Here is a 144,179-nt window from a genome sequence, read left to right on the forward strand (position 1 = left end):
TTTTTAGCAGATTAGCATGGGTGTAGGCAGCCAGGAAATATGGCATGAGAACCAAGTGTGAGATGAGTTCTAGACAGTAGGCATCAACTTTTCAGTGTGTCTGGTTTCCGTCATGTACCGCATAGCTTTGTGTAAACATTACAGCAGGAAGATGTTGGGTATCAGGAAGACAAAATCTTGTCACGAAATGTTGTTATTGAATTGGAATTAATGCTTTTAAAAGAGCTCGGGACAGATTTCGATAAACACCTCTCTCCCTTTTTGTATCTTATCAAAAATGCCTTTGGAGGAGGTAGGAAGGTGGCCTTGGCTCCGTGGTGAGGATGAAAGTACAAGGATGAAGGTCTGTGTTTTGTGGACTTCTGATGAAACATTCACTTGGAAACTCTTATTTCTAGTAGTTAGATCAGCTGATAGAGTGGACAAAAATAGGTGCCGAATTCACAGATCTATTCCCTTTGAGCACAATGAACAATTAAAACAAGAAGAAAGCAAACCCAATGTAATTTTAATCATTGGTTTCAGTCTGTATTTGGTCTTAGCACTGCATGCTGCTTTGTGGGAGCATAAAGACAGCACTGTAACACCATGGCTTTTAACTCTGCTGTTTATGCATTGTGATTGGCAAAGCTATTGACTTCATGTTCTTTCATGTTCTTTATGTTCCTTTCTGTTTTGATGTTATCATGCAGTCATCTTAGCTACGTATTAAACAAGAGACTACTTCAATATAAAATGATCAAAGGGGTGAGGGAACACAGGGTCATAAAGAATATATGGAGAGCTCTGGGAGAGTGATAAGTTGAATTTAAAGGCTTTTTCAAGCTGCTTAATTCCTGCTAAGATTTCTGATGCCACCAATAGGCAGGAGTCCTTCTCTTTAAATCTTTTACCAAGGGTTGACTGGTAGAATCTTGGTTTTACATGGGCTTTAGAAAGTGAAAGGCCACCCTGAAGGTCAGACCTTAGGAGATTTCCTCTAAGAGCTCATTGATTCTACTGGATTTTGACTTGAAAAAAGACTGCTCCTTCCTCGATCTGTGGCATGGATACAAGTGCCTCAGTATGTGCCAACACAGAAGGCAGGAGCAAAAGTGTAAGCACAGGAATAAAATAAGAGAAAGATGCTGTGGGGCAGACAGACAAAGATTTCAGTCTCTTGCTTGTGCAGATCAGACTAGAGACATTATTAGCTACTGGCCCATGAAAAAAAGGAAGTATTATTTTATCGCTTTCAGAAATGGTCTGTATTAACAGTGAAATTGGGCAGAATAAAGATTTATGGTCACATCCTCAGCTTGAGTAAACAGGCAGAGGAGCTCTGCTTGTAATGGGGATGGAAGGATTCACTGCAGCTGAGAATCCAGGCTATAAATACTGGGGCTCTGTTGTTGTGTTTTTTTTTTTTATAAATGAATGCATGGTTATTGTAAGTAGATGCATATGCAAGTAACTAACATTATTTTGCACAAAAGTTGACTGAGCATATTTTGCCTCTTTAACCTCATTACAGTATTGGCTTTGTAAGTTGCCCAGTGCTGTGACAAAATGGAAAGCCTACCCCATAAGCAAACTCTCTATTTGCACTATTACCTACTCCTGTGATATTTCAATCTGGTTCATTAGAAAAATTAGCATTTTTATGGACTAATTAGGAGAAAATTTTGCTTGTACTTTTTCTGATGTGCAGTGATTTTTTCACACCTTACTAAAACCAAGTGGAAGTAAAGCACGGATTCTCCCAGGAAAGAAAAAAAGAGAAAGATTGCTCAGTTTAACTCAAAAGATTGAAGAGATTGAAATTAAGTAGATTAAAAAATATATGGAATTAAAGTCAGATCAGAGTAGTGTAATATTGGCAATGCATAAAGATTTTAGAATTCAAAACTCCAGATCTTTCAGCTATTTTCATTCTTCAGACATCAATATATTTTAAAAGCTGTCAGTCATTTGCCATATTTTTTGTGACAGTAGCAAAATGAACAGTAATGAGCATGAATAATAATGAGTGCATTATTCAGTATCTATAAATACTGATTTAGTTTTTTTATTCAAACTTCATATATTCCAGTCCAAATACACTTCAATTTTTCTTCTTTTTAAAATCAAATTCAGGTTTTACTAAACCATAGCTGTTCAATCAAACATGCCTTACTTCTTATCATGTTCTGCTAATGAACCACTTGCTTTTGAAGTTTAATTCAAAATATGCATGTGCATCCTTTGCTCCTGCTCACATTCTGCATTTGCCAGGAGGGTAAAAATGGGTATTTGTAACTAAACTTCTAAGATTGTCTTTTTTATGAGGGAAGACGTCTTTTCTTCTTAGAGGAGGAATACCATTATTTTAATCAATGCAGGCATCTCCTGTTTTGATCGTTATGTTTTGATAATGATCTTGATTTGCAGAGGCACAGCAGTGAAATCCCCATTTTGGGCTTCTGTGAAGAAGGCAAAACCTCCATCTCGCACAGAGGGTACAAGTTCAATTAGGCGTTTGGGTGTCATGGGAGGCTGATTGAGCTTTAATTGGCTCTGGTTGACTGGCTCTTAGACCATGATATTCTTTACCAGCAGTAGGATGCTTCTCAAATATATACGGAATTTTCTATTGCATTTGAAAGCATCGCATCAACTCAGGATAATTATTTCCAAGTGCTGCTTTACAAGTTAATGCCCCATAATATATACAAGTGAAAGAGAAACCATTAAAATAGTAGAATAATTAATGTTGGAAAGGACCTTTGGAGGTCATCTGCTCTAACCTTGCGCAGAAGGCATGGACCAGCTTTTAAGTTAGGTCACGTTGCTCAGAGCTTTGTCCAGCTGAAAACAGTCATTAGCCTTCTCTCTTTTTTTTTTTGGTGCTAAACAAATATAGTTCTCACACATCATGCGCTGCAGCTTCCCATCATCTCGGTCCTTTCTGCTGATTTTTTTTTCCCAAATTCAAAGATTTGTGGGGTACCACTTCAAGTGCTCCTGAACAAAACTTCACAGTCCTGGACAAAGATATTGTGAAAGTGGACATGGGCAGCTTGAAAGCAGAACTTCTCGGTAAAAACTGAGGCAGAATCACTGAATTCCTTATCCTTTTCTGCACCCTTTGTCAGTCGTTCTCTTGCTGTATTCAGCAAGAACTCATGTTTTCTTTAGCCTTTATTTTGCTTCAGTTGCATTTATGAGGGAACCTTTCTTTTTGTCCAGCCCATTCCTTGCCAGTTCCAGTTCTACCTGGTCTTTGGCCTTCCTAATTCCACCCCTGCAGGTCTGGGCAAGGTTTCTGTAGTCCTCCTGGGCAGGCTATCCCTGCTTTCACCTTCTGTTCACTTTCTTCTTGTGTTTGAGCTCAGTCAGAGATTCACATTCAGCCAAGTCAGCCTTCTGCCACGTCTGCTCTGCTTCCTGAGCATCAGAGTGGATCATTCTTGGGCTTTGAGGAGATTTTCCATCAAGATCATCAAGGAGCTTCCTGGAGCCCTTTTGCTCCCCAGGGCAGCTGGCCATGGCATTACACCTGCTAATTCCCTGAGCAAGCCAAATTTTGGCTCTGAAGTCCAGCATAAGGATTTCTACTTGGAGATCACCTCCTTTGGAGTCTTTGGTGGATCCTGATCGTTGGAATGGGGTAAGCAATTCCTTCCCTACTGGATTGTGTCCTCTGTGTTCTGTGGGTAATCATAAGCTACCACCTTTCTCTTTTCCCAGTAGAAACATTTGTTCTTCCTGATAGACAAAGACATCTTGAAGGTATACTGGGCTCCAAGCATTTGTCATAGGGTGATATCTTAAATGTATGCTTAATAACCTCTCAGGATATACAGGATCACTGGTGTCCTGTCTTTATGCACGTTTGTGGGCAGAAGGAGTTAATGGTATGCTTTCAGTCTCAAGGGCCAATGTAAAGAGCTAATTGGGCTGACTGATGTAGTTTGCAGTTGTACTTTTCTCTTTGCACTTTCAGCAGTTCAAAAGTAGCAGTCCTGAAGTGGCTCATCTTGACCTCAGTTGTCTTCTGTGTTAATAAAATGCCCTGTGCTGTTACTTATCAGTTAGGCCATTAGCCTAAGACTTGGATGTGTTATTTCTGGCTCTGCAATTATCCTACTGCTGCAATTTCCATGTCTGAACTGGGGATAACAAAGCTGTCCTTCTTTGCGCAGTGCTTGCAGATTGGCTGATGAGAGGTGCTACACAAGGATTCAAGATTGTTGTGTGAACAAATATCACTCTGTTTCCATGGCTCGACCATCTTACAGGCAAGCAGAGAGCTGGTGACCAAACTGAGGTCAGATGGGAACAAATCAGTTGCAGTGAACAACTTCCGTCCATTGATTTTTATTTTCTGCTTGAAAGTCAGTAATTTTAGAAATCTGTCTTAAGAGAAAAAATTAATTTGTAAATCGTTCGCTATCTTGATGTGGGAGTCTTTCCAGCCTGCTTATTTCATAGTTTTATTTAAGTGCTAAATAAAAGTGCTTATTAGTTCGTATGATTGCTTGCAGTTAACCTCATGGGTTAAACGTTTCCGATCCTTTCTCAGTTTGTGTGTCATGGCAGTTGTGCTATAATTGACTTTTGTGTTGTGGAGAGGAGAAAAGCATCCTCAGTTAAATCTGTTTATGGTCTGCTTACATTTTTTAATTAGGGAAATCGTTTGTCAGGTGATGTAGCTTTGCTGAAGCATTTTTATTTACACTGATCTATCCCAGTCTTGCTTCAGCATTTCTGAGAATGACTGACAGGGTGTTTTGGCACGTGTGAACAACTGAAATCTGCTTTTTTAATCTAGAAAACACCGAGCTCAGTTTTCTGGCTGTGTTGTTTCCTGAAGGAAAGTGTTGCAATAGGATGCATAAGTTGTATTAAAAAAAAAGTATATTTTTGTGTTTCCAGTTGAAGAGAAATCCTTTTTTCAGCTCGGGTGCCATTTAGTTGTGTGTATGCCATGTTAAAGAGCCCGGGGAGAGGTTGCAACACAGAGATATGTTGTGCATTAGGTTATTAAAATCAAGTTTAAGTGTGCTCTATGCCTTGGGGATTTTAATTGCAAAATCATTCTAACTAATAGGCAGATACTGCGTGTGCCAAATTTTACCCCGAGGTATGCACAGGCTGCTGTGATAGCATCAGTTGTGCTCCCTGACTTGTATCAACTACCAGGATTCAGTGACTAAGGAGGGAAGTACTGATGAAGCTGATCCCCAGTGACCACAATTTTCCTCGAGGGGTGATAACACCGGTGTCCACTGTAAATCTGAAATCAATACATGCATGTGTGTCATGGTGCTGGGTTGAGCCACTCAGTGCCTCCCTGCCAAGGTCCTGGGGCCATGCTCTACACAAGAGACCAGCACCTTTGCTCAGACCTTGACACTTCCTTTAGCCAGGCCCATCATAGCCATTTTCTCTAACGTCAAGCCAGTGAAAAGCCATGTGTGTATGCATCAATCCTTGTATGTGTGTTAGAGCCAGGCTGATTTTCTTCTGGTACCTGTTTTAACAGCTTCTAACACCATATATTGCTACAGCTAAGATCACAGAGTTACATATCAGTAATGAACTGCAGTGTTTTGTATGCCTGAATAATCGTGGGTCAGAATCTGGCCCAATAATCTTGATTTATGGAAACTTACTCATGCTTGCCTTCTTTTATTGGTACAGTAAATCACATAAATTGTTTGGCTAACACGGTGTGATGGCCTTAGACAGCTGTGGTCGGTATTTCAGGGTCCTCTTTGTACTGTGGCAACCCTTCCAGTGACAAATAAATAGATATTTGAGAAATTAGTCATATTGTATTCGCACTTATAGTGGGCCACCATGCTCTAAAGGAGAGATCGACCCCAAACATACTTTCTATTCACTTTTTTTTTTTCCTCTGAGTGGACAAACTGAAAAGTAAATTATTCCCCTAAGTTTTATTCTTGTAAAATTAATTCTTTGCTACTGCTGCTAAAAGTGCAATTATTTAGGGAGTAGGAAAACTGACTGTTGTACAGTCATTTCTCAGTAGCTTTGCTGGGTTGTGTTCATATTGTGCATAGGTAGAACTGTATCTGAGAATGCTTCTTTAATGATGAAGAGCTCCTTCTATCTTGCTTTTTTTTTTCCTCCTTGGGGGAAAAAGATAATTAAATGTGTGTAGTTGGTGTTAGTTTGATGTTGCTGCTGCAAAACTCCCCTTAGCATGTCTGCTCTTCTTGTGGGGCTAGATGCCACACACTCTAAGGACAGCCGTCTTTTCAAAGGCTGCATTTTGTCACTTAATGCACCCCTGTTTTCCAAGCAGGGAAATGCATCTTTTAATTGCCTGGAAGAAAAAAAAAATCCTCTACCACGCACCTTTTGTTATTAATATGCTGAAGTGTTCTCCTCCTCCTCCCCACTTACCCTGGAGGCAATGAGCTGAGCCAGGCTGCCTTCAGCAGGGCTGTGCTGCAGGAAAGCAGCTAAAGCAGCACTGGGGCAGCATCCTGCCCTGTGCTCCCCCTCATATGGAGAAGTGGGTGGCTGAGCAGGAAGGTGACATTGCAGCAGTCACTCACCCCACGTCATGGCCCTGAGTGCAGGAGCCTAAGGAGCTGTCGATGCCATCTGCAGTGTGAAGCCCTTGCTGCTCCTGGCTCCAATCTGTCAGTTCCCTCTGACCTTCTGGGCACAGAGAGACCAAAGTGGCAGTGCTTGTGGAACAATAGTAGTAAATGCAGTTGGGAAGCAGGAGGCACTGGGAAACCAGATGGACATGCAGGAGTTTTGTGAGTGCGCACAGAGGAAACAGTATCCCAATTTTCTTTTTCATCTTGAAAAATCACAACAGATTTACAGCACCGGGGCACCTAACTACTGTGATTCAGACTGTGAGGTTTTTAGGACAATTGCCATGAATCCCAGTTTATAAGCCTGAGTATTTTTCCCTTGTACACAAGGCATGAACTGCCAAACAGCAGGTTACATTCTCAGTGCAGACTGTGAGAGGTTTGTATTCATTAAGACATGCTTTCAGTGATGCTTTCTTTTCCACTGTAAATGTGATCTTGTTTAAGGCTTTTGGAGCTGCAAATTTTCTGCAGCCATTTGCCTATAAGCATGAGGTGCCCGTGCCTGTTACAGATCTGACCCATGAGAGGAATGATGGAGCTTACTGCTGGGGGTGATGAACACTGACCACCAAGTCCTGAGCCTTCCTTCACGTTACACAAGGGACTTGGGCAAAATGACATTCCCCCTGCACCCAATTATGTGCATTAAGAGGATCTGGGATCACTGGAGTCACAGCCTGGGGGTTTGAGGTGGGGGAAGATGGTGGTGGTGTAGGGTCAGCCTAGTTCCTTTGGTTGGATGCTCTCTGAGGAAAGCTGAAGGTGATACCTGCAGGCAGCCCATGTGCTAAAGCTGCCCCTGAGCACTGAAAGCCCCACTCCTACTCATCCCTTCCATTGCTAATACTATTTTGTGGTTTCATGGGAGTGCTGAATTCTCTGTTGGCTTATGCTACAGCTGAAGCAAGGACATCTAAAAGCTACTGGCTCTTGTAAAACCCAGTGAAAGCACCCAGCAATACAGGCTAGATTCCCAATACTGTATTTTCTCATTTACTTGGCCAAGCTTTCCTATGCTTTCCACTGGAACCATTTTCTGTATAAGTCTTTCCACTCAACTGTGTTTACCCGTCCTCTGTTCACTCAGCCCACTGATAACTTCAGTCCCACAGACCCTTCTCTCCAGGAAATTCTATTAAGATTTTCTCTTAGCACAAGTCAGTAGTCCTTCAGAAATGCTTTATTGGATCTGTTCTTTCCTGTTATGGTTTGCTTCTGCCTTTTTTCTTTTTTTTTTTTCCTGTGGATAGCTGTAATTTAAAGCTTGCTCACAATCGATATGTCCAAGATGCACAGTGTAAGTGGGAGCAGCAGACAAACAGCTGGTGATAACAGGAGATGGCCGATTAAAAAGAACTTGGGTAGAAAGCATTTGAGCTACTCTTCTCTGCTGTGATTTTTTTTTTTTTTGTGGCTTAGATTAAAAAAGAAGGGGAAAGAAGAGTGGAAATTGTAATTCCCCTCTCACTCAATCTCTGATTAAAATAGTGTTGAGTTTCTTCTTTTTCATGGCTCTAAATAAAAGGTTTTTTATTATTATCATTTGGAGAAGGTTTTAATCAATTACAAGTAAATTGGCTTAATGTTGAGGTAGCTATGGAGAATGTGATTGCAGGAAGTCGGCCTGATGTAGTAACAGCATCTCTGGTCTTGAGCTCTCTAACTGTAGTCCTGTGATAAGCCGATGTCCTGGAAATAGCCTCTGTTTGGCACTGCTTGTGATGTTTTCTACTCTGCTTTTCAAACTCCGGTGAGTGGCATGGGCTTGGGCTTGTTCCTCCTCTAGCTAAGACAAGTCTTGCACTGCTTGGACCAGGCTTGGCTGGGCTGTACCCAGCTGGCACAAGCTGTACATCAGGCAATTTGCATTTGGCATTACAAATTGCAGATGCATTACTTTGGAAAGGTAAAGACTCTATAAAAGGCTGTGGACTGCCAGCAGGAGAGTAAACATTTCTGAGCTAAAACCTCAGTAGGTGTCAAGAAGGATTAAGGATCAGCTGGAAGTGAAGTCCAGTTCCTAAATCACTGCAAAGCTTTAGGGAATGTTTTCTGCCCATGTCAGGAAACATAATTTACTGACTAATGGGTTGAACTCTGAAATGTATATGCTAGTGAATTGTGGTTTGGTGAAATTGTACAATTGTTTTGACAGAGAGGTTCATATAAATGCTCTGTGTGTGCTCATAATCACAGAACCTGTGTGGAAGATGAGATGTGTGTGGCATTAAGCAGAGGCATGTACATCCCTGTATACATCCTAATTCTGGCTACACACACAAAAAGCAAAGAGCTGTTAAAATATGAGTTGGAAAGGCTGTGGGAAAGTAGGTGTGTGTGTGTGCTTGGGGAAAGGAGATGGGTCTGTGCATGGGGGAGTCTGTCTGTCTGTAGGTAGTGAAATGAGGTCCAGGTCTCCCTGTTCTCATTACTGCCACCAGCAAGTAGCAGAGCATTAGGATGCTGAGCTGGAGACTACAGCCACTCCTGCTAGGCTGTAGCTGTGTCTACCAGGGAGGGATGCAGAAATGCAACTCTGTCATTTTGTTTGAAATAGGGAGAAATGTTATTTGATGGGGAGGAGAACACAGAAAAACAGTCAGTGAGTCTTGAATACATTCTTGCATGAGACTTGTAGATTTTAAATGAAAATAACTATTGGAAATTACTTTGAAATCTTGTATCTCGTTGGAGGACTAAAGGAGAGCAATAACGTGAGTAATGATTGATAAGATTTGTTTCTGCTTTTCTGTTATCTGGTGGTTCCTGTGAATGCTGACCCTTACCTGGTTGGTACTATATAAACACTTAGTAGGCTTTAGGAAGCTGTAATCTAAGGACACAAGGAAAGGCAAAGAAAGAGGGGAAACAGAACCACAGATAAGTGCCTCATTCCAAGGTCATGATTCAGATCGAGAATTAAATCAGATCTTCAAACTTCAGCCCATTTTTCTGTTCCATGTGGTATGCTGCTTCTGTCGTTTGAAGTGGGAAGTCCCATCTTTTTCCAGCTAAGTGGAGGGCAAAGGGGATGAGATCGAACTCTGTGATTTAGATGGGAAAAATGAAAACAAAGGAGAGGCACAGATAAAGATGCTATTTTTAGATGAATGCAGTGTACGACAACTCATGTGTTTGTCTTTCCCTCTAGATGCAGTAAGGTGGGGAGAATGATTCAGGTATGAACTGCAAGTTGACCAAGTGCTGATGAAGGGAGAATTGTTCTTTCATCTTTATTTCTGGATGGTAACAGTTTAAGTCACTGTAAGTATTACATCCCTGTTGGATACTTTTTCTCTTTAACATGCTTGCTGTAGTAGCATAAAAGTAATTGTGTAATTGTACATTCTGTATAATAATTCCATGTGTTTATATATATACATAATATTATATACAGCCAAGCCCCAAGCTGGGCTTTGTCCTGTAGTAGCTTCTCGTGGATAAGGAATTTGTGGTTTTGTTTGGAAAAGCCTTTCAAATCCATTTGCTTTTTCAACCTGTTGGAAAAAGTGATGTAATTATCCTGAGAAATTCCAATCAGATCTTCCTTCCTGCTTTCCAGTGGTGGTGATCATGACTGTGTGTTGTTGCCTGCACCTTGCCCTTCCCTAAAGTTTCTTTTTGGTGTGTTGAGGAAATAGAGAAGGAGCTGAGCAGTTTGTTTTTTGCTGTTTCCTTTATTCTTCTCCCTCCCCTTTACTGTTGCAGAGGGCAAGGTGGGAAACACCGTATCTGCTGCTGAATTTCATTTTGTGTATCATCAACTTGCTGATATATGGGGTCCTTGAGCATGCTGCTCTAACTTTAATAAGGAAATTTTTGTTCTTGTATCGTTGTTGTATTTATTTTTGTTTGCATCCAGTGGTAGCTTCAGATGGAGAATAATTTACTGAATTCTGATAGACCTCAACAAATCAAGCAGTGGGGATCAGATGCCGTGTGCCTTTTATAAAATCTGATTGTGTTTTGATTCCTTCTTCCTTAGGAGAAGCTCTAACAGGAGCTCACTTTGTCAGTCCATAAGTTAGCTTAGAAAGTTTCTCTTTCAAGACCAACCATCTGGAAAGGTCACCCTGTGAAGGCTGCTTGTTTTGTAGGTCTGCATGAGCGAAGAGAATAAAGGTTTCCTCTGCTTTTTTTTTTTTTTTTTTGGTGGGGTAATTTGCTTGATAATTCTTACATAACCCCCAAAAACACGTGGCTTTTTTTTCCCCCTAAATAAAAAAAAAAAATATTTCCTCCAGTATTTTCCATGAGGCTATCACATGAGCTGGGTTTCTCCATTTCAAAGGGGAAATACTGGAAGTGTAGGCGTAAGATTCTGAGTATAAACTGGAGCAGATTGTTGTCTGTGACCTTCTCTCTGAGCAGGGAAGGTCTCTGAGCGATGCAGCCTTTCTTGCCAGCTGTGTGCTTGACTCCACACGTCAGAGATGTGCATGTTTGGGAAGTGTACTGCTCTCCTCCCTTTGTGGCTCACAGCTTTGCCACTGCTCTGTGGGCTCTGTCCTTTTCCCTAGCTCAGCCAGTGCCTGTCTGGGATCAGCCCCGTGACCAAGGGATGAACCCAGAGCTATTCAGTTAGGGCTGAGAGTAAAGTTAATACATGATACCACATCTGCCCCACAGATACGTGCATTTACGCAGGACCTTTTTATTTAAACATTTTTTTTTCCTCAGCTAGAGGAATTGCCATTAAGGTTTCACTGAATCGTGATACGTTTGCTTATAGGCCTTCCTATATTTAGAATCAGTGAGTCCATTACATTGTAGGGCATGCTTTGCAGTTTGAAAGTCTCATTGTTTGCATGTAAAATCCAGGGCACAGTGTGTGAAGCTGCCTTTGTAAATTGGGCACACCGTCGTGTCATTTTCTACTTGCTAAAAGCCATAGAGCTTCTGAATGAAGCTCCTGTCCTGAGGAGAAGAAAGGGCTCATTAAAAGCTTTAGCTGCAGTAGAACAAATTGAGCTTCAGCGCCCCACATAAAGATTATAATAACTGTAATAATAAATGAATTAATAATACATTACGGGAGAGTTTCTCCAATCAGGTTGTCACACGCTTATCTCTGAAAATTGACTTCAGCGAGGTGTGTCACATGAGCTAATGACCTCAACTGATGGATTCGGGAGTTCTCCACACTCTGAAATCCACTTAAATTCAAATTTCTGTACTCCTGCCAGACTTCTAGACAGATGTGGGATAAGTGTGACAGGCTGGGAGGTTCCTCTTTGCTGCTACGAGGCAATCTCCACCTTTATCCTTTGTCAGTTGGAGTAGGTTCAGCCCTGACCACTTGCGAGGCAAAATTCAAGTTGGCTATCGGCACTATGGGCCAAACAGCACTGGTGGGATACGTGTGGCTGGGGTGGTGGGTCCAGGAATTCATACTGCTTTTGTCATATGGGGAGCTTCCATGATGTTGAATCTTTTGGGTAAGGCTCATGCTTGTATTTATCATGAACACCTTCTCTCTGCCGGAGCTGCAGATGAGGAAGAGGTACTCTGTGGTGTGATGAAGCCATTCCTGTGCTCTGTGGGAAGTTCTGGAGATAATATAGACTGCCCAAAAAGTGGGATTTCCACTACCTGCCCTGCACCAGAGCTGGCTCTGTGATTGTTATTAGGTACCTATGCTGTGCTGGGGGAAACTGCATTAAGGGAATTGATTACCCAGACGTTGTAACCCATGCTGATTGTAAACGGCATCTTTAGGCACTCAATCACCTTTAAAATTAATCCATTAGCCACTTCTGAGAAGCAAAGCAGCCCTCCTAATCCTGGGCACTTCTGCTGAGGTTGGAAGTTTTTAGGATTTTGGAATAATTTTGACTGGGAGATACTTGGTGAGCTTGTGCCTTAGTTCAGAAAGAAATCAGTGGGTTTCAAATACAGATCATAATGAAAACACATCCTTTGACTGCACATGGCACACACAGTGATGCTTCTGGATGTCCCTATTTATACTTGTCAGCAGGTACTTGTAGATGTTCTGGGATAGTCAGTTTGCATATGCAAACATGGACCTTTGCCCATGGAGCTGTGAGTGTGTATATGAAAATATTTAAAACTTGATCAGCAAAACAATTCAGAGGAAAGAATATCATCAGGGATTTTCTTATCAGTGCATTGCATCATGTTAATCCTATAACCATTAGTCAATTATTTAGGTGTTTTACTGGAACAAAGGAAGTCATATTGGGGTTTTATTCCAGAAGAAGTTGAGTTTGCCTGTGAAGCTGCACAGTGCGTGGCTTGCTTTGTTTGCTGGCTGACCAGAGGGTAGCTGAGCAGTTGCTCTAGTTGGCACTGGGATTCTTTTCTTTCCCAGTGCATTGCCTTGCTACGGTACATTGCTGTCTTAGATACAAAACAGGAAAAAAACCAACACAGTAAAGTATCCAAAAAGGTAATCTATTAGTGTGTCCAATTGTTATGGCTCCTTCAAATGACCAGAGCGTTGCTCATGTATCACCTGAAGTGGTTGTGCAGGGAGCTGAAAGCCCAGTTCTGTTTTTCAGCCCTCCAAGCAATAAAAGACACCGTTGGCAGCACTGAGGATTTTGAATTTTGGAACAGAACAAATAGGTACCTGCTAGGAAACTGCTGAAGTAGCAATAGCCTGGGGCTGGCAGCGTGTAACGAGGGGAATAGGCTCCACCAGCCAGACATGTGCTGTGCCTCCATACGATTTCTGTATTGACTGCTGTCAGAGGCAGGAGAAAGGGCTAAATGTTATGGCTATTCTTAAATGTTTAGAGACGAGACTTGGCTCATTAACGCTCTCATCAAATGGCTTTCAGTTGCTATCAGTCTGACTTGTATTTGAATTGATGACCTTGAGATAAAAGGCTTTTTATTCTATTACCAATCTCCTGAGCCATCAAGTCTCTAATATGCTGTGTAAAATCAACTTTCTGATGGCATTTCTTTATATAATGTTACTATTTATTATTAACTACATCTTATTGAGTGTGCTACTAGCTATAATTGTGCAAAATTCTACTTCTGTTATTTCTCCTATTTCAAATATATCTACTAAATTACTATATATATGGAGACATAGAGAAAATAGACTTTGAGACTGTGGTTCAGTTTCATATAAATGAGTTAATAAAATAACAGAAATACAATTCAGCATCAGCGAAGCTCATGCATTAGTTCAGTAAACTGAAATATAAAATTCAGTTTTGATGCTGAAATAAGCTGTCCTGGGATGTACCATCCAGGACTACCAAATACATGGTAAGTTTAAGGAAAATGAATAAGTATATGTGACATAAAGTACTGCAGTGGAGAAACTGTATTGCGTGCCACTCTCTTCCTCCTGAATGGATTATTCTGGAAGACAGACCATGTTAGGAAACCAGCATATATAGGGATGCTAAGCAGAGCTGTGATGAGGTAGGTTTTACTATTTTGGTTATATTTGGATGTGATTCTTGGGAAAGCTAGCAGAACTGGGACGAAAAGTGTCTTTATGGACAGAATCATTGCAAACTCTGAAGTATGACAGCTGATTGTCCGTAGGTGACCTGCCTTACAAGTATTTAATGTGAATTTTAATAAGACATACGCTGAGCAGCTGTGCTCAGTTGTGCCAAATGATTATTTCCCCCTCATTTTGTTCCAGAGGAGATAATGTAAGATATTTCTCGGGTGTTTTTGGCAGCAAAAGTGCTGGAATGCAAATCTGACCCGTGAGCTTAAAGGGTCATTGAGGTGACCTTGCAGCCTTCCAGTGATCGTCCCAACAGCTTCCTTGGAGAGAACTTACTGAAATGATTAACTTTCAGTACAACTCATAGTTTTAGTCTCATCTTTCCTTAATTTTCCTTAATGTGTGTTAAAGCAGTTACTTCTCATGCTCATGAAATACAATCATGATTTTAATTAAAGCATGTTTTATATTGAAAGATGGCCTTCACGTCTGCATTTTGGCCTCACTATTCATGGATTGAGCAAATACCCTTCTTTCTAGGTCATGCTTTCTAAACCTGATATGAATAATTACCTTCCATGTCCTGTGGTTAACATCTGTTAGCGTTTCTCAAACCACCACTTGTCTCTCTGGCACAGACTCACATTGCTGACTCACGTTTAGGTTTAATTCTTCGTAACCTCTGTGTTCTCACTAGTGCTGCCTACCTTACAAAGCACGTCTTCAGCTTGGCATTTATTTCCAAAATAGACTGAACTTTGTGTACTGTTTTTCCTTCATTATCTTCATGAGTTTTGATGCTTTTGCTGCATGCTGAGATTGCTTGGTATGCTGGTGCTATTCTCCCCAGGGCTTGATGCTCCTCCATACTGTATCTTTGTGCTACCAAAGTCATTCACAAATAACTGGGTCAAATTCAGTCCCCTGTGGAGATGCACTGGTGTTTTCCATCTGTTTGGAAGCGGACAGGGGAAAGTTTCTCTATGACTGTGTTTATTCTTATTGCAGTAGAATACTTTCATCACAAGGTATATAGCTCCTCTTATGACAGTGTGATTATCCTTACATAAAAGGGAGGGAGAGAAATGATTGGGTTCACATGCTTAGCTCTTCACAAATAGACTTTGCCTGTTTCTTTTGTCATTGTATTCCTCTGGGTTCTTAATTCCATTGTTTGACCATTTGTTCCTGGGTCTTCCAATACACTAAATCCAGACTGAATCATATTCCTTTTTCCCGTTTCTAACATAGCGACAGCATTTGAACATCCCTTACCCTCTGGTACTCTAAACTTTTCAGATTAAATGCTATTAAAAGTATGTTAATAAATATGTGGAGGTAATCAGACTGAAATATGGAATCATAATTTTATCTGAATTTTGTTTGTGGTAACCAAGATGAAAAATATGAAAAGCAAAGTGATTGCTTAGAGAGCTAGGCTCTGTGACCCAAATTATTACTGTTACTGCAGATATCTTGTCCTGAGGGATCGGTAACCCTTTCAGTCTGTAAAAAAAAAAAAGTGAGAAGTGGCCTTGTTTCCTGACGATCTGAAAGCTGCTTGTGTGACACCCTGCTTCAGCCTTGATGGCATTAACCAAAAGTGACATTTCTCCAGAAAAGAACAAACCCCACGTGGGGATCGCCCCGAGCTGACGTGGGCAGTGTCAGTGTGCCAGCTCGTGTTAGGCTCAGCCCTGCCTCTTTATTCCCAAATCCCATGTGCTTTGTGAAGTGCTTGTCTCCCATGTGCAAGAAGCACTTAGGGTAGTAATGGGCAAATGCCTGTACATTCAAATATTCACTTGGGCAGACTGCTCCTTGCCCCTCAGCCACCTGCATTGTGGGGTAAGGATGCTCAGTGTACACCTGTGTGGCTCTTGGTCTCTGTGCCACCTGTGCACATGGAGTGGACTCATGGAATGATGCCTCAGCTGACCAAATTGACTTCTTAAAGCTTAACCTTGGAAGTCGTTGCAACTCCATTTCCTCAAATCTGATGTGTAACAGAATGATATGTAGTCCTGAATGTGTCTTGACAGAAATGTGACAGATTACTTAGGAATTTTCTTCACATGCTGCTGTGCCATTGAGATAGCTCCTCTAAACCCATCCTGTCATGCTAACTCAAAAACTGCTGCAGTGGAAATTATTCCTATGGATCTATAAGATAGATTGTTGTTCAATTGTGCTGACAGCTGGGGCCTGGTAATCTGTTTACGTGGCTGTGCTGTCTTCCTTGGCTGCATAGCGACGGCATTACCGTGGAGCAGATATCTCCTCAAGATATCTCACTTTGCATATTTATTCACTGCTACCTGTTTGGAGCAAAAAAGTCATTTTCTTCTATTAGCTTCCCTGCCAAGGTTTGTGTTTTTCCAGAAAATCCTTGATTGAGTCAGAATCTGGTTTAAAAAAAGGGAAAAAACAAACATACAAACTTCCTATTGCAGGGTCTGATGTGCCTTTTTTCACGTCTGTAGTTGCTGTTTTGTCCTTGCATTCAGGGCTTGGGCTCAGTAAAGTATTTCATCTACGTGCTGCTCAAAGTAATTTGGATGAAATTTATTATTAGCATGCAGAAAGGGCAAAGCCAATTGCCACACGAGTTCACTACAAGGAGATTATTTCCTTATACATTTGCTAAGAGAGAGCCCTAAGTGATGCTAGCTCACTAAATCCAAGAACTGTCCTTGCTCCTCCAGATTTAATAGGAATGCTTTTTCCAAAGGGTTGCTTTCTGAAATCTGCTGCATGGCACATGCAGACACCTGCCAGATGCTCAGGATCCTCCTGCATCTGACGAGGGTCAGAGCCCTGACAAATGCTGAAGAAAGCCTGGCAGGGCTGCTGCTGTAGGAGCTGCTGTAGGAGCTCAGGAGAGGGTGCTGCAAGATAAACACTTGTTGTGGGCTTGCATCAGCTGCAGGTCATGGCAGGTCCCATGGGGTGAGGGATGGACACGAATAGGGGACCCCGTGTTGTGTTCGCAATGTGCCACACACAGAACAAAGGGACACTGTCTGTGCTCATAATCTGTCATTTGGAAATGAACGAACAAATGGCAGGCTGCAGATGGGATGGCTATGAAACCTCTTAGAGTACCAAAGAGCTGCTTTCCCACCGGCTGCTTTCTGCTTAATGATTGAGTTTTGAATTAGAGTAAGTCTTTGTTGCTGCATGGTAGTTATGGTCAAAATACTTGCTGGGGGATAAACCTTTTGAAGGACGTTTCATACCTACCCTAAATGCTTATTGCCTTCAGAAGACCTAAGAAGAGTAGAAATCCTATAAATTAATGGTGAAAATGATCTTGTCTGTTGACCTGCTCTGTCCCTGCAGCATGGTTCTTTTCAGTAACCGGCTTTGGTTTTTCTCTCCACAAAACAGATTTGAGTTAAAAGAAGTTAATAATACCCATGCAGCCCGAAATTACAGGGAAATAATTCTCTCCAGGTGATGTAAAACTGAGCTTTTCTAACAAAGCAAGGTATTCTGTAACCTCTGAACCTAAACACTTAACTTGGTTTCCTACTGACTTGCATCCCCCATTGCTCTGCGTGGGGCAGTGCTCAGGCAATTTCTGTCCTCTCCAACTGACAGGAGATAATGCTGGGTTACTCCCAGCCTGGATTACATTCAGGCTGGCTGGCTTGCCAGTGAATATATTGGGATTTGCCATTCAGCTACTCTCAAACATTTCCAAAGTACTTTTTTTTTTTTTTTTCTCAGTAGAGGTGTTAGTTTGAGACTTTTCCTTTGAAAATTCCCCAAGTGCCAGTGACTGAGGGATCTGGATAGATGGGAGAGACTGCAGAAGTGTTTAAAAAAAAAAAAGCAAAAAACAACCCCTCATTTCTTCAACAAGCTGTTCTAGGAAATGTCATTTATTTCTCTGGCAAGAGGGAAAAAGTTCTCATCAAACCAATCTATTCCAGCATTTATCCCCTGAATTATTTTTTATTTTTATTTTTTATTTATAATATAAAAATATTATTCTTTGGGGAGGTGGGGGAGAAATTCTGCTCATTACACAGGATTATTGTTTCTCTCCGATGGGTTTACACCAGAGGCTTTATCCATGGGTGGTTCCCTGGAGGGAGTGCAGTGGGGGCACCGATGGCCCTTGGGGCATGTTGGTGGGGGTGCATCCCACTGCTGGGGCAATGCATCCCAGGTCGTGCTGTGCAGCAGTGGTATCCCACTGTGGGCTTTGTGGAGGTCCTGGGACAGGCACAGGAAAGTGCTTGCAGAACTTCTTGTTTGTTGCTTGCTTTGCAACTGAGAATAACCGTGGCCAGCTCCTGAAGCCACTCATTATTAAATGCTTTCCTTAGCAAATGGGCTTGAATGCAAACATCACCTTTTGTCTCCTTGTAAACTGCTAATGCTTTTGACATGTTTTTTGAAGTTCTCCTTTTAAGCTGTAGCCTTTGGGCTCCCTGTGGCTTGTTGGCAATGCCCAAGCCCGAAACTTTATTTTTCCCTCTTGCATGATGTATTAAAAATCAGAAAAGGTTGCTTCAGTGCAGGGATTAACTTGAGCTTCAGCCTCTCTTCGCCCCGTTTTCTGTTCCAAGTCATTCTCACACTTCCAAAATGAGGGACCTGTCATTTCAGAGTGCTGTTTCTAGGAGGAAAATGCAGCACAGAATCCCACAGCTGCGTTGAGCATCACTGGGAAGTGATGGTACCACGGGGCAGGGAATAAGCACAGTGTTACCTGAAATCTAGGGCGTGGGGGAAAGATTGCTTTTCAGTGGAAAATAGTAAGAAGTAGGAAGTAGTATTTTTAGATGAAAGGTTAAAAGAATTGGATTATTTGGATTTTTTTGCTGCATAAAGTTAAGAGTGTTTTAATGTAGGTCAGTAGAACTGCGGAGAATGGTTTTCAGTCCAAAGTTATTAATGTAATTGATTTAGCTTCTTCATGTGAGTTGTCCTCACAGATCATATATATATATATATGTCAGAAATAAATATCATCTACTCAATGTTTCAGCAGAGGACATAACATCGTCTTGTTTTTGATGGGGGATTATAGCTCTGTTCTTCCTATTTCCAGTGGTTGGTGGTAGACAGATTGTCAGATATCTGTGACTCACTTGCTTTTTTCCATTTTCAATTCCAATGCTTTCACCCATCTGCAGCTCAGTTTCCCATTTGAAAAGAGGCCTAAAAATACTGGCAGGTATTATCTCAAGTCGGCTGCTCAGAGCCAGCAATTTGCTGGTGTGCCACAGCCAGGTGCAGCCTGACATTCACTAGAGAACTTAGAATAATCTAACATAATTTACTAAGTGAAAACTTAATTAAAAGGAGAAGTGTGCCATAGTCGTAAATTGGTAGAGTGTGTTCTGGTGAATCCTGAGATCTCTCTGAAAGGAGCTTGGCTGTCTCTGTAATGCAGATTTACAGCCTGGATGCTTCCAGTGTAGGTAAATGTGTGCTAGAAGGGCATTTCACATTGGTCCAGCAGAAGCTGTGCTAGCAGCCAGCAAGCCTGGCATGTACCTGCTGAAAATGATTGTACTGGGGGAGTTTTAGATAATTAAGCACTGCAGGAAGCAGTGCTGGGTTGTTTGTCCAACTGTCCCAGTCTGAAGCTGGTTCTACTAGAAGCCTTTCTTGAAAAGCAAGTGCAGATGTTGGCATTTTCTGTGGACAGTGGGAAAAGGAAGACCTCGGGAAAGCCTGAGATCGCAGTGACATTTGAAGATGGAAATAAGCTGGATTTTGGGATCCATTTTAAAAATTTAAAAATGCAATTTACTCAACTGTAATGCAGGATGGAATTTAAAATATTTCAAGTTCAATTGACTTCTAGGAGGTCACTAAATAGCAGGCAGGAGGATAAACTCAAATATCCTGTAGATTAGGTTTTGCAAGTACTGTATATGAGCAAATACAGTGCTGAATACTTTCCCCTGACAAGCGTGGCTCTGCTGCCATGTGGATCCATCACCCTGAAAATTGCAAAACTAAGTATTAAGAAACACGCCTTTAAAATAACGCCAAGTTCCTTAAAAGGATGTGAGGAAGGATGACTCACTGCTCAAATGGCCATTCATTGCGTCTGCGGAGCATCGGCTTAAATTCTCTGAGGTAGCAATGATTTCTTGTAGAGACTTCTCCGTGCTGCAAAGGCAGTGCTGTTGCAGCAGCTCAGGGCAAGGCAGGAGGGAGGGAGCAGACATCAGCCTTGTGTGGCCGTCCCGAGCAGGAGGAGGAACCTGGGCACTCGTCACTAGAAGGTTTGAGATTTGAGTTTATTTAAAGCTGATTTAAAGCAGGGCTTGGGTGTTAACAGCTGATTGGATGCTTGAGTCACCAGGATCATATGTGGAATATTGCTTTCTTGTCTCTAGGTGCCAGTGATGATGCATGGGGCAGAGCTCAAGAAACACTGGGATTTGTGAGCTCCTTCTGCTGAGATGTTTGTGATCCTTTGATGTGTGGATTGTAGTCAGTATTTCATACCAAGGTGTGACTTTCCATGTGCTTTTTCCATGCAAACTCTTTGTTGCTTTGTGTGACACAGCCTAGTTTACTGCACATTTTGGTTGTAAGATGAGATATTTTGTTCCTGTTAGGTCAGTATTCTCAAAAGTTTAGCCCAGATTTTTTGTCCCTCTCTACAGACCTGCTCTTCCCTGCTGTACCTCCCCCAGTGGGGAGCTCCAAGTGCATCCATGTGCATGGTGCCCCTTTGTATCTCAAAGCACTGACAGGGCAGAGTGCAAGTAGCAAAAGTTCAACCAGTGCATAGCTGGTAGAGCTGCCTTTGTTCCCCAGTAACCAGTGCTTGTTGATTGCTTGGTTTGAGATGCAGGTACAAGAAAATGGGCTGCGATAATAGGATGTGCTGGGTAATGAATGTGTGTGTCAGCAAATATTGTATTTTGCCTTGATTGTCAGTACACACTATGACACTGTGTGGAAAATAATACGAGTTAGCATGGTATCTGCTATTAGGTGTGTTGGGATTTAAAAAAAAATGCTGTGACATTTTACAATTTGTATAAGGCATTGAGACTGGGGGGGAAAAACTGCAGGGGAACATTCTATTTACAGCAGCAGGATCGATGCTATCTGTAGGCATTGATTCCTTTGCTTTCTGGCAAGGTGACTTCTACTCTTGTCTGTCTTCCACCTTGAAATCCAGGTCTTTAAGTTGAGTGTGTTTGTGTGTTCCACAGGTGTGTGCATGTTTTGCAGTGGTAAACCAATATTTTCTTTTACAAAATACGAGCAGAGTAATTTTGCCTCAGGTAAATTCCTTCCCTCGTTAATTCAGGAATGCTTCAGGGCTTGTATCTCAAGATGAAACAGAAATCTGTCTTGGTAAGAAGGGAGCAAATTTTCATGTCTGTGACAGCTGAAGGAAAATTAGCAGAAAGAAAAATGTACAAGATGGGGGCAGGGGAGGAAATAAGCAAGCACAGTAAAACTCTCAGTAAAACCCACGTGTTTGATGGTATGTAGAAGCTGGAGGTGTGTGCAGCTGGCACTCATGGCACTGTTGGGCAGTGTTATTAGTGTGCACTTCTTTACAAATCCTCTTCAAGGTGAGGGAATTGCGTAACTTAATTAATATGAGTAATACTAATTATTTAGGATCTGTCATTGCATGAGTGATGATGAATAATGCAGATACTGCTGTAGTGCTAAATGCGGATGCTGAGGATTTTTTGCCTTTTACCCTCATCATCCATCTTGCAGTATTGTGACATTGGGTGACACGGATAAACCTGAATTGTGTAATTAAGTCTTGTTTTAATGATCCTGGAAAATATTCAGTTTTGCATGTTCTCATACTGTAAACGTGGTCTAATGAGTCTTTCAGCTTTCCCATCAGCTTTTAATAAGCTGCTGACATTTCTCCATTTGGATAACAAGATGTAGAAGGATAAAATTATCTTTTAAATGCCCCATGCTGACATGTGTAGGTTTTCATTTTAACAGAGATATTTCTGTGCCATTAAATCAATGGCTCCTCTCCATTTATCTGCGGAAGGTTGGGAAGCTGAAAGCAAACATCCCCAAAAGATGAGGGAGGAATTCAGTGACTACAAGTTTGATTTATTTATTTTTCTAAGAGAATTCACCTTATTTTCTGCAAGCATTGGTGTGTTTAGGATTTTTTGCATTGCTGCATTCAGAAAGCAAGTTTTAAGTCTTCTTGATAGAACGACTGACTTCTGCATTTGGAAAAAAAAGGAAAAGTATTTGAGGAAACAGTGACTGAATCCATGGGTTTCAGCCCCCTCACCATGAACTGTGCACAGAGTCAATTAAATGTGTGCTTACAGAGGGAAATGTGGGATTTTCTTATCCTTTCTCTAGGATACAAGCACAGTTGCTGGCTGCTGCATGAAGTAAAAGGCAATTATTTGTGTTGGGTGAGGGCAGAAAGAACCATCAAATCTGTGGTGTGGAAAGCTCAGCCTCGTTTGTACAGTTCCTTCCTGTGGAAGGAGGACAAGCTGATGGCCAATTCAGAAGTAAGATCTGAATATATTCATTTTATCTACCTATATCAGAGTCCTCAGAAGCATATGAAAGACCTGTTTGCAGCCACCTTTCCAACTAGAAAGTGCTCTTCAATTTGCCCAGTAGAAACTGTTTTCAAAGGAAAAAATGGTTTGAAAGAATTGACTTTAATTTCTAGCCAAAGGCCAAACAAACTGATCATGTATAAAAGTATCAGGTGTGCTCTGTGTATAGAGTAGTAGAAAAAATCTGTTCTGAAGCATAAGTGAATACTATCACACTGTAATTACATAGCTAAAAGTCATAATCATGCAGCATTTAGTAAATATGAATGCTTACATTCCAGCAATTTGTTATCAGATTGGATCTAGAGCTTAGTTTAGATTAAATACAGAAACTTTGTGTTTGAGAATTGCTCTGTATTCTGTGCCTCAAAGGTGTGCAGTGGGAAAGCATGTGAAGATAAAGAAACAAACATGCTATTTGTAGAGAAAATGTTCTCTTCATTTATCTTCCTTAATTTTCCAAAAAAGGTGTTTCTATGATAACAGGAACAAATTGGATTGATACACATCCGTTGAAAACTAGAGGTGCACTGCACAGCACGTACTGGGATCCTGTGGAAGATTTTTTTGTAGTTGATTATTGTAAGACTGAGCTCGAATAATAAGCATGATGTGTTAATTAGGCTACTGATATAATGCAACTATTTCTAAGCAAAATAGAACAGTTTTTTTTAACAATAGGAAACAAAATTGAACCAGGTTTAGGAGAAAAACTTCAGAATATGCTATACATTTGAGTAAAGCAAATATTGATCACAAGTACGTTATTCCAAATAGTTCAATTTATTAGGGATTAGTCACTGATGCAGTTGGTAGAGAATCCAATGTTGAAAGCTTTCACTCTTTGACTTGGCCCTTCCTGACTTATTTATCTTCAGCCCCAGCAGCAGCTGTGTCTCTCTCCTGCACCAAAGCAGCCATGTTCTCCAGGGACAACTTTGGCCAATTTAGTCCATAATCCTTCATAATGCCCTCTCCAGAAGGCCTTAGTACTAAATGCTCTTGGTGAGTAATGGTATATGCAAAGTAGATCTGCACACATGTCCTGCCGTGTAATAAATGATTTAAGTATGGCAGTATGAAGTATGGCACTGCAGGAGAACTTCTATTGGCTGAACCCAACTAAAATTCTTCTTATCAGAAACTTGGATTTATCTCCAGGCTTCCCAATCTGCATGGCCCTGGATTGTTCCCTCTGCAGGATGAACTTGGTGCAGGCCTTCAGGGGTGATGAGGAGTCGTGGTTTCCAGTTTTGCTATGTAATGTTTTACTTAAGGTCAAGGAGAAGCAAATTGAGCTGACTGAGAAATATCAGCACTGTGAATGTGATTCTATCTGTTAGAAAAGCTCTGTGGGGAAGCAGGAGAAAAGGATTGCTGGAGGACTTTTTTCACTATTGCTACTGAAAGAATGAATAGAGAAGATGGACACAAGAAGTTTTAGTAGGTTCTTAAGGTCCTCTGAGAAGTCTGCCAAAGCTGGGGTCTGAATTTTGTCTCTACTCCATATCCTTAGCTAGGATAGCACCAGAATGACCCAGGAAAGCAGAGGACTGCAGTGACAAGGACAAGCTTGAGACTTGTAACCCACACTATGGTTTTCTGAGGTCCCGCTCCACATTCGTAGGCACTTTTTGAGTGTAGGAGGAGTGCTGGTTCATGTGTGCATTACATCCAGCAATCTTTCTTGTATACTGTATGTCATTAAGAATCACTACCATACTTTCTCGTTTCATTAGGGATGACAAAATAAAGCATTAATAAGTTTTCTAATATGAGCTAAATTTAAATATTCATTATTTCTCTGAATTGCATGTCATTAAGTTTTTAATATGCTGTAAGTTAAAAGAAAAATCTTTATTGCTTTCTTCATGTCCCACTTTAATTTGTGAGCACAAAGGTCATCCCAGTGTTGTTTCTGATCCTTTTCATTCCCTCATGGTTTCTGCTTGTGCAACGTGTCACTGTGTGGATGAATCTCTCAGTCCTTCATCCTTGAAAGCCAATTTTCATGCAACTTTCCATCCTGAATTCTCTCATTCTGATTTGATTAATCAGTATTTCGTATTTTAAATTGTATGGGAATGCTATATACATGTTTGCAGCATGTTTCCATGCTGACCTCCCAGTATTGCCCTTAATGCCATGAGAGTCCATTGTCCTTTTTGGTTCATATCTTGTACTCTGCTGAATGCAATGATCAGAAGACAAGTTTCATTTTAATAACCTAAATGCAGTTGGTAGCACTGAAGCTATGATATACATACTACAATCTTATGGTTTTATGTTGTATTGCATCTGGGTATATTCAAGTATTAAGTTTCCCCTGTCCACGTTAAAGAGAAATCTATACTGATCTCCCTTGAAAAAACTGCACATTTTGCTTTCTGTGCATTTAAATATTTTGCTGCCAAGAGGAAACTGTTAAGTTTGTACTGTGAGCTGCAACACAGCAGATGTTGGCCTTTAGAAGATGATTGCTTTCCTCTGATGGCCTGAATTTTGTCCATATGCAGTAGTACACTGAATGCATGAAAATGTACGAAAATTAAGCTGTCACTGCTGATAATAGCCTTGGAATGAAAGGTATTTTCTTTACAAATGGACTTCCTCACGACTCCAGTTTCTGACACAGATGAGGTACCAATGCTAAATGCTCACCACTTGGTGAGTTTACTACCTTGGTGATTTCAGGGTGTTGTGAAAGAGCAGGAACAGAAATAGTTCTAGAGAGAAGCTCCAGCACTTGATGAAAAAATAATACAATCAATTAATAGATAATCAAGTATTAATAATTCAAATGAGCTGGGGCATGAATGATGTTTAATTATTAACATTCGGGTGGATTGAAATTAATCACAGTATCACCTTTCTATCTGGAGGCATACTAGTGATAACTCTGAGTCTACCTCCTGATGTAATGGATTTCTTTAACCCACTCCAACGCTGGCTTGTGTTCTGTGAGTCAAAGGACATGGAAAGCATTCTGTGTGTGTTACCTGCATTTTTACAAACGTTCAGGGAAAAGTTTTTTCAATCTACAATTAAATCTGTTCCTTCGGGATGCATTTATTTTGGTTTTTGGACTATTCATATTTAGAGTGGCTTAATTTCTATGCTTTGGGAGCTATTCTTTGCCAACAGAGCAAGGAGTGCCGTGTCTGGGGGAGGCTGTGAGAGGTGTCAGGATGGGCGAGATGTAGTGAGTTGTCTCAGTCAGCTGAGAATTGCAGGTCAGAATGGCTATTGCCAAAGAAACAGATGCCAGGGAGATACAGGAAAGAGCTGAAAGGCTTTGGCTGAACTAACTTGAGTGTTCTGAAGTGATGTGAGTAGAAAATGGCACGCTGGGTTGGCTGAATGCAGTAATGCTTGAACCGCTTTGGAAATATAGTTAGTACGTGGTCACTGAAGGAAACAGGGCACAAAGCTGCTCCAAGTAACCTTGGAATAACAGACAAATGAGAAGGAAGCATCTTTTAGTAGTCTGGGCTCTTACCCATACATTAATTTTGCAGGTAGCTCTAACCTCTGAGGTTCAGGCAGCGAAAATACATCTGTCTTGAAAACAAGATGAGAGTCGTGAGAGGATCCAGAGATTTCCAGGGTTTTGCTTACATTTGTGTTCTTCTATCTCCTGGCACTTGTTTAAAACCATCTGAGTTTTTCTGTAAATAATGTGTTATTTGCTAGAGCTCATGTCACAAATGTGTACTCCTTGCAAAGCCCACAGTGCTGCGCTGCGAATGCTCTGACCTCTAGAGCTCCAGCATTTGGAGTCAGGACCATCTCTGTGCAAGGTGTGACATCAGGGAGAGACTGCCTAGTAAAAATTAACAGTTTTTCATGTCTTTATTTTATAATGGGTTTATGTGCTAAAAATGTTAATTGAGTATTGTAGAATAAGAAATCAAGATTTGGATGTATAACATGAAGAATTGGATTTAAATGATAATTAGATTAATAGAATATCTTAATTACTTGTATCATTTACTTAATCTTCTGCATTAGATTTGGAAGCATCTATAGACTAGAAAGCAAGTCCTCCAAGAAGGGCTTGTTGAGATAATTAAAAGAGGCAGAAGATTGATCACAGCGTGACAGAAAGGAGAGGAGCAAGCAGTTTAAAAGCTCTGTGCTGGTGCTGCAGAAGGCACTGTTAATCATGGGGAGGTCTGGAAGAGATGAGAAGGTGGAAACTCAGCAGCCCTCTCCTGTACATTGATTTTTTTCTTTTTCTAGGAAAGTTTCCTTTGGAGAGGGATGCTGAAGGAAATGGTGTGATTTCTCTAAGAGCAGTGCTCCCATCTCAGCATGCCATGACCTGTGGTCATGAGAGGTGCTCATGAGAGCTCTTCCAGCTCAACCACCCTGGCTGTCCTTGTGTTGAGTGCTGTCACCTGGCCTCAGAAACACGGCTGATTGTAGGGGAGTGGAGATGAGCAGGGGTGCACTAGGGTGCTCTTGCCTCACTGCTTTTGAAATCAAGTCTTTCTGGTGATGACAAGTGAGCTGTAGGAGTCCACTGCTGTAACCTCACCTATGTGTATCTCCCTACACACGTGCCTGAGGTGATGGGGAGCTCCAGGAGCTTGCATATGCACAGAATGGTTTCAGGTAGTCCACCTATATGAAATCTTTGTGCCATGTTTGCTCATTAAAAATATCTCCTCTGTGCTTGAGCATCTACACAGCAGGGGATGAACTCTGCTCACTCCCTTAGGATTGTTTTCAAGGCAGTTATGTGAAGAGGTCATCAATGGTTTGGAAATGAGTAAAGGGATCAGTCAGGGAAGGGATAGGAATCTCTGGAAGAGAAAATGTAAGATATTAGATATTTGATGAACAATTTTAGAATATTGTTCTCAACTTTCTATCCTGAGCTGTATTTTTATTTTGTTTTTTGGGGGGTGATGAGGGAGGCACAGTGAGCATTTCAGTGTGGATGTGCCGTGTTATAGTGCTGATTAAAATTCACATGAAGTAGATCAGAGGTGGTGTGGGGGGGGGGGGGGGGGGGGGGAGAGAAGACAGCTTAGCAAGTTGAACAAATGCTTTAATAAGTGGATCTGCTTCCTCACTGTGTGGGGAGAATACACAAGCCAAGAAGATAAAAACCAAAAACCCACTCTGGGATTTTCAAATTACTGCCAGAGACCGTGCACTGAGATTGGATATGATATTAATGTGAATAGAGCCTCCCAATCCCTTGAAATCCTGATCTCAATCACATGTAATGCCTGAAGGGCTTCCTCCCCTGGAGGGAACTGTTTCTGGAGAGAGCTGGGACCTCTGCTCCTGTGCTGGGCTTCAGAGGCTCTCAGGGTTTGGCATCTTGAGTTCTGCAGTTATAAATAAAATGAGGTGAACAAAGGGCTTAAAGCTGTGAGTGAAACGACTTGGGGGCTGTTCCCTGCCCTTTGCAGAAGGCAAAGCTGCACTGGTGGGTTGGATCTGATGTCTGATTTCCCAGGACCAGCCCTGTGATGGACACAAAAGTCCCTCCAGTCTGCCTGTTCTGCTGTATATTGCCTGTCACAGACATCTGTCTGCTGGGCATTGCTGCCCTTCTGTGTGGATTTGTGCTTTATGCCATGCTAGCATTATGTCCAATAGAATATGGCAAAGTGGGGGAAGCCAGATGCGTGTTATTTCTCACTTTTATTTTTTGCAAAAAAACATTTTATTTTTACTATCATTCTTTTATTATTTTTTTTTTCAAGAGCAGAGTTCCTATTTCCTTTTTTTTTTTTCTTGTAACTGTAATGAGTTTTCTTGGCTCCCCATCTATCAGAAATCTCGACCTGATGATGTTGCTGGGAAACAGTTAAAGGTTTAAATTATAAACTCACATTGAGAAAATCAATGGTGCATGATTAGTGGAAAATTTTAAATATAATAGTCGTATTTTTTATGTTCGTGTACGGTAATGTTTTCTGTCAGCTGCAGTGTGACTTTTAATACATATTAATAGACTCTTACAGCATGGATTGTTTTTACATCTTGTGGCAGACAGTTGTGTATTAAGGTCTGCATGGTAAAAATTAGTCATTTGCTGTCAGAAACCAGTACACAAATGATAAGGTCAGCTCTGTACAGAGATGCAGTTACAGTGCATCACCCTTGCACCCAATAGGCTTAGAATCAGCATCAGATTTATAAGCAGGATGAAATAAGGAGCTGGGCGTTGATCCAGGCTGTACACCTCTGTACACTTACGTTTTTTAGTGCTGAGCCCATGAGGCAAATTTTGCAGGAAACCCCTTTAGCAAATGGGAAAAAGTGCTCACCTCTGAGCTGAAGGCAGCAGCTGCTTGAGCAGTTCATTGCAGAGCTCAAATACTCCTTGTATAGATTGCTTGTAACCTTGGTGCCATTGAGTAGCCTAGCAAGTAATATTTAAAAATAGTTATTCTGTATTTTTTCCTGAAATCTTTTGAGCTCTTCTCAATCATTAAGTTTTCAGTAGTAGATGTGGTAGCTCTTGGCTTGTATTTAATCACAATAATTGTCAGTGTGTATAATGAGCCCTGCAGAGCGATGGCTTTGGTAATGTGTCTGCAGCTGGAGCTGCTCTGCTCACCTTCAACCTCACTGCGTGCTAGGACACTCATTTTCAGCTAAGAATCCATCGCCTTTACATGGAGCTGGTCCTTTAGAAACAGTTGCTCTGTAGTGAAAGAAAAGTGGTAGTGATTTCAGTGGCCAGTCACAAGAGGTGGGGAAGCTGCCTCTCGTTTCTCATTGGGATTGTGTTTCTGTTAAGTAGAACCTCGTTTTCTCAATCTAGAGGCTTTGCAAACTGCCTTCTTGAAGAGAAAGTGGAAGCAAATTGCACTTGAATTCTTCAGAAAGAAATGTTTTGAGATAAGGTGGGGACTAGAATTGGTGTATGATAACTGCCCCGCTGTGCTGTGTTGTCATCCTCACAGGTGGAGTGGGGATCCTCTCTGGAGATGGAGCTATTGCAGATCAAGCGATATATGGTTTACTGACAGGTTGTTAATTCTGTGATGTGTTATGAAATCTCCTGGGCTTATAATTGTACAAGTGTTTGCTTGATTTTACCACAGAGCTTGACTTTATACTGCAGAACTTTGTACGTCATGAAGTTCTGGCTGAGCCATAAAATGCAACTACTGGGCAGCATAGCAAAAATATTAGTGTTAAAGAAAATACAGATGAGACTATAAAAGCATTTAAAAAAAAAAATAAAAGCTTTCTGTGCTTTGGAATTGCAAGTATCCATCCCATGTTTTGCTGATGATATGCTCTGTGGTAGCTGGTTTTTCCCCAACTGGTGGGTAATTTCCCACAGCTCAGTGTTGCTCTGACTCCATCCCAGTGTTCTGGTGCTCCCAGTATGGCTGCTGGGAGGGCAGGAGGGAGGGGGAACAGCTGATAGATGCTTTAAGATTTTATGTGGTTTGGGAGTAGAGGCAGAGCTGTTTAGACAGAGAGGATGGAGGGCTTTGGGTACTGTGAGGAGCTCCACTGCTGGAGAGGACTGCAAGGGCTTTGGGATGGTATTAAGGTCATGGGTTTGGAGTCAGCACTGAGTTCTGCGAAGCCTTGGAGCTAAGGTGGTGCTGTTCTGGTGATGAAATGTGAAGATGTACTCCTGGCTATTCGTTGTGAAAGAGCTGCTGAGAGCAGCAAACTGCAGTGGGCAGCTCTGGGGTGAATGTGAAACCATTGTGCAGGCACTGGAGCTGAGTTCTTCAGGTGTGTGCTTCACCTGCAGCTTTTCTGGGATGCTGAGCTGTCATGTCAAGGGCTTGAATTAGACCCAGCCTGCTTTGCACGGGGACATCTGAAGCTCTCTGGTGCTGTCTACACATTCATCAGCTCGAGAAACAGGAGCCAGGCTCTGTGCCAGTCTGATTATTTTCTGTGTGTTTTCTGTTGCCCTGAGAAGCAGAGCTGGAGATAACAGGCAGCGTCTGGGTGGGTCCTCCTGGCTGCAGCCCCAGAGCTGATGGAGCAGCCATAGAGGGCCACTCCCAAACACCTGGAGCGCCCAAACTTGTCCCAGATTATACAAGCTGCAAGTATTTAGGGAAAACACTGATTTTTTGGGTGTGAAAGCAGTCAGCTTTGTGCCCCACAAGATTGCTTTAAATGTAATTTAAGGTTAGCAGCTGCAGAAGGTGATAGCTCTGAAGGAGGGAACTCATTTGTCCTTGCTTTGGGGCTTCCAGCCCAACAGCTGGAGATGGAGCCTGTCCCTTAAACAAAAAGAATTGTTTGTTTGCATTTACTTGCCTGGTACCAGTGGACTGGGTTTACTGGAGAGTAAATTAGAGGTGCAGGGAGGGATTTCAGGCATTACCTTTCTCTCTCTCTCTCAGGAAACACTGTATTGTAGGTATTTGGAAACATTTTTAAAACCATATATATCATTTTAATGCCACACCCCACCCCTCAAAGGTTTTTTTTTGTCTGACTCCAACCAGTCTTGCTTTGCTTTACTGATCTCTCCCACAAACCGGGAAGAGATTTGGTACACGCAAGCAGAATTCAACGTTTCCTATAGAAACAAAAGATCAGGTTGGTTTGTTGGTTGGTTTATGCCTGTGCAGGTGATGTCAGCCAGGAAAGTCTCTCCTGACCTCAAAGCACAGATCAAAGTCCTCCTGTGCGCATGCACTGATGCAACTGAGCCACTTGCACAATGTTTTATTCTGCAGTGCTTCTCATTTTATATACAAATGTGTATTTCATGTGTATAAATAAACATAGATGAAGTTTGCTTGCTGCTGTTAGTCTTTCTGTAATAATCTTGCATCACATAGAGACGCTGGGAGAGATGGAGCAGTTTGGATATTCCCCCTTGGGTGTTGTGCTTGCCACGCTGCTCTCCCATTGCTTCAGCTGCTGTCACCACCTCAGTATCCCCCGGTGCTCCGTGATGCAGTGCTGCTTTCATTCCCTCCTCAGGGCATTCCTACTCTGGCAGTCCCTGAGCCCTGCCCTGTCTGTCTCTGCCCTGCACCAACCTGATCTCATCTGCATTCCTGCTGCTCTGACAGCATCAGTGCTCTCCCAGGAGCTGTTCCCTCTCTCATCTACATCTGACAGCAGCTGCTTTGTGGCCCCGCATGGCTGTACCATGCTTGTTGGTGTCTGCTCCAATTTCCTCATGTCCTTTTTTTGCTGTTTCCTTCTCCCCAAAATCTCTCTCTCTCCATCTCCTTCTCATTATCCAAGTCTTGTCTTGATTTCTTCAGTTCCGCGGCGCTGCACCCCTTCAGTTCCAACCTACTCTCATGTCTGTGTGCAGGAGGGCTGCGAGCATCCACGCTCAACAAGCATTTAATTGTTATTCCTTTTCCTGTCCTACCGCAGATGTCAAATAGGGTCTGATGAATGGGGGCTTCACACCGAGTTGACGCCGCTGTTATAAGTCTGAGTCATGCGTGGACCACACAAGGATGAGTCAGGACAGCTCTGCTCTGTGACCCTCTGCCACCAGCTGCCTTCCCCCGGGCACATTCAGCTCCAGTGGTGTGTTCAGCACTGCACGCTGCTCCTGAGATGCTCTGCTGGGAGTGCGGGCAGGAGGGGAAATCCACCACGCTCTGCTCCTGGCTGAGGGCACACAGCATCCCACTGTGCTGCTGCAGCTGGCTGTGCCCAGGATCCTGCTCTGCTGGCTAAGGAGAAATTCCTAGGGTGAAATGTCTGAGAAAGCTGCTTGAAATTCACTTTTCTCAAGAATTCTTTTATTCATCTCGTGATACCCATCTCCATTCCTGTCCTGTATGCAGACCTCGGTAGCTGTTGTGGTCTGGCATCACTTACCTGGTCAACTTAATATTTGCAGTTACAGATGAGAAAGGGAATAGAAGGGAAGAAAAAAAAAAGAAGTTTTATTGCTTTGTGAAGCACTCTGCCAATTTTCCATGCCATAAAAGAGCGATGCCATAGTCCGTAGTTATTACTAAAGTCTAATTATGTAAATGATATAATTTAATAATCGTTATTAAATCCAAGCAAGTTTGATTTCTTTTCCTTATTATTGATGGCTCTCTTTGATAGCAAATGACAAGGTGCTTATCATAAAATTTAATTTTTGTGGAGACATTGCATCATTTGGGGTGCTTCAGCTGCGGGACTGAGGGTGCTCAGCAGACCTGTTATCTCTGCAGGAGCAAACGTTGTCCAGGAGGACAGCAGGAAGGGGAGAGAAAACTTGCACAGCAGCAAATATTTAATTAGGAGAGCTTCTTGAGCTGCCTGGTTGTGGCAGCTGCTTAAACAGAGATCTGGGCTTTAAATAACTGCAGCTAAATAAAAGAAGGAGAAAGAGAGAGGAGGGAAAAGCTCAAAGGGCACGGGCTGTAATTGCAAAAGCAGTTTTCAGTTTCCCATTGCAATGCCCTTAGCAGTCATTAGTGCCTGTTTGCAGTTTGGGGTATCCATGGGCTCTGGGAGTATTACTGCTGCCAAAGCAATGAGAGGAGGGTGTCCAGCAGTAGCACATCACCTGCAGCTCCTGCTAGATCTAATGAGGAAGGCCTCCACTGACTGTTTTGCAGAGTGGAATAAAGCAGAGTGCAGTAGCTGGAAGATCTGCTCCTTTCCTGCTTTTGCTGACAAAATAAATGCAGCAGCTCAGCTCTGGAGCTGGCAGCTGCTTTGGCCTCATGCCCTGGGCAGGTTTCTGTATTCAGCATCAGACTCGGTGAGCTCTTTGCTCCTTCTTGACCTGGTGTACTGTGGCCTGCACCTCTAAAGGATTCATGTTATTTACTTAACATGAAGTACTATTTGTAGTAGGTCAGCATTTCTCCCCTACTACCCAGGAGCATCCCTTAGGCTTCCCGATGCAGCTCAACTGTGTCATAAAAGATGCTGTTTGCCCCAAGAAGATGAGTGTAATGGATGCACCAATTGTGCTGGACAAGTAGAAGGTCCCAGGAGCAGGGAGGGGTGTTAATACAGAATGGGTAGAGCTGTTAAAGCTTGGACCTGGGAGTGGTGAAGTGCAGCTGTTGGGTTTCCCATGCTCTAAGGGCTTGTGTAGGCTCAGAGAAAGCAGTGGGGAAGCCCGAAGGAGGAAGGAAAGATGCACTGGAGGGTTAAGTGCATGAAAGGCCTTGTGTAGTGCTTGGCTTTTTAATAGGGGACTTTTCTCTGTGACTTTGCGACCTGTCTTCTGATCAGCATTTCTATGGCGCATAACGGGATGTGAGTTATGGGCAAGGACTGCCGAGTAATGAGGTGGATCTATCCATGCGTGCCATACAAATGAGCTGAAAAGCAACGTGACTGATGGAATTTGTGATTTCTTCATCTCCTCCAGAAAAAGGACATCATGTGGTGCTATAGAAGCTGTGCTCAAAGTGTACGATACAGTTTTCGTGTGCAGTGTGGAAAGCACTTTTTCCCAGTGCACGTGTACTTGATTAGTGCACGACATCTGCAGACAGGCTGGTGAGCAGAAGTCACACTTGTTCTGCAGAATATCGTGTAATGGGCAGAATGGGTAATGAAGGCCACAGTTTTGCAAGGTGGATGCTTAACATTAAGATTTTCTTCACAATTTCATGCAACTTAATGGAATTCAGGCAGGGTTTTCTGAGTGCATGCTAATTGATGTCGTACTTTAATTTTCAGCAAGATGGAAGAAAGCAGGAAGACACAGGAATGCATGATGTGAAAGGAGACCTGTTTCGGCTTCAGTTCAGTTCTCCTTTGCCTTTAGGAGGGATAGCTGCTCGCTGTTGCTCATAGGGCTAGTTTGCTTGCAGTTAAATATCCCTTTTCCTGTTCATGTTGTCACCATGCTGCGAGCACGGGGAGCTCTCAAGCAAACCCAGCTCTGTGCTGTGAAAGCCTGCTGAGCCACAGCTGATGCTGGTTGGAGCTGGACATCTAGGTGAGGCTCCTCCTGGAAGTATTGCTCCGCTGTAAGGTGCTCTTAGTGCAAGAAAGCTCGTGATTTTCCTATTGCTTTCTGCTTTGAAACGGCAAGAATGAGTGCACAAAAGAGAGTGCCTTCACTGTGCAAGTTCATTTTGCAATCAGGAGGGTTTGCGTCGCCTCCCCTTGAGGAGGCTGTTGCTAGCAGTCTCATCTGAAAACAGACTGCAACCTGCTCTCAGTCCCTTGGTGCACAGTTGACACGCTGTCATTTCCAGTCATTCAGCCCCACTGCTACTGTACTTTGTTTTGTGCTTCATGCTTGACCTATGAGCTGAAATGCTAATCACTGATGAAAATTTCAATTAACATAAAACTAGTTTCAGCCAGAAATATGGTAAACTCATTTAGGGGAATGTAGTATGTCAAGTGGAAGGGGAAAAAATGGCAAAATCCTCTGAGAACAGTTGAAGTTTTAGCTGGCTGTTGCACTTGTCCTTCCTGTACAGCATCACCTACTGGGGCTGGGATAGTTTCTCTGATTCCAGTGATTAACAAGAACTAAATGAATGTATGGCCACACCTTTGAGAAAAGGAGATGCAGCATGTGCAGGCTGCTGGATTGCAGTTACATCTGTAAACCTGTGCTTGCATGAAGCTGGGAATCTTGTTTTATGGTGCTTGTTACAAGTATCATGTAAATTGTACTGTATAATACAATGGAGGAATATAATCTGAAATTGCAGTAGGATGTTTTTTAATTCTACTTTAGGTACCATAAAATCTAGCTAATTAAATCATTGTAGATCTCTCAGAAGTTTGCAGAGCATTTAGGAAAGCAATTTATGTTGCAGGATGGGGTTTGTACAGCTCAAATACACTGTCATAAATCCAGATTTTCCTGTGGGGGAAAAAAAAAGAGATTTCTGCCATAGTAGAACAAGAAGCAGGGTGGAAGAAATAAAGTGTAAAGGCTTGGACTGGTTCCCACTCAGAGAAGGACCAAGTTTGTCCTGGGATCTGCCCTGGTGTCCTCATGCTCCCAAAGCTGGGTTTGTGCCCCTTGCAGGTCCCTGTCCAGCTCTGTCCCTCTGGGTCCCTCGTAACTGTTAATTTTCTGTATTTTCTTGGTTCTAAGTGCTTAAAATAATGAGGGCTATTCTCCAGCCCACAAGAGGAACGTTTTTATGGCAGCATAAAAGTCTGTGTTGCATGTCCTGATTGCTGATGTTAGAGGGTGGGAAGATGTGAGTGCGAGGCAATGATTTTGGAAGACAGCCCCAGTAGTAGCTGTGAGCTCGCGTTCTTAGACACCTCTAAGAAGGGAGGCTTAGTGCTGGCAAGCAGCTGCCGATGAGCAGATCATATGAACTGATTACAAGCCACACTTCTGTGGTTTCCAGTCACTTTCCGTGTATAACATGTGCAGGGCCTTAAGAAAGATGGTGCTGGTACCCTGTGATGCAGTAGCATCACCTGCCAGATGCTGGGTCCTTGTACAGACAGAGTTATGGCCAGGAGACAGCATTAAGTACTCTCAGAGCTTGTAAATGGATTGAAAACACAGGGTGTGATGTACTGAGATTTCAGGATTGCATTTTAGGATTTTGCTGGAAGCAGCTGGGAGTAGATAAGGATCGTGTACAGTACTGGGTTGCTGGTACTGCTGCAGCAGCAGGAACATGTTGCCCTTCCCAACCCCACGGAGCTTGCAGACAGAAATGGCATGAATCAGCTTTCCAGGTCATCAGCCCGAGGGTGAAGTTTGCATCACAGCTGGGGGGGGCAGCAGACCTTAGTGGGGGACAGGTAGCAGCCACATTGGTGTCTGCCTGTGACGTTGTGACATCACGTCTGCTGGCCTCCTGCAAACCAGGCAAGATTTCAGCTCCCTGAACTCTTATTTGTTTCCTAAAGCCTCGTCCCAGGGAAATTAGTTATGCTACTTACAGTGGTTATTGGATCAGTGGTCTTACTGCTGCTTGCTCTGCAGGAGCACATTTCACAGCCTTGCATGCGTGTTTCTTTATCCTTTTTATATGCATTCTACCACACTTCTTGTTCTTATTTTGTGAGATTGGAAGACCCAAAAACCAGCAGACTGCAAAACTGTGAAGCCACAATTGTTAAAATCGCGTTCAAAACAGAAATTTGCTGAAATAATGTCGAAAGCTCACCGAGCTGCACTGGAAACTTTTACCAGTGCAGTCCAACAGTGTTGACAAAATCCTTGGCAGGATGCACGGAGCATGGGCTCATCTCACTAAGCCTCCTGGGAGCAAGGCCACCTCGGGTCTGTGTGATGCAGCCTCAAACCCACTTGGGAAATGCTTCCCAGTGGAAGAAAGGTGCCTTTCTGATTTGGATGATTACTTTAATCATCTCCAGCATTTGCATATGGACTGCTTTCCGGAGAAGCAGCAAGTTCCAAAAATAGGTGATTGGGATGGAGTCAAGTGAAGGTTATCTTCTCACTGCTACTTACACTGAGATGTTGAAGAGCTTTTTTAGGAGAAAAAGCTATGCATGGCATTGACACTCAGAATAAAATGGTGGGTCCTCATGAATGTTCCCTCTCATCTTTTCCAAACATAAATGACCACAGGGGTCATTATTATGGTGTTGTCTTTGGGGGGGGGGGGGGGGGGGGAACAAGCAGCAGACACGTAAATCCCAAGAACTGTAGCGTTACATTTAAGGCCTTGCTGGCATAAATATCAGCCTTTCTTAGCTAATTAGTGAAGCAGTGAGGTGTTCCCACTCGGTGTGGAAAACACAGAATTTTTCTCTTCCAGCTGCTGGGATTTCAGTGATGCAGAGGGTGATGGGGAGTGGCATTTCCAAACTGGTGGGAGTTCAGAAAGGAAATCGGGAGGTAGAGGAGGTGCTGGCACTGAACTGTGCTCTGGAGCAGCAGTGCTGAGGAAGCTGAGCACAGAGCAAAAGCTATGAGCTTCCCCATGCACCTGCCTGCTGTGGTCCTCCTATGAAATCCTCTTGTTTGGGGATGGGGAAAGTCTTCTACCGGGGCTGGGATTTCTTCTTCTTCTGTGATTGGATCCAAAAGTGAGAGTGTTTAATTAACCTTCAGTGCTGTACAGTCACTTACCTCGCAGCCTATGATCTAATTAAATAACCAAATTTTCATTTCAGCAGGGAAGATTTTGTTTTTTCCAGAGGTTTGTTTTGCTGTTGTGTCACTGGGGCCACCCTGAAGGCTGAAATTTCTAATTACTGACAGCCTTTATTTAACAATCTTGAAATATATATGTCACTGAGAAATTAAATCTGATTCTAGCTAATGAAAAGGTCAGCTCAGAAATGTGGCAATATTAAGCTGTGGGAATTCAGTACTTTCATTAATATTTGTGCCGTACAAAATTTTATACAGGAGCCAAATCTTGCATAGTTAAAGAGAGAACCAAATAGCTGAGATTGATTTTATATTTAATAGAACAGTGTAATTTCTCTTGGAAGCAGCAGACCTCTAATCTGGGATTTTTGGCTGTCATTCTGCTTCTGTTGATGAGCAATTTTTATGCAGTAATTACAAGGAGGGAAAATTGTTCACGAGGTTTATGAGAGAAATGGCAATTTAATTTTTTTTCCCTCTTTAGCCGTCCAATATTTGTATTGCATGTTTCTGAACGTGGTGGTATACAAAGAAATAATCTGGAACTGCATCGCTCCTTGGAAATGCTGATATTTTGAAAGATTTCCTCACTGTAAGTAATAGGCAGCTCATTAAACAAACAAATGGTCTGTCCTTAGAGCAATCAGTATTTACTATTAACCAAACAGCACAGTAAATAATGGATTGCAGGTAGGGAGCTGCAGATAAGTATTTGCGGTGAATTCAAATTACTTGGCTGAAGCCTGAGGCTGAGGGAAGAGAGAAATGGGGGAGGAGGGGGGAAAAAAAGGAGGAGGAGAAGGGATCATAAATGTGTAGCATTCATTGTGGTATTCCTGATCATTGTGCCAAGGAAAGGTTTTCTGCTGTCACCCGGGTGCAAGGGATGCTTCAGATAACTCCTATGGAGAAGAGAGGAGAATTTGGGATTCCTGAGGAAAAAAAGGTATCCAAGGCAAGCTGTGGGGCTGCTCCAGCTCTGTTTTGAGCCGTTGTTTTTCACCAGGGTCAAGATTCTGCAGGATTTTTGTTCTTGTTTTTTTTTTCCTGTCACACTCTAGGACCCAGGAGAGTGCTGTGCTTTGACAGCACTCTCCTGCCAAGTTCTTGTGCAGCCACCTCAATTATTGCTCCAAATTTCTTCAGCAGCTAAATTGTTCATTTGCTGGGATCTGGCACGGGATGAGAAATTTCGGTCTGGAGTTGAGTTGCTGCAGAAGTGAAGTGCTGCACTGCCTCAAGCTTGGGTACACAGCAGCACTCGAGGCTGGGATGGATGGGAGAGCCTGGGGGATGTCTGAAGCTGAAGTGCAACTGTGTGGCTGGGGAGTGTGCTGCCAGAGCATCCGTGTGGCTGTGAATCCATGGGTAGATGTGGGCCCGAGTGCATGGGTGGAGGCTAGCTAAACCCACCATTTATTGGCACCTGGGATGTGCACCGTGTACAGGGCATGGAATAAGGATTTTAGTAGCCTGAGCTTTGGAAAGGCTTCTTGCTTGCAGGCAGGAATCCAACTGAGCTGAATATCTCGTGCCCCAAACCAGCATGCTGCAGCTGCTGGTTGCTGATCTGCAGTCAGAAGTTCCCTGTCTTCTCTCTCTGCTGAGCATTGTACCAAGCAGGTCAGCTTCTTCCACCAGGAAGAGTTCAATGCCTGAGATATATATATGACATCTGTTTTTTAGCCTCATTTCTACACAAATGAGGCTTATGGGATTATCATGTCTGTCTCTTGTCCTCTCACTAGCCAATTTCAATCTTAAACCAGGGATTTTGGTCTTGAGGATGTTGATTTCCAGGAAGGCTTCGTGAGTTGAGAGAGTAAAGGTTCCTGTTAGTGAACAGTTCTCCTGCAAAACAATCCTGACAGCTGAAGTCTAAATTTCTTGAGATGGATGTGCTGTAAGTGCTATGTTAGCAGATAAGCACTACAAAACATACCTTACACTTGTTAACATTTTGCTGATATTTGCAAGTGGTGCTGATGACTGAAATCCTTCATACGCCCACACTTGTGGAGGCCTCTCCTTTACTCCCCTGTGAGTGGCACTTAAGCTCTCATTAGCACAGATTTTTTTCCTCCTTTTGGCTGGTGCCTGATGCTTTTACCTTGTAATGCAGAGCTGAGGATGTGTAATGGATTGTGTAAAAACCTATGTGCAGTAGTTCTGGGATAATGGAGTAAAAGGAAAGGTTTCACGCTCTGGTCCTTATTAATGAACTAAATTGGACTAAATGTCCTTTTTATGGTTTTTTTTAAGACATAAATAAAAGATAAAAAGATGTGTGAGATTTATGAGTTAGGTCATAAATGTACTAAATTACTGAATTTCTCTCATTAGCTCTCTTACATTACTTTCCAACTTACACAGTTCTCATTAGAAAAACTTATGAACTGGAATAATTACAAATATACCATATTTTAAGCCATTTCTGCTTTAATTACAAAGCAAAAAATAATTATGCTTTTGTGCTGTAATTGATTTTTTACTTTTTGTTCATGTGTTTTCCCTTCGGGGTTTAAATATAGGACCTTCCTCAAGCCAGGAGTCTGGGAGAGAGGAGAGGAAAGGGAACCTTCATGCAATTTAGCCCCAAATCCTGCAGCCATGCTTTTATTTAGTAGCCTCATTAGAGCCAATTTAATACTACGTGCTAAAATGGCTGTTTCTTCTCCTTGCTAGACTCCCAATTTCCCATTTTACATCTGATTTGAATTGATGGTGAGAGGAAGCATAAGGTATATCTCATTCTGTTTGGACTCCTTCTTTACGGAAGAGTGATGGAGATGCTATTAAGCACAAAGAGGATCACCGTATGCCTGCTTTTCTTTGCACTGAGTTTGGCAGCAGCTATTGAAATACCATCATCAGGTGAGCTGTAGCTATTTACTGAACACTTTGCTGTTTTGTTTTGGCATGCTTGCTATTCTTTTTTGTTTTTGTTGTTGTTGTTGTTTCTTCCTTTTTAGCTTTCCCTGAAGAAAAAAAGTATTAAATCCTATTTTCAGTTGTTCCATTTTGAATTTAATTTTGCCAGAACATGGCCTTTGGGAAATTGAGAAGTGATAAAAACACGAGGCACTTTGTTTAGACTTGTTTGGCTGCAGTGGTAAACTTGTCTAATAACATCTACCTGATGTTCAAGATCCAACACACTGCTTAGCTCTGAGGGTCAGGTCTGTCCTTCACGTAAATCCCTCATTTTGGCTCTGAGTCTCCCTGAAGCTTCTTTGATGTACATGGAACTCTATTTACTTGTCTCCAACCTGCTGTCTCGCCTGGAGAAGGAGCAGGTGTATGTCTCAGGAAGCTCACTGATCCCTAGAGAAATATTTCCTGTCTTGCACTCCACTCTGGGGAGCACCAGGTCTTTCTGTCTAGCTGGGATGTTCAAACTGCCTGTTCTACATGGTTGGCGTGTGTTCACTATGTGTGAAATATGAGACCTGCATGGGACAACCCAGTGGTGACCAGGAGGATTACACAGAACAGCTTGCTTTCTGGGCTTGGAACACAGGAAAATTCAACAATATCGGCTTTTGAATGAACTATGCTGATGGAAAATGAACTGCGGGGTCTCAGCAGGCTTTTGAGTGCAGCAGATTTGGAGCAGGGCATTGGCATTGTGGGTACCTAATGTGAGAAGCCCTGGCTGCAGAGAAGGTGATTAAGCAGGTTTTTAGCATATTTTCTTAAAGTTACCCGAACTCGTTTATCAGTGAAGGAGATGGAAGTGTCTCCCTGTGCTTAAGCAAAGTAGGATGGAGCTGGGACTGCGAAGTGCAGGCCAAACTGGGCAACCACTGCTTTTAAAGTACCTACACAGGGGAGTCATCCAGCCCTTTATGTGCTTCAATAAAGGTCTTTATGTTTTAATAAAAAGGAATTATATCTGATCAGTGAAGCTGGTGGGTCTGGAATTGCTCAGCTTTAAGACCATACGTTATGGTATCATACCATGGTTTGCTTCATCTTTGAGCTTCCTGGACTTAGAAGAGAAACCAAAGATGTTAATTTTCTTCCTGGCTGCCTATAATGATGTGATGATCCCATTATCCGCAGCTACATGGCAGCAGGACACATCTTCCCATCTTTGTTACACAGACGTTTGTGACATTTTTAATTCCCTTAGAAAAAAAAATAGTGAGAAATCACTGTGTAACTGTGTGACTGATAGTGGCATTTCTGCCCTGGAGGGCACGTTTTCATCCTTGCAGTCAATGGTTTTCATTGTAATTTTATCTAGAATGATGACAAAAGTTTGTGACTTTACGTGTATACGTGTCTGAGCCTACAGTCACATACAGGTATGGGGAGCAAGGTGTTGTCAGTGTCAGGAGGATGATGATAATCTTCCCTTATTTAAGGCAACCATCACTGTTCGCAACGGTGAGGCAATCCTGACATTGTCTTGTTGAAAGAAAGGCCCTGAGCTGAGCACAGCTGTGCTTGAAAGAGGATTTAATCTGCTGTCTCTTTGTGTTCAGTTGTGCAGCTTCCAACAATCACGGAGCAATCTGAAACCCAGGTTGCGTACCCTTTTGACGAGAACTTTACAATTAAATGTGAAGCTAGTGGAAACCCACAGCCCACGTAAGTACTGCTTTCATCTGGAGAAGCAAGTAGAAATTGAGTTTGCTTTTAGCTTTGCCAAACATTATTCCTTTTTTGAGGAGGAGAGGAATAGCAGGTGTCTGGGAACCTGCTCAGAATGGCAAGGTGAGGTTAAGCTTTGTGTTTCCATTTAAACCATTCAGCTTCTGTTGTTTGAAATCTTTCACTGTCTCTGTGAATAGATAGCAACGTGCTGGAGATTCATTTCTCGGAGTCTGCTCATTTTCTCCTGGGTTTTGTGATGGTACCTCTTGTAGATGGAGCTCCCTGCCAAAAGTCCAGCTGTCCTGCAAACAGCTTCTTTTGGAGACCTGAAATTCCTTCCAGTGTGTGGCTTTCACAGATGGCATCTCTCATTTATTGTCCTTTTGTTAAGCTCTCTGTTCTTATTCCACGTCACAGTCAGTTGTCCAAAAGCTAGTTGTCCAATAGCAGACATGCCCTATAGCTAGCACAGATTATAGCAGCACAGTGTTTGTTTTACCATCCACCTCCTTTTATTCAGTTTTGTTTCTTTTTTGTTTTGATATTGCAGTGTTGTAACCAGAATTTCCCGTTTTTGTACTCTCTTTGCTGTGGCCATTCCTTTGAAACTGTTGTTTTATTTTTCAGTTTCAACTGGACTAAGGATGGAAAACCATTCGATCTGTCATCTGATCCTAGGATAAACGCACTTAACAATTCTGGAACGTTTGTGATTCAGAACCATGGAATCATCACCAATTTTCAAGGGAAATATCGTTGCTATGCATCCAATGTGCTGGGAACGGCCATGTCAAGAGAAATTGAACTCATTGTTCCAAGTAAGGGCTTTTTCTCTAATTTCATTATATTTTTTAAGGTGAAAACCTTTGGAAATAGGCAAGGACTAGTTACAAATATTGTCTGTTGTGGAAGGTGCGTTGTTTGTGAATCAGGGATGCCTGAGGGAAAAATGTGTGCTCTCCGAACTGGCTTTATTTCACTCCAATTTTGGAGGGCAGAAATCTGAATGACAATATCTGAATGCAGGGATTCAGATGACAGTATTCACCTTAGAGCTTTCCAAGTGATCCTTCTTACCATCTTTACTTAATATAAAAACAACCGGGTAAATCATGCATCTGTTTTTTCAGATAAATTATTTCAGAAAACATTTATTGTTCACTTCCACTATTTGAGTGTACTCTGCCACAGTTTACCTCTCTAGGGAGGGCCAGTGGATAAATTATTATAAACTTTTTAAGAACCATCTCAAGAGGATCGAATGTTCAACGAGAGAAAACAATTACTTTATTGACTGGTCTATTTAAATGCCTTTATAGTGCGCTTTCTTTGCCTGTTTCATAAAACCCATCAGGATTCTTTCTGATTTGTATTTGCTTAAAGCTTCTGCTTTCTCTTGTGATGCTTCCACTTGGAATACTTCGCTCTTTCTGTGAAGAAGAAAGCAGAATAATTGCCATATGATAAAATTCTCTACCTAATCTGGGCAGAAATAATTGGCTTGTGAGTGGATACAAGTACATCATTAGCATATTAAAATGTTTTGAGAGAGAACAAATAGCAGAAAGGGGGTGGGGGGAGGGAGAGGGAAGAGATAGTTAACATAAATAATAGTGCAAGAAATATTTAGAAATTAAAAATGGTTTCTATCTCAGAGAATGGAATATGAAGTCTGGGGAAGATGGGAGAAATAGTTTATGAAACAGCAAGCAGAGCAAATGCTTGAAAACTCAAGGGGCAGTGATCCAATCAATTGTAAGTTCATTAGCCTCGTGTCAGCAGCATTCAGGGTTTGGTATAAATACTTAAGGGAAGAATATTAAAATTCTGGGGTTGAATGGAAAATGAGTTCCCAACTGTAGGTATGGAAATTACTGATCGTAGAAATTAGGTGACTTTCAGAACTGGGGGTGTGGAGATAGATTAAATTTACTGGTAAAAGCTTGAGGTCATTTAGCTGGGCATTGGCCAGGACAGTGCTTCTATGATGGCTTTGTGTCAAGAAATTTGTAGTTTGGGAGTAACAGAGGAAGAGAGAGGCAATATTGGTTGTAAATTCAGTATAAAAGAACATGAAATTAGAAGAGGAAAATTTAAGAACTCTCTAATGAGAGTAGGACATTGACTTTAATTCATACACTTCTGCCTTTGTTTCTTTCATTTAACAGTATAATATAGATGCTGCAAATTAAATCAGGATTCAGTGGGTACAGAAGACACCTTTCATTTTCTGAAGCTCTGGATAGTCTACAGCTCTGCTCAAGTGAAAGAGATCTGCTGGTGCACAGAACTGCTGTAAATTATGCAATCAGACACAGGAGAGTTTGGGATAAATTACCTCTATTCACCCACAAGTTTTGAAGCAGAGACTGGTACATATGAGATCACTACATGCATTCATGATAATGATGCAGAGGTTGCAGTGCTTTGCCAGCTGTATTCAAGTAAAATGTAAGCTACTTGGCAAGTCACTATGCCAGGGAAGTAAAGAAGAAAGCAGCAAGACAGTCTAGGGTAGGGTTTTTTCATAAATTAAATTTCTACTGTACCGAAGTATAATGCCAGGCTTGTAAGGAAAGTAAGGTTGCTGCTGAAAAGAAAAACAAAAAGGTGTTTACTCAGAGAAGTCATTCCAAGAAAGCATTAACAATGTCAGGAGAAATGATCATTAAATGTCACTTACATAATGAGAATACCCCACCTTCTCTATATATGATGACGATAAGGAGAGTGAGGAAGAATTGGGTCTCAGAATAATCTGCATTTTGTATCATTTACAAAGTCTAGATGGTTACAAGATACTTGCAGAGTGAAGATGAATGTAATGGTGAGAACACAGACCTCAGTTCCTTTCCTCCTGTATTCAGGGAGTCTATTGCTTGAACTACTGAGAAGGCTCAATGCCAGAAGAAGTAGAAGTAGGGTTTAAACTTCTTTAATTAACTGTAGTGTAAAAGACACTTCATGGCAAACAGTTAAATTTATGTTCAGTGTTTCTAAAGCCTTTGCTCTAAGAGACCACAGCTCTGAGGATGGAAACATAGCCTAGACATAAAATTGTCTCCTTGAGAGACAATTGTTTCTTTGAGAGCGAGGGGCCTGACATCCCCACACTTCCTGACAGTCAGACTTCCCAACTTGTTCAGTGTAATGAGGCAATTAAAAAAAAAATCCATAGAAAAGCAGATGATATCTCATAAACCATTCAAAGGTTGCGAAGGAAATTACGCATTTAACTAGTGCATTTACAGTGTGGGCCAGAATAGAAATTGATGCACTGAGATGAGTACGGAAAGCTGCTCAAGCTGTGCTGCTCATGTGGTTGGTGATTATAAGTGATATTTAAGATTCTTGGATGTGTTGTGCTGTACATGCGTATAACAAATTGCTTAACTGCTAATCAAAGCGTCTGATGAGCTTGGAATTTCCAGGATATAGAATGTTATCGAATATTTCTGTTTCCCATTACCTTCATATCTTCTAGAGATTTACTTGTACCCACGATGCAACTATACATCCAGGACACATTTCCAACACTGACCACAGAGAAAGTTACAGAAGCAGACCTAGCGCGTAGTGATGTTTTCCCACAATAGTTTCTCAAAGTATATTACTAGCTTCTGACTTAGAATGATGAATCAGCTCCCATGTTAAACCTGTTACTGTAGGAACGAGGTACTGTGGTACCAAGGACTGCTACAGCTTCTTACAGAAACTTTTGCCTTCAGTTTGACTTCTCAGTGCTTTTGCCAGGAAGATGTAAAATACTAGGCTAAACACATTCCATTCTCTATCTGATATAAATGTGCATCTTCAGTACAGTTGTGGTTGTGCAAAGCTGTTGGCAGTAGGACAGGCACTAAGCCATAGGACGAAGCATGTCTGAATAAACCCACAGCAATCCTGCTTGCTCCATGGTACTGGGAGTCAGGATGCTAAGTTTCTGTATACAGCTTCACTCAAATTCAGATTTTATATTTGCTTTTCATGTCTCTACTGCATTTACTGAACAGATAAGTGGGAGGGACTGACCCAGTCTCCGTTCTGAGACTTCTCTTAGCCAGCCTAATTTGTCACTGGTATTTCAGCCTAATCTCAAGTACAGTTGGTCATTAAACTTTGAGTCACCCCGGGGATTAAAGAGGGACTGGTTCCTTATACAAATGACTCTGGAGACTGATAATCTTTCATTTCCATGGTTTACACACTGCCACAGCACTGTGATTCTGGTTTTTGAGTGCTGTACACAGCCTTGGCAGGAAATAAAACTTCAGCAATGAAGCCTTTCTCAGTACTGTTTTGAGAGCTTTATATATCAGTGTGGGCTTTTAGAAGATGTTGCCGTAATGGAAGTCAGGTGTGCAGTTTCTCATCTTCCCTGTGGCTGTTTCACACCTTGATTGCCTGTGCTGTGAGTGTCCTCCCGCCAGTACTTCAGAAAGCCTTTCTCAGTCATTAAATAACGTTCTCCCCCGTGTTATGGATATGTGAGATGTAGTGCTTGGAGCTACGTGGGCTTCTCTGGCCTCTCTCATTATGTCTGTGTGTGGGGAATTGCACGTAGGACTGACATGACAGTTTTAGTGGTATCGCTGCAAAGAGATCAATTGGTTGTAAATTTCACAGTGTCCATGAGCTGCATTGATAACTCCGTGCTGTGTCACTTTTGTGACACAATTAATCTTGTGCGGTACGTTCTAGTTTAATTTGGTTGTGATAGTTTCTGAGATCAGCCACAAATCAGTAGTGATTGATTCTGGAATATTCCCTAATTAAAACAGAGCAGCTCTGCAAAAAAAACCCCAGACATTTCCTCCATGTATGTACTGAAAATGAATGTGCAAGAGCCAAAGCCTAACGTGATATTTGCTTCTGAGTCCTAATAAATCTCCTTTCACAAGCAATCATTTTTCTAGTCTTTGAGACCAATGGGGCACTAGCAAGTAAATATATTTGTCAGGAGATTTGGCTCAGGAATTTGTTATGAAAATTGAATTTTCCTCTCTTGCAAAACTTGAAGGGTTCAAAGCAATCCCAGTTATGCATTGAGGGAACATCAAAGTTCTGAACAAAGTGAAATGAAACAGTGTAGAAAAACCCAGGAGCCTCAAACACCTCACTGCTCAAATATTTTTTAAACTTATACAAGACATTGGAGTTCACAGTGCTGCTTCCCCCAATAGGGACCGGAGTGGATGTCTGGGCCTGAGCTGAGAGGGATGCCTGCACTGCCAGCTATTGACTCCAAGGCAGTGATTTTTTCAGCCTATCCTGGAGGGGATTGATATCTTTTTGTATAATTAGGTAATTATTGGCTACAGAAACTGACTGGAAAGGCCAGTGGTTATGGCACCCAGCTGGGGTATTGGAGACCCAGATTTTATTGTTGTGCCAAATGAGGCAGAAAATGGGTTTGAACAAAAGTCCCATGTCTTGGATGAGCGGCCTCACTATAGGGCTGTTTGCTGACCTCCTGATTTTGTTGACTTAGTCAGAAATCCCTTATCCTTCACCTGATCCAGCTCTCAGCTTTATTGAGTGATGTGCTGTAGGGAAAAGTAAGCAAGCTTTAGGTCAACAAATTGGCTTTTTCTCACTGGAAAACATTTTCGTTCTCCAGCAGTCAATAGATGCCCTTTCCAGGGCTTGAGGAGTATTGGTTATTGAATGTATTGGATTTGAACAGATAGTTCCCTCCCTTACTTGAAATGCCACCTACAGAGTGGGTAATGCTCATTAGATCCATTTTCTCTTCCCTAGTAATTCCTATTTGTATTAATAACACTTTCGGAGATAAAAATCTATTGACCAATTTGCACTCAGGCAATCAGCATTGTATTGATTGCTTCTTTTGGTGTTCACTAATCCCACAGTGAACAAAAGCTCCCCAGAGCCCTGGCCCTGCATTTCTCAACCTTCTTTTCAGTTTGACTTCTGCTGTGTGACACTGCAGCTGTTTTGCAGTGTCACTGGGCTGCTGACATATTCAATTGTATATTTGCTACCAGGGTTCCCTCTCATGCCTTGAACACCAGGATGGCAGCACTTGCTGGGCCAGCCTAGCCCTGCACAGCCAGGACTCTTTCATTCCGTAGCTGTTTAATTGCTGTTAATTTTAATGTTTAATGAAGTTGCCTGAACTGAAACTTTCATGAGTTTGAACTTGCCTGAAATCAGAAGAGCGTCCGCCCTGAAACTGTCTTAGTTAAATTCATTTAAGGAGTGGTTGCGTTTTGCAGACTAATTTCTTCACAGTAATCTCTGAACTGCAGCCTTCCAGTGCCTGCTTCGGGGTGGGTTCCAGCTCAGCTTGATTTCCTCTTCACTTGGATGTGCTCCAGTTGCATTTTGGGCTGCTGATACTGTCCAGGTTGATGAGCTTTGCCAAGCATCGTTCAGGTTTAAGCAGTCTGCTGACTCCCCTGGCAATTAATCGAGTCCTCGATCCGTTAATTATGTAGCCTATATTTAAGCCCAAATAATGCTTTCCTTGTGCACCCCTGATGTATTCCCTTGTGCCAAGCCTGTCTCTGCATCCTGAAGGACAAGCCTGCCAATAAACCCTGCAGGATCTGCACAGCAGAGGTTTTACACTTGAGGGCATGAGGCGACAATATTATCTTAACTCAAGACTTCCTCTTCTTCTCATTCTGAAGATAGATAAGTGTTGGGATGACTCCAAGCACAAGGCAGAATAGCTTCCTGATGTCTGTCCTCACCTGCACTGACTTGCAGTGGCATTTTGGGAACTGCTGTTTAGCCTAAGACTTCCCAGAAGAGCCTATACTCCCAGATTGATTTCATATCTCCAGAATTCTGCCAGTACTGTGTCCCCTGTGCCCATTTTAGGCTCCCATTTCAGTTATCCATCAGGTTGACTTGTCCCTGCCATGCAGAGCAAATAAATGACAGTATTTGAATATAAATACGCTAAATAATTCTTGAGCAGAGCTCATGGACAGCACAGACAAATCACTTAATGAATGAGTAGGGCTAACAAGATTGTCTTAGCCTTAGTAAAATGCTTTGTTACTCTTGGTAACCAATAGGAATACCTAAAAGCAGAGGATGCAAATGATGATGTCCAGGTAATTGGGAACTAAGGGGAACATTTCCAAGGGTACCAGTAAAACAGGAGGTTCTTTGCTTTTGCACAGGTGTACCAAAATTCCCTAAAGAAAAAATTGAGCCCCTCGATGTGGAGCATGGTGATTCTGTGATCTTGCACTGTAACCCTCCAAAAGGGATCCCACCTTTGCATATCTATTGGATGAATATTGGTAAGTAAACAACTCACACACGCTTCAAGTGAGGAGGCTCAAAACATTTGTCTGCCAAAGCAGTTTTATAACTGATGGGAGTGGTAATTCTGCAAGTGCCTGGGGAAAAGATCAGGATATTGATATAAAAAAAAAAAAAAAGGGAAATAGAGATGTCTTTACATAGAAGAAGCAAATTGAGGAGTAAACTGACAGAATGTATTATTAACTGTTACATAGCGGAGCTTAAATATCTGTGTGTACATCTACCAGTAAGGAAGACAACTGCTTTTACAGCAGAGAAAATAATATGTATCAATACATTATTATGTCTATTGTTACTGTTTTCCTCTTAGAATAAACCAATGTTTGATTCATGATAGTAAGAAAAACAATTTTGATGTCAGGTATGCATAATTATTTCTTACTTTCAACATGATTTTCTGTCGCATTCTTCAACGTTTCTTCAGCATTTGTGTTCTGTAGGATTTACTGGCTCTTGAAGTAAAATACTGCTGTGACATGAAGGGGTTGTTTCGATACTGACCATGAGCTTGCAGAGACAGGGTGCCAGATTAAACCTCTGATCTTACGAGGCAGCCTCTCTACTCCTGGCATACATGTTTAGCCCAGGTCTGCATTTGGCTGCATCAACAATGAGACAATACAGCCTCACCAGTCCAAACTAATGCTGCCCTGCTCTAATCTGTAGTTACAGAAGAGCAAAGTGCTCAGGTGCTCGGCCACATCTGCAAACAGTGACCTCCATATTAACATTACTGGCCTTTGTATTGGGAAAACGTGATGGATACATCCTCTCTCCTGAGCAGGAACTGTGCACACAATGCTGTACACTGAGTACTGGTGAATAACCTGTGGGTTGTGCTTGGTCTTCTGCCTCTTTCACATCGAAGTTCTGTTCTGTATCTGGAAACAAACAGAGCATTGGTAGTCACACTGCTGAAGCAGCTCAGTATCATTTCCGTATCATAATTATTTTTTCTTGCTAGATTTGCAGCACATTCCACAAGATGAAAGGGTCTCCATGAGCCTTAAGGGAGATCTCTACTTTGCAAACGTGGAAGAAAATGACAGCAGAAGTGATTATTGTTGCTTCGCAGCGTTTCCAAAACTGAGAACCATTGTACAGAAAATGCCAATGACACTGAAGGTTTCTCGTTGTAAGTCTGTGGATGTGTTGTTTTTTGCTTACTGTTGTTTTTCTTTTTTGGCTCCCTAGACATCAGTGAATGCATATGTGAGCCCCAAATGCAGTGGTTGGGTCCCCAAAGTACACTGCTCTTCCTCCTGCTCTCTCTTTAATGCAAAGTGATGGAGCAGGAGGGAAAGCTGCTTACCTGGTGATCCCTGATGGGACTTGGATGGGTCTTGAGCACTCTGCTGCCTCTGCATCACTGTGAGCAGGCCCTGTTGATTGGTCTGTGTGCAGCTGTGGGGCTGGGGAGAACAGCACTCAGGGAATGGGCTACAGGCTCAGCCCTGCTGGTGGCTTGGCCCTGGAGGCCTCTGTGCCCTTTGGTTTCATGAAAAAGGAGGCACAACTGTCCATCTCCTCTTCTCTAAGGAGAAATGGGCAGCTGCTCAGCAGCAAGAGCAATAGACCCAATTTTCAACGTGTGCAACAGTGACTGCTGTGATGGTCTGGATTGGCAGCACACGCTGCCAGCACGTTCCAGGCCAGAAGCAAATTGGTCCCTTTTCAGGCTGCCACTGGGACTCATGGGGCATTAACATTTTCCTTGTCAAATGTGCAAGGAGCAGCATCGAAGTGTCTTGAAAATCACGATATGAGAGCAAAACACTGGGAGATTTTTAGAGCATGCTGTCAGCTCTGTTAATGGAGTAAGGCCCTGCAGAAGCCAGCAGAGCTGAGGCAGCTTACAGCAGCTGCAAAGCCATCCTGTTTTGCTTGAATCTCTTTTGGCTGTAATAAATTCAGTTAAGGTTTGCAACAAGAGCTGCCCGTGCCCTTTATATCAGTCTTCTGTTTGCTAATGCTTCTGACCTTTTGGGCTTATGTAGCCCAGAAAGCCAAGGAGATTCTTCTTTGTGAATGAAAGCCTAATATTTAATATATGATTTTGAGAGTTTCTTGTTAGGATAAAAAAAAAAAAAAGGATAAATGATTAACACTGGGTTTGTGTATCTTAATACTTGCTTAATTCATATCTTGGGTTATTAACTGTGAGATAAATAGTGAAATGCAACATTGCCCTCCATAGCATTTATAATGTGTCCAGCCCCACAGCCGTGCATGTGCAGATTAGAGAAAATGGGGCAGGGTTTGATTCTGGGTCTCAGAAGGGAAAAGGCTTTGGTGCGTGCATGCTGCTGCTGGAGACTGAGTGCAAGTGTAGGTGTGAGGCATGCATTCACAGTGTTGGTACACTCAGCTGGAGACTGCCTGCTCTTCTCTGTGCCAAGCTGGTTATACCACCATCAAGTACGTTGCAGGATACTGCATATATATAAAGAATTTTCTTTGTGCTGAGAAATTCATTGTTCATCTGTTGATTTGTTTCCTCGTTCCTTTTTTTCTTCCATGGTAGAAATGCACTGGGGGGGGGACATTGCTTTGTTTTGTTTAATTTGTTATTTCTTTCCATTCTATATCAACTATGCACGTTTGTATTTGGTTGTCACTTTTATTTATTTCAGTTAAGCATGCTAATGACTCAGGCTCACCTAATGCTGCAGTTACTAAGGGTGAGTTGAATGCATCTGTTATTTAGCCTTTACACTGAGAACCTAGGAAGAAAAGAGGAAAAAAAAAAATCACAAAAGGCTTTTTATTGCAATGGGATGGATTTAAGTGGTCCGTGGAGTACAATTTGCTCATCTTGTACTTTTTGACAGAAATCTGAAGGGTTTTTAACAAAGAGGTAGTTTTCTTATTCAAGGAAGAAATATTCACATCTCAGAATGTAATGTAAGTAAGGAGTCAGATGGTGTTATCAGTTCAGAGCAGGAGTCAGAGCACGGCGCTCCGTGTCTTCCTCTGATGGTGAAGGAGACAGTGGCATTAAGCTGCTGCGGTTTGGAACTATGAATCCATGTCTAACAGGTCACCCTGGGGCTGCATTACTCCAGGGTGAGCTTAAGGTGTGGATTTGCAGAGCTTTAGCTGCCCTGTGTTAATTGTGCACGTCTATAGCTATACACAGGGTGAACGTGAGATGGTTCACTTTGGCTGCGTGTTGTGCTGTTTGATATTCACCACAGGTAAGCACTCCTACAAAGCACTTCTCATCCTGAAGATTCACCTCTTCCCTTGTTCTGTGCTCACTTCTTTGTGGAGTCGCATTTTGAAAATGCTCTGAAATTTGTGCAGGTGATGTGGCTAGCTCAGAAGGCAGCTGGTGGCATCCTCCAGTTCACCAACCTGTTAATTAAAAGAAAAAAAAAGAAAAAACTTTAAAATGAGAGTCTCTATTTCTATATGTAGCTTCTGAAGATGATTTGTTGGGTTAGATTGCTTCTGAGAACCTCTGTTTCAAGATGCCAAATCTGAAACTCGTGAAACAGCTCCTTCTGAATGAGCACAGGAGCTTTTGAAAAGTGGATCCTCCTTGAGTACTTCAAGGTGGGGTAGTTCAAAGCACTGATAAATCCTCAGGACTTGTCCAGTGGAGACTGTCATTGTGAGCAGAACAGGCAGTGCTTGTGTGGAGTGCTTGGGTGAAGGAGTGCCTGCCTGCCTTTGGCAGCAGGAGGTGGAGGGCAGATGAAAAACACGTGAGCATGTCCAGACAAACCGAAGTGTTTTGCTGCAGCTCTGAGCACTTCTGACACAGGTTTGAGAAGATAAACAGCAAGGGAATGAAAACAAATACAGAAGATGTTTCAGAAAGATACAGCATTTCACCAAGTCATCCGTAACTGACTATTTTTGAAGAACTAGGACCATCTGGGAACTTATTCATTACTGTACCAATTGTTATTATAGTGATAACTGGACAGCCATTTAACCCTGTGCATGTTTCATCATGAAGCCATTGTTTAGCATGCTGAAACAAACGATCTTTTGAAATCAAATGCAGGTCAATCTTGTTTTATTGTTTAAACAGTCTCCTTTACAAATTGTGTCTCCACTACTGTGGATCTAATAATTATAGCAAGGGAACTTTTGGGGGGATATTCAAGTCAGAAAGATGGGTTTCTATCTGAGTTTTAAAAATGATGGAGAATCAGTGCAGAAGAAAGGTACTAAGAAAGATGGTGCACATCAGAAGATCAATAATTGAAAGATCAAGTGTATCAACAGTTGGCCAGCATAGATGATAGAAAAAGGTCAGTGCTGGGAAGCTGGACGTGAAACCATAGGAAATGGAGTTTCCCTAGTACCTCTGCCTCCTGTTACCACTGTCACCATTTTCTGACTGTGAGCAGAAACAGAGAATCTTGGCTTGATCTTAAACCATATAAAGCAAAAAGGAAACTTAGAAACTGATGTCAGAAGGCTTCAGACTGGAGTAACAGTATTGGAAGGATAAGCCAAGGTACTAAGATTTTGAATCTAACTTAAATATGTTTTTCTATTTTAGCAAATTTTATTAAAGAAAGAAAACCCAAACTGCTGATCCCTCCTGAATCTGCTGGCAGCAGCTCATCAGTCACTGTTATCAAGGGAGGTGTCCTGCAACTCGAGTGTATTGCTGAAGGGCTGTGAGTAATGTGCAATAAAACTCAGACTTAATCACCTTGTGAAATAGAATTGAGGAGAGAAAACACTATATATTAAATATCATTCTGCTACAAATGTATGTATATGCCTGTTTAAATTTAAATTGAGACTTAGGCAAGGTTTTCCTAGAGCAAGTGTGCTCCTTGTAAAGCAGCACAGAGCTCTGGCTCCTCTCAGTGTGGATATGCTCTGTGTAATAATACAGTCAAGCAGACCTGTAATAGTACAGGTAATGCTTGTAATAATACAGGTTCAAGCAGACAATATGTGCTGGGAAATGAGATCAGAGCAATTTTATTTCTTACTGTAATTAATGGGACAAAACAAGGTAAGTAAAGAAAGGGAACTGTGCTCACTGAAGTATGGTCCTCAAGATGAAGCTGTGAATATCTCTCTGGACCTTGTTCCTGCAGCTGTAGCTCAGAGCAGAAATAAGCTCCACTATACCCTCAGTGCAGTTGTCTGATTTTACTGCCTGCTTGCAAATGCAGCAGTCTGCCCCAAGAGTTACCACCAGAGAAACTGACAGGGCAAAAATCTCTGCCACCACTGAACCACGATGAAAGCGCAGTTGCTTCTGGTTTATTTGTGATAGAGCTTTTTATTAAATGAAGGCTTAAATCATTGTGTTCTCACGGTCTTTTGTGGGGCTGCAGGTCTGTGAATGCACATTATGGTTAGCAGGCAGATAACTCCCCTCTATAAAGTTCCCAAATCAGGATATTTATCTGCCTGAACAAATGTGTTTAGGGCATTTTGTTTTTCCATGTGGACTTGAAAGGGCGTCGCTCATTTGAGTTGGCAAGATTATGCCTCTGCAGTTGGTTGCCATCTTTTGAGAAGTGGTGAATTACTTGCCTCGGTTGGATTTGCTCCAGCTATCTGCAGTGAGTTTTAGTTCCCTCTTGCAGCACTTTCTCATCTAATTCACTGTGCATCAAACTAATTCACAGGCCACAAATCCGTAGCCATGAGTTTATAATGTTGTCAAGATACTGAGCAGACAAATCACCTCAGAAATACACAAATATGAATTTTCATGTGCAGAAACTAATACCATGCGCAAAAAGAGACCAAAAAGAAAAAGAAAAAGACACTATTTGGAGGCGTGTCAAAAGAATAAAATGTTTTTAGTTCAGTAATTCCTAGAAAACTTTTCTTATTTTAGAAACAAAAAGCCATTTTTTAATTTTAGTACTCAGTTTCAAAGGATGATGAATTCTCCACTCAAGAGGAGCTTTATTTCTTCCATCATGAGTCTTTTTTTCATGACAGTGCTTCAAAAATACAGCACTTAAGCAAAAATAAAATATTTGTTGAATTCTCTGCTTTTGGCAGAAAAATGATTAGCTTTACCTCCATCTCTGCCATAGGTGGAAGTCCATCCAACCAAACGCCCACAAATCAGGGAAGTGGATAGGCTGAGTCAGATTTCAAGAAACCAAGATCTTGGGCAGCCAATTGCAAAAGAAGGAAATATGTACATTCCCAATGTGTCATTTCGGAAGCCTTATACTCTGACTATCAGTGTCAGAAGGGCATTCCTTCAACACAACACTGAGGCAACGTGGTGCCAGACTTCGGTAGACAAGCAGGAAAAGAACCCTTGCAGGAAGCAGAGCATTTGTACTGTTATGCTCACTGCTCTTGGAAAGCCATAGTTTTTTGATACCTGGGCATTTTGAGTAGCTTGTGCCTGGGCATTTTGCCACCATGACAGATGGACACAAGCATAAGCAGATACAACAAAGTGTATGGTGTCGGGGTTGTGAATCCCAGCTGGGGCTGTGCATGAAGCAGTCTGTCCTGAATTTCTGTGTCACTGCCACTTGCTTTCTGAAGGCGTGAGGAACATTTTCAGCCACCTCGAGTGTCTGGACATCTTCCTAGCCCAGCAGGGCAGAGTGAAGTCACTCCAATGAAGTCTTTACCTCCTTGTTTGTCCTAGAGTGCCCTTTTAGAGTCAGACAAGATGAGCTCCATTCCTTCTGACACAGTTCATGCCAATATTTACAAGGAATGCAGCTTTGTGCCATGTGCTATGAAGGACTTTATTCATAGAGGTCCTTCAAATTTAAGGGACGATGTTGAGTAGACATAGCCTGTAGTACAGCCTGTACTGTTGCTTGGTGTTTTGAAAGAGCTCAAACAACTGAAAACTTCTTGCAACTCATATGCATGAACTTCAGTAGCTGTGTTATCATGAAGCATTACAGCGTCCTGGTATTCAACTCAATCTTTTTTTTTCTTTATTACTAGCCCAACTCCTCACCTAAGCTGGGTCAAAGTTACTGGAAACTTGCCTAAGGACAAACCTGTAACAGATAAATTTGGGAAGGTACTGAAGATAGAAAACGTGTCTGCAGCTGATGAAGGAACCTACCAATGCACAGCAAGCAACCCCGTGGGCAGAGCAAAACATGAATTCCATGTTCACGTGGAAGGTGAGGAGTACAATTTACTGAGTTTTTTAGTTTGAACATGGGAAGTAGATAAGAACTTCAGATATAAACCATAAACTCAACCATTATATCAGCTTATGCCAGTAGAACCTGCCCTCTAGTTCTGGAAAACGTGAAGGAAGGAGTGTTTGTTTGGTTTTTGAATAGAATTAATGTGTGATTTTTCCTAAATCATGAAGGCTTTACAAAGGAGTAAGCATAAGTATATGTGTAAGTTATAAATCCAATACATTAAGATGCAAGTTAGTCCAGCAGAGGTATCAATAAAATGTCTTGTGTTAATCTGAAAGTCAGACTAGAGAACGTAATTATTCTTCTTGATCTTAAAAAAGTGAAAATATCTATACTGGGCCAGATCATTTAGCTCAATTTTCTTTTTGTAGTTTACACCAAAATTAAACGCATATGGTACCACTCCTCTCTTCGTACAAAATTAAACTCTCCCTTTTCACTTGGCACAGCTTTGTGTGTCATAGTCTTCTCTCCCTTCCTGGAAGTGAGGCAGAGGAGGATACCAGAGCATGGCAAGTGTTCAGCTGCGATGGAGGGGAAGTGCTGACTCCTAGAAATCATTACAGATGGTTTGGAGCATTTCTGCTCTAGCTGAATATTTTAACAATCTGGCCATAATTTTCTTGCCTGTAAAAATTGAATCCTTCAAAGAAATTGCAGGAGCTGCAAAAACTATAGTACCAGGAAATAACATTAATTTAGCAGTCCGGATTATTGACCTTCTTTCTCCCAGTCTCTAGAGGAAGGAAATCTTCTAGGCAAATTGTTGTTCCTACTCATTAACAAACGAGTATTTTAAGAAAGGAAGAAAGAAATATGCTCTAACCATTGCAATGTGAAGAATGCTTTTGCAATTCTTATTAAATTCATTTTCCGTTTGTATAACTAACATTGGCTGATGTCACTAGAAGAAATTTTTTCCTATTAGGACCTCACATGCAGAGTATCAGGAGCACAAGTAGCACTTTTTTCCTGTAATTTCGAAACAGAAAACGTCATTAACATTCATCAGAGATGGGCATGTTCATCATTCTTGCTGCAACTCGCATGTGCACACTCAAGGGCAAATCTTAAGTTGGGGGAAGTGAGCATTATTAATTTCAGTTGGTTTCAGGGAGGTTTTGCTGATGTAGGACATCCTCATGCCTGACAGGCAGTTCTCAAGGGATGTATGCAAGGTGAAGAAAATTAAATATGGAAGAAAAATTATCTCAAGTTATTAACTGCCAACTATGCTCAATCTAATGCTGATGTATAAATCAAGATTTTGCTATCGTTCCTGCACTATGTCACTTCTGTTCTTCTTTCTGATATTTTAGGCTCTCAAACCAACACACCAGACTTCTAAATAACCGTTTGAAGTTATGATAGTTTCATGCAGCCCACTTACTTATCCTGCAGTACTCTGAGGGCAAAGATTCCGGCGACCATAGCCAAGCGTATGAAAATATTCAGCCAGCAAATTGCCTGACTGCTTGAATATTTTAATCTCTCTGCAAGGGAAGATGTAGCTAAAACACCAGAAGAGGCACCAAAAGTCTGTTGCTGTTAGAAGAGAGAAAACAATTCATAAAAAAAAATATATATTGAAGTAAGCCCTCAAATTGTCTTGACTGAGAATGTTTATTTATTCAATTATTACTTATAATCCCCCAAGCCTAACATATATAACCTCAAAGTCTTGCCAGTATCTGATCTAATGGTGTCTTGGTCTTGACTGAGGCTTCAAGGCTGTGTTTAATAGAAATAATCATTACAATATAATGATTAATTATAGTAATGATAGAATAGCTAAGGGCCTTTGCAGCTATATCTTGTAATACTTTCATTACTGAGCTAGAGAAAAATATAGTAGGTGAAAATAGTGTGAGGCAGATAGATGGGTGGTTGGTTTAATGGCACTCAAGCTGTAGTTCTGTGTGTTTCATGGGGAAGCTGTTGCAGCTGGAATGCAGACCCCAAGGTGATAACTGTGTCTGCATCTGAAGATGATAACTCTAAAGTGGGATGGATTGCCAGACCTTGGGAAGATGCAAGGAGAATTTGAAGTGATACTGACAAATTGGGAAAATGGTCTGGAATAAAAAGGATGGGCTTTGGTAAGCACAAGTGCAAAGCAATTCTCATCAGGCAGCACTAATTGGCTTTATAAACACAGGATGGAAGATGTCTGCTTAGGCTGGTCTGGAGGATATTCTGGATCACAAGCTGAACTCTGCTCAGAAATGCTGCTCTTGCAGAGAAATTAAAAGCAGCCTTTGTTTGAGGTGTAGAGGATCTTGTATTATTGCACAAGAAATGGGCTTGGTTACCATTTAAATCCTTTCTATTTTCAGATCTATCATTATATTTGCATAAAAAGCAGAGATCTGTTGATTACTTGCACCACATTTATGACTCTCACCAGTAAGAATATATTATGTGGTGAAACATTTGCTATGCTATTTTACTCACGAGGATTAACAATTTGATTGTCCAACCACTGGTTGTTAAAGTGTAAGTGTATATTTTGTTATTATTGCCTTTTATATACTTAGAAGCAGTATAGCATATCAGCCACAAAGAAGAGAAGTTCTTCAACCTTTCTGTGAAATTGCATTTCATACTTGACAAAATCTCATTGACTGAAACTTCACAGTTGCATCACTTCCTTGGGGCAACCACAGCGATTGCCATGCTGAGAAAGGAAAGCAGTATTGGAATACAGCTGCAGTTGACTTTCAGAGGTGAATGGACAGATGCAAATAGGAAGTGTGCTTTGTATGGAGGCTGTGCTTGGTGTCTGACCTCCTCTGAAACAATGGAGCATCTTGTCTCAAGTACTGTGCCTGTGGCAGACACACTGAGGGGGGGGGGGGGGGGAATCATCAGGAGTGTTACCCTCCTCTTCACCTCCATGACTTTGACCTATTTTTTTTTCTTTGTGATGAAAGCAATAATGTGTGCGTGAGAGAGAGAGAGAGAGAAAGAAAGGAAGAGATCTGCAAAATCAAAATATTCTGTTGCATGCATTTTTCTTTTCCTGGACTCAAATATAAGGAAGCATAACAAGTACGGTCGCGTGTGCTGTGCTGCAGGAGGGCAACCAGTGCTAAAGAGAGAAGAAATCCGTGCTGTGAATGAAATGCAGAGATGTCAAAGCTTTAAATAAGCTTGAGTGTCTTAAATTTTACTTTATTTTTTTGGCTATTGCTGAACAGCAGCTCTTTGTGGGAGCTCTGCAATGGGAATGGTAGAGTTTGTGTCTTGTTTATCACAGAACAGGGGTATTTTTTTAATATCTCTGTGAATATGAGCAATGACACTGTTTTAGTGTATCACACTGATAACATCTGGAGACACATTACCAGACAACGGCACTGTTAATCTTCAAAGCATTTTATGAGCATTAACTAATGAATCCTCATGCTTCCCATACATTAGCTCATCTTTTTCAAATAGGGAAGAGAGGGATGCCAGAGTCCAGTGATCAGCCCAGGCCAGCAGAAGAGGTAGCGTCAGGTCTGGAATTAAAACTTGGAACTTTGCTGCTCCTCAGGGAGAGGTAATGCCAAGTGCAAGACTGGATTTTGGATCAAGGCCATCCTCTGCAGCGTAGGCAGGCTCAGTGCATTTGGTCTGTAGAAACTAGAAAGCTTTCATCAGATTGATGCATTTTGTGTTTTTTTTCTTTCTCAGTTCCCTTCCCTTCCCTATGGTTGTTCCTTTCTCTAATGAGATCTGGATATCTGATGCTCGGAAGTTGTTCTGCAGTGGACAGAGCTGTCCTGGTTTAACTGGCAATGCTGGGGGCACAGGGAATGCAGCAGCCAACTGCTGCTCCTCTACCTCCACCCTGTGGGCAAATGCTCCTCAGGATGGCGATCCTCCCATTCCGTGTCTCAGCATGCCTTAATATACAGATCAATATCTGAGCTGAATACACGATGGAAAACCAGGATGCTGAATAGCACAGTGTGTCAAACTCAGAACACAGAAATGAGCAGATGGAGGTGATCCACACCGGTCCTGCATCACTGGGCTCTGCCCTCCTGGGCGAGCTGATGCAAGCCACTTGCTCATGTCTAGTGAGTCTCGCAGCTGAATGGCTGTCTGTGTTGTGTTTTGACTTGCTGAAACGGTTTCACATCATTTCAGAGGCAGCAATCTCCTGTCTGAGGGTCCTTGTGAAAAAGCTGACACAATTAGGTTTACCTCACTCCCAGCTTCTCACCTCCCATCTTTTTTGCATTTGTTTTCCACTTGGGTAAATGCTGCTCATTTCTTACACTCTTTCCCCCAGCATTTGCATTTTACAAAGCCTAAAGGACAGAAATTGATGGGTGTTAATGTTGGTTTTCCCTTTTCTAATGTCGATTTGTAAGAAATAGGCCACGGCTGCACAATAGGCTGCCAGGAGCTGTGGGAACTGCTGACATCGTTTGCCATCTCCTGGAAAACTATGGTAATAGCAGAGTTACACTGTGACACCTGCTGCATGCCATATCCCCTCTTGCAGAGCCTCCTCAGTGGATTAAGGAGCCCAGAAGTGGTGTTTACAGCTTGGGAGAGAATCTTCTGCTGCTTTGTGAGGCCATTGGCAACCCAGAGCCAACCATTCAGTGGAAAATGAATGGGATGCCCATTGATAGTAAGTAAAAATCTGACATTGTCCTGTTGGGAATGGGTGAGATGCACCAGTGTCGTGCTCAAGGAATGCACAAACCCTAGTGCACCAAATGACATTTTGTTTGACATCTATTTAGGCATAAATTCATATTTATTTAATTAATACTAAATATTTTAGTATGGTCTTAGATAGGAGTTGGGGCGTAAGCTGTGCAGGCTTGGAGTGGTGGTACCCATGAGTTCCTCACCCAGTGTTGCTCCCATCCGTTGGGAACATGGGATAGGACTCATGCTCACTGACTTCTGGTCTTTTTTCATGCTTCTGAATTAGCACCATCTCCTGATACAGTCTGGGCCTTTGCAGGTAGGACCTTTAGAGGAAGAATCTCTGATGGGGAGATCAGCCTTACCAACCTTCAACTTCAGGACAGTGCTGTGTACCATTGTGAGGCCAGCAACAAGCATGGCACCCTCCTTGCTAGTGCCAACGTGAATGTCCTCAGTAAGTATTCTTCCACCTCTTTTGTGTTTACTGATAACTCTTAGACATTCAGAATAGCTTTGGGTTTGTAGTCACGTTACTGTTGTGCTATATTGACCTCAGATTCTAAGAAACATGTTGTCCAGACATGCAACAAGAGAGGATGAGGAATACTTAAATTGAGTGCTTGTATTTTTAACGGATGGTTATTGTTTCAGGCTCAAAACCTTTGGAATTCAGATGTCTCAAGACCAACGGGGGGCGGATTGTGGCCACAACTGTGTTTTTGAATTATTAAATGTATTATGTATTGTTAATCTTTAATTTCGGTTGTGAGGCTGAGCCTGTTGTTTGAAGAAAGATTGTGATGGGAATTTATTTAATAAGATAGGTCTCAAGAGGAAGCAGAACTGAAACTGTTCTCTCTCTTGAAATCAAGATTTCATGATATGAAATGTCCAGCAGTCAACCTCTGTTATCGCTGAGGCTTATGAGAGCTCAACTGAACCCTCTGTGGTGGGAAAAGGGTATGATGCTGGGGTCATATTTATAGCCCAGTTCTGAACTGTAGTGCTGCTTGTTTTGTGTTCTGTTTTGCAGACATTGCTCCCTTAATCCTGACTTCAGATGGTGAAAACTATGCTGCAGTTGTTGGCTACAGTGCCTTCCTGCACTGTGAGATTTTTGCCTCGCCTGCAGCAGATATTAGATGGTAAGCTTTTGAGAATGACTTTTTCATGTGGAATAAGTTCATCCAGGCTTCCCAAACACTGAAAAATGAGCAGGTTTTGTGGAGTTAAAATTAGCAAGACTGTGTTTAATATGAGTATCTTTGTTTAAATATACTCCCTTTCTAGATTTGACACGTGCATATAAGATCTGACACGTGTATATGTTTATATTAATTTTTTAATAAATGAGAGGTTAATGAAAGTCCTCAAAGAGGTGTTGTGATACTTACCGAACAGAATCAAGCTGTAGGTAACCAAATCCTGCTACAGCCTCATCAGCCTTAATTTAACATTGGTAACTTTTGAAGTTTGGACATATTGCTGAGTTGGAAAGGCAATGATTTAAGGCATGCCTCTACCTGGAAGTGGTTCCACATGGCTGGAAATCGCTGGATTGACACAGCAGTTGACAGTTGCAATAAAGTTACACATGGCAGTTATGGATTAAAGGCTGTTTCTTGCTAGACACTGTCAGTATTTTTTAGGTTTGCAGGAAGCTTATGTCCCTTTATGATTTGCCTGCATGTGGGTAAGCTGAAATGCCAACTCTGAACTCATTATGTCCCCTATGTTATCTTCTAACTGATGATTATACTACAATCACTGAAATTAGCCATACCTATTATTGTTCTCTTTAGGACTAAGGATGATAGCATAGAACCACTCTCAGCATTACGCTACGAATTAAATAAGAATGGCACCCTAGAAATCAAAGAAACAAAGAAGGAAGATTCGGGATCGTATGCTTGCTGGGCTGCAAATTCTGTTGGAAAAAGAGCAATCACAGCAAATCTTGATATAAGAGGTAATACCTCACTTATCTCCCAAATTTAATAAACATATATTCTGCACACCAAGTGCATTGCTGCAGGATGAGTGAGGGAGCTTTGACTATAAGATTCAGATATATATCTGCTGCTCCAATTCTGTTTTCAAGGATTTGGTTGGTTGGTTGGGCATGTTCCCTGGGGTCATGGCTGGGGTGGCTATTTTCTGTTGAGGACACTGGTTCAGGATGGTGAGTTGCATACAAAGTTTTTTAGGAATTAGGCCTTGCCAACAAAAACAACTTAAATGCTCAGCGCATCCATCAAATAGACTTTGAGATTCAGATTTGCTGCAATTAACTGAAGAAAAAAAGTCTTTTTTGTGTTCCACTTCAGGCCAGTCGCTTTGCTTTGTAAGTTTTACAGTCATAACAAACATGAAATTGTACAATGAAATTGCCACAAAGCAATATTTCACTGTAAAGAGAAGTGCTTTCTTCCCACTTACTCATCTGTTTCTGCATTCAAATTAGAGGCAATTAAAATAACAAACTTGATTGCCGTATTTTTTCTCACTTGACTTTAATAAGCTTGTAATTTTTCTTGGATCACTGCCAAAGCTATTGCTGTTTCAAATGGCAATTGGACATAAAAATCATACTCCTGCTTTTTTCTTTTAATCATCCATTTCATGACAATCTTCTAACTGGAATTCTCATCTGTGGGTTTTTTGGGGTTTTTTGTTTATGTTTTTTTGGTGGGTTTCTCTACATGTGTAAGTTTGTTGGTTTTTTTTGTTTTGTTTTTGTTTGTTTGTTTGTTTCCTGGAACACTTTGGTTTGGACAGAGCTAAAAAAAAAAAAGAGCTTTCCAAGATAGAAAATTATATCCTGTCATATCCCCATTTCAAAACCAGCCTCCTTCACTTGAACTGTTTGTATACAGGTAGATAGATAAAGACATGATCGTTGTTCCTGAGGTTGATTCTTATATATGAAGTGCTTGGTGAAAATTTGATGTAATAATCTCTCTCTCCTAATCGAAGTGTTTTCTGTGATCAACCAGATGCTACAAAAATTGTCGTTACTCCAAAGAACCCCCAAGTGTTGAAATCACATTCAATTTTATTGAAATGTCAGTCTGAGTATGATTCACACTTGAAAGGCAGCTTCAAATTATCCTGGAGGAAAGATGGATATGAGCTGTCAGCCAGCAGCATACAAGATAGCAGGTAAGCAGGGAAGAACAAGAGTTTTCTTGAGCTCAGCTGAAATATGCTGTGCAGTGCTGGAGCAGAGGTATTAATAAACATAGCACTTAATAGCTTGAAATGTAAATTTCTGTTTGTGAGAATTTTTCAGTTGACACGTGAATAGATCTGCATTTTATATACGTATAAATATACATGCACCTGTAGCCATGGCAGGCAAATTATTTTATTTATCCTGTCTCACTATCATAACAGTATGCCACAAAAAATGTTTAATTCAAAAACAAAACTAACTGTTGTGGAGTCAACTGGAGTTCTGTCTCCCCGCTTCAGTTGATCTAGTATTATCCTGTGTTTTATAGCTGGCCAAAGTGAGTCTTTGTAATGTTAGAGTGAAAAGAAAACATGTTTCTGGGATCAAGTCAATGAGTTTTTCCTACACGAGTAGGGAAGTCCAAGTGCAGGCTGAATTTTTGTCTACTCTTGTATTTCCATTGACTGTAATGGGATGGAGCTCAGCCTTTATTCTGTATGAGGAGTCCCACAGTGGCCTCTCAGTTGTCTTTATTAATTAGCTCTAGCAGACAGATGATTTCCTAAACACTGCAGTGCAGGAGAGGTGGAGGAGGGTCCTGATGAGGGTGGGGAGGTAAAGCCAGGGGAACACTTGATTGGTTTTCAACCCAATGGAACCCAGGGTTGATACCAGCTGCCCCTGGAGCATGAGACCAGTGGGCTGGGAACATTCAGTTTTATTCAGCCCTATTAAAAATTTATACATTAAGACCTGTCATTAGAGATGCATCCAAACCCTGTGTTCCAAATCCTCATCTGATGCATATCAATGTATCTCTTTTCAGATCAAGAGAGGCATGCCAACTTCAGGCCATTGAGTCTGAATTGTTAGAAAATGCAAGTGATAGTTTATATCACAGTAGATAATACAATTACATTTAAAAAAAATAGACCTGATGTGCATTTATGTTGTTCAAAATGTTCCTTTACTGAGCTTTTCTTGAACAGCTTTTCAATGAACGATGTCAGTCTATTGTATGTTTGTCTTGCAGATTTTACTTTTTCTATTTGCACTTGCCCTTCCTTTCCCTATAGGATAATTATGGACATGGATACGCTGTTCATATCAAATGTGATGTTGGAGGACCAAGGTGTTTACACGTGTGTGGCTACCACTTCTCTTGACAGTGTCACCGCCAAGACACGGTTAATTGTTCTTGGTAAGTGGATATTTTCCTGGCATGCATGCAGCTCAGTGCAGTACTTCTGATATTTCATTCTTTCATCCATTTCAGTTACCTCAGTGACCTAGATCCAACATGCTCCTCACTTGCTGAGCTCAGATAACAACGTTCTTAACTAAGCTATCTTTATATTTGCAGGAATGGGGATGCTGAAGCAAACACTTGCTTTCTGTTTAGTCAAGTCATCTGTAAGACTAGTTAGCAGTTGTTCTCAGTTCAGGAGTCACCCAGAACTGTAAGAGCTTGTCCAGGCTGGAAGTATAATAGCATATTAAAAATGTTATTGCTTCTGCTTTGAAGTCATTGATCAGTTCTTCACAGCATTTTATACTGAAGACTTCTGTGCTGATCATCACTTGGACTATGCTTTGAGGAAGAAATGCATAACAATGATGTTTAGATGTCCAATTCACCAGAAGAGAAGTTAAACATGTAAAATGACCAATAATCTCTGTGGGCATAAATTATAACCCAGTGGGAAACAGCAAGTTCATAACAGAGAAAGGTCTGGACCCATGCAGCCTGCAGCTTGGCCTTGTAGAGCATCCTTACCACCAGTGTCCTGGCCTGAAAGACCACTCAGAATTAAGGGGACTGTGCAGAGATGCACTGTCAGTTTCTACTAGTTACCTAAGGGCATTAGTTAATTGCTAGAATGTTGTTTTGCAGGGAACTTCTGTATCATTTTAATTTCAAGGGTATATATATTTATTTCTGTTGATTTTCAGCAATACTTGCAATAGAGCAAAGACAATCTGACATTCAGGATTTTTTCACGCTTTAAATTAATGTTATCTTTTAGTAAACAGTAAATTAAGAAGATGCTATGCATGTTATTTATGTTAGTGTTCTTTAGTGCCATATAATTCAAGATGTTTGTAAACTATATCTTACATTACTTACGAAAACTTCATAATACATTTTATTTGCAATAGAGGGAAAACAATTTTTTGCTCTTTCTTCCTTTTATATTGTATGTAAGAACGGTCTTGGTGGATTAATAGTATCTATTATTTTCCAAATGAAAAATTCAAGCTTCTTTTGCAGTGAAAGACTAGTGAGATGACTAAAGAGCTGAGTGTGGAACAGCTGGATATACAAGAAATGGGCAAAGGAAGTATTCAGCTAGAGTTCTTCTACCTGTATGTTTTATTATTGATGAACAGACAGCAGGTTGGATGCCTCAAGGATTCACCATCACTGCCTTCGAGTGAATATTCAAAATTTTAGCCCCATATACACTCCAAGTGTAGAATAGCAAAATACCTGTAGATTAAATTATGCTTTCCTGGTTTTCCCACGGAAATATGGGAAAGAAATGTAAAGAAGGCTAACACCAAAAAAATCATAACCTTTAAAACCTTTTGATGTGCCTCAAGGCACACAAGAAAACTCAGGATTGTAATTTGAAGAATTCTGTCCGTTCCCTCTTCCTTGCTTTCACAATGACAGGGGCAGCATTGTTTATCGAGCCAGTTGTATTTGCTGTAAGAAATGACACTGTCAGACAAAAATGCAGTTGGAACACGAGGGCAGAAGGAGGTCAAGCACCCATCAAGAGCTCTGCAATCTAATTTCCTTGGTCCACAATGTTCTTAAATTTTGAAACTAGCCTCTGGACCAGGAAGCATTTCCTGCATCAGCTCTGAGGCTGTGGTGAATGCAGCTTTGTGTTCAGGACTGCAGCGTGTGTGACTGTGGAGGGATGAGAGGTTACCAGCAGCCTCCTGCTTTGAGAAATTGTTCTTTTGCACCAGGCCTTAGGCAATCCAATTTCCAAACTAATCCAATATAATCAGACTGCAAATTGTCAGCCATGTATACGAAAAGTGAGCTTTAATGTTTGCAGAGCATCATCAGAGCAGCCTTGTGCTGGGTAGTCTCACTTTTGTCCCCAGGAGATGCAGTGCACTTACCACACCAAATATACAGCCGACTCTAACGTATTCTCAGGACAGCACAAGTTGAGCTGGCAGGTAATGAATTTTCTTGTTTCCTTTTAATATAGGTTCCCATGGCTGGGATAATGAATGTTACCCTTTCACTCTAACAGGCAAGGTTCAATATCTGTCAGCGCTGAGTCCCCTTCCAGCACTCTAGTTTGCTAAGAGTAAATCCAAGTGATGCTGACATAACTTTCTGCTGAACACTGTCAATATCTATTAATGATTCAATAGATCTTAGTGATGATTTGAGAAGAAAAATCTGTTGCTCCAAGCACAATAATGAGAGCAGTTGGACAAGCACTTAAAGAGGGATGTTGCATTTATAGGGGAGAAAGCAGGGCCAGAAGATTCAGCGCGTTTCAGTTACGAAGCAGAATCTTTAAAAGCAATTCCTGCTTTTCTGATCTTGTCCACTTTGAAATCAGGAGGTGTTGTACCACTGTCTTCACCAAAGCTTTCTGTTCCAGTCCTTTCCAAAATGCCAAAATAAATAGAAGTAATTGGCTTGCTCCTGACAGTCTTTTCCTGTCTCTCAGATGTTCCTGACCCACCAGAAGACCTGCAGCTCTCAGAACATCAAAACCGAAGTGTTCGGCTGTCTTGGAAAGCTGGGGCCAGCCACAACAGCCCTGTTAATGGTATGAAGGATTTCAGTAGCATCATCATACGTCATTTAACATAATGGCACATCAGGGCTGTCAGAATAAACAAACTCTGCTCAATGCCGTGCTTAATTGGTTTTAGTATGACAGTTAATTTGCTCCATTTCCATCCTTCTATTCAGAAGCAGTTTATATTGGCACTGTTCTTTTTTTTTCCCTCTACTTTGTTTCCTCTCTTCTCCAGAGTCGATTATAGAGTTTGAAGAGAGCCGGTGGGAGCCGGGGAGGTGGCAGGAGTTGGCCCGAGCCCCAGGGAACACCACCACCACCCTTCTGTCCCTGTCCCCTTACACCAATTACCAGTTCCGTGTCATGTCTGTGAATGCTGTTGGAAGGAGCCAGCCCAGTAAACCATCGCTGCGCTACTCGACACCTCCAGCTGGTAAACACTGCCATCTAGGTTTCTAAATATTAATATTTGTAGTGCTTTGCTGGGAACAGCATTACCCTCGTGAGCTTCTGAGAGCTCTGAAGAAGTCAGAGCCCCTTGTGCTGCTTTTTCTGCTCGATGCACGTGCTAGGAGATGAGAAACTAAAGCACTCTGCGCACCACAAATCCTTTCTGGCCAAACCCAGCTGTCCTGTATGCCAAAGCAGTAGTTTGCCCGAAGAGGAGATTTGCCCTGCAGCTACCTCCATCAGCATGGGCATGCCAAACTGAGGAATTTGTGCTGCTTTGGTTATCAGCATGTTTGCTACCAAGGCACCTACAGCAAAAAGCTTTCTTGAGCTCTGCTGATTGTGCACCTTTAAGGCCTATTGCAAGCATTTACAGATAAACAGATGCTGGAGAGGATCTTCAAGATTTATGGGGAGCCTTTCAGCAGTACTTGGCTTGTCAGAAATGTTCTTTCACAGTGCATTTCTCACTGTAACAGAAAATATTGTGTCCCTGAAAATTATTTTAGAGGCCAACTGTTCAGCCCAGAGTTTGCATGCCCAGCAATTTCCTTTCTTTTCTTTTCCCCACCTTTCACTTCAATTCCAGGTCCTCCAGCTTTTCAGCTGTGTGCACCCCACTAATGATACACCTTCTGTTTCCTATCCCCGCAGGGAGAAAAATGTCATCCTGATAATCTCCCTACATCTGGTGCTTTGAAATCCAAAAGTCACAATTTCATGTTAGCTGGTGGCTCCAAACAACATGGGCACTTAAGAATCAAAACTGCATAAGCAACACTTTTCATTCTCAGCAGCTTTGCTGATCCAAGTAATTAATCTCATGAACATTCTTTGTTTAGGTGTCTTTCACTCTCAGTAATGCTGAAATAAGAAAAGGGTTTTTTTTTTTTTTTTAACATTTAAATAATAACTACAAATAAAGAGAGGAATATGCAAACTAACCTCATTCATTCTGATTCCAGCTCCAGACAAGAACCCAGAAAACATTCGAGTTGAAGCTTCTGAACCAAATGAAATGGTGATGAAATGGGAGGTAATGCAGTTGTGTCTGTTAGTTGCTACAGTATCAAGGACAGGTTCTCTCTTCAAGCAAAAATTCAAGCATGGATTTGATCAGGATGTTTTAATATAAACACATTAAAAAAAAAAAAAAAAAAGAGAGATAATGAATCCCTTGTCTTAATCTCCCCTTCCTTTAGAAAGCGTTAACTAATTCCATAGGTGAGATCATCGATGGTACTGGAGTGAAAGGCAAAGTTATAGTTGTCTTAAATGCCTTCTGGCTTTCCTCTTCTACTTCCATTTTTGTTTCAAAAGGTAAATCTTTTTCATCTAAACTTTGTAGGCTCTAAAAAAGTAGAGAAACCCTGTATGGACGTGGAGAGTTGCCCAGAGTATGCTCCTCTTCTCTGCATCTTGCATGCAAGGCAATTCTTTCAGTAACTGTGGCCTCAACTCTGCTCTGCAGGAGGAGCAGCTGAGGCCAGGGAGGAAGGGTGTTGTTTGACTCGCATCAGTTGGCCAAGAGAACATGAGCTTGAATTTCTGCACTGACAAGCTAAAGGAGTGTGGATATAGGTCCTAAGTGTGTGTCAAAAGAATTGGGTACAAGTGTTGAGGGTGGATTCCAGTCTTCAATTTCTCTGGCTTTTTAAGCTTACAGCTTCTGTGCCAACCATTTAGAGAGATGTATATTCCTTCATTTAACTCAAGTTTCAGCAATTGCAGAAAGAGATGTATTTTTTGCAGCTTGAATTAAACTCAATTTACATGAGATTTACTTCTCAATCTGCTGCTCACAGCAAAGAACAATGAACCTTTCCCCAGTGTGAATCCCCACCAGGCTATAATCATGCCAAAGAGGAGACGGCCCTCTAGATCTTTTGACTTGGATCTGGATGTGGATTTTTGCTGGATGACATAGTCCAGGGTCAGAGAAGAAGAGTCTGCTTCTTGGAAGCAGTGCAGAGAGGTGGTGCTCAGCATGGGCAGGCGATGCTGGGAACAGCAGTGGGAGGAAAGCTTGGCCATCCTCCCTGCCAGACAGCCAGTAATTCCCAGCTTAGACACGGCAAAAGTAAAAGTGAAAATTGAGACTAAAGAGAAAGAATGGGATGGACAGGCTTTGTTAAATCTTGTTGAATCATTTCAGTGTCCTAAGAGGGATATTCTTTTATTTGTGGTCTGTCCTGCATGCTTTTCAGAAGAAATGCTAGGCACTGAATATGCTAAAAAAAAACCCTATTTCTGGCAGACAAAAGCTGAAAAATGATGTTAATCTGCCTACTTTGGATTAGGAAACCAGATGAGCATTAGTGACTAGCTTTTCAGCCAAGGATTTGCAGCATTAAGGGAGATCAAAATAAGAGTCAAGCAGCACTGAATTTTAAGTTCGAATGAGAAGTTATTTTTGAGTAGAAATTTTTATTTCTCCAGTTTCTCTTGTAAATCCCATGCTCCCATGCTGGGATCTTGGCTGTGGAGGTGCACTGCCTTTTAGAAAGCTTCTCTGATCAAGGCATGCTGATCTGGGCTCTACATGTGGCTTGGCTAAATAGCAGATGTGAAGTATTTGATATGTATAACGTATCATTTAAATATTACTGAGAGTAGACTGTGTGGTGGGAAATTGAGTACTTCCCAACCCCCATCATTTTTTGGGTAGCACGTGTGACCAATTAATATCATTAAGGAAAGAGATACCTTTTCAGAGAAATGAACTCAGTTGGAGAATGTGTCATGACAGACCATTGCTGTGTGTATTCTAATACTTTACAAATTCATGTTAATTAGACAAGAACCACGCTGTGATGAATTCCTCAGTTGATCAGTAAAAACCAGTAGCACAGCAGTGGCCCATTAAATGTCCAGGCTCAGTTTCAAGCATTTCGTGCATATTTAGAACAAATCTAAATTTTAATGACCCAAATTGCTGTGCTACATAACATTCCAAGATAAAATGCATTTTAGCTGTACTGAAAGGCACAAACAGCCTTATGCTACAATATGCATTTTAGTGGTGCAAAAAGACATGTCGTTTTACATCCCAGTAAAAAAGTAAAAATGCAAAGCCAAAAGGAAGCAGGAAATAAATACGTAATCACAACTTGTGGCTGTCTCTTAATTTTTCCCATTATTCCACAGCCACTGAAGCCCATGGAACGGAATGGGCCAGGGCTGGAGTACAGAGTCAGCTGGAGGCAGCAGGGTGTTGAGACCGAATGGAATGAGGAAACGGTGAAGAAGCACTCCCTGACTCTGAGGAACACCCCCACCTTCGTGCCCTACGAGATCAAGGTCCAAGCAATAAATAATTTAGGAGCTGGGCCTGAACCAAACATTACCACTGGATATTCGGGAGAGGACAGTGAGTAATGGGAACTTTTGTACTCTGAGAACTAATGCAAGCCCTCAGCTCTTGGGCATTGTAAATTCATTCATAAGTGATGCCATGTTTCCACGTGTAACCCCAGTTTTGACTTTTGTCCCCTTTGTCCCTAAGGCCAGCTCTCTCTTTCCAGCCTGTGTCTCTGCCCAGCAGCTTTCCATGGTCCCCTGGTGGCACAGGTGATGCCAGTGTCCACCAGGCTGTGACAGCTGATGTGATCTGTGGGACTGTGGATAATGGCACTGCTGGAGCCATCCCAACATCTCTGAAAGCAGCCTTTCCCCTCTGGTGTTTACTGCATGGCTACAGAAGGGATTTGGAGGGCTGGAACTGTATCCAGCTGCAGTAATGAAATGCCAGCCTTGCTTTAGGAATCAATGTAGTTAAGCACTACCACCACCTAAAAAAAAACCAAAAAACAAAAAAAACACTTTTATTTTTGTGGGATTTAAGGATTTAAATCATCGAGGGAGTTAACAGCCTTGTGGCCAGCTAGTGTGTGGCTCCAAGCTTCTCTGGTTCTGAACACAAATGCTTATTACATTTGCAAACGCTTAGCAGCAGGGGCTGGGAACAGTTGGCAAAGGGGGGTCAAGGGTGTTTGTGAGCACTCTGCATTTCAGATCTGCCAATTAATCTTATTAAAGTCAGACAGTTCTCATCCCATGCACAATCTGAAATCTTGCAGCTGTTTTCCTCAAAATGAATTAAACTAACAGCTTGACTGGCCTTTGGAAGGTCTACAGTGGCTTAACCAACTGAGACCAGCATGTGTTGTGCTGTTTACTGAAACATCCAGCCTTGACCTGCCTGTAACCTGCCAACACTCCCCACTGCTGAGGTTGGATATGATGCTGCAGCCCCCTCTGCACTTGCTGCAGCTCCTGCAGCAGCCATTATGATGTCCTAGAATTCATTGCAAGTGATGTCAAGCACTCAGCATATTCAGTTTGACGTTTAACACCTGCTGAGTGACTCCTGGTGTTTCTCTCACATTGGGCTTCAGGGTCTGATTCAGAGGTCTGGGCAGAGGGGAGGTCTGGTGATGCATTCTTCTGCCCTCTATGCAAGGCAGTGAGAATAAGGAGACACCATGGTGTTTTTGTTTGCTCTTTTTGTCTATGGTGGGTCTAATTTTGCTTCTATCCCTGGAAAATCTTCCTTGCTATTCAGTCAACAGTGGATCAAGACTTCTCAATTTTTTTTTCTTGCTTTATAATAGCTCTGTGTTTGTGCAGTGATTAAAATCCCACTGTTTAATGAGTTTAGCAGTAAAATGAAATTGATTGTAAAAGAAAAAAAAACCAACACAAAACAAAACTGTTGTGATTGCCTTCTTGAGTGCTGTGTTAATCATTTTTTTATTCTTCTCGCTGCTGTAAGCATTACTTGAAACAGGAAATCATAAATAGAAATTCATATGTCCCAGTGCCCCTGTATTCCAGCCCTCAGCAGAAAGCTCTGATACCACAAAATAATGTTTATTGGCCCGTATCACCCACTGGATGCAGGTGGAATGGCTTTTATCTTGCCTGCAGGATGATTGCATGAGCTGGCACAGCTTGAGCTGGAAAACCAAGCCCTGTAGCATATAAACAGTGTGAAACTGAGCTCCTGTATGTGTCTTTAATATGCAGCTATTTTTATAGTTCCAGATGCTGCTCCTTCCGGCGTCTCGGTGGATATTGTCAACAGCACGCTGGTCAAAGTCTTCTGGTTTGGAATACCAAGGGATAGAGTTCGTGGACATTTAAGAGGCTATAAGGTTACAAATTTCTCTGTAATTGCATGCAGTTTAACAAGCTATTAAATAAATCCACTGTCAGTGATAGATCGCAATCTGTCATTTCTGGGACGAGGAGAGAAATCAATATATGGTGTTCAGCCCCAACAATGGTAATTTGTTATATAAATGCCCATCTCGATGCAGGTCACTTGGTGGAAAACAAAAAGCATGCTGGATGGAAAAAGACATCACCCAGAGAAGCACTTCCTGACGTTTGTAGGAGACAGAAACTATGGGATGATCCCTGGTCTGGAGCCATTCAGCGAATTCCGCTTGACTGTGCTGGCATACAACTCCAAGGGCGATGGACCAGAAAGTGCTCCTGTGGTGTTTGAAACTCCAGAAGGAGGTAAGGAAAAGTGGGATGGAGAGGAATAAACTGCAATAGTTCACTTAACAAGGCAACTGGATTTCCTAGGTTAAAGTGGTCGTAGAATCTCATAGAACCGCAGGCGGGGGTAGGTTTTGAGCTGATCTTTGGCCTCAGAAAACAAACACACATTGAGGCAGTGTTCTCTGTAAGATAATCCCTGTTTCTTCAGTCCCTGAACAGCCCCGTTTTCTGAAGATCCTGAACTTTGACAAGGAGTCTGTCACTCTATCGTGGGGACTTCCCAAGAGAGCCAATGGTCACATTACTGGCTACATTTTGCAATACCAGATAAGTATGTGCTTGTTTTTATTTCAATTTCTGAACTCGTACACTGTTAGGTGTTTGGTTTTTGTTTTTTTTTTTAATAGTTTTGTATGTGCAGAGTCATGTAAGAGACTCATGAGAGAGGCTGTGCTTCTGAGAAACAGCCACAAAGCACAATAGCATGTTTTGGGCTGCAATCTGCACACAGCCTGCTAGAGGGCAGAGCAATGTCATTTTCCAAAGCAAAAACTTTTCCGTGCAGGTTTCTTAGAGTAAGCTCTTACTGCTGCCGTGCCCTATTCCTTGTCATACAGGCTGATTCGGTTATTTCATAATTACAAATTACTCCTCATGTGACAGCTCTCATTAAATTTTAGGTGCCTTTTTCTGAATCGAAACTCTTTCAGTGCAAAACATGCAGAGGAAGCCCTGAGTAACTGAGATGCAGACCTTGAGCTGATGACCTCAGGCAGGTACTGCAGTTGGTCCCAGGCTGCCCAGTGTGCCCTTGGAGTATTTTAGCAGTCCTTTGAGGATTGAACAGGATTAGTCCAAACGATACAGAAAAAAAAAATGACTTACTTTTCACTGCTCTCTGCTAATAACGAGGCTACCTTGGCAAACTGACTGCTTTTCTTTCTCTTTCAGTAAACGAAACACATGAGATTGGGTCTCTGATGGACATCAGCGTGGCCAACCACACCACGCTGAGCTGGAGGCTCACGGACCTCAGCCCCAGCACCAAGTACAAGTTCTACGTCAAGGCCTGCACAGCCAAGGGCTGTGGGAAGCCAGTGACAGAAGAAGGGCTGACAGTGGCTCAAGGGAGTAAGTTATTAGGCAGTATGTTTTTACGTGGGGAAGCTTTAGCGCTAATGGAAAAATCTATTGAGAATATTTGAGAATTGGCATTTCCTTTGTAATTAGAGGAAATAAATCTGTTTTCCTTTCCAGGAGAACAATCAATACACTTTTTAATGTAGCCATGCAGATCTTCAGAAAGGCAGAGCTTACCTGTTCCATTTCTGCCCCCACCATCAACCCCATAAGTGTACTAGAATCAGCACCTTGCATTTAGTTGTGAACAGAAAACTGAGGATCTAAATAATCTCTCCTCAACGTTATTACAGAAACAGATTCTGCTGTTGTGTGAAGATAAATCTCTCGTTCATTTTAAGACTGAGTATCTTCTGCTGCTGCAGTGCAGCCTGTGCAAGCTCTGACAGGGGTATTGCAGAATGTCAGGAAAGCAAAAGTGTTGAGGCAGAAGCAGTGGAATCATTCACGTTTTATTATTGATATACTTGACCTACAACACTTATGTTGCTTTCATTTATTTGCAAATATCCCTGTTGGCATAGTCTGAAACTTGAGAGACAAGCTTCGTCCCAGTTAAATAACTCTAATTCCCTGTGCAGATAAAAGGATCAATCCTGCTCTCCATCTACAACTGCAGCGTCATCTGCTGTGAATGAACCACCCAGATTCCATTTATTTTTTATTTTTTTGGTGTTAGGAACTGTATGCTCTCTTGAGTTAGCAACACTTGACCAAAAAGTCTATCAGTGGTTATGATAGGGAAAGAAAATCGGCTTCCATCTCCCTTTGCTCCCTGGGGAGCATTACTTGCAGCTTTCACGTGTCTGGCAGCAGAAGCAAAACCCTCTGTGCTGCAGAAAGTTCTGTTTCCCTAAAAGTATTTAAACAAGGAGAACCACTGTCTCTGGGATTAAGCCAAGGCCCACTGGAATTAGTGAGACAGAATTAGACCATTGAAAAGCTTTCATTTATAGCAACCTTGTTGCATGACTGAACACCACTGCCATTGGCAGCTAATGCGAAGTCTCTGAACTAAAAGACAAGTGTCCTAGGAAATATCTCAAATGTATTCAAAATTATTCAAATATGAAATGCTGCTGTACACCCTAAGGTCATTATCTATGTTTGATAAAATACTGAGGACAGTCATGAAGAACCAGAGCAAAGGGATATTTGCATTGTACTGAAAAATAAATAATAGTTTAATTTTTGTGGATCTGCCTTAGATTCATTTCACAGATGAAGGTATGCTGTCTTTAGAAAACATTCAATCCCTCATTTTTCATTTTCATGCAGTATTTCCTAAATGACCTGCAACCTAATTAATTTTCCCCTTGAAAATGTTGATTTTCTAACGATTGTTTGGTCTCAGAAGTATTAAATAAAATAATGCTTTTAGTCAAGTGCAAAAAGAAAAAAATAATATGACTGTCCTTTTTTAACACAAAGCTCCGTTTTATCTGGAGCTGACAGCATTTCTGGAGGATTACCACATACATATTACATGTTGGCAACCATTGCTGTGTGTCCAAAAATTCAAAGTTTATTGAAAACTCCATCCAGAGGATGCTGCACAGCTGGAGCATTATTATTTTTTTTACTCCTGAGAAGGTGAGAGCTCACCAGTTTCATCATAGTTCAGTGTCAGCTGGCACCTAACACCTGCAGCCTTTGTGAAAACCTTAGTTGGAGGGTGCTAGCCTCAGGACACACCACAGGATGAGGAAAGCAGTATAAAACTTATGTTACATAGCTCATGTTCTTAGTTCTCTTGCCACAAGCACAATGAAAGAGGAAAAATGCAACTGTTTTAGCCACATGTAGTAGCACTGTTATCAGCAGAGCCTCAGATTCTAGGAGAAAGTCTACCCTGTTTGGTCACAATGAAGAGAACTGGATGAACCTGTTACAAGTTTCCTTCTCTATCGTTCATGCCATCGTCCTCTGCCTCTTCTGCAGCCAGCAGACTTATAGCATGAAGGATGTGATACAGCACTGTTTCAAAATCCCTTCACTTAGAGCTGGAAAAATGGGCCTATTAAGTATAATGTGCTAAATATATCAGCCTTCAACTACTTCAAGCAAATTTACAGTTAACTGTCTGTCTTGGCTATGTATTTTGCTTTGCTTTTCCTCCCCTAGCAGTCTTTTCCAGTGTAGCCAACACAAAGGAAAAGCAGCAAGAGATGAAACAAGCTGAAACCACCTTTCTACTTGCCTGAGCTCAGATTTCTCCTACAAACCATTGATTACAAACTCAGTAGCCTCACCTCTAAAGCCCCAATAAGCTTTACACACAGCAAGTTTGCTAATCTCTGTAGCTTAAAATATTCCCAGTTTAGCGTGAGTTACTTCCTGCACTAAAAAAGCACAACAGATGAAGAATACATTTGATGCATGTTTATACAGTTTTAACAGCCAGACAGTAGGGGAAAGCTAAGTTCAAATTTCCATTTATTGCAGCAGATGTATTTAGAAAGGTATGCTAATAAATTAGGATGTTGCCCACAATTAGTATTTAGCTGTAATTCTACCAGCTTTTTTTTCATATAACTATGCTTTATAACAGATGTGCTAACTTTTGGAGAACTAGTTTTCTTGTAAGTCTTTGGGGGCAGTTTATATTGTTTTTCCCTTCATGCCATGAGCTTCTATAAAGAAAAAAAAAAAGTGTGTTCTGTTGTTCTCATAAATCTCGAAGCCCAGTAGGAATATTGTAAAATTGCAGTTCAGTGTTTAATGTTCATGAGAGTCCCCTGATATGGCTGATAAATAGCGGGGGAGGAAGAGAAGTGTTGGTGATATGCCTTTATTACTAATGCTTCTTCTCCCGGACTGTAGATTAAAAACCTAACCCAACTGCTTTCAATTTTCTGAAGCTAATTTCTGCAGCTCGCTGACCTTTCTGTACATTGAGCTTTTCCTTATCTGAATATCTTTGCTTTTATTTTTCAGGACGCTACACTGCTTTTTCTATTCCAAGCACCACGCTTGTACCAGTTAGCAATGCTTTCTCCTCTCTAGGTGCCAATTTGATTGTCAAACACAGACCAGAAAGACATCATGTGGAAAGAAACCTCATAATCAGCTATCACTGGATGCCCTTACTAAGTTTTACAGATTTCCTACCTCCAAAAAATATTGTTCAGAGTTTTGGAACAAGGGCTGTTAAACAGCTTGGGGAGCCAATGGTAAAGCCCTAGCTCGGGGTTCAGTGGGTGCTCAGTAACGTTTTGGCACATCCCAACCTGACACTGGAGGGGGCTGTATTCCCCCCTTCTGCTTCTGTAAATAGCTGAGCATTCAAAAAGTGGAAATAAATAGGTCGGTTATATGGGCAGGTGTAATCAGATGCCCCTGAACCACTGCTGTGGGATACCATTGAGCTCCAGGTTGAACATTTTGCTTCCTAGGAATGCAGTGGCCTCAAGGAGACCTACGTTGTTGGCAAACTGGAATATCTGATGACCATCTCTGCTTGGCACGCATATATGTTTCATGGTGTTTAATGTAAAATGGGTTTAAGTTCGTATTCGTTCTTGTTACTTTGTGTGCTGTTTTGATTAGCTGTATTTTGCAATGTCTTGATTTTTAGAACTTATGGTTAAAACATACCTGTGATATCCTGTTGCTTAACTTGTAGTTTGATTAAAAATTACAGCTCAGTTTCACATACTCAGCCAAAACTACTGATAGAGGGATTATTTATGCTAATATGCTGTGCTTTGCTATCAGCAGCATTTCAGCTGTATGCGTTCCCTCTGGGCCCCAGTGGTCTACTGGTTTAACTGCTTGTTGCAATACCTGTGTGTGTGCCTTGAAACACTTTTCTTGAACTGCTCTTTTGATTGTGCTTGCCTTGGTCTTTGTTTTTTTCCTTCCACTGTCAGCTAAGCCCTAATCTCTCAAAGCTTCTTGCTTTGCTCATTTACTAGTTTAAGTATTAATGAGCGTTGTTTTACTGTCAGTGCTAATCGGTCAAGTAGTTTTCAAATTATACTGCAGGCTCAGTCGTTAATTTAGAAAACTTCAAAAGGAAGGCTAGATTAATCTGGCAAGTTAGACAACTGAACGCAATTACAGAGCAGTATTTATCACTGCTAGCTTCCAAAACTTGTTTCCTATCATTGAGAGTGAGCACGCCTACATGTATGTACCTGCAAATTCACTACAGGGATTCCCATGTGAACACACAGATCTAAATGGACCCTTTGTGATGTTCACACCACGGGTGCTAACGCCGTGGGATACCCTCTCTGTTATCCAGAAATACTATTTTTAAAAAGCAGAGTTAATATTTTGCAGCCTTGGTTTAGACAAAAGTTACGGCCGACCTTTTGCGAGTGAGAAGGCTCAAAAGTGAGGCCTGGAATCTCCCTTCTGCCTCTTCATCAGATATTAAATCAATCAAGAGCATTTAAAAGCCTAGATATCAATTTAAAAGAAACCTTCCTCTTTATCTATAACAGCGCTTTCCACGGTCATTGTGGACTTTAAAAGGACATGGAAAATCACTGTCAGGGGAGAAATGAGTACAAATCCCAACGTTAATTTTGTCATGAGATGTATAAGAATCCATTTCCAGCTAACAAGCTATCTGTGCTTCCCTGCTGCGTTCGGTTCAATGGGAGAAGCATCAAGGCTCAGATTATCTATGCAAAGAAAGCCCATTTTCAAGTTGTAATTTTTTAAGTACGCATTAGTTAAAGCAGATCCGTAATCCCCCATCAATATTGACTTTCATCGTGGGAAACGTACAAAACCTTTCATAAACAGCAGAGTGCAATAATCCTGATGTTTATTTTATTTGATGGAATATTAAAAATCAAACGGGGGAATGTTGTGGGTTTTTTTTTTTTTAGTTTACTATCTGCTTTTGAAAATCAGATTACCTGATGACAAATGTTAAAAATTCTCATGTGTCGTATTGGTGTGTTCCTGACGTTATTTCTAACTGTGCGTTTCGCAGGGCATTTGTTCAATGAATTCAATTAATCAGTATGACTTGAATATGTACGTTCTGTAGGTAAAGGATTCGGCAAGATTTCAGAAGCAGTAAACCCCACCCAAAAGTTTCACCCCATTGAGGCGCTTGAGCCTGGAACTGAATATACAGTTCGTCTAGTGACTAAGAATTGGGTTGATAACAATAGCATTTTTGAAGATGTAATTGAGACAAGGGGGAGAGGTGAGAAATGAAACCCTTCAAGATGATACAGATGTATTTTGAATGTCAGTGAATGTTGACGTTATATATGACGCTGCGCGACGAAAGCGTGCCAAAGATGTTACTGCATCGTTTAGCTCTGTGATTTTTAAGCTGGCTCTTGTAGCCGAGTGCCCATGGGAACATAGATGAGCCTTGTGCTTTAACTGATGCACAAGAACCTGGAAGAATTACAAACCTTTACAAAGCATAGCTATACCTCCAGTGTGATTTTGTGTAGTGCTGCGATATAATCCATTTTAAACGTGCCAGTCCAGTGCTTTGCATGCATCAGGTGCACTTTTAACTCCATTTCTTTCACAAAACTACTTTTGCATGAGAGGCTTAACAATTCTCTGTTCAGCTTTCCCGTTTGGCATTAATCCTCTGAGTCAAATACTCTCTCAGAATTACCTTTCCAAAATGTCTATATTGTGCCCTGTAGTCAGCATGTTCACCTGAAGTCTAAAAATGTCACGCTCTGGACATATTTCTGCCTTGTATTTCTTTATGCTGAACACGATAAGCAGTGATAGTCTGATTCAATCATGATTCAGTGAAGAAAATGTTATGCATTCGCTTAATGGCAGGGTGATGCTGTTTTCATCTGATTAATGCTCTTTTTCTTTTTTTTAACTCCTGTTTCATGAAGCCTACGCAGGCATTTATGATGGGATTTCCACCCAGGGCTGGTTTATTGGACTGATGTGTGCCATTGCCTTGCTCACTCTGATGCTGCTAACTATTTGCTTTGTCAGAAGAAATAAAGGAGGAAAATACTCAGGTAAATGGATTCACTGTCCTTCCGCTGTGCATGCTAACAGCAGACATTCTTCAGCCTGTTATCTCTGGAGGCTGCAAAGCCACAAGCAAAAACATCCAATTAGGATTTGCAGCTTTTGATAAATATCCACAGAATGGGTTCTAATGAATATAAGTGGAACCACGCTCTCTGTGTGAGACAGTGCAGTGTGCAGGTCAGAGATGCAGCTCAGGCCTGGATTCTGCTTGTTGGATCTCACAGAGCGTAACATCCTTGCAGAGCCACGTCCTTCAGCAGTGGTTCTGAGCCCCATCTGCCCGGGGTACGTGCCCACTTCCTATCAGATAAGCACTGCCTAACAACTGCCATAACTTGCATGTGTAGCCACACTGCTGAATTTTGCCCATTTTGCTGAACGTAGTTCTTTATTTTTCAAGGCAACGAGTAAGGACTTAAGCACAAACACTTAGTGGCTTTTTAACACTTCCATGATGGCACCAAGCTGTTGGTAGAAGCATGCTTGTTGGGTATGGTCCTTGCTGCCCCCTGGGTTAGGCTGTAGGAGATGACAGGAGGTTCTCCCATCGCGCCTGCAAAATGAAAAATCCGCCACGGAACATGGCATACAGATCTGTGCTTTATTTTATTTGTACAGTGAAAGAAAAAGAAGATTTGCATCCAGACCCTGAAGCTCAATCAATAAAAGATGAAATCTTTGGGGAATATAGGTAAATAGGACCTGTGTTAACAAGCGTTTCTGTCTGTTGGGCTTTTGTTTGTTTCCAGACGTCATCATTATTTAGGGCATTTGTGTAGCATGCAAGTAACACTATTTTTCATTTTCAAAGCAAACCTGACACGAGCGGATAACAGTAGGGATATCCAGGTATATCCAGAGTACTGAAATCCATCCATGCTGGGATACGAGTAAATGTTGATGCATCAGTGTTTTTTTCACTTTTTTTTTTTTTAAACATTGTATGAATAATGTAAATATATTGGATAATTTGGGGTTGTGCTCTGATGTCCACTGAAGCCAACAGAAAGAATTCTGTGTCTTCAGTGCATTCCTGAAGGCCCTTACCCTGTAATATGAGGAAATTTCCTTATGGGAAATAAAACAGAAGTTTGAAATACTGTGCGAAAGAGATGACAAGGAAAACAAAAACAACCAACTGAAAAATACCATCTCACTGCAGAAGGTTCTGTAGGAGAGCTGAAATTATCTCTTTGGCTTCTTCAAAATAACTAAAGCTGACAATATTTCTGTTTAACCATGGTATGAAGAAAAATAAACTCTTATCAGAGCCGTGCTGGAAAACTGGTGCAGCTGGCCTGAAGATATAACTTCTCTGATGAAATCCCTCTTAGATATACTACATTATTTGTACTGGAATATTTTTTTTCTTCATAATTTCATCTTTATTTAATTTTTAATGCTTTCTAATGGGACAAATATTTAGAAAGGTAAGAAAGTCCTGAGGTTAATCACTTTGACCCTCCCCCTTTTCCCCAAAACTCCAAAATTTGCCTTTTTTTTTTTTTTTTTAATAAGTAGAAATACTGTTACTGTATAGATTGTGTGTAATTGATTATATGCTGAAGAGATTAAGTTTAGATGTGGTTGAGGGGAAGTTAGGATATGTTTCTCTGTCATTCCTCATATAACATTATCAAAGCTTTCAGACTGGACCGGCACTAGCGAAGAGTAGTTCAGAGCCCTAATTTTTTGCTTTTAATAATCTTTTAATCTATGTTCCCAGTCCTCTTTGTGTTTGATTATTTTTGAGAGTTGAAATTATGTTTAGAAGAGAATAGATTTATTTAGAATCCTGAGATGTCCCCTTTCCTTCATTCAACCCCTGCAGGGCTGGGCAGGGTGCTGCACTGGGGGGGGTTGTGGCCAGCTGGGGTACATTGCCATATGTATGGCTGTGGGACTTCTTTCTGTAGCTATGATAGGCTTCACCAGCTTTTTTTATTGAGCAGGCCACCTGCAAAATCTGGGTCTGTAGGATGTTAATAGTGGCCTTTTGTGGAAGTGCTTTCTCAATCGCTTAGAAATAAGAAAAGGTCGATGAAAAGTCATATTCAGTCAGCAGAAGTTAGGCTGCTTTGGTTATTCTTCTACATTCTTCTATACATTACCAATAGGATGAATAGATAATGGAATTTCTCTCTCTTTTTTTTTTTTTATTTCTTAATTTTGGTATTGGATTTGTTCATTTTCCCCCAGAATACCGTTGAACTAATGCAACATTTGAGCAGATTAATATGTTATTAATTCAATTAATCAGAAAATGATGCAGATGGAAAATTCAGGCGTATAATAGATCAGTGTAGATGAACTGTGTGAGATGTACTGGACCAAAGAGGACTCGGGTTGCTCTGAATGTACAACCCACAGAGAAATGTTTCCTTCACTCTTCCCTCCTGCTGCTTCCTTCACAGTAAGAGAGTAGTTTCCATGCATGCAATCAAAGGCTAGATTTTTGGAAAGGCATTTCTTTGTTTTGTAGTGACAGCGATGAGAAGCCGCTGAAAGGCAGCCTGCGGTCCGTTAACGGGGACATTAAAGCCACTGAAAGTGCTGATAGTCTGGTAGATTATGGAGAAGGGGAGCACGGGATGTTCAATGAAGATGGTTCATTTATTGGAGCTTATTCTGGATCTAAGGAAAAAGGATCAGTCGAAGGCAATGGGAGCTCTACGGCAACTTTTCCTCTCCACGCATAAAGGTCTAGTGAGAAGATTGGTGTTTAATTGTGATATTTATATTGATCAGTACTCCACAGTTACCACAAGGGATTGGAAGCAGGTTGCCAACTGAGCGAGTCTGACGTCAGGTAACGGGGAAAAAAGTCACTGCCACTAAGAGATGATTTTTGAGACTTTTCCATTCTAATTTTTTAGGTATTTTCTTCTAAATGAAACAAAACAAAGCATTCTTTATTTTACAAAATGTGTGGATCTCACCAAAACAGAATTTCTCAGTGTCACAGACGTATAGTTAACTGTTACTCCCTGTTTCTTACTTTTGTAATATGTTTCTCTGTATAGTATTTTTTTTCCTTCTTTGTACATACATTTGTGTGGTATTCCCTCGTGAATCACGATCTCAGTACTATAGAGGTCAAAATACAGCAAGAAAGGTGAGCAAAAGTGCAGGGTGCTCTGTACATCCTGCTGAGAAAAATGATATTTTAAAACACTGGAGAAAAATATGCTCTATATTGTATAATATTTTCATACAGGCATAAACTCCTTTGCTTATGATACTCTAAAATTGTTTTAGTGGTTACAGCTGACTGCAATTACCAATACTTTGAGATGCAACTTTATCCACAGAAAATTTGCTCTCAGAAGACAAAGCTCTGGCCTTGTGGATGATCTCCTGTCCAGTAGCTGGCACTATTTCCTTAAATAAGTTAAGCTGCAGTAACTTTCCTGTGGCAAGGCGAAACAGGGTTCCCATCCACCATCGTTAGAAAGAATTTTAATTTTTTTCTTGAGTCTCTGCAAGCTGCATTTCTAAGCAAAGTGCTTTTTGTCCATCACATATCTGTATATTTGTGTGCTAGCATACATTTCATGGAGATGTTGTACAGATGCTATTAATAGTGACACAAGTGAAAATCAGCCTTGTTTTATTTTGAAATGAGACATGTTGCTAGCATGGGTCTGTATAGTTGTGTAGGAATAGAATTGCTTCTCAGTATGACTTTCAACCAGCAAAACAGGTTTTCAGCAGAGTTCTGTGTATACCAGTCATTTAAGTCTTCTTTTTAGTATCCATGTAGATCCCATATATCCAAAAATAGATCTACCTGACTTTCAAAAGATTGTTTATTTTCAAACTATTCATTGCTAAATAAACAGAAGCAAAAGCAAAGAGAAAATATTACAGTACGGTTTCTTTATATTGTGTTTGCTGAATGCTGGTTTAAATCCAGTTCTGTTCTTTGCCAGTGCTTCCCACGACTAACTCAGCAAGGCTGCCCAGCACATTTTTTTTTGGTCTTTTTTGTATTGGAATCTCCTGTTTTTCTTTTAGAACTTTTGTATTTCGAAACATGCTCTTTTGAGTAGAGTGTTAAAATTGCTCCGTTACTTTTTGAACTTAAAAGTGATCATTGCTTCAGTTAAAATATTTTTTTTGAACAGTTACTCAAGGAGGTCCTAAAAGCCATTTTATGTCATGGTGTTAAATAGTCAAACATCCCTGATGGCTCCTTCATGGTCTCCATTACTTCAGAGGAAGAGAGAGAGAGGAGGCAAGTATTACTCAAATGATTATAGGTTTACAGGTAACCCCCTCAAATAAAGCTCTATTGGTTGTGCACAGAAGTGCACTTTCCTAACAATGGAAAGTTTACAGGCAGCTACTTGTGCATGCTTTCTGAACATGAGAAGGGGCTTTGGTGCTTGATGTTCCTGCTTACCCACTCCTCGTTTATTTGTTTTGCGTTTTGCTTGTAAGGATTTTTCCTGCAGCCTGTTTTGAAAAAGCCAGCCCTGAAAACCCAACCCCAAACTGCGTTGCCATTTATATGAGCAGGATGAGCAGGAATCTCAGAAACAGCCCCCACTCCTTATCCGTGAGCCCTGTGTTGTGAAGGACTTGTCCATGTCATTCATTTTTTATTGTTTATAAAGTTCTATGTTTTGTCCTTCGCTCAGTCCAAATGCTGAGGGAATCTGAAATCATCATCCCTTAAATAACAAAAAAGGAAGCTTCATTTAAGAAGTAATGAGCACAAGTGGAGAAATGTGAAAATGGTCTTCTTGTCAACAGAGACATTTCCCTCCAGGATCTTTATCTGCTCTAGCCTGTAACAGATGAAGCCTGAGAGCTGATGAGGCTTGTGGCAGCTTCTGTTGCAAACTTCTCCTCTGGTTTCGATGCATATCCTCTAGGACTCACCTGCACTGGCTCAGCTTACTGCGTTGGTGTGTTTTCTCGGTCATTGTCATCGAACTAGTGTTTTACATGGAAATGTTTCATCCCGTTCTGAAGTTCCAGCTCCATCTCAGATGGTTCCTTCCCTTCCCAGCACCTCCCTAGCTGCACAGCCCACAAAAGCCCCAGGTGTTACTCCTGGAGGGCACTGGCAGTGTCCTTAGGCAGCGGTGCTCAAGGGATGGATGTCTGAGCAGTGCAATTAGGGTGGGCTCCTTGCAAGGCTGCACTAATGTCTCTGTGCAGAGCTTGGGAAGGGCTGAAGCAAGAGATTGTTCCCAGTGGGGGGGTTCTCACCCAGAGCACCCCGAGATGCCACCTATCAGCAGCCATAGCTCTGTGTTTTCTTGTGCTGTGGGTCAGTGCAATCAACCAGACTCGTCCTGTGTTAAACAGACACAGACTTCAAATCACATTAGCGAGTGTCAGCTTATCGAAGAATGAATAAATCCCCTGTGCTATCACTTGCTCTGCTGCTGCTAAGCTATGTTTATGACATTCCTGTGATGTGCTACTCATCTGTGCTGGAATGAGTGCTTTTTCTATTAAAATTTTAATTCCGATCCTTAAATCTTAATGTTAGTGTTTCATTGTGCCTCAGGGCCTCAAAATCATACAGTGACAAAAAGATGTGCAATAGAACTTGTGCAGTGTGCACTGACTTTTGAGGAATATGCCCAATGAATATTGAACAAATGACTGAAAACTCCCAGGGAGTCTCACTCACATGAATGTTTTTCTCTTTTCCAATCATTTATTTCCCTTTTTTATTTTTGCTGCCCACTGTGGTTTTATTTTAAATTGTGAAGGCACCACTCATGCAGTGTATCTTGGAAAGCACAGGACACTCATGGATTTGTAGAGATTTGTTTTCAAAAGTGAACTGCTGCTCTACAGCAAGCCATTCAGCATAGAGCAGTTTTGCTCTGGCCGTGGGTGTTTGTTAAAAGGGGGATGAGGGAGTCAGGGATGACCGATGTGTGAGCCTTGTCAGATAGGCAATTAGTAACTATGGGTTCCAGGGGTATTCACTTGATTGCAGGTGGCTATCCTATGCTATTGTTTTTTTTGCTGTGAGAGGAAAAATGTCACTTTCAGATTTGGCATTTGTGCCAACGTGGAATGCAGTTTTATCCAGCAAGGAGAGGCATTTTCCTGGCCAAGGGAATCCTCACTTTGTGGCCTTAAACAGCCTTCTCTGGAGCAAGAGAGGTACGGATGTTTCTCAAAAAGTTGTCAGGATTTGACTGTGCATAAGATTAGCAAATAAAATTCATTCCTCCTAACTAACAGGGAGCACACCCCCCTGAAAAGCAAACAAATAATTGAAGAAAACAACCTTGTATGCAAGCTCCTGTGCTGGCAAGCTGTTTGGAGTGCATTATTGATCTAGCATGGGTTGTAATTTCAGTCCTGAGATTTTTATTCAGTATATATGGATTATAAAAAATTGGCTGAATCTAAAGATGTGGTCTCAAGAAGTTCTCTTTTCTTTGCCAGTCCTCAGCAGAATACAGTGTGCTGGGCTGTGTCCTCAGCAGGAGCAAGGTTAGAAACTATGTCAGGCAATGGCATTCCCTTTGGGATTAAAATGTCTGCATGTATAGTGAATATAAAATCTTCTCTGTGCAAGTTTTAAATGGATTTAAATAGTGTATCATTTAATGATTTATGATTTGTATTCTGTTGTGGCCTTATTATCCCAAATTTAATGAGTAGCTCTTTATTCTGATGACTACTTCCATTGACTTAACAGGTCAAATGCAGTGCACAAGAGGTTTTCAGGCCAATATTTGAGATGAAAACAAGTACTAGCACAATCTTCGTATAGAAGGGATTTTATTTTTTATAGCGATTCTACATGTAGCTTGGTAAAATAACATTCACTTCTGAAAGGAAATCTCATCATAATTTTTATAGCCATTATTTTTCAGGTGAGTGGTAAGTCTAGATGAGTTTAAATATCTGGAAGAACAGATATTAAAAATACATATTTATAATTCTTTATTTCAAGAGGACTTCCTTTCTTCGACAGTGGATCAAGCCCTCAGCTGCATCCCTTCAAATGTTCAGCATCCCAAAATATGACAGATAGCGGTGTTGGAGTGCCTGTATGTGTTTACATTGCAGCTCTGTGTATTTCATGTATAAATTCCAACCACATGATGAGATGAGCGAGTTCTGTGCTCTGTGCTGGTTTCTTCAGCTGCCATGCAGAAAACAATACGTGGGTCTGAGCCAAAGCATACTCTCCGTTTCCTTTCTTTATTATTATTACTTTAAACAACACATTGTAATTTCATGAGAAGAGATCAAAGCAAATGTGTCACTGTTACCGTGTTCCTTTTTGAGCTAAATGTTAGTGTGCATTGATTAAAGTTTTAGAGAACCGTGTTGTACCGTAGTGGCTGTTTGTATCATGCATATGTGCACGTATGGTTTTAAAAGATATTTTCATTTTACATGAAATTCAACTTTGCTAATAAAAGTTTGACTTGATGTAATCTTCGAAAGCCTTAGCTGCAGTCAGCAGGTTTGGTTTATTTGTTTTGGGGTAGTGCTGCTGTGTTGGGCATTTGCTCCAGGCTCCTTCTGTCGTGCTGTGGTGCATGGGGGCTGTGGGGCACCACGGATGGACAGAGAAACGTGACCCCCCAGCAGGGTGAACCTGAACCTTAGAGCTTCATTTCAAGGCATGATATTTTCCTGAATCCAACTACTGTTTCTCCCAGTCCTCAGCACAATGGGATTTCTTTGGCTTTATGTTGACTGTGCAGAGGGGTTAACCAGACAGCACCCAGAACAGCAACACCACTGCTGCTGAGGAGTCATTAAAAGTCATCATCCGTGGCAACTGATATTGCTACAGAATCAACTTTAAAACAAAAGAAAAAGCAAAAAGATCTTTAATAGAAATGTTGAAGATTTAACCTGTGCTCAGGTGTGAGATGTGAGTTGCTCACAGAGCAATGCCTGGCTTCCAACCCTGGAGATTACTGTGCTCTCACGAGAACAGTTCTCTCAGGAAAGGAAATGCTCTTGTGATTCCCTACTTCAATTTAGCAAGAAGATTTGAGGATTTTTCTAATCCTTTCTTAACCTGAGTGCAGTCCGTGTAGACGCAGGAGCAAGCAGAGCTGTGCTAACCAGCGTTCCCCTTTCAGGAAGGTATCAAGGGCATCCCACATCTTCATTATTATTATTCATATTCTGGAATAATGAGATTTACACTGTTCCCAATAGCATAATGGAGTAAGAAGTCTCACAATCATGTGCCTCACTGGAGGGAGAACGAAGCTGTGGGGCCGGCCCTGCACCCGGCTGCAGACGTTCGAGGAGATAACACGTTGGTATTTTGCCCTTAACACCAACTTGGCACTATTTTGAGGGCAGAGCACTTTTTCTAATGATCAAAATCTTGTATTGTGTTCCTCGATAGTGCAATAAAATGTCATTACTTTGCGAGTTTTGCCACCTGCCAGCGAGCTGGAAATGGAATTGCAGCAATGCATCTGTCAGCACGGGGAAATGCCACTGGTCCCACTCGCTGCCTAATGGGTAAGCACTACAGGTTTGTCATGTCATTCAGCAGGAGCCATGGGATGTTTCTGATGTGCTCCAACCCATTGCTTTGAGTCAACGTGTGATGGTTGGACTCAATGGTCTTTGTGGTCTTTTCCAACCTTATTGATTCTGCAATTCTGATGTTTCTGAGCGGTTTGAGACTTTTAAGTAAAGAAAAGGGGAAAGGAGAACTAATCTGCAGGTTTGAGATTTGCACGTAAGAAATGTTTGTGGCAGGGGGTGTGTCTGCCTTTGATTGTCCAGAGTTCACAGGACTCCAGATCTGTGAATAACTCTTTTGGCTGTGGGTTGTTTCAGCAGGGAAAAAAATCACAGTCATCCCCAAGGCAGAAAATACATCAAGCTTGATCTCTGTTTTACTGAGACTTTCAGATTTCAGGTTAAAAAAAAAAAAAATCACAAAAAATAGCCCCAAAACCCTAATCACCAAGCTCGTGGAGCCCTGAGAGCATAAACCTAAAGGTTTCAGCAGCAGAGGTGGATGGAAGAGCAGCACCTGAATTCTTCAGATGTGTGTGACTGTGACTGTGCCTTTCGTTTTGAAAGTGGAGAGTGCCTGAATGAGCTGACCATGCTCTGACTAATTTTGGCAAACCTCGTAAAAATATGAGTTTCTCAATCCTATTATTTTTGAGTGTAAATTTATCTACATCTGCCCAGTAATTTGTCTACATCCCTCCCTGCCCAGTGTTCTGAACATTAATGTTTTCTCACGTCTGCAATTTCGGTTTCCACATAAGGAAAAAGAAACTTTAAACTCAGCCAGCTCATTTCATCAGCCCGTTATCAGTGCCCATTGTATTTTCAGGTTTCTGTCAGTTTGACAAGACAGAGCCAAACCATTTCTTCTTATAATCATGATAATAACCTCTAAAAACTGATGCATTTTTGCTGCAGTTGAAAATGCGGACTAATTCTTGCCATAATTATCAAGTCTTTAAATGGTAATAGCACACTATTGCCATCTATCTGCTGTCAAATTTATTTCAGTAATTGACCTCCTAGTCCTGGAATTAGAGACAGCCTTTGATTATTGGTTCAATTAGTCTTGAAGCAGCATGTCTCTTTTCACTCTTTTTTTTTTTTTTGGGGGGGGGGGGGTGGAGATGGGCTGTATGTTATTTTAGCTGTCCAGGCAGATGAAGAAGGTGCTAAGAACGTCACTGAGTAGTTCTTACAGTCATCAATTTCTGACTGTATTCAGTTAGACCCATTTTAACTGCTGTATGCAGTTATACTGAGGTTTTGGGTGTGAAAATATTGACTAGTTTTGTGGTTTTTCCTTAGTTTCACCACAGGGTGATGCTTTTCTTGGGCAAGGGAACGAGCTGTATGTACTACAGCAGCAAAGCCCATGGCTACATTCTGACAAAGGGCAGCCCGATTGCTGTTCCTGCATGCTGAATGCTCCCAGATAGTCCAAATGTAGCTGTTACTATTGGGCTGAGTGCTGCTTGGCACACTTTGTTGCAAACACGCATTTTCACATGTGAAATATATTGCTCCCCTGCCACTAGGCACATGCTTGGGAGCCTGGGATGTGTCCCATAAAGGAGATTTCTGCTTCTAGGACTCCCTATGGGGCAGTGGAGAGATCTTGGTGCTCACAGCATGGGTTCAATTATTTCTTTTCAGTAATATTTTATCCAGTTCTGTCTTTAATTCTAATCATCCTTGGGAGGTGTTGCCGAGTTTCCCTGAAGCCTGTGCCCCAGGGCTGGCAGTGAGCAGCTGTCTATAACATAGCCCTCTTCTGCAGCCCAAAGCATCTGGTGGTGGAGCAAACTGAAGCCCTTCTTGGGTGGTGAATTCCAGGTGCTCACTATTTGATAACCGTTGTTCAATTTTCTTTTTTCTTTTTAGTTTTACATAAGAGGAACTGATGCTCCTATGGGGCCCAAATGCAGAGTTCCATATTCTGTGGCATTAACCTGGCACTCCTACTTCCTGCTGTTATCCCCAATCCCTTCTGTTCTTTGCTACTGGGAACAGAAAAGCAAGTGTTGCTGTGGTTACACCGGGGAAATAGGCAGATGCTGCAGCGTGCATGATGACTCTTCCAGGAAATGCTTCAAGATAATTACAGGCAGCAATTGTGCCAGGGATATTGCTTGTTCCTGTGTCTCTTCAAATAATAACTTTTGTAACCTCCTTGACTGTGCCCTCTGGAAGGATTTGAGGACATAGTGATTGTAGGAAATCACCTGAGATTATTATTTCCCTGCCTTTTCTCCCTCCTGGAGTGAAAGAAGCCTTCTCTGTACCTCAATAATGCGTGCTCTGACTCTCTTGCCTCCAGTTCTTGACTTAACTGCGTTTCAGCATCTATTCTTTATTCTTGAAACTTTTGCCACTTGAGGATTTGATACTAGACCTAAAAAAACAGATGAAACATCCCAGTCCAGCTCTGAAACTCTTATTTAGAAGCAGCAGCCTGACCTGTGTAAGTGCTTGTTATCCATTTGTATAGAGGAGCATGTGTATTTTGATATAACCCTTCATCATCTCACTGGATGTGTGCACCTGAAGCTCAGCCCTATCTGTGCAGAGCACCTCCTGCACGAGCAGCAGGTTTCCTTCTGGATCTGCCTCCTGGCAGCTTCTGCAGGTGTGACCAGGCAGACCACATGAGGTCACAGGGGTGAGTTCTCTTTGAGCGTTCCCAAAGTAATGGGACAGGGCCCCAGCAGGATGGCCTGGGGACAACTCTGGGACTGCAATGTGACCCGGAGGCCTGACCTAGCTGAGGTTGGAAGAGTCTTTCTCCAATGGATGGATGCTCCAACCAAAGGTTGGGAAGCAAGATTCAGTGCTTAAAAATATATATTTTTTAAAATCCCATATCAAGAAACCTCATCCACTCTTCTTTTAACAGTAGTTAATCTTCTTGCAAAAGCTCTGGAGAAGAACAAGATTTAAAGCGTTTGCTAAGCACCCTGAGCTGCAGGATTTCCTCTTCACTAGAACCTAACTCCTGCTCTGGTTGCAAAAGGGCGTGCCCAGGTCTCTCCTAAGATGTTTGTAGGGAGTCTGAGCTTTAAAAAATCAGTGGTGGAAGCATCATCCCTTCCAATCTGTGAGAACTGGCCTTCAGTCAATTCATTCATTATGTTATTAAAAAAGCATAAACTATTGGGGAATTCAGAATCCCCCCTCTCAGTAGCTCAAATATCGCATCAGAGTTGCCAGATGTATTTTTCCCCCCCTCACAAAGCAACAAGCTTTGCTGCTGCTCTGAGACTATTCATTTTCACCACATCAGGAACTTATTAATTCTTGATGAGAATTCAAGCATTAATCAATTCTTGATTGAGTTCTCCCCGGAGGGAAAGAGGAGAAACTGGGCCAGATTTGCCTTTTGGCTGCTTTGAGTTCTGTCTCTGACTGAACACACATGGCAACAGTGGTATAATCAGTCTGCTTTGCTTCTGCTCCGTATCAAATGCATCTTCACAGCTAATGTAGAACTCTGAAGACAGTCTTGCTACAGGAAAAAGCCATCTGATGAGAAGAAAGTGGCCGAGCCCCTGCAGTGCCTTTATCTCTGCAAAGCTCCTGCAGCTGCCACAGCAGGAATTGGGGAGTATGGCCTGAGGGTTGCTCTGATGGAGGTCAGGTGTGCATATATCTGCAAAGGCAAAAAAAAAAATTAGAGAAAAGAGTATATCTACATATATGCGTATGTATGTGTATATATACATTTATATATACATACAGGTGCAGAAAGACAGAGCTCTGGGAACCCAGGTCAAACCTGATGAGGGTCAACTTCTGCAGGTCCACAGTCATGGTCAATCTAGATGCAAGGATGTGTGATTTCTGCAGTGGGGTCTGACATCAGCCCCTCACTTGCTGTTAAGAAGTCTTCATGTTGAAGCTGTTTGCCTTCAGTGCAAACCTTTCAAGTGTGCCGTCTGCATTTAATATAAATCAAGTCAGATATTCAATCCGAGATTTCCTTGTGGTTTGATTTAGTCATAGTATACTGAAGAATTTACATTTAGATTTATACAGCTGACCCACTTCCTTGTAACTATTTTGCAGAAGAAGGAAGTTTCCCTCTGAGATTTGTAGAGCAGTTTAGATAAATTTTACTTGACAGCTCTGTGTCATTTATTTTATGACTCTCTTGCAATGAATTAGAAATAATTTGCCATTGTTCTAAAGATTTGCCCTATTTTCATAGAGACCCAAACATCCTTTATTTTTCTTACACTTCTCGTGAAAAAATAAAATGCGATGACTTCAATTCAAGGTGAATTAGACATGGCACAAACTCTGAAGTGATGCATGCAAGATATTGAATTTGAGCTGCGCTTTCATTGTCAGTTTGTGTGTGTCTCAACTCAGGAACGTGAATTATTTTTTGTTTCTGATAAGTTAACCATTGTTTCCTCTTCAGAAGAGCCCTTGCCCTTCCCTTCCCTCCCTTCTTTCTGGCAGTGAGCTGGTGGTTGAAGTAGTGGCACACATGGAGGTTTGGGTTTTATGAACTGCTCTCCAACCCCTCTGGAAGGAGAAAACCTTTTTTTTTTTCCAACTCTTTCAGTTATGTAGTCTGAATAGCTGAGTGCAAAGGGTAGAAAACAGCTTTAAAAAAAGGTCAGTGAGAGACTGAGGGAGCACTTCACATGAAGATGTCAGCTATGAAATGGAGATTTATCAATTCTAGTGCCCTGTATAAACAGACAAGAGGAATTGTAGCCAGTCACTTAAGACCATGTAAATTTAATTAAATTGATATTGCTTTCAGGAAATATAGAGTATTGAATATGACAATTAGTGGCTCTTTCTGCTCCTTTGGAAGAAGGAAGCAAGCAGAAGGCATGGGGAAATGGCACTTAGATCAGAGTGCATTACCCTTGTCAGTCACAGACAATTAATACAAATGAGCCATCAGCATTTGGGTTCAATTTTCTAACAGCTCAAATACGAGCTGGGGCATTTGGCCACGCCTGCTGGGAAAAATAACCACACAGGATGCTGTTACCTGCATTTGCAGGTGGGGAGGGCGGTGTGGGTGGAGGGGCAGAGCTGTGGGTCGTTCTTTTGAGGGATGGCAGTCAGAGGGCTCCAGGGATGAGAGCGAGAGTGGGAGTTTCTTAAACACTGTGGTTGACATATCCTTAGGTGAAGATGCTCTGCAACCAGAAGGCAGCAGCTCTATGGCGGATCTCATCTCCATGGCAAGAGAGTAACTGTTCAGTGAATGAAGAGAGGGTGGTTTTTGTGGTGCATGACTTGATGACATCTGGTCTGTGCTAATGGGCAGAATAGCCTTGCCAATTTACATTCTGTTCTCCAGAAGATCCAGTTGCACACAGATGAAATGAGTAAAACTCCCCAAATTTCTCCCCCTGCCCTTGGCAAAATAATCGATACCAAATGGTGACTTGGATGGTTGGGAACGTAGAACAGGAAATATATACAAATGAGGAGTTAGATAGGGTAAGGTAAAGGGTTAAAAGCCATAAGAAAATGTATAGCCAGCAAGTCTAAGACTGTTCTGTGACGTCCTTTAGACAGGACAGGATGGACAAGAAGTGTAACAAGTGCAGCAAAGGGTTTGCTGTCAGTGCTGACATCCTCCCCAGCATGGCAGTGCTGCTGCCACACAGGAGGGGACCGTTCACATCCAGAGTGGTTAAGAGGTGGTTAAGTGACAGCTCATGAAGTTGGGCTCTGTTCAATGGACAAGTCTGGGTAATGGCCACCTAAAAATTTTAAGAGCTGGCTGAGCTCCTCTTTGGATCATTAATGTTTATTTTTAATAAGTCTTGGATCGCTAGGGAAACTTCAATAGGCTGGATGAAAACTCGTGTTCTGCCATTATTTAAAGAGGGCAAATGGGATGACCCGAGTAATTATAGGCCTGTCAGATGAGTATTCAATCAATATGTGTTTCATACCACAAAATGTAAGGTCGTATAACCAAGAATAATGAATGTAGCTGATACTTGCAGGATAGGAGATCTTATCCTGAGCATCAGTGTACAGTAGGAAATGGCTGAATAAGTCTGGGGAGAGCACTGCTCTTTCTGCTGCTGGGGAAGATAACGGAGTGATGCTTCCATCCTCTTCTGCTGCCCACAACTTATGAAGCCAGCTGCAAATTCAGGAGAGTTCAGGGAAAAAATCATCAGAATAATTAAAGGGTTTACAACCCTGTCATATGAAACTGGTGTTATGTTGAAGCTGCAGGAGAAAGGCAAAGGACTTCTGCAGCTGATCTCTAAACTGGGATAACGGTGGCAGAAAATGGAGTGACTGCTGCTTAGACTTGGAGAGCTCAGGATACAAACAGCATGCAGCAGGCTTATTAATAACTGAGTAGATAAGTATTGCAGCAAATTCCTCCACTGGATTTCTCTTGTAATGATCTCTATTTGTTTTATAAAAGCATCTTCCAATGTCTGACCATCGCTGGTGGTCTTTGAAGTGGGAATAACCTTGGCTGGTCTTTTCCTAGGCCACAGACATCAGAAGAGCTTTACTGGTGACCTTGATGGGTCTGGGCATGGGGTTATCCCCCTCAGGGCGTCTTGTTGTGGGACCTCTGCAATCAAGGGAGTAAGAGATGTACATCTACAACAGAATGGGAAATTGGCAGTCAGCCCTTCAGGTCACCAGGATCTGCTTGACCACCAGGCTCAGAGGTGATGCCTAGATAAGCTCCTCTGTTATTTGCAGCTGTTCAAATGCAGGCTACAAGGCCATTTCTTGAAGGCACAGTGTAAATCTACCTTGAGTCCTATTTTTAGCATCTTTACTGAAGGTCACAATGCACAGGTGTCTACAGACTCTGCAAAATCTAAAAATATTTTCCAGGTGTAGCATTTTCTAAATTACTGTGGAAAACTCTTGATCTTCCAAGTTTTTAAGCAACCACTGAAACCCTGCGTGGCCCAGATTCCTTTCCAACTTCCTTTCACTGCTAAATCAATTAATTTCATTAATAACACTACCTGCCCAGTGTTTCATTTTAGCTACTTGTTGGATCTTCTGCATGAAAATACTACACAATACAATTTGATAATTTATAATGCATTTACAAAGTTAAAAATAATATCAAAAATATTACAAGTAAAATAAAATAATGTTAAAAAACAACCATTTATGTCTTTATTTAAAAAAAAATAAAAAAAAATTTAAACGTCAGGAGAATCCCACAGTCCTGGAGATATTTTGTTTGGAAAAGCTTCTCAGGCTGCAGAGTAAGACTATCATTCGGGTACAGCTATTCTGATTTCCCACCTGAAGTTAAGGAGAAATGGAGAAAAACAATACGTGGTGGGAATAAAGGTGTGACTGACAAATTTCACCATTAATACATATATTTAAGTATTATTTTATTATATTTTTTCAAGTGAAATTTTCATTTGGAGAGTACACATGACATTTGGGTTTGGAGTTTAAATCAATATCCTCTGTTTTTGAAATATCAAAACTAAATGAACTCCTTCAAATATTTCACCAGGGAAAAAATATAGGTCTCATGTTTTGTAGAACTCTTCCCCTCTCTATTTCACCATTCTCCCTCAGGTTTTCTACCATCCATTTAATTCCTGGGCAGATGAAGTTTAATATTGATATTTCTCACAAAATAGGCCAATATTTGTCTCCTAGATCTAGCTAGTCATAAAAAACACTTCAGGAGGCTGAAGTCCCTCGGTGCAACAGACAATCATCCCAGTACAGGGCTGCTCTGAAGGTATGAATGCTCCAAACAGCTTTGACAACCCATTCATCTCCCCCCTGCTGTGTTGAGGTTACACCTTGCTGCAGTCCCTAGAATGCATTTGTTTCCAGAGCTTCACTTTCATAGACTTTCCTTTGACTTTCTCTATCCTTTTATTTCGTCCAAATTGCAGTTTTTCCTCCTCTTTGTTTCAGACAGCAAAACTTTGCAACTTTGCTTATTCATCGTGTTCTTAAGATTGTTATAGTGTTTACTGGACATCTTCATACTGAAAATGTTTGTATGGAGGTCTACTAGAATTAACATATATCTGGGAGTCTAATTTGGCTCTTCCTCATGACCAGTAAATCAATTGTTGCTTATGTGAAGTTAATGAGCCTGATTATCAATGCTCCTTTGACTAGTCGATGGAATTTCATCGATCTGGGTGGAACTGTGTCAGATTTATAAGTTAATTTCTAATCGACAGATTCCCGCTCAATGGAATATAATTGGTAGAATCGAATTACTTTCAACCCAAAATAATTAACAACTAACTTTTTTATTTTTCTGAGCATGCATAATTTCTCTACACCTTAAAGCTTTTTAATGTATTCCATAAAGGAAATGAACACTGTATTATACTTTTTTTTTTTTTTTAAATGAGGGCTTTCGTTGTCAGGCTGACTTTCATTGTTGTTAGTGCTAACATATATTAATTGCCAAATGACTTTGAATTACACGGAGATCTGATTTCATTTAGGGGTTCTCGTTCCTATATGAATCACTTGGGAGTGAATTATCAGAAACGGAATATGAAAATTTGATCATATAACCTGATTTGTTCTCTTTTCTAGTATCATGCATACCTATGAGGAACCATAGCCAAGGGAAACACGAAGTAGAGATTTCTTAGCAGTAAATATTGACTGCCTGTATGTGATTTTCAAAGGAACATCAGTCACAGAAGAGCACTGGGAGCCACCTTCTGCATCACTCTGTCATGGCCTTTGAAGCTGTGATGTTTTAGAGCTGTAAGTGGAAGATCAGGGGGATAGGAGTGGAGGGATGTGGCTTTGTGTACTGGTTATCATCAGCATGTACTAACATGGCTTCCACTGCTGTGTGCCAGGATGAGCTGGGGAGCTCCTCTATTGGGTTAAAATTGTGAAACTTGTGATCCTCTTCAGTGAAAACCTAGCAGAGAGAGCAGCCTGATGTTAGGAGAAGAAACAGCAAAGAACAGAATCCCAGCCCTGGCACCCTGAGCTGTACTGAGCTGTGCAGCGGGGCCATCTCTTACTGCTCGAGCAGCATCTCCTGGGGAGCAATGCACAGGCAATAAAAGGACTCACACAGACCTGCAGCTCCAGCTCAAGGAATCCAGCCACACTGTTTTTTATACATGAACGTATTCCTTATATTTTATTCTCTCCTGGTTATTTTTTTCATCATTGCCATTTTCCCTTGAAAATAGTAATTACTTTATATTTGTGCTTCAGCAATTTTCAATTGATGCAATCATAGCTCTGAATGCTACAGAAGAATTCCACTCAGGACAATACCTTTTTGTGGCCAGCATAAATGTAATGAGAGGAGCTCTGTGTGGGCACTGGTTTAGTTTTCTGATTTGCTGTCTAATGAGTTATCTGAGTTGTGCTCTCATTTTCAGAATAACTTTTTTTTTTTTTTTTGTATGTGATATGAATGTATAATTACAAAGCTCAGCAGTCTTCTTAATAAGGATTTAGTACCCGTGCATATGGGACAAGGAGGAAATACCAGTTACAATTTTTCCAGTCGCTAGTTTCCAATGTTTAGGCTGAAGTATGCTAACAGAAATATTATTGATTAGCTCTCAGGCTAAAAAATTAGGTATGTTTGCACAGATATGTTCAGCATCATTGTCTATTGACTAAACGTAGTAATGACAGATAAGATACAGGTGTGATAAGCATATCTCCTTGTCTGAAGCAATGGCCTTCATTAACTTTAATAATGAAGTAAGTATACTAACACTCAAGTCCTAGAGACCTTCTGCAGAAGATTTGAATCTTACAGTCTTACCTTATGCAAGTTTTGCAACGATATATCTTCAGTAAAACACGCCTCATGCTGCTGTGGGAGACAGCTCGCTCGGGGAAACAGAGCAGAGGAGGAATGAAACTATTTGCAGGAGCAGCTTTGGCAGAGCATGAGAAAAACATGCCTGTTTCACATTAATAATTTATTATTCAGTTTATTTTCACAATCGGTTAGGATACGTGAATGCCACTTCATTTTGCTGGGTAGCTCTGCTTTCTGAGGTGGTTCGTTGTGTGCTTCAGTAGTAAGAGACCTTTCTGTGAGTCATTTAAATCACTGCTTCCCAATGTGAGCATGAGTAGCAAGAGTATGCCTGTGGTGGGCTGAGTATTGGCTGCAGTGCTGATGTGGCAGTAAACACGCTCAGATGGATTTGGGGACTTTATTGGATAAGAGGCCTACTTCCAAGTCTTTAAATGGTTAGCCTTGGTTGAAGGGTTCTAACTTAATTCTGGAGGTTTTTGGGTCACTGCTTTGAGACTGCAGTTCACACCAAGTCTGTATGCCTTAAAAGTGTGTATTTTAGGCCCAGGTGAGGTGTTCACCTTGTGGGGGTATTCGCTGTGTTGCAATGATGTTGCCTGGGCCAGCTCCATTCCTTCTGGAACTTCCATGCAGAGGAATTTGGCTCGTTCCTGTGATGAATTAACGGGCCAAAAAGATGAACTGCTTTAATCGTAATTACATGTTCATGAACCAAATGTCAATGTCTTAAAGTGCAAGAGATAATAATTGCAAAAGTCATCTTGCAAAGAGTGATTTCAGTCTCTAAAATCATTCTGAAAAGACAACCCCACTCAACCAAGTAATTTGTGTGGCTACATAAATATTCCCTGTGTTCCTTAAAGCATTTCTTTTTCTCCTGAAGTCTGCAAATTATGCTTTTATGAGATGCTGTACAAACTAACTACTGTATCTATTCAGAGTATGATAATATCTCCTCGCCTTTGAATGAAATATTTGACCCTTGAGAATCTGGCAGTATCTTTCCTCATGAAATACTTGAAAATTGAGTAAGATCTTAAGCTTTATTATGTACGTATAATACTGGTACCTGTGGGATTATGTGTAGTAACCTTATTTACAGAACCTTAAGATGTATTTGCTGAATATAATTTAGGCTAAGACAACTCTGGAACATGTGTTTGTAATCTCTTTTTCTTGTTAGATTTGATCTGCAAAATATCCCAGAGCTCTTTTCTCAGGCAAAGTATGCACATCTCCAGCACAAGCTGAGCACAACTTCACATCATAACATTTAGTGGTAGCAGGCATAAAACCTGCACCTGGTGCAACGTAATGTCAGTCTCTTGGGCTGCATTGTGTCTAAGTCCTCTTTTTTTTATTATTTTTTTTCTTCCTAAATGCAAAGAAATCATAAAGAAACGTAGCTTCTCTTGTAAAACATGTCGTGGATGCTGCAGCCATAGTAACACTTCTCTTGAGGCTGGAATAGGGCCATGAATTTTCAGGTGCTGGAGAAAGCCTTTTGAGACCTAATGCTGATGAGAAGAGTCAACTTTCTTCCAAAAGTGCACTCCCTCTGATCTGGAAGCAGAACTTCCTCTGGTGAAACATTAAAGGCACCGCTGCCCTCAGAAGCACAGCCCAGGGAGGGATTCCTCGTTGAGGTATGGCCACACGTGAGATGATCCCAAAATTAAATCCAGTCCCCAAGGAAGAAAGGGAAAAAAAGCAAACCACATACAAATGATAAGAGGACCTACACTTCACTGCCAACCTGGGAACAGATTTCAAAGCCTTACTTTGCAGGTAAGTTACAGACTGTGTTTCTCAGAAGATGTATGCACCTTAACTGCTCGCTCTGGAGGAAATTCTTCTTGTCCAATATCTGGATACCTTCCAGGACTTTGCAAAGTGTTGTGGTGTCATCCACGGGGATGATGACTTGGAACTTTTGAGATATAAAGGGCAAAGCAGCTTTTATCTTAACTCGGGAGAGATGGAAGTTTCCAAATATTTTATTTTTCATCTGATCCTCTTAGGAGATCCTTTCACAGATAAATAGAATCATAGAATCTTTAGAGAAACCTCTGAAGTCCATCCAATCCAGAAAGTCTCCAGGGATGGGGCATCAACCACATCACTAGGCAACCTCCCCTCACTGTAAAAGTGTTTATTTTTTTTCTTACACCTAAAATATCTAAAAAAATCCTCTTATATTTCAGATTGAAGCATGCAAAAATGATCGATTTGGTGGTTTTAGTTATTATTCATCATTAACTGGTTCTTAACAGACCTTTTAAGGAGCTGAAGTGAAACCCATGTCCAATCAAACTGATCGGCGTTTTGGGGCATGGCTTTTCAATCACAGCATGATCTGCAGTCATTTAATGTAACTTTATACAACAGAGCTGTTTGGATTATTCCCCGAAGATTATCTGCAGATCTTAAAAAGCACTTTGGATAGCTCAGAAATCTCAGCACTATATATATTTTTCATTACATTCCCACTGCTTTTGTAATGTTTCTAAAGTGTCAGTGTTGGGTACAGTAATAGAAAAGGACTTGCAATTTACTTCAGTGAGATAGCAGTGCTGTCTAAGCTAAAATTAAAATAGACTTCACTTATTTGTGGAACTAAATATTTAAATGTGTTCAACAATCACTCACATCGAGCATCCACGTTTGCAGTTTTTTTCCTTGTGCAAATGCCACCAAAGCAGTGTTTTGTGCTAGCGAGTAGCTTTGTGTTAGTGGCAGCAGTCCTTCTATCCGTGGCATTATTTAAAGTGAAGCTTAATTATTAGTTATTCAGGACAGTGCACTTGTTGGGAAGAAGGTAAGTGGGGAGTAGGAAAGGAGAGGTACATAAGCTGCCTGCAAAGCTCACAGCTGTCCTTTGGACCACTTGTATGCCTGTTGTCTTGTATTGATTCCTTCCACTTGGAGCCTTCCATTTCCCTAGGTTCATCCCATTCCTGATCAGTCGCATGAGCTGTCACTGACAAAAGTCTTATTTATTTCCATCTATATCAAACACTACAAATTTGGGTAAGAATCAAAGCCCTCAACTTTTGGACAAACTGCAAATTTTATTCTTAGACTCAGTTGTTTTTCCAGATCTGCTTCTATGTGCATGGAGAAGATCTTGGTGGTTCTGTGCTGGGTAATTTAGGAAGAGCTCCACATCAGTGGGCAGCAGCTCCACAAAGATGGCAAGGGAAATCTTACCTGTGTTTCCAGAGAGCAAGCCTCATTTAAGGGTCACTGAAATGAGAAATGTATTGATGCTTCTCATGAACTGCACTTACATCACTCAGCAGCTTCATCTGAAAGTACGTATTTGTTCGAGAGTACATTTTAAACCTGAAGAATTTGGGGTGGATGTGAAGCAGGACATTTAGAAGGTCTAGTCCTGTGAAGAGAACAAATTCTCCTTTTTTTTTTTTTTATTATCATTTTTAACAGAGATGATCTTTGAAATCTTTTCTCTCCACATTCCAATTTCAGCTTTGTTACACCCCTCACTGTGCAAGTCTTGGCAGGAAACTTGCCCATCTTGCAGAGCTTTGCATGAATAATTCATTTAAGTGTCTGCTGACTCTCAAAAGGTTGGAATATTTGGAGAAAGCATTTAATAGGGCTCTCCCAAACAATACAAAATATATCTTTGTATGAGTTTTACAGGGTAGTATCTCTTAAAAGGTTTTGCACAATCAAGGATTTAATGAACTGAAAACCAAAACATATGGTAGTCCCTTCTACCTATTTGCTGCCTAGGTTGAAGAATGGAGATGAAGCTGCTGAACTGGGATCAGAAACTTGAATCTGTCAGATCTGAAGTCATAGGCAGAAGTTCAAGAAAATCGATACAGCTCCCATTTGGCTGCTTATAGTCATATCTTCATTTGGGTGATACTCTGTGACAGAGATAAAGACAGTGTGAAGCAGCACTTAGGCTTATTTTCCAAGCCAACAGAAAAGATACAGCTTCTGCAAAATGCTGTTGCTCTGTAGGGCTCCCAGCTGCAGCGTCCCCGACATTCTGTTCAACAAGGCATAGTTTAACCCATCAGATTTAGGCACATAGGTAATCCAACCCCTCTGAAGAAAGAGCTAGTTCTGTTACAAATTATGGATATTTAGAAGTCAATCATTGGAATGAATTTGAAGAAAACTTTTTAACTGGTTTTAATGATCACCAGTTCCTCTTTTTTTCTACAAAAGGACCTCTATCTAAGAGACTGGTTTGAAGTAGGAAGCCCCTTGGAATCTTTCAAAAGACCTCTGCCCATTTTATTATCTTTCTAATGCTGTTTTTAGAATTATTACTTTTTTTTTTTTTTTAATGGGAAATACTTTGCCAAAAAAAAAAAAAAAAAGAAAGAAAATTTTAAACCTTAACCAGTCAGTGCAATTAGAATACAGCATCCCATCCATCTTGTTGATTTTTGCAGGAACAAATTTCTATGAGTTTTTGGCAGCTTTACAATTGGGATTAAATACTTTGTGTTGCTTGGAGGATGACAGGCCACCATATTTCCAATAGTGCTATATGCTGTGGAGAAAAATAGCTCTTAAGGGAAATACTCTTGGCATAAAATTGGATCTCATTATTAAACGAATTGATCAGACAATGATTATATTGTTGCTGTTTCATCAGAAGAATTTGGCCTCAAATCTAAATTAAGGCATAAGCTCTTGTTGGTGATGAAGTGGTCGCACAGTTCAGTAGAGCTGAGTGTAGAGGTTACTGGCCTTACCTTGCCAGCAGTGAGAGAAGATGAAGAGACAGCCAGAGCCCTCTGGGACTCCTAACTGTCATGCTGTGACTTTGTCCTCTACGTTCTTACAAAGCAAGAGCGAGCTACAAGATTTCTTTCAAGCCTGCACTTTGAAAAGGGGTGGGGAGTTTCCTCCCAAATTTTCACTTAGCAGCACTGGAGCCAGCTGCTCAGGGAGTTGCACAGCCTCCATCCCTGGAGATCTTCAAGACTGCTGGAAAAAGTTGTGGCGGACTATGAGGGGAAAAATGATGACACCTCATGGCACACTCCAGCCAAGATCTGTATGGATCCATGAGACCTTCAAGGTGAGGATCACGTGGAGCTTCACTGAGGCTGTGAGCAACACTCAGCTGTACAGGACAGATCGTGGCAGGTAGATAGGGATCATAAAGTGTAGCTCTTTGACTTTCAGTGCAAAGATGCCAACAGAGTGAACTAAGCAAATGGGCTGCATGTGTGCCTGACTCACCCACCCTGGGGGATCTCACCTATTTCACGGTCAAACTTGCAGCTCAACAGACCTGAAGACTTGATTACTGCTGAAATGCCTTCCCACACAGCCATCACTCTTTGTAGTGCCTTCCAGGGAGTCCACTTAAAGATTATATGGATGACTGGTGCTTTTTTGGTGTTTGGGGTGTAGGTTTCATAATCAGGATTTCCATAATCAGGAACGGAATTTCTTAAACTAGCTGATGACTTTGGTCTTCTTCCTAGTTACAGTTTTGATGAAATTAGTATTGTAATTGCTTTCTCTGCAGACTCTATAGCTCCATGTGCTCCCATTTATAGAGAGGGCTATGGATGATGGGTGACTAATGCTGCTTAGTTAGGCATTTTTTAAAAATAAATACAGAATCTGTCAATCCATTTTCTGTCAGAGAGAGAAACAGCTCCCGCTTTCACAGCCTCTTCCTTCAGGGGATTCTGTCTTGGGAAGTACTGTAATAGGCAGAAGTATGGGTTTTGACTTCATTGGCAGTTTTCACTCTGTCCTTTGCAAATACCCTTCCAGTTTTCAGATAACATGTATAGGGCCTGAGATGTGCACTGCCTACCAAGGAACAAAGCCGAGCAAACTTCTTGCAGTGTCACTGGCCATCGTATGTCAAGTCAATATTCTCTAATTTCATAATGAAGGATATAAAAAATTGGACAAACAATGTCTGTAGCCTGAGCAACTCAACTCAGCTGTATTGATTAGGATGGTGCTTCCTGGCTTTAAGTTGGCTGGCAGTCTACCCCTAATTGTTTGTAAAAGTGGCTAGGTGTGTAGAGCTGTCTGTGTACACCTTTAGCAAGCAGCTTGCCAACAAGTTTCCCTATCAATAGTTTTGTGATTAATTCATTCAGTTCAGATTCCTCTGCAAGGTTGAAGAGGATACTTTTTCATTTTACTTTTATGAATATACCAGATTTTCTTTCCTCCTAATTAGCACCTCTCTCTTCATATGTTTCTCACCTTCGCTTTCCATGTGAACTCCTTGTTTCTCACAGCTTAAAATGAAAAAGAAGTAGTTTGCTCTCCAAGCCTTAAGGACTGGCCTTCCCCTGCTTTAAAACCTCATTGTGGGTTAGAACACGGGCAGCACAAGCAATAGGGATCCAACCAGGAACTTCCATGATCTAAATGAAGCATCTCCCTCCAGATGTCAGGACAGCGAATAAAACATAGCGTTCCAGGTCAGGTCGAAGGTATGATTCCTGTGTTTGTGGTCTAACCCTTGCTATTTAGTGAAGGCAGCACGGGTAGATGGGACTGAAGGCTCTGAGCACGCGTTTACATGGAGCGGTGGCTGCTGACTTGGCTCTGTTGTCCCTTAGGGAGGGGATGAAAGCACTGAGATTTTTACAGCGCGGTAGAGGAAAGCAGACGGTGCATGGCTGCGTTTAGAAGAGAGGGCACAAAGCCACAGTGCAGCTCGTGGGGTGAAAACCTTTTCAAAATACTGATCCTTTCAGCTTGTTCAAGCACCGGCTGCCTTATCTACATGTGAGGGGAAAAGCTCGTTGCTGCCTCTGCAGCCTGAAAACCAGAGAAGCTTTGATTATGTGCTCATACTCCACTGCTGAGCAAAGGCACTTGGCACCGAGGTTTTGCTGCATGCAAGATTCATCCTTGCACTCCACACTGGCCCCTGTTGAGTGTGGAGGTGCAGGAGCTGCAGCCCAGCCCCAGCTCTCCCTGCCCATCATTATGGGGCAGTGCAGAGCTGCACACCACACGCTTTTAAGTGGAGCACGCAGATTGTCAGCAAATTCTGCTAACAAGTGGCAGAATTTATGTGCTCATGGACTAGTCACCACGTTGGAGATTTATGGTATTCTCCTTTCATGCTGTGCTGTTACTGTTGCTTTACAATTAGAGGGAAGCTAGCATTAAAAACATCTGCTACTCATGCTGGTCCATAGTTGCCAAACTTTTTGCTCTCATTCTGCCAAGTAGTACCTTGCCAGCAGTACCATTGTGCTCAAATGTTAGCTCTGTGCTTGCAGACATTGGTGCCACTGAATCAGTGCTAATACTGACATTTCACTTAGGGAAGAGAAGGATTTGTGAGGAAGTGGCACCTTCAGGAGCTCAATTAACATGGAAAAGCAAAAAATAAAAATAAATGAGATGGTATGTCCTTCCCAAGAGCGCAGTGGGAAATGATTTTCTGTGTTTTCCTGAGATTTCCCAACAGATGGTCTGGGTGTGGTGCTCCAGAACTGAGCTGGTGACTGTTTGGACTGTGCCACTCACAAACCAGGGCACGCAGAGCCCTGGCATGGGGGTCCCAATCACACAAAACCTCCTGCTGTTTGCAGCCTCCGTTTGTCCACGAAGCTGTGCTTCTGTGAGCCCTCCTTGCACTGAGATGCACCAGGTGGGCATCAGGCTGGGCTGCACGGAGTGCAGTCACTGAGACAGGATCCTTGCCCGTCCCATCCTAGCATCCCTATCACAAGTTTTAAAATAATAGATCTATTTCTATCATAGATATCTCCTTTTAGATATTGAAACTAGATGATCTTTAAGGTCCCTTCCAACCTAAGCCATTCGAAGCTTCAGTGTAGGGTTCAGCAGCCACTCATGCCTGCTCCTCAGCCTAATGGTTAGGGGTTTTTCTGATTGCCCCCTAACATGGACACCCCACTGCCATGTATGCAGCCACATATTTTCACTGTGCAGAGAGAAGAACGGTGGCAAATCATTACAAGATGTGTGCGAGCAACACGAATGCCGACCCTCTGTCTTGGAGCTGTGATTTCAGACGGAGTGCCTCTAGGGAAAGCTGAAGATATTCAGCAGCCCATATGCAAAGGACTTTGCTTTGACCCCTGTAATATGTTACAGACATATGGAGAAGCGTGTCCTGCCGCAGGGCTGTGTGATGCTGCCGAATAAAGGGGGTGACACGGGGACACCTGCCAGCACAGAACAGCCAGCGTGCCCCCGCCAGCTGCTGCAGGAGGTCATGCACAGGCACATGCAGTGAGTACCAAAACACACTGCTTTTCTAATTCCTGCACGATATAGGAACGATGAGCAGCAGAGCAGGGTTTGTCCCTCAGTAATGCAGCATGCAGTGCTCCTCGGGGCTCCCCGATGGAAAAGGTTTGGGTGGGTTTTTTTCTCTTTTTCAGAGTTGGCTGAATCCTATTGATTTGTATCAGCTGAAAGTTTGGGCTGGCACCAAGTGGGAATTAAATGTAAATGGTATCGATAGGGCTCCAAAAACTGCTATGTGCATTTTTATTCTTGTGGAACAATCCCTTCTTTCCTCCAGGCAGCACTTAGCTTGGGCTGCTGACAGATTTCCCAGCTATTGGATTTTTCCCCTTTTCATAACTGTTCTGTTTTCTTGTAGCTAACAGGTCAGTTTTTTAAACTGCTTTCCTGCAGCTTTACACCTTTTTGGCATTCCCTTGCTTGTGGGTACGACCCTATGTGTGCTGTCATCCCCAGGTATAGCTGCACGTCCAGCTGAGGCAAAGCAGCCCTTCCTCCTGCTCCAGCTGGATGCAGTGACACCTGGCAACTGTCTCAGGCTCTGTCCCACGTCAGCATTTTGCTTATTGTCTAAGGATATCAGCCTGTTTAGATAATAATACACTGTTTGCATGTGTATCAGTACAGATATGAAGGAAAACGTCCAGCATTTTGTATGATACTTTGTTAGCAAAAGAAGATCTGCACGTAAGGTTTTGCTCGTGTATTTTTGCATCCAAGGGCTCAGGATGTGTGCTTTACTCACCTGCTGTGCTTCCCTACCCTGTGAGTGGCCAAGTGCTATGGTGTGGGCTGTTCATACGGGGCCAGGTACTTTGTCAGCACAGGGCAGTGCTGCTACACGGGGCTGAGGGGTCCGTACGTGTGTCTTTTCTCCCATTAGATGAGGAGCTGAGTATTTTGGCACACAATTTCGTGCAGACAGCGAGCAGCAGAGGGCACTGATCCGACAGCAGTCAGGGGAAACTCCGTTGTCACATTCAGCGCAATCTAACGGGGACCGAGATTAATCTGCTAATATCCTCTCGTTCATTTTTTCTCCTGTATCGGTGTTAATTGACAAACAAGTGACAACTTTTTCCAGTGTATTACCCTGGTACACTGTGCACTGTTGCTGTAGATACGGTTATTTGCAAATTTGCTACAGACTCCTCTCTGAACTCCGGAGGTTTTGTGTTGCTTCTGTATGTATCAATGCAAATAAACAGAGGCTTCAATTTCATCTATATCAAATTTACCCTACACGCTATTTAAAGCCTTCTAAATATCAAAAGCTGTTTAGTGGAATATTCCACGGGGGTTATTTTATTTATCATGGTTTGCTTTCAAATCAACCTGTCAACTTCTTTTCGTTTTATTTCCCTCCAAAAGATGCATTTTTCTCACGAGCGGAAGTGGCACTTTGTTTAGCTTTTAGCTATGCATTCAGAGCCATATTTAAGAAATGCTTTACACCTCTTGCCAGCGAGACTGGTAAATAAAGCAGGTCTGAGGCTTGGAGAAACCAGCAATCAGAAACCTGCATAAGGTGCTGGATTCCTGCAAACCGTATTCCTATTGCCTTTTGTGCAGTAGTGTGACTAAGAGCACTATAGAAAACATGCCCAACTCCTGCAGCATTTTCTAAGATTTGGCTAATTTGCTGTTTTTTAGCTGAGTTTTGAATGAGAGGAACTTCTCGCTGAAGGATGATTTAGATGTTTTCTGAACATTGGGCCCAAAATAGAAAAGGGATGTGATTCTTTGCTCTCTGGGATTGCTGACCCCAGTGGACGCACAAAGGTGGGACCACTGAGGACAGCCCTTCTTTCTCTTTCCCAATGAATGCAGTACAATAATTAAAATGTTTTGAATGGCTGGAAAGGGGTCACCCTTCCCTCTCACGGGTATTTGCTGTAGGCATTACGTTTAGTGTTGGTTCTGCAGAAATCCTGTCTAAATACAGTTAGGAAACAGCAAATCATCAACGAAGGACTTATCTTTCTAACTTCATAGTGAGCTTCGGCAGAACAATCCCAAATTAATGCTATCACACCTGGATGCAGGTGCCCACTTAAAGTCTTCAGCCTGATCAGTCTGAGAGATGTTGCTTTCAGCAACGGATGTAGCATTCTCCTATCAATAGATAATGCTTCTTTGTGATTGCTGACCACTTTTCCTAGTCCACTATGCATATCGCATGGTCTCTCTTCCATGTGTATATTTAATGCAAAGAATTTAAAACTAAATTTGGTGTCAGGCTTTGCTGGCCTTTTCCTCACTGTTTTATGAGTGTTGCTTCGCCCCATCCATACAAACAAGGCTGGATTCTGTTCTTAATTAAATTTGCCCATCTGACAGAGAAAGCCCATTCATACTGGAGAATGCTAAGAGGGATCTGGCATCATTTCAGACTGGGATGTCTCAGGTCAGTATTAATCTGAGGCAGCTTTCTGGTTTGTTTGTTTGATTTAGTCTTATTTAGCAAATGCCTCAGAAAGATTTCTGAAATGACATTAGGTCGTCCCAAGGGAGGTTAAAGCCAGCTGTCCAGGGAAATCCCTGTTTTAGGCTGTGTTTCAGCTTACTTGTGGCTTCAGGATATAGCCCCGATTCTCTGATGTGTACAGTGCTGCTGGGCACCAGTTCTGCCCAATTTACATCCTGCTGCAGGGCCCAGTTCCTGCTGAGCAAGGAATACAAGTCATCTCCTAAATTACAGCCTTGTACGGTGTTAATGAGAGAGAAGAAATGACTGTTGAAATGCGTAACATTACCCGTGACCCAAAAAGCTGTGCTTCCCAGGTGTGGACAGGAGGGAGAGTGAGCCCAAGTGAGCATTGCTTGAAGTGTCCTTCTTCTGTATGTTCATAATAAATGGAAAGTAATCCAAAAAGGAAAATAAAGTAGAACTATTAAACTCATGATACTAAGCTATAAAAATAGGGAATGGTCGTTCAATGAAGAGGTCTTTGCTCTGAGGTTAGATTGCCACGAGTTCCAGGGGAGCAATATGGGATCTATCATGTCCAGTGACAAGTGCAGAAAACACACCAACATCTTCATCCTTGCATCCTTGAAAAGTCAAAGTTAGCTTTCCTTGCAAGCCTGGCTTCCATATGAAGCCAAATGTAACGCTAGGAATAATTGCTTTAGCCTTTATTTTGAGTAGAGTTTCTTCTTTTTCTCTGTCAAGCAAATAGAAACAGCACTTGTAGCAGTTAAATGTACACTACTATCGAAGAAGAAAAATTCACTAGAGGTGAAGATAACTTCACTTCTGTCAGCAAAGAAAAATATATTTTGGATATAATCTATGCTAAACTTTTCTCTGCAGTTGTTGAGAAATACAAAAAATCTATACATCACACTCTCGGCTGCTAGTTGATGGCATTAGCCTTCAGTTTTTCCTTCTGCTGTCCTACTAACAACAGCAGAAAAGTACAAGGTAAGCTGTTGTATCAGTAAAGGTAGAGCAGCAGAGTTTTCATGCACCCCATTTTACAATCTGCTTTGACATGAAGCGAGAAACGACCGAGCACAACCTTTACTGCAATAATTGGATTTTTGCCATCAGGAAAAACCTGTTACCATTGTGTCCTCTGAGAAACAATACACTTTTTTTAGGTTTAGTTTTATAGAAGCTATTCTCTGTAACCTCTGAGGGCTCAAACTCCAACAAGAGAGATGTGAGGTGCATGGGCCGGATCCTTATGCATCGAGTCAATAGCTGTCTTTGCTCTGTCAATAACATTGGTTGGCCTACACCAGCTTCATCTGAAAATCGTTTTGTGAGATACGTCCTAAAAGCACAGACTAATTTTAGAGCAGTCTCCTTAGTCTTCCTCTTTTTGTTTTCACTTCTGTTGGTGTTGCTTTGGCTCACTCTGTTTTGCTGGTGAATTTGCTGGGGGTGGAGAGCTTCTTCACAGCACCATTTCAGCCACCTGAAGCAATGGAGGAGAATCAGCAGAGACAACTGCAGTGCAGCTCTTTCTCAAAGGAGAGCAGCCCTAGCAAATCCTGCTGGATGCTGGAGGCTGAGATACCTCCAGCAGCCATGCCACGTGCACTTGTGGGGACAGAGCTACTGCTGGAAAGCAGTACATTCAAGACTGATGTCAGTGCCAGAGGAAAAGGCCTGAGATGGATCCCAAACATCAACAGGAATTTTGCATCTGAGCATCACTGCTGACAAACCTGGTGAGGCCAACTATTCACGTCTCAGTGTGTGCTACACATTGTATTTCAGCGTCACCAGGACTCAGTAGTACACAGTGGATAATTATATTTGAGAAAACCATAACCATAACATTGTACCTTAAAAGATACACTCACTGTGTTTCCCCAAAGTAAGGTTTCTGCAGACTATCAGCTCTCTGAACTCCTCAGCTATTTATTGGTGTGTGTCTGATGATACACGTATCACATTCACAGCTCTTCCATTTGGAGCTCCTATTAGCATTAATGGCAACAGGATCAGGCCTTGAATTATTAACAGCACAAGATAATAGGGACCTGTTTTATTTAAATACAACCACGGCGAGTTTGGAAGTGTGAGATGGTAGTAACAAGCCATTCTGAGTAAAGGGAGATGCATATTAAGTCAAATTGCCTTGTACTCAAAACCAATTTGAATTTACTTCAGACTTTGCATAACCTTCTTCTCAGCACTATACAAATGTCTTGATAGACTCATTAAAATCTGGAAAATGGGACAGAGAATTGTAAGATCAGAGACTCATGAAAGAGCTGAAATAAAACCCGTAACTGAAGTGTGAAGCTACAGAGCAGATCGCTGAGAGTTTTAAGTTTCAATTTCTTTCACTTTGTGGGCTTAACACATACTAACTGTTACTGTACCATTTTTATGAAGTGAAACATACACGTTACAACCCATTTCCTCACCATTCTTTCTGCAGGGTGCTCTACTCGTGTGGCTGATGGTGAAGACCCTTGCAGTGTCACTGTTGGAACAAAAGACCAAATACCAGTAAATCTCTGTGAAATATCGATTCTTGCTCGCTCCTCACAATTTGTTACCTTAAAGACCTCCTGTGGAAGAACCCTTTATGAGGTAAGCACCCACCCTTTCCTTTTAGAAATACACGGCAAATATGATTTACCTCGTCAAGGGATGTGGGTTAATTTGTTTTCCAGAGAGCTCCTCTGACTTGCTGCCAAGCACCACGTCACATGAATGCAGGTGTCACCACCTGTCCTCTTTCACCTCCAAATGCACAGTACCAGTGGCAGCACTTTACTGAATGCTGCGTGAGCGAACCCAAATTGTTTTCTTACAGCTACTGTACCACTGAGGTTAAATCTGGGTTCTGATCATTAAGAATACCTTGAAATGTGACTTGTATTCCAATGAAAAATTTTCATCTGAAACTCCTTTTTACACCCCAATTTGATAGAAAAAAAAATAAATGAGGCTACCCTTATCACGATTGTACAGTATGAAACAAATTGCTTCACATTATGATTCCCTCCACTTTAAATTGTCCCATTGTTTAGACCGGAGATGGCTGACAGTTTCTTCATTTATCTTTCATAGTATAACACTGCAGTGGAAATATTCAAGGCATTAGGCTGATGCTGATTTGTCAGCCTTGACCTTCCACCACATTAGCTCATTGTAGACCTGACACTCTTCATTTCTCAGCTGTAGATTCTTTTCTGAACTCTCTGAGTCAAGATTAGCCCCCACTGTTTATGTGACAGACGTATGGGCATGTATCAAAAGCTGACATATAGTGTTTTCCTTTTCACACTGACGCCTTTATTCACCAACTTGTTTTCCACAACAGAAATATATCGTACTGTTCACAGCTCATAAAAAATATTTAATTACTATTTCTTTAATCTCTGATTTATGTTATACACTTAGTCTGACTTAGTAAGAGCTGTTCGTGCTATTTTGTGATCAGAACTAGCTGTGTGGGCTATGACGGTGGTTTCCTCTAAAAAATGGGCTTGGTCAGCTTTAGATTCAGACATGGTTTTAGGAGAGAATTGCAATTGTTGGAGCTGAAGTCTTAGTAATCAGGCTTGTAAATCTGAATCTAATACTATGGTGTAAGCATTTTTGTGAGTACTAGAAGTTTATCTGGTATTCAGTTTAAATTCAATAAATCTAAATAGTACTGCTGGAAAAGAAAGACTTAGGTGGTTTGTTCAAAACCAAAGTGTCTGGGAGTCAACATTACCAAATACCCAAGTTAAGTTGTTTATTTTACTTTCACTGGGTGACAATATTATTTGATTAATAGCGTATGAAGGAAAACTATATGATCATTTATTAAAAATTATTTTCAGGATTATGTGTATAATTGTAAGCTAGGAATAACTTTTAAAATGGAGCCAGGATCTCCTGCTTGACAGCTGGGCTGAGTGATGAGCTGCAAGGAATTACTGCTTCCTGATTTTCAGACAGCCTTTTCTAATTCGGGCTCCTACATATGAACAGGGAGTGAATGTGTTTTGGTCTGCTTGTGCTATTGCTGTTCTTAAGCACTGCTGGTTGCCAAGTAGAAACCCACCAGCATTGTGATATCTTGTTTAGATAACATCTTTTGTGGAAAATAATAAAAGAAGGTTACTAGGATGATCATGAAAGATTTGGGTGAGTCAGGAAATGATTGGCAGTCTACAGAAGCCTAAAATGCTATTGACTTTCTGATGCCACAAGGCCAGCTCATGTCTGTAAGATGAGTTTCTCATGGCTCTGTACTGACTGTGATGATAACGTGTTGATCCTTATCCAGCATGAGCTATCTACATCATCTTCTGCGACCGCTAAGCTCTCTGAGCAAACACTGCAGCTGAGGGACAAAAGTGAGGTTTTCAGGCTTGGTTTGGGGAGAATCTTTCTCATCCACCACTGCAAGCTGTAGAGGAGGTTGGATTCACCAACAAGTGTCTTCAGCAGAGCTCAGAGCTCAGACCTCATCCCGCTCTGGAGCACAAGAAAACTGCGATTATCTGACAGCCATTCGTTTATGTGTAGTTGGAGGTGAGGATGGTAATTCCCCTCAGGAACATTTCACATCTTTTCTCCAACTCTAAATAACATATTAATCTCTATTACCATTTTAATTCATGCAAAACAGAGATGAGGGGATGCAGCATTTTACTCATTTCCCATTCTCCAGTAACTGTAATTTACACTGAGCAGTAAATTGCCAGACAATTGAAAATAGCACAAAGTAAATGCTTCTTAAAACGCTTTAATATGAGAGCTAGTAGCTATAATGCATGTTTCCTGTTAACTTGGTTCACTCAGAAGTGATAGCTAATTGGATAAGGAAGGTATGTATTCAGATATGCCTCAACTTAATTGTTGGGAGAGAAGGACAGTATTAGTGGAGAACCAAAACAGACTTCTCAGCTTGTTTGTGCAGTAAGCTCCATAAGCATCTTTACTAATCATAAAACCTGTATGATTTAGGTGCCATTAATCTTTTTGTCAACATGCAGAAAAATTCTAGTACTAGTGGAAAACCTCAAAATATTAAGTTTACTTAATAAACCTATTAAAATGGGTGGCATGAAACTGAATTATTTCAGCTGGAATATATACACTGGGGAAAAGCAAGATCTTGAATATTCACATTACAGCTCATTGAAAAGGCAATGGGCTATGCAACAAGATTGACAACAAAGGGAAAAATGATGAGGAAAATTGCCTTACTTATCTGCTAGAGTGCTCTTGACTGCCAACTGTAATTTTATGGTTCATTATATAAAAAAATACCATTAATGTTAGTACTTGTGTATCATAATCATACAAAGAAGGGAAAAAGTTCATTGAAATGTGCTCCATTTTTAATCAAGACACTATAATTGTGTGTTTTTCAGGCACCATCAATTTCCATCAATTTTACTGCTGCAAAAATAATGTGCTGCTATAGTTCTTCCAAAGGTCAATTTCTGCATGAGGTATATCGACTGCAGGGATGTAAACTGTAAATAAACAGCTGTGTAATTTATCTTCTTTGATATTACTTGATTCATCACGAGCTTTAAGTTGATCAGTAAAGAAAGTGGTGCCTCTGCCTTGAAATTTCATGGAAATGATAGAGACTTTGGTGATATAAATGTCGCTTTATGGAATGTCAGCCAACAGCCAATATCAGCCTTGCAGAGCCAATATTACACAGCAAATGTGTCTGTCAACTTATCTGTGTGCTTTTACTAGTTTGGAAAATCCCAGAACGGATGGAGTTGTCTGAAGCAATGGCAGGCTCTCACTGCAATGTGTTCTGTGCCATGAGGGTTAGCTGGCATTACCCCAAAACTGCCACCACCTGAAAATTAAGTTCCTTGAATGTATAGGGGGACAGTGAGCTGTTGTCCCCCATGCTTTGTTGGTTTATGTTTTGGTTGGTTGGTTGGTTTTTAAAGGGGAAAGTGCACGATGCAGAGAAATGTGGAGCACGCAGATAGTTTGGTGCAGAGCAAGTTCTCAGAATTAAGAATGCTTGTGTTATTTCAGTATGGTGTCAGGGACCAAGTGTACTCAGAGGAGATTCTGTGCCCCAAGGACTTTCTTCCGAAGAACACGGAGATGATTCCCGGATGATATCTTCCCAGCTAGGGGCTGTTCAGGCTGCCTTTATTCCACAGCTCTGTGATAGATAGGCCTTGAGAAATTGCTGCACTTTTCTCTCGGGAGCGTGCTCTGGGTTTTCAAGCTTGGGTGTGTCAATTTCTGTTTAGACTTCACAATTGGCCACTGGAGAACAAAGGGTCCATGGCAGATATCTTAATGCAGACTCTACAGTCTGTCTCTTGTCTGCTGAGACAGAATTCTGAGGAGTGGTATGTCCCCTTGGTTAAAGCAAGGAAGTCAGCATTAAGTTTTTTAGCCCCATAATTCTCTCTCTCAGACTACTTCAGTCACAGCTTATCTGCATCACCTGGAAGAGGCAGTGGTGCACACTACAGCCACACTGAAAATGATTTTCTCCCCATTAGGTATCTTTAAAAAAGCACAAAAATCCCAGTATGATGGAAAAGGCTTCTGTTGGGTAACTTCTGTTAATGCAAAAGGGCCACCAAGCCAGCACTGCTGGGTCAGTACATTTGTGTAATATGTCATCTGTGCTGGTGTAAGACCCTATTAGAATTGTGTTGCTTTGATGACTTGATGAAATAAGATCAGCTGTCAAAAACCCATTCCAGTGTCTGAGACACTCCGATGTTTTGTTGGGGGAAAAGGTTCGTTTTATTTCGTAAAGAAAACCCAAACAACATTATTATTCAGTATGGAGAACTGAAGGACAGTCAGGCTGAAGCTGAGGGGCTTTATTGAGGTAGACAAGTCCCCCTGAAATCCCACTGCTTAGCCAGGGTGGTAGGGCCCGGGGAACTGGGTGCAGTCCTTGTCCCTGGAGGTGCTCCAGAACTGATGCGGCACTGAGGGACGTGGTCAGCAGGCATGGTGGGGATGGGTTGGGGTAGGACGTGGGGATCTGAGTGGTCTCTGCCAACCTTAGTGATTCCATGATTCTGTGATCTCCTGCAGCTCATCAACAGGCCTGAAATAGCTGAAATAATGAGTACATTTATGCCTATTTGGGGATAAATGTCAGCACAGCTTCACGCATCCACCAGCAGACGCTGAGCAGCAACTCAGAACAGCATCTCCCTTTTCCTGCCCCAGCAGAAGGGAACATCTGGGATAATGCCTTGCAAATCTCACCATGAAAACATGTCATTATTCACGGTGTATGATTAGTCTTTCATGCTTCCCTTGTTATAAATACGTAACACATGCTACAGCACAGAATGTGATAATATATTCTAATGCGATCTTTAATGCTGATATTTAAAAACCTGTTCCTGAATAGCACAGTTTAAGTTTCACATGAATGTACAGCTACCATTTTTCCTGTTTTAAAGCATAAAGTCTTTCAGGCAAAGGGTAGGCATTATGTCAGTCTGCTTTTAACTCCTTTCTTCTTATCAGTTATGTACAGGTTTTTTCTTCATTTTTCCACAGGAAAAAATGAATGATTCTAAAGCAACCTGCACCCCAGTGTGTGTGTGTGTGTGTGTGTGTGTGTTGGTGAGTCAAAACTCAAACACTGAGAGAAGATATTCTCATTTGTTTCCATCGCAGTTTTAAGTGATATTTTAGGAAGCAATCATGATAAAGAGACCTGAAGGAGCTGAAGGAATTATTTCTCAGTTAGACAGCAGCCTGCTGTTATCTCTAATCTAAGAGGCACTGGATAGAGGTCATCGTTTGATCAATGAGGTGAATTTCATTTTATGATGCTGAAAACAGACAGAGAATGGTACAATCAAGTGCTTTCGAAAAGAAAACAGAAGCAGTAAGAGAGTGATGGAAGAACAGTAGCAAAAATAAACAGGTTTATTGCTATATTAAGCCTGTTTTACAAGGACTCTGTAGTGCAGAAAGAGGATGTCACCCGACTGTAGCCCCCCAGATAGACACAGGATTTATAAACACGTTAACTGCCCAGGACTGGGTTGTGGATAAATGGGGTTAATGTGGTACACTGTTACATTCAAAGATTCTCTCTCATAAAGGATAAGCAATTGAGTTTCCAGGCTGAACACTGAGGCAGCAATGCAATGCCTCTGTCAGGAATCCTCACGCAGCAGCCCTGGCAGCATTGGCACTGTCCAAAGCCCCAGTGCAATGTGTGCTCCTCCACGGTGGATTATCTCCACGTGTTTTTTGCACTCTTCAGCTTTTGCAGGTGCTCAGGGTGCGATGCAAACTGGGCAGGTTTTACTCACAGCACTGTCTGATATGGACTGCAGGGCCTGAGTTAATCGTTTCCTATTGAGGTTTTATAGCTCACTCGGAATATTGAGCACAGGCATGTTGTCATGGTAATTGAGCAATTATTTCTTGTATAAATCTAGACCATATCATAGATGAACCCTAAACCAGCATCTGTTCTTCCATTCAAGAGCAGCAAAAGGGACAGAGTGTTCCTTGTGCTTTTGATGTCCTGGTTACAAGTGGCTGCCCAGGAAGAAGTTAAAAATACTTTCCCACAAAAATACTGAATTTCACAATGAACACAATCAATTACATCAATTTGAAACGATCCGTCGTGGAGCATCATGGAGAAAGATAACTTTCAGCAGAGGAAGCAAGGCAACCAATATTGAGAAAAGCAAATAGATGAACAGGAGGAAAAGATTGCTCATATACAGGGAAAGATAAAGGGATCTGATAAACGTATGTACCAGAAAAATGGACAACTGTGTATCTGTCACAGTACATCAGGCAATTGCACGATTCTGAGTGTCTGACTTAGTACTGGTGTTTCAGTTGTAAAAGGAATTCGGACTGGAGGATTTCCTTGGTTAAGGTGTTAAGAGGAAGGTTTTTCTCTTTGTTTGGTTTTTTTTTTTCCAGAGGAAAACCTTACACCCTATCTGAGCAATCAATGGGAAGTTAAAGTGAGCCCTTGCTGTCAGTGCAGATTCATCTGGAATTCCTTCACCCCTTTGTGCATCAAATATTAGTTTGCATCAAAAGTTGGAACAGTGACTCAAAGATCTCAGGAGTTCACAAAACTACAAGAGTGAATCAAGGAAAGTGCCTCCTGTTTCTATGGCCTGCAGACTTCAAAACCCATAATTGTGCTGAAGTCTTTGGTCTCACAATTGCTCTTCTATCGACTTTGAAGTCAAAAGCATAGGGTTATTGCAGTGGGATCCTGATATGTCAAGTGTTAATTCCCTGAGCCACATTCGAGGCACACCGTATTAGCTACTGACCACTAAGTGCTAAAGGGTGTAACCACACGTAGAGTTTTCTTCCTGCTCCCATCAGTAGTTTCAGTGCATACTGTTTGTTACTAACAGAGAGGTCACTGATGCACAGGACCTTGGGAATGTGCTTTCTGGGACAAATGAGCAATTATATATTTTTAATAATCAATTGTTACAGCTGAGCAAAAGTTAAAAAGATGTCAAAAACGGCTAATCTGAGTAGCAGCAAATGCTATTTTTGGAAACTAGGAGAGAGCCCAAGGAAGAGGGTGGATGGGCAGAGGCTGGAACGTGGGGAGCTGTGCCTGCTGACCCCTGGCATGGGACCTGGCTGCCGCAGGTTGATACCAGCATCTCCTCCATGCAGCAGATGTGGAAGAGAAAAATGGAAACCGATTCATTTATACTGCTTCTAAAATATTCATCTGTGTGCTGTGTTCGAGGACAGTCGACCTCCAGAGAGCGTGAGATTCCTCCACCACAGTCAAATGAGGTTGGAAGTTAAGAGAGCTGAGTGGAGTGAAATGGTACTGAGCACTGATCACCAGAGGGGTGAGACCACAACAGAACTGAGCCATGAGGTGCTGAGCTAGCACCTGTAACTTTTGACTCCAATGAATGCAAACTGTTTACATCTATTCGGTAGATTTTGGTCTTCAGCAGGTTGCATTAAGTGTTACATTAAAGCAAGGTCAAATAATATCAGCACCGAAATAATTTACTCTTTTTATTTCCAGCATCGTTTTCAGTGTGTGTTGAAGGAGAATACAGCAATGGGCACAGAAATTCTTGCTTCATTCCTCCACAGATCCCTATTGCTCCATAGCATTGCTCCTTACTTTTGTCATGCTGCAATGAAGCATCCCTGGAGTTCTGCAAAGCTTCCTTCGTGGCCAGAGTGGCTTCCTTATTTCAACCTCTTGAGCATCGATTGTTGAGTAGTATCCTCATCATTAAAAGCTCGTCAAGGACAAGGTCTGAAAATACAGATACATCATGATAAAGCAGAATCAGCGTGTGTTGTGGCACCAAGCAACTAAGCAGAATCTACCTGGATATCATTAATCTTTCATGGTGTAATAAGGGTGGTTTGTAGGGAACAGGACTCCTCTGGGCTGGTACAGCCCCTCACCAGGTCAGTACGCAGGATGCCAGCTGCTTGTCCACGGCTGTAGTGACATAGACCTGGTTTTATTTTCAAGTTAAAATGCTCTTTGAAGACTTTAAGTGGGACTTCAGGTTAACTCACAAATAGCTGCTGTGAAGAGTCTCCAGAAATGGACTTTTACGTAGTTAAACAGAAATATCTTATGGAATGTTTTCAGATGTTTCTGACAATAACATCTTTACCCAGGGAGCAAAATATTTGTGCCAATGCCAGTAAAGAGCAGCTCTGACAGCAGCTTTGAGTATCAGCATAGATGCAGAGTGCTGAATATTACTCATGTTATCAATTGGTAACAACTTCCATGAGCAAGATGTCTCTTTAGAAAGCTGAGGCTTTTATGAGCACCACCCTTTCCTTTCAGGCATGACATGGTCGGATTTGAATGGGTTTGAGGTTTTTGCTGTGGTTTAAATTTGTGATAAGAGAAGCAGGAATCTTCTGAGGGATGGGCGCTGAAAAGTGGGCTGCGTTCAAATAGAAATGTTTTCATTCTGCTGTTTCTTCTGAGTTCTGAGATCTCGAGAAGTCTTAAGTAACGGAGAGATTCAGCAAATTTTTCAGTACTAAAACAGTGCAGGTTCAGCTCATACACAGACAGAGACTTATTGCAATGCTAAATATCTTTCTCTTTTAAAGCTCTGCAGTTTAGAAGCTTTGTGCAGTCACGGCGGCCTTCAGATGCCCCAAGGGCACCAGCAGAGAGGAACGAGGGCAGCAAGAGTGCAGGCAGCTGTGAGCACACTGCAATGTCATGCTGGTAGGAAACAATATTTAATTTTCCACACCATGAACAAAAATTCTCTGTATTCCTAACCTAATGTACATCAGTATATATTCCTGCTTTATGATTTCAGATACACGGTCTGTCGATGCATGCACAAAGAGGACTGGTTTAAAGAAAAGGAAAAAAAAATGCCATTTCAGCTTCCTTAGTGTTTGTTGGAGAGCAAAATGTTGAGAAAAAGGACATATCACAGATTTTAAGTCACAGATCACCAATGGCTCGTGTCTGCCCCTGGAGGTGGTGGGCAACAGTCCTGAGCTGTAGAGAATCATTTTCACCAATTAATGGTTACTGTTTCCCTAATCAAATGATTGCTGGAGCCAGGAGCTGGTCCCCATGTTTATCTGACAAAAGGAGATGTTTGGCCATAGTATTCAGTGGGGTCTTTGAGCCTATGGGCTTTCTTCAGGCCTCATCCTTCTGGCTCTGCCCTTTCCCCATATTCCCAACAGCTGGCACTGAGTGTTTCCAGAGCAATCAGCACCTTGAGTGGTGGCTTCTTCCACTTGCCAGCCAGGGCTGAGCACAGCAGGTGGGCTGTAGGCTGCAGTCTTTGAGCTCTCTTCTATGGACACTCTGACCACCCACTGCTGTGCCTCCCTGTGTCAGCACCCCAAGAGAAATGCAGAAGAAGAGGAGCCAGGAGCTCCTTTCATTGTGAGTCTCTCTTTGAATATATAAATCACGCTAAACACATCACTCAATGTAATAGGTTCCTGTAATTAAACAGGAGCTTTATGGAATAAATTACCATGGTGGTAATTATGTATGTAATACTCTTGCCATATCCCCAGCAATTCCATTGACTTTATTGCAGATAAAGCAATGGCTTTGTCTATTTTCATAATGCTTGAAATACTAATAGTGAGTTGTCCAAGAGCCTTTAAAAATGTTGCTGCTATTAGTGTTAGTGCAATATTGACACAACATTATTCTTAATGCTTTCTGTGCAAGTACAGCACAGTGACACCCTCTGTTAGCTTTGGAAACACAAATTTGCCTGTATGAGGAATGGGGCTTGGGGTGTTTAAGAAACACAGGCAACACAGTGGGAGAGTATTGATTTACTTTATGATGTCCCCAAATTGATTTTCCTTGACAGAATGGAGAAACAGACATTATCTGCTTCCAATCAGAAAGAGCCTTCATGGAAATGGTTGCAGAATTAGCATATAGCTTAGGATAACTTCATGTTTTGTACATTAATCAATAATAAGTTCACGATTTTCCCCTTCTTTTGGGTATGTTACTTATGTAAACACACAAGTACAAGTACTCATTGGATGGTTACATTAAAATCCAGTGGAGCTTTATTTCTATTTACTGCTTTCTTCAACATAGGCACACCTTCCAAATCCTTACAGAGCTGCATCGATTCCTGCAGTATCACCTCCTAGTTTGTTTAGTGTGCATGGTGACTGATTGTCCCTTGACACTTGAGGAAGTCCTAAAAGATACAAGAACGTAGTCTGAAATGGGCTACGACTTCATTAAGCTGGCACCACATCTGGGAAATAATACAAGATGGCTGGGAATTTCTTGACCATTTTTACCACTGGAGAAAAAAAAAAAAAAAGCTGATTTGCCAAAATAAAAACTGCTCGCTAAGCAGAATTGGATTCAACTTATCCAATTAAGAAGAACAAGAAGCCAGTGCTACAGCAGGTTGACACTGTTAAGTGAAGACTGTGCTTTTTCTACAATGGCCATTTTTCAAAATTGTAATGAATTTATAGTTAAAAAAAAAAGTTGAAACCAATTAATTTGACTGTGACAACAAAAGTTGGTGGTGGGGAGGTGGTGATTGGAAATGTGAGATTTACGCCCTTGCATCCTGAATGCAATTTTTCTTCCATCTGTGCTGGGAACTTCCCCACTATGCTGCCATGATCCATAGACCTCTCAACCTCTGCTCAGTTGAGAAAGATGTGGAAAAAACCCACATCTCCACTTCGAAGCCATTAATAGTCACTTTTCCTTCTTCTTCCTCCATCTTCTGGTTGATGGTCAGTTGAGCTCCTGGGGCATGAGCAAGCCCAGGTTGACCCAAAAGGATCACTCCTCCAGGCTTCACTTCTGGACAGCATCTTGAGCGATTCCAGTCACACATGTGGATTCCATGGTATCGTTTAGGAATTGAATTAACTCTGTAGCATAATAATAAGTCTGTTCTGTCTCATTTAATTACCATTCTTATGTGTCGACCTACCAGCCTTGCTCCCAGAGGCCCAGGGGCTCTTTGGACCCAGGTATGATCTCACACCAGTCCTTCTGTGGCCCTGCTTTGCTCTGCAGAGCATCTCCTCTTTGTCTCAGTCCTTTGAACTGCACGTTTTCACAATTTACTGATATTAATGCATATCTAACAACAGCTTTCCTTGAGATTGACTTTACTGAAATATCAGGTCCCCGTCATGCTAGTTTGAAAAACACAGAGAAAACACTTAAATTACTTAAAGTAAAATCCGAAACTCTCCAATTAATAACATCATTAAAAAAATTTATTTGCACTTACACTCAGTAGGGTGCAGGAAGGATAGCAGTGCTTTACAGTGCTTTGAAAAGCCTAGCAAATAACTACCTCGAGTAAAAGATAGCAGCTTTCTACTGAAATTCACAGTATTTCTCTGTTCAGTGGTGCATGAAAATACATGTGCTTTGTTTGAATACAGAAATGAAGAAATAATTTATCAAGCAAACTTCAAGAATTTCTATTGCTTTGGGAACATTCCTCTTTTTGACAGAGCTTTACAGATCTGCTGTCTGATGGGTAGATCTAAGATGGGTGAGGAAATATTTTCCTTCATTTTATGATAAAGGGAAGAAAGAAAATCTAAGCGTTAAGATGCCAACATGTGTTTTATCTACTTCAGTTCTGCCTGAGAGAACCAGATTCAAGAGAACAGCTTCACCTTTTCTGAAGTTATTGGCTCACCTTCTCCACCCCTTCTCACAAGTTTTCCTCTGTTTTTTCTTTGCTCCTTTGTAATTTACCTTTCACAGGAGAGCGAAGCATCTGCTCTCCGAGGTGACAGTGCATTACACAGAAATCAATGCCATCCAGCACCAGAGAGCCCTAGGTCTGACGGACCGAGGGGAATAGTTTTCAGGGTGACGTTCTGTAAGTGCAACGAGATATTTATGTGCCTTTAAAACTTAGGGCCTAGTGGTATCTAAACATGTCTTAAAAATCTACAGCTTGATGGCTACTGATAGGCAGCCCCAGCAGATCTTGGCATGGGAGACACTGACAGGCAGAGGAGTTCAGAAGTAGAAGCCACTTCTCTGAACTTGTCTCTTTTCCTTCATCCTGAATAAGAAGTATATCCAAATTAGACACACTTCGCTAATGGCAGAGAAACTCCAACTGGAGTACCCTCACTTTGTGAAGCAGAGACTGCTCAGAAGTTTCATTTGGTACACGCATTTGCTATGACAATATTATTGTGACACGTATGTCAGCATCTCATGGTGATCCTGTCATTCAGTTTCTCACTAGAGCCGCAATGTTAATAATAGATGGAGTAATTCAGCTATTGTTTTTCCTTGACTGTACTTTCCTAGACAGACTACTGCTGTACTCTGCAGGAAAACTGCCTGAGACTTTTGTGACTCTAATTGTTCTGAAGATGATGTTTTTAGCAGGCTGATTGCATTTAGGTTAGGCTGAGCAGCACATTGCGTTTGTTGTAGGAAACAAATGGATGGGTAGAAAGAGACTTAAACATATATCCTTGCATTTTGGGGAAAAGATGTGATTAAGTATTTTCTTTAGCAAAACATAAGAATCATAATAATTCTTCAAGACATGGACTAGCAGCTGAAGGCTAAAGCTGTCACCTAGAAGAAATAAAATGTAAAGTGTCAGGAATTATTTCCCTTCCAATTCCATGGTCAGATGATATCCTTGACCCAATAAATGGAAAGATCATAGTTAAAAAAAACAAAACCAAAGTAGCTACCGCATTATACAGAAAATATAAAGAACATTTAGCTCAGCACAATTTTCCAAAAATGAAAGTAATTGGTCAATAGGTGTTTGGAATCACTGCCTCCTTTCTTTCTGGGCCTGGACACAGACACTTTATGGAAGAGGAGTTGGGTCTGCAGCCTGCAGGGCACCTCCTTCTCTCTCTCTCCCTGCTCCTGTTTTTGATCAGAGATCCAATGTAGTGAACCCAGGTGGCACTCTCCTGTTCTACATTAACACAGCAGGACTGCACCAGGAAACCCAGGGAGCTCCCAGGTACTACAAAATCCTATCCCTGTATTACTCCAGATACCAGTAAAAACACATAATCATGTTCCATTTTAAATATTTAAGTAAGTTAAATTAAGCACTTTGATAGCACGAGCAACAAGGACTGGTAAGTCCCATCCATGATTGTGAATAGAAGGGTGACAAACAGTGGTAATACTTCGAAGAAAGGTCAGCACTCCAAACAAATTACTTTGGAGCCTTCAGCTCAGGCGTGAGCTCTCCAAAGCAGGAATATATGGTGGGGACAAAATTTAAGGATATGAAGTCATTTAGCCTCAGAGTCTGAGTCTGATGTGGATTAGGACCAAAGTTTAATTAACTTCAGGTATGGCAGCTTAAGTGTAGCTGCAGGGATATGTACCCTGGTGCTGACTGAAGGGCTGTGGCTTTCTGTTCTTTGTGTTTTTGTCTCCTTGATTGAACTTCATGTCTCTGCTGTGTCCTTGACAGCATTTAAGGGCAGTGGATTTTCCGTTCCACAGTGAAGACTGCTTATGTTGGGAAAGTGGAAATAACAGTGAAGCAACAAAAAAGAAATCTGGAGCCAGTCCACTTTCCATAGTTTTAATGTTCTGCTCCTCCAGAAGAAAAAAAGGTCTTGAAAAATGAAAAAGATACTTCTCAGATCTAACCACTGAAGAAATTCATTGCAGAGGAGGTGGAATTATAAAGCAGGATGCTCAGATGAAACCTGATTTATTTATTTTTTTTCCTGGAGTGTTTAGTACCAGGAAATCTGTTCTGCTGTGTGCTGAGTCAATCAGTTCCACAGCTGCAGCCTGACCCCCAACTGCACTCAGTGGGGACTTCAGTGTAGGATGAGCCTGGTGCAGGAACCTGCTCTGGAGGAACAACTAAACAGCATTCATCGTGACCCAGCTAAAGCAGCATGTGGTGAAGCTGGGATTCGTGCAAGCATACAAAGACTATATACCCAAACTATTTTTCCAACAACGTTGCTTTTAGCATTTACCTATTGCTAAACTTAAGGCAGGCATTGTTATTCGCAGAGCATTTTTACCATGCATTCTGGACACGCTGGGAACTGTATCGTTTTATATTGCTTTAAATAACTACAGATGTTATAAGAAATATGCAACTAGGAGCATGCACTCAGCAACAGCCACAGTCTGGCTTTGCTTTCGGTATTTGCTTTGTTATTGCCTTAATGATGCAGGTTCCATGCAGGCAAAAGAGAGTGAGTTCGATGCAAGCTTTTCTTATGAATGCTATTGGCAGAAGCTATTTGTTTCACCTTTGCTAAGAAAGGGAGCAAACTAGGAAGGAAATATCATGGCATTTATAGGTTAACAGAATTAGGATTTTGCTTTTGTAGTTAGTTGCTTGAGTCAGTGTCATTTGGGGCTCAACACATGCTGGCTTAGCCTCGTGAAAGGCTACGGAGTGCCTGTGTTGATCTCGGGAGGGGGTACAGAGAGCTTGGCAGGGTAGTTGCAGTGGAAATTATCTCATGTTTTGTTTTCAGGCAACCTATAGTGGCACTCCCAGCATTACTGTTCATAGGTGCATCCTGTGGTTTCCTGCTCTGCCCTCTTGATGCTCTGGGGACAATGCAGGGCTGGAGGGTGGCATTTTGCACATCCTGTGCCTTGGAACAACCCTACAGGAATACCTATACTATGAAGCCACACAAAGACAAACTGATGAAGTGGAGCTGGAAGAGTGCAGCAGAGGACAACCACACATCAAGGCAAGGCTGAGTTCTCAGAGCCACAGTATCTTCACATCTAAAGGTTCAAGTTTTAGCAGGATTTGATGGACTCCAGCCTGACAAGGTGCTTACGAGACTACAGAATAGGGCCTAAATTAGTAATCAGGCACAGTGAAGAAAAACGTCCCTGGAGAGAGAAGAAGAGGAAATTTAACACTAGAAAAGGACGAAGAACAGAAGAGAAAATGAGAAAAGGTGATGCAATCTAAGATCAAATGAAATCTACGTGTTTGTCTTATTGCTGGTCCTTCTCTTATTTCACATGCTTTGCTGAACTCATGTACTCCTCCACCATAAAAAGCTGCTCACAGTTACAGTGATGTTTCTAGAAGGTGAGTATATGTATGTCAGGAGAAAAAATAACACTTGCATTGAAGGATGATTTAAGATTATTCTTCCACACTTCTGTATAAGATTGGATCTATTGTAACCTTCCTAAACCTTTGTTACCTTTGTAATTTAAACTGACAGGTTAAATGCTAATGCAATTGATAGGGGTGAACAACTGGTCAAGGAACAACCTGATCTGACTGTATAATGCATCAGAGAATTGCAAAAATATGCAGGTCAGATGTAATTTTGACAGAAAATGGCTCGCTGCAAGGGTTTATGTTTCCCTGGATAGTCTTAAAAAGAGTTGGACTCTAGTAAGTACCACATTGCTTGAAAAAAATATCAAGTTAAACTTAATGGAAAAAATCCAAGTTCTCAATATCCTCAGATTTCATTATCAGTTTTTATTGGAGCCAGGGTAATAAGATTATAGAATTAAAAGAAAAGTTATACCCATTTTCTTCAGCCCAGCACTTCTAATGTGCAAAAAGAAAGCGGCACTCATTTCTCACCATAAATACACACTGAAAACTACCTGTAAAAAGAAGTGGTCTCCGACCACGTACAGCCTGATTCGGTCCTTATTGTAGAAGAAATTCTGCTACTTCAACAGGCAGTGGGTCACAGCAATTACTGGTAACAGTAGATAAAAAGACGTTACCTCATGCATTAATCCTGGAGTGAATGGTTTTCCCCTTGGCACAGCATGTATGGTTGGTGAGTGAGATCAGGGTGTGAATTTGGGTGTTTCTGTGCTGTTAATTGGGTGCCCTGAGCAGCTGCCTGCAGAAGCAGCCTCCCTTTTCAGGTGTAACACAAATTTAGGTAAAATGGAAACACCAGAGACAGAGGGTGGGTCTGAGAGACCTGATCTACAGGTTGTACCACCACGCTGGGGAAGTAGATGCTCTTCTTGGAAACTTCCCATCAAGAAATGAGTGGGTGAATCTACAATTTGCCTTCGCAAATATATACTGATGCATTTTTTGGTTGGAGAGTGTTCAAAAGAGCATCAATTTCCTTTGTTTTTAAACTCTGAAATGCAAGAAATTGCTCAGCATGTGCCACCACCAAGCACTTCCCTGCTGGACAACGTAAAATCAGGCAATAAGCAGACCAGCACAAAGAGAGAAAGAATAGACATAAGCTTTCCCTCAAAAAAAAACCCCTACAACCTTATTTTTAATATTTTACTATTTTTTTTTTTTTTTTTTTCCAGAGGAAACTTCAGAGTTGAATTTCTCCTTTAGATTTTGCAAGTGCTCCCTGTATTCTATTTTTCAACCATATAAGTAAGTGCTTATACAAGAAAACAGAAATGTAAATTGCTTTGGTGCTTTTAAACACTTCTTTAAAAATAATAATTCAGGGACTATCAGATGGAGCTGTTCCTCACTGCTTTAACCTGTGTAGTAGGTTAGCATAACATGGAATCAATTATTGTACAAGACATATAAAGCTGTCAGGTTTAATACTCAACTGCAGTTATTTCCCTTGAATGTTTGATTTCCCATCACATGTGTGAAGCTCCAGAAATAGAGAGAGATCAGACAGATTTTGGTGGAAGAAATGACTTTGAGTACCCTGAGTTACAAAGGGAAATCTGGAATGAGTGATACACCCTGGGAGCAGGAGTGGTTTTTTTAATCAAACATTTCCCAGTCCCCTAAAGTGAAGTAACACAGAACACAAACTGCAGAACAAATATTAAGTTTCTATTCTGCATTGTCACAGCTGAGACACCATCTCATTTCTTTCTCAGCTTGTCTGGAACCAGCTCTGCTTTAGCTGGAACTTTCTTCTCATTCTTTTTCCTTTTTTATTAATTTTGTTTCTGAACACAGAGAGAGACAATCAAAACCACAAAAGAATTGCCTTGACTTTCACAGCTCTTTTAATGCTTACAGCTACGCTTTATTATATTGTTATTTATTCTGCACAATGAAAATAATCATTATTACAGTCTTTCCTTTGTCATGTACTTTATTACTTGACCTTGTTATGGCCAAGGTTGCAACCTGCCAGTTTGCATTGCATTGGTAGCAGTGACTACTGGCAGCAAGTCCTTGGTTTGGGACTCTAAAACTGATGGATTAAACAGCATTAAGGACAGTGAAGTGCTAATACTGCGGTAATGGACACTGTCGTATTTCAAAATACCTCACAAGTACAACCAAAACAATCCATTGGGCCTCTCAAATCATGTAGGGTCTGGTAGGAAGCTCTCAGTCACTTGACAGCTTTGGTGTATTGCTTGTAAGGCCAGAAGCACTTGCTACATGTAGTCCATAATAACTTGATAACAAAGTGTGATAACAGTATGAAGTGCGAGAGATATTCATCTTGGCATATTTCAATCTAGAAGTGACAATCCTGAATGGATTCATTCTCTGAAAAATAAATATTCCTTTAAGAAAAAAAAAAGAAAGAAAAAAGGTTTAAAGAAACCAGGATTTATCCTCAAGATCACCACTCGTTTTCTTTTAGAAATTACATTCAAGACAATAAGAGACCACAGCCCTGTGAATTGGATTTTAACTTTCAGTAACATATTATGGCTGTAACCAAATTTGAGGACTATTATCATAGCAAAAGAACTGTAATAACCACCTCCTTTTTATCATCCACACTACCATCAGGCCAAGAAACAGTGAATTTCTTTAACATTATTCTGCCATAACCTTTAACTACATGCATTACTTCAAACTTCTGAAATAATACTTTATATAGCAGAACGGAATAATACATTTGCCACTCACCGCACACCATGGTTTGCTAAACCCAGATGAGTACAAATGCTCAAATCTGTTGTGCGTATCATAGATATACATCTATTCCTTCTCTTGTGCTGTGGAATGACCTTTATGTGATAAGTAAGTTGAAGGAACATTAGAAAACATAAGGTTTGTGCTTAAAGTCAATGAAAGCTCTTTCACTTATATCATCATTATAAAACTGTACTGCTTACCCAATTTCGGGAGGGCTGTACTTGGCTACTCACACACACTTTATGTGGAACTCACAGCATAAATACTCTGTGGGTTCATTATAAAAATATGTATGTGATATACCTTTCCAGTGTCCTTTGTGTTCTTTCATGAAATGTTTATTCCTGTTATATCAAGTAGGTGCTAATGCACAACACCAACACAACACGTAGAGCATCTTGATAAATAATCACGCATACGCTCCAGCAGTTTCGTGCATAAATGCTCCTATATTTAAGTTACTACAGCCCTGAGCCCTGAATGGATCAAATTTGCAAACACATCACTATATTTCTTACCTCTGTTGAAGTGTATTATGATAACAGAACTGGCATTTATCTAGACTGTTGATATAAAGGTTTCTAGCCACACAAGCAATGCATATTGCATTATGAAATTCTGTAATAAACTGCTTGAAATATTACCAGAGACAGAGCATGTTGGAAAACATTGAGTGGGGCCCAAGGTGGAATGGTTCCTACTGAGTACAGAGCCCTTTGGATCAGGCCTTGGAGAATACTGCCTACAGAATAACACATTTGAAGAATTTAATTGTGATTTCCTCAATGTTTCCGTGTCACTCTGAAAACCGTATGCTTCAGTTCAGTGAAAGGTCTCAGCAGTGCAGTACAGCTTTTTGTTAAAGTTTAACTGCTTCAAAGAAGTTGAAATTCATTTGTACGAAACTGGGCATGGCCTTGAGTTGTACTAAAGGCCTCAATGTAATTGTGAGCATGTAAACACAGTGGCAAGGCTTTGGTTCTTCAGTTTGGTGGGACTGGTTTTAGGCTTCTGTAGGAAATTTGACCAAGAGATCTTTGCTTCCAAAATCTGCTTTAGAGCATCAGTCCCCACCACAGGGAAGGCTCCAGGTTGGGTGCCAGAGAGGAGACTCGTGCTGTTCAGCCTGAACGAAAAATAACAAAGCTATTGGTTGTTCCACATCTCCTCTGCTACAGCACACAGCTGGTGGTGACACAGGAATGTGATCCTAGCAAGCTGAGGTTTATTGGAGTATTTTTCAACTGCACAAAGGATAAGGAATTCAGATATAAAGGATACAGGCATAGCGCAAGGAGCAGCTTCGATCCCACTGGGCAAGCAAAAACTTATTGGACTTCAGTCTGATTTTTTTTTTTTTTTGTGAGATCCTCTGTGACCTTTCACGAGCTACAAAGAATCTGCCCAAGGAAATCACGAAATGATTTCTATTGGCTTCAGTGGGTGAGAGATTAAGGTTCTAATTTCTCTTTGAATCAGTGTTCTCATTAGTAAATTACCAGCCTCAAAGCTTAATGTTTCCAACGCTCTTCAGTATCCTTGAAGGGAAATTGATACTGGAATGTTAACTGTCCTCATTGCCAACAGCCGTATAGCATACAAATCTAGATTAATTTGAGCATTTCACTGGTGATGACAGCACTGTAAAATCCGTACCTATGTTCCCACTACCCTAGAAAAAGTAGACAAGAGTCAAAAAGATAAAAACGTAATAGCTAAAGAGAAAGCTGATTTCTCAGCAGGTGCTTTGTATTTCCTGCAGGTTTTACTACAGTTTAAGACAGATTTTCATTTGCTGTCATCAGAGCCTTTACTGAAGTACGAATTTCATTCACAGAGTTAATCAGCAAGTTCACTTTGCCTGGATTTGAAATTTCTGGAGCTGAGCGCTCACCTTGTTACAGTACTTAAGGGCTTATAATGTCCAAACAGCATTAAGAACTCAAAGCTCAAGGAAAAGTTAAAGTTGTTCATACTATCAGTGGTCATCTTCTACATAAACATCTGAAAGGAAAAGGTGAAAATTACAGAGTAACCTTCAGTAGAGAAGAAACTAAAAGACTAAATTCACTGGTGGCCTAAGTCTTTCAAAGAAGGGCAATTCTGAACATTTTCCAGCAAGAAATCATTAAACCTGAGTGATACAGTGGGCTAGATATTCTAAAACCACATTTTGTTGTATACTGTTGGTTTTTGTTTGTCTGTTTGTTTTGGTCATATGATATTCGCATCACAACAAAGGTTTCATATTGTTTAAATGTTATGTGCTAGACTCAATAGAGTATTCCAAACTCTGCAGCTGTGATTTTGGATCAAATGCTTAAAGGAATGTCCTCAAAAGCTCACCTCAGATGTCTCCAAACCCTCTAGTTATTGGCTGTTGTGCTGGCTGAGCAGATGAGCCTGCATTATAGCCCATGATGTTTCCCAGCTGTCAGTCCTGAAGGACCAAATGTGATGGATGTTATGCTCTGGACCTCATGCAGAACACAGTCCCTCGTGTCCTTCCCACCCAGAAGGCCATTAATTGCATTGCTGAGCTGGAAAAAGGCAGACTGAGGCTGAACCCTGTGATCTGGTTTGGAAAGGGTTGAGTTTCTGCCTCTAAATGTCCTCTCTGGACTTGGCCACCAGTTATGCAGCAGTTGCAGCGTTTCTTTTGAAGCTGTTCAGCCTGTATAAACTCAACTGCCATAAAGTCTTCATAAACTCACTGGAGCAGGGCTTGAAAAGCAGCTGCTCTCCTTTCCCAGTGTGTGTGCTTTAACCTGTAGACACCATGACCACACTTACCACCATTCCTTGTCCCTGTACTCTTGGAAAACTCTAACTTATAGCTAGCTACTGTGTAATCCACACTTTGGAATAAATACCTCTCCCTAACCCTGCACTATGGTTCAAAACAGCCTCATTTTGCCATCACCAATTAAAAGCCCATCCTTGCTCTATCTCACATATGGTCATTCATACCCACCCTTTCAAACTATCTACACAATTCCAGTACACTCTTCTTAGCCCTCTATGCATACAATTAACCCAGTCTTTGACTCACCAGTTACCCAAAATCCCCCAGTGGGGGATTCAATTGTATATTGTGTGAATGGGTGACTGGTGCTGTGCATAAATTTTGCAACAAATGACTTCATCCCTTTATTGGTGATAATTAGAATGGTAATTCTTAGACTGTGACAGATGGTGCAGAGATTTTGGAAGGCTTAGATGTCAAGAATCACGGCAGCAGATAAACAATATTTTAAAAATATTAGTGATATCTAAATTGAAAATTTAAATTGTGTGGAAGTCGGAACAGGCTTCAAAACCTAAGGGGCAAAATTCAAGCATGTGAGGTAGATACAGATACACAAGCCTAGCGACATCAACAGCCTGTCTGGTAGGCCACACTGCTGTCATTATTGGGATTAGAGGTACTCTAATCCCAATAATGACAATAACCCTAACCCTAACCTGCCTATATGACTATTGTATTTTCCCTCAGTCAAAACACACCTTTGGGGCACAATCTTGAGTTGATAGTGCTGCTCTCAGTAGAAACAAGTGGATGCTTCATTAGATCTTTCTCCTTTATACTGGCATGACACACAACATAAATCATAACCTTTCTTTCTTCCTACTATTACGCAGTACCATCAGTGATGGAATATCATTATTTCAACAACCATTCACGCTGCCTGCACCATCTGAATGTCCGAGCTGGAACCTCACAGGTTAAGGCCTCAAATCAATCCTTCCTGCTTGCTAACAGCCTGGGTAACAAGCAAGTGTGTTCCTCACAGAAGAATTCAGACTATCTAAAAGTGTTGAAAGCGTACAGACCTGACAAGTCTCATTTATTCCATTCCTTGCCTTTCTGATTCTGTCTGTTCTGCACCTCAGGCAATTATTTTAGCACTAAATGCGACTGTGCACATGCACATACACTCCTACCTTGTACAAAAAGTTTCTTCATAAATATCTCATCCACGCGAGCCCATCCATAGTTCTCTGCAAGAGGGGCTGAAGGTGTGAACCCAGAAGCATTTCTTGGCAATGAGTCCTTATAGCTTCATCCCTGTGAGAATAGAATGTGCCTTTACAGCAGATTAAAAAAGAAACCTCCATCTTCACTGCAGAGTATCACTTGACACGCTTGTTGATTTACTCAACTTATTTTTCATTCCATAATTCTTCCAGGCTGTGTTCAAATGATCTCACCCTGCATTTGTTTGATGAAGGTTACCAACCTGGAAAATCCATCTACTTCCATCTTCATTATTATGACTGATATTTCTGCTGCTCTGTTTACTTGCCTTTAATTTACTCCAAGGCTAACATTTGTTTTTGGCTTCATCCACAAGGGATGCAGTGATACTCTTCCTCCCTGTCTCCACCTAGGCAGTGAGAACCTCTGCAAGACAACAAATCTTTGGCTTTGCAATAGCATGACATTCTCATCAGTGTATCTGCTCATCTAGTGGCATCAAGAACTGTGAAAACACTGAATGGTGTGGTCAGGACAGCTCTAAGTGACACTCAGTGGTCACTGATTTCAGCCACAGCCTGAGAAGTTGGTCAGAAGAACCCTTTCAAATTGGTGCAAAGTGAAAACAAACAGCTGCTCAGATTTGTTGTTCATTATCCTAACAAAAGTTCTGGATAAATTTCTAGTCCCATAGGCCAGAAGGCAATGTAGATAGAGCAGAATAATTCCTGAAGTATTTTAAAAGCCATCTATTTTCAAAAGTGCTTTGTGTTGAATTAAAGCTCATCCAAACTATTCAACCCAGCCGTATTTCTTCACCATTAGCTCTGTATGTCATCTGTTGTTTCACCACCTGTTAATCTGTCTGTGCTCTAACTGTAGATTTGATTTATGAAGATGGCTACATCTTACTTGTTTGCTGCATGCCACCAATACAATTCCAATGGTTGTTTGTCTTCTCATGGAACACTCCTCTATTAGTTAAAATTCTGAAAGACAAGAATTTTATATATATATATATATATATATATATATATATATATATATATATTTACCACAACTATCTACCCTTCCTACAACGTTTCTACCCTTTCATCAAGACAACTGTTCAAGTACATATTTTGATTTACAGTTTCTCACCGCCCCCATGCACTGCCATCAAAAATGAATTTTTAACCATGTGTATATAAACCTGATGATTTGTATTCATAATCAGCTAAGGTTATAAGGAATCTCCTGCTGTGGTTTGTCAAGGTAAAGTAAAATCAATTTTGCTTTACTCACAACCTGTAATAATTTCACAAATGTTACTTCTATTTCTTTCGAAATTCTCGGAAACATTAGTCAGATAAATGATGCCTTTTGATCACCAAGAATGCTCCCTTCTCCAAACATCAGTTTTGCACTCTAAACATCAGTTCCAGTAGGGTTCGGGTTTTTTGGTTTGGTTGTTTGGTTGTTTTTTTTTACTTTCTTATCTTTGTGCTTGGCTATATCTTCAGTTCTCTTGCTATGTTCCAATATGCTAGCAATATTTTTCCCTTTGCTGCCTCATTTAACCTATGCAATAAAGATGCCTGTCATGCCATAAGGTAAGCATTTTCCCTAGAAATTTCTATAAAAGTTCATGTCATAATGGATATTTCTATTGATTTTTTAATAGATATTAGCAGGTTTTCTTCTGCCTTATTTTTAACAACTGACTTTTAGACCTTCAAATTTCTTGAAAGAAATATTGCTCTAAGTTGCAATGACCCAACGTAATCTTGACCTGCTCTTTTTCTTCTTTTATCCCTCAGTGCTTCAGTATCCTAACCATTTTTCTTATGCTTCTTACAATTAGTCTGAAGAAAATTAGAAGAGATAATGGTTAATGGACAACTAACAATGCTGTTGTAGTCCTACAAATGAAAAGGCACTTTCTGAAGTCAGAGAAATAATATTTCAGTGACAATAAGGAAAAAAATAGGATGAAAGAGAAATTTTCCTCAATCAAAACACTTGCATAGCTTCAGAATACTCATGTCTGTGTGGCACTTTCTCAGGACAAACCTTGAAGAACTTTTCTATATTTGCAGCAATATGACGTTGAAAGTTTCATGATAAATAAGATTGATAGAACAGGAATATCAGCTTAGGAAGTGGCATTCCAGAAATACTGGAGTATAACCCCACTTTGATAGACTGCTTCACCTCCCCATTGCTCAGTGAACGTAGGACCTTTTATTTTACTTCTGTTTTGGCTCTGAAAGTTGTTAACACCAAACTTAACGCGACCACTTTCAGAATAAGATCCCGTACAGAGAAAAACTCTCCAGCAGGTCACTTCCATTATTTACTTACCTTACCAAACTTAGTTGGAAGCACCTTCAAATGTACAGAATGGTGTATGTCTTCTCTGGGAAAAAGATCAATTCTGTTGTGGAAACACAGTGCACAGCATGGGGTCAACAACAATCAATTCAATCAGGCCTTGGTAAAACTATCCTTTACTCAGCAATCCAGGAGCATCAAAGCTAATTTGGATTTTTCTCAGCGTTTATGAATGTATTAGTGGAGCATATTTGTGTATAATCTAGTCATAGCCCAGTAATCCCACCGCATTATTAACAGGACATGTGTGTCTTCACATTGATTGATCATAAAACCTATTAAACCAGATTGCAACGTGCCTTCAGTTACTTCTGAGAAAGAGCAGCAATTTCGGAGCTGAACAGACTCAAGGTCTTTTCAGTTTCCAAGTGACTGTGACTAGAGGATTACAACGACACATTTTAAACCACGTGTGGTCTGGAAGATTACAGAAAGCCTAAAACCAAGGACTAAGGATCAGGATAGACCCCAGACTCTTTCAGATCAAACCAACTTCACAGGGTAAGCAGTAAAACCAGGTGGGGAGTGGGCAAAACTTGCCTGAGCATGAACTAATCTGGCCAGCACAAGGGAGAACTTCCATTACTCTCTTAACCCTGCTCCACACACATTAAACCTACTGCACAGTGCAAGCTTATTTATTTAAATGAATCTGCAGATTGTTTCATGGGGGATATGAGTAAATAAACCAAGCACTTCTCCAAAGCATGCTGGAGAAGAACAATATTTTTCTATTTCCCTCCTACAGGCTTTGTGTTCTACACAGAGAAATAAAAAAAGTGCTTCATCCTTTTCAGCAGCCTTGAAAGCTGTTGCTTATTCATACCTCCTTACAGCAGAGGACACATAATCATCCAGAAAAGGAAAAGCAACATTCAAATGCTGTGGAGAGAATATACAGTCAGATGAGTTCCATGTGAACAATAATAAAAATATATATATAAGGAAAAAGCAGTTTGTTCCTCTGGAGACTCATCTTCTTGATGCACTATTTCCACAACATCTTCTAATTGCTTCTTGTGGGATTGAAGTGTTTTTCCCTCACAACCTCGGTTTAGACATTTCTTACATTTGTTGGTAGGTGGTTGTTCTATGTTCCTTTTTATTTTTAGGTTTGAAGAATTGTTTTCTTAGGCTGTTTTTTTCCCCCATACCTCATATTTTCTTGTTTATGTTGTTACTATCAATGAAATGTAAGCGTATATGATGCTGTGAAGCTGAATTCTCTTTTATAGCATACTTTCTTATACAGCGGGACAGCAGTGAAAGCTGCCAGCTAATCAGTTCTGAAGCCTTGCATGCAGGCAGCAAGATATGCCATTAATTATCCAGTGAGGTGTGTGACTAACGTGAATTCATTTTCCATTCTGCACTGCATTTCTTCTCTAGTTGCACTATCTTTATTAAAACTATATATAAAGACAGCTAAAGGGGGAAGAGGAATGCTCCGTAAGAAGCCACGCTGTGCAAAACCTGAAGCAGAGAACACAGACATTACAGCCAAAAAAGGAGAGAGGTTCAAACAGGTCAGCCTGGTCCGGGGACTCTGATCCAAGCAAGGCATCTTGCAGAGCACAGCTGCTTCAACTGCACTTCAGAGCAGGGATTTAGTTTTACAGCCCATGTCCCTCCTGAACTCAGCAGCATATTGTGGTGGTTTCCCCATCCATCCAGGTCCGGTTCTTCATGGACAGGTGGAATGTGACAAACTGTGAAGGTAAGGCCTAAGAACTAATTAAGACATTCTTCCATAACGCCAAGACGATGAGGAACACAACAGGCTTTCACCTCTACTCACAGGGCTTTGATTGAATGGGTTAAAAATGATCCTTTACTGTTCATGGTGCTGAGCAAATCACTCATCATTAATAGTGCATTAATCTAATTTCAGCACTTTTGCTCTGTGAAATGTTTCTGAGTAGATGTAAAAGTATTTCTTTCAAAGACTGCTGGAGCTTGAGAACACTGTAACAGATACTGTATCTGCAGATAATAATGATAAAAAACAAGTCACACTGTAAATTAAGAAAGACTCGTATTACCTCCACATACACTAATTGAAAAGCATTTAAGAAGTTACTTCAAAGAAAATATTTATATCTAAAGTGTCTGGGTTAAGAATAGTTTGTGCAACTGAAGCTCACTTACCAAGGACTTAAGGAAAGTCATTGTGAAGGGCAGAGGCTGAAATAAAAATTAATTATTTCTTAGCATGCCAGTAAAATTACTGCTTGATCTGCTCTAATTAACAGTTTCATAGCTTTTTAGGATAGATGATACCATTCCATGTATACAAAGGCCATATACTTCCATCCCAGTATTGAGCTGCTCTCAGACAAATTGCCTGTGTTTAACTAAAGCATGTCTCAGGATTACATCAGATCTTTTATTTCCATCAGTGTAATTCCGTTATTTCCCTCGAAGCGCTCTGTGCAGAAGGTTCAAAAAGAGGGAAAAGCAACAACTACTGAGGTAATGTGAGAAGACACAAAATGAAAATGTGTCTAGATCTCTACCTGAAAAGAAATTGCCTTTCTGGTAAGTAGCAAAGATCAAATGAGGCAGAAAGAGCCTGACTGCCCACCAGTCTATTAAGGGCAACGAGAGTCAATGGAAGATCAATATGTTCTGCGTAAGGCCTTGAAATAGACCTCTCATGTGCATAATTAGCCATGCTTGGAAGTGTCAAAATACTTCACGCTAAAACACTCTCACATACACATTTGAGAGGACAGCCAGAGCTCATGCCCATGTAAATCCAGGCTGACCAGCACATGGGAGAGGAAAAGTGGAAGAGCGATGACAGTGTGCTGTAAAAGTCATTCATTCTTTCCACTTGGCAAGAACATGAATTAAAACTTCCACGCATATGCCTGGAAACCTGGAATGAGCTCATGTTTTTCAGTTCCTCCAGCACAACAGACAAAACCTCATTGCTTAAAGAAGCATTGCTAAAACTCCCTGCATGCCAAGCAAAAAGAAGCTTTAAAAAATGGAGTCTGATTGATTATCCTCTTGGCATCACTTCGTAACTCTCATGAACTCTGAATGAAGATGTATGCATGGATTGTTTACAAATGATTGTATCTCTAGCTGCAGAAAGTCCAAACACACCAATATAAAAGCAGCTATTGTTCATACGCAGCAAATAGGCTTTTACTTTGCAGTTAATAATCTGCAAACAGATTTATTCTCTGAATAGTTAGCTATTTCAACCAGGCTGGGATTCCTGCTTTAATGAATGAAGGAACTAAAATGTGCAGGGTTTTTTTGTTTGTTTGTTTGTTTTCTTTTGTTTTTTAACACTCTCTTATGACAATAGGTTGACATTTGAGAATGGTCTTTACAAGTCTCTTCATCACCCTCAGGGTAGGACAGTGCACATACTCTACTACGATGTATGTAGCATTTAGTGCTACAGGACTCTCAGCCCATTTATTAATAACCAGTTTTTGTGTTATCGTTGACCTGCTGCATACTGGGACTGCTGTCCTTGCACAGGAGTAGCAGCAGCTCAGGTTTCTTTCTTCTCCATTTCTCTGTGGATTAAGCCCCCACCATACACGCAATACACTCTCCTTTGTGAAGATTATATGCCATAGTAGAGTAAATATGAACAGTAAGAAACAAAAGGAACACTAGAAAGGCATTATGTTTAAAAAGGGATGAGGAATTACAGACCAACCATACACTGCCCATAAAGATGGCTGAAAAAGTCAGCAACCCTGCCCTGAGTGTGGGGGTGAAAATGGATGATCGCTGAGACCCCTTCCAACCCAAGCCATAATTTGGTCCTAAGGAAAACACAGGCAACAGCATCATGTTTGTTCTTAGCTATAAGAATAAGATGCAAGAAAGAAGTATAATCACAAACACTTGTTTTAATTTCCAGACATCACTACTTATTTTTGAGGACAACGAGGACACAGGTCTGGCCGTGCACTTTTGATTTTGTAGACTTGTTTCCAAATGTAAATGTCTGCAGAATAAGAGCCAAAGGATTCTGTAAATTGGATGCTTAGTAGCCAGGAGATATTTGTTATCATTCTTCGCAAAGTCCTCTTCTCATGAGATAAATACACAGCAGCAAATTTGTATTTCACTTTGTTGAATTCGTTTTATGAGAAATTTGGGTATAGTGGTACTGTGTTGGTTTATTATTGTGTTTTCAGCCAATTGTTCTTCTAAAGATTTATAGTAAAAAAAAAACTAAGGACACTTTGTACCTAACCCTTTCATAAAAAATGATTGAAAAGTTCAGCTGAATATGCTCGGTGCATTTTTTCCCTTGTCATCCTTCACAGATTTATTTCCCTCCATTCCATCTAAAAATATTGTTTTGTTTAAGAAGAAAAAAACCTATCCTTGTGACAATTTGCATAATATGTTAATGCTGATATGCAACGAGACATCTGGATGGCATTTTAATATCTCATTCTCATTCAAACAACTAGCAACCACACAGATGGTAGAGACAATTTTAAAAGCATTGTTGTAAACAAATAAGGCAGCCAGGAAATCAAACACACTCTGAGATAGGCTTTAGAGCCTCCACTGCTTTCTGCGTGAGAATATGCACATGACATGTTTTGACTGCAATAGAGAGCCACCTTCTTCAGTTTCAGATAAACTAAGAAGCAAATGCAGAATTTTTAATTGACATTGGGCATCTTCTGTGGGAAATTTCTTCTGGCACCACAGGTCACACTCAGCACTTGAGAGATTAAGGTATTTGAGGCTCAGAATGCTGCTGGGCAGGCTGCACATCTTGTTTTCAATTTGCAAGAGGAATATGAAAAATCCTGATTGCTTCAGGAAGAAGACGTGACAATTTTGTTTTCTTACTTCACTTAATAACATATCTTCTAGGAGACTCTGTTGTGAAAAATTCCTCCTTTCGAAGTTGCATAGGACTCAGTAGTTCCCTGCAGGCCTCTTCAATTCACTGCCTGTTTGTAGCTCCTTGTTTTTAGGTAATCTTCCAACTGCAAGTGCCAACGTTTTGGATCTGTTTGACTATTTTTCTCTGAGAGCTACAGAGTACTCTTTGCTGTAGGTGGAGCTGATGTCTCACTGGCTGCTGTAGGTTGGTGTATCTTTCTGGACTGCATTAAAATATCTTTAAGAAGTGACATCATAAACTGATTACTTTTCCTCTTACTACAGTTGTACAGTTGGAACTCTTAGCAGTTATGGTTACAGATCCCACAGAATTAATGTCACTGACATTTAGAAGTTCTCAAGGATTCAGCTGTACACACTGGAGCATACAATATAAGACTCCATTTTGTTCAACCTCCTTTAGTCACAGGCAAATGTAATGGTGCGAGCTCAATTACTTCTTTCTGTTGGTGTAAGCACCAAAATACCATAAATATCTTGAATTTGTAACACAAAACTAGGTGCCCAGGACTTTCACAGTAACCCAGGGCACATCTCAGGTAGTGAGCAGCAATGACAAACTAGTTAAACATTTGTGTTCAATATTGTCTAGTCTACTGAAGATCACAGGCCTCTTCAATTCAGGACAACCTGATTAGAATCTCACAGAAAGGTGATGGGCAACCTCCTTGGAAAGTAAGGGACCCAGAAAACAGTAGTTTTAAAAATATTGCTGCTTTTCTTCTTACCTTAAAAAATCTCATCTTGTATATGCCGCATGCTATGAAGGGAATGAAAGACAATGCACAGAAATGAAGGAGAAATCCAATGGAAATTAAAAAAATAGAAAAAGAACCTTAAATTATTTTTCAAACATAAGAAGAAAAGTGATACTGTAGAACAAAATACGCCAACAGAAGCCTTTTACATCAAACACTGCATTAACCCCTTTTCCCATCCAGACTATAAAGTGTTCCCAGGCTGATAACCATCCCCACTCACCCACCAGTGGTTGATGCCCACCTTTGGGGGACTCTTGTCCCATACAGGCTTCTCCCAGTCTCCCTCTCTCACACTTTTCCATCCCTTAAGAACCCTCTGGACCTGAGTTTGGTGGCCCAGACCATGAGCCAGGTTGCCACAGTGAATCTATACCCATCACCAGGACTGAGGTTGGGAGCTCTAAGCAGCAGAACTGGAGGTAGCAGGAGTTGGAATCTGGGCCACGAAGTCTTCCACAGTCTAATGCAGCAATGAAAACTTTATGCACCGTATTTTAGCTTAGCTTAAAAAAAAAATCAATCAAATTTTAATCCTAAGCATGCTTACTGTGACAAATTTAGTTAGTGTCTGGCAGAAAAAGGAGGATAAAAATAGTCATTTAATTTTTAGTCTGCAAATTGTAAGATTGCAAACAGCATTTGCTCTCAAAGATGATTCTTTACTTTGTTCACACAGCTGGATTTTTGTGATGTCTTGTGCATGCTTAAAGAAAATCATGATCTAATTGTTCATACTTCAAACCTCTTGATGATGCAGCTATTGTAGCAACTAGAATGGATGGAAAGAAACATTAATAACAAATGATGCAAGTGCCTCCCTCTGATCACAGAGTGCTGGAAAGCGGGGAAATGATTTAATTATGATAGGAACAGTCAGAAAGCAAGAAACAGGCACTTTTAGAGCACAGATTTATCCTTTGTTCTTAGGCTGAGGAGGCTGACACCTTTCCTCACCAGGCATGACGGGCTGGGTCCCTATTTGTACCTAGGGATGGCTCCCCCAACAAGTTTTTGGTAGCTATCAAACAGCTGGACTTCAAATGTCCCTGAGACATTTGCCTGATGCACTTCCCACCCACCTTGAATTTATAGCAGTGCGCAGTATTGAAGCAGGTCAGAAAATCCAAAGTTATTTTTGAAGTCCGTCATCTTTCCAAATATCAATCTTCCCATGCCTCAAACATCACAACAAGCAGGCATTTTTATAGGATTGCAAGAGCTTTTGGTGAAAGGGTTTCATAAAATATGTATGAATCCATTGTATATATGCAATAAGAAAAGAACAGATATATCACAGAAGTTCATATTTTCATGTCATATTTGGTGAGAAAATATAGATCAATCGATACTAAACTCTTGTTTCGCTCGTATAGAAACAGTACAGAAAGCACTGATTTAACCAATGTAGACATCCCAGAAAGAGTTATTATCTAATGAGTTTTCTCTATTCAGATCTGTAACTTAGACAATTTCATCTGGAAAGAAATACGTTTTGTTGTCTAGTATCC

At 41.2% G+C, this 144,179-nt stretch overlaps 1 protein-coding gene across 4 annotated transcripts; it reads left to right on the forward strand.

Annotated features, from left to right (window-relative positions):
* The first annotated feature begins 20,183 nt into the window (after positions 1–20,183).
* Positions 20,184–84,381, forward strand: CHL1 (cell adhesion molecule L1 like). 4 transcript variants are annotated; one of them, XM_065749406.1, is made up of 27 exons: positions 20,189–20,300; positions 40,291–40,479; positions 42,096–42,201; positions 42,835–43,025; positions 49,365–49,487; positions 50,477–50,647; positions 52,146–52,193; positions 54,032–54,152; positions 56,431–56,615; positions 61,144–61,275; positions 61,618–61,755; positions 62,335–62,446; positions 63,104–63,270; positions 64,298–64,463; positions 65,553–65,677; positions 68,184–68,285; positions 68,494–68,691; positions 69,674–69,744; positions 71,856–72,078; positions 73,749–73,864; positions 74,030–74,234; positions 74,428–74,550; positions 75,171–75,350; positions 80,368–80,529; positions 81,200–81,331; positions 81,966–82,038; positions 83,830–84,381. In XM_065749406.1, exons 2-27 carry the CDS (start codon positions 40,389–40,391, stop codon positions 84,044–84,046), a joined length of 3,678 nt encoding a protein of 1,225 aa, XP_065605478.1. In that variant the 5' UTR covers positions 20,189–20,300; positions 40,291–40,388; the 3' UTR covers positions 84,047–84,381. The 4 variants fall into 4 exon arrangements, with proteins under 4 accessions (XP_065605482.1, XP_065605478.1, XP_065605481.1 ...); XM_065749408.1 differs by lacking the exon at positions 20,189–20,300 and adding an exon at positions 20,474–20,511; XM_065749410.1 differs by lacking the exon at positions 81,966–82,038 and having other exon boundaries at positions 20,184–20,300; positions 83,830–83,945.
* The last annotated feature ends 59,798 nt before the right edge of the window (positions 84,382–144,179 follow it).

The sequence above is a fragment of the Cyrtonyx montezumae genome, unplaced genomic scaffold, assembly GCF_038088225.1.
Source record: "Cyrtonyx montezumae isolate F1298 unplaced genomic scaffold, pur_monq_1.0 scaffold_6, whole genome shotgun sequence".
Classification (NCBI taxonomy): domain Eukaryota; kingdom Metazoa; phylum Chordata; class Aves; order Galliformes; family Odontophoridae; genus Cyrtonyx; species Cyrtonyx montezumae.

Excerpts from the sequence above, each read along its gene's own strand:
- CHL1 (XM_065749406.1), top strand. The coding sequence starts at position 40,389 with ATGGAGATGCTATTAAGCACAAAGAGGATCACCGTATGCCTGCTTTTC. Across the intron at positions 68,692-69,673 it reads CTACTCGACACCTCCAGCTG|CTCCAGACAAGAACCCAGAA; the intron begins GTAAACACTGCC and ends TTCTGATTCCAG. Across the intron at positions 69,745-71,855 it reads AAATGGTGATGAAATGGGAG|CCACTGAAGCCCATGGAACG; the intron begins GTAATGCAGTTG and ends ATTATTCCACAG.